The sequence below is a fragment of the Ipomoea nil genome, unplaced genomic scaffold (genome assembly GCF_001879475.1).
Source record: "Ipomoea nil cultivar Tokyo-kokei standard unplaced genomic scaffold, Asagao_1.1 scaffold3069, whole genome shotgun sequence".
Lineage (NCBI taxonomy): Eukaryota > Viridiplantae > Streptophyta > Magnoliopsida > Solanales > Convolvulaceae > Ipomoea > Ipomoea nil.
This window is the reverse complement of record NW_017619497.1, coordinates 500,349-644,527: the sequence shown is the minus strand read 5'-3', so window position 1 is coordinate 644,527 and position 144,179 is coordinate 500,349. Positions and strand designations below refer to the sequence as shown.

At 35.5% G+C, this 144,179-nt stretch overlaps 12 protein-coding genes and 1 long non-coding RNA gene across 20 annotated transcripts in view; 5 read left to right on the top strand and 8 right to left on the bottom strand.

The window, feature by feature from the left end:
• The window catches only part of LOC109165315 (pleiotropic drug resistance protein 3-like), a 30,568-nt gene extending 16,443 nt beyond the window's left edge, over positions 1-14,125 (bottom strand). Inside the window, exons 1-5 of the mRNA XM_019314021.1 lie at positions 13,819-14,125; positions 1,152-1,528; positions 452-575; positions 203-291; positions 1-37 (exon numbers count right to left, since the gene is read on the bottom strand). The exon at positions 1-37 is cut by the window's left edge and continues 48 nt beyond it. Coding sequence (XP_019169566.1) covers positions 1-37; positions 203-291; positions 452-575; positions 1,152-1,516 — 615 coding nt within the window. The 5' untranslated portion in view covers positions 1,517-1,528; positions 13,819-14,125. The remainder of the gene's footprint in view (positions 38-202; positions 292-451; positions 576-1,151; positions 1,529-13,818) is intronic.
• LOC109165321 (EVI5-like protein) lies at positions 12,193-17,957 on the top strand. Of its 6 annotated transcripts, XR_002051527.1 has the most exons (10): positions 12,193-12,311; positions 12,793-13,046; positions 13,473-13,668; positions 14,846-15,016; positions 15,094-15,210; positions 15,481-15,678; positions 15,763-15,822; positions 15,914-16,012; positions 17,060-17,372; positions 17,791-17,957. XR_002051527.1 is itself a non-coding variant. In XM_019314032.1 (9 exons), the coding sequence occupies exons 2-9, from the start codon at positions 12,916-12,918 to the stop codon at positions 17,153-17,155; spliced, it is 1,068 nt and encodes a 355-aa protein (XP_019169577.1). In that variant the 5' UTR covers positions 12,193-12,311; positions 12,867-12,915; the 3' UTR covers positions 17,156-17,957. The 6 variants fall into 6 exon arrangements, 5 of the variants coding, with proteins under 5 accessions (XP_019169577.1, XP_019169578.1, XP_019169574.1 ...); XM_019314032.1 differs by having other exon boundaries at positions 12,867-13,046; positions 17,060-17,957; XM_019314033.1 differs by having other exon boundaries at positions 12,859-13,046; positions 17,060-17,957.
• A 527-nt stretch (positions 17,958-18,484) lies between these two features.
• LOC109165317 (probable receptor-like protein kinase At5g18500) lies at positions 18,485-23,822 on the bottom strand. Its single transcript, XM_019314025.1, has 8 exons — positions 23,207-23,822; positions 22,129-22,786; positions 21,924-22,028; positions 21,095-21,217; positions 20,852-21,022; positions 20,564-20,693; positions 19,486-19,698; positions 18,485-18,953 (listed from the first exon to the last, which is right to left on the bottom strand). The coding sequence occupies exons 2-8, from the start codon at positions 22,764-22,766 to the stop codon at positions 18,834-18,836; spliced, it is 1,500 nt and encodes a 499-aa protein (XP_019169570.1). The 5' UTR covers positions 22,767-22,786; positions 23,207-23,822; the 3' UTR covers positions 18,485-18,833.
• A 4,863-nt stretch (positions 23,823-28,685) lies between these two features.
• Positions 28,686-44,276, bottom strand: LOC109164726. Its single transcript, XM_019313273.1, has 7 exons — positions 44,253-44,276; positions 41,812-42,149; positions 34,168-34,333; positions 30,209-31,815; positions 30,044-30,128; positions 28,926-29,891; positions 28,686-28,820 (listed from the first exon to the last, which is right to left on the bottom strand). Exons 1-7 carry the CDS (start codon positions 44,274-44,276, stop codon positions 28,686-28,688), a joined length of 3,321 nt encoding a protein of 1,106 aa, XP_019168818.1.
• A 40-nt stretch (positions 44,277-44,316) lies between these two features.
• Positions 44,317-52,662, top strand: LOC109164656 (serine/threonine-protein kinase haspin homolog). 2 transcript variants are annotated; one of them, XR_002051434.1, is made up of 16 exons: positions 44,317-44,488; positions 44,578-44,722; positions 44,803-44,892; positions 46,715-46,799; positions 46,903-47,498; positions 47,686-47,809; positions 47,980-48,089; positions 48,671-48,782; positions 49,035-49,127; positions 49,207-49,268; positions 49,441-49,571; positions 50,259-50,329; positions 50,401-50,453; positions 51,877-51,943; positions 52,334-52,507; positions 52,550-52,662. XR_002051434.1 is itself a non-coding variant. In XM_019313181.1 (15 exons), exons 1-15 carry the CDS (start codon positions 44,473-44,475, stop codon positions 52,448-52,450), a joined length of 1,872 nt encoding a protein of 623 aa, XP_019168726.1. In that variant the 5' UTR covers positions 44,317-44,472; the 3' UTR covers positions 52,451-52,662. The 2 variants fall into 2 exon arrangements, 1 of the variants encoding a protein (XP_019168726.1); XM_019313181.1 differs by having other exon boundaries at positions 52,334-52,662.
• Positions 52,663-67,002: 14,340 nt separating this feature from the next.
• LOC109165541 lies at positions 67,003-72,852 on the top strand. Of its 2 annotated transcripts, none has more exons than XM_019314347.1 (4): positions 67,003-67,464; positions 68,501-69,995; positions 70,169-71,503; positions 71,936-72,852. In XM_019314347.1, exons 1-3 carry the CDS (start codon positions 67,161-67,163, stop codon positions 70,353-70,355), a joined length of 1,986 nt encoding a protein of 661 aa, XP_019169892.1. In that variant the 5' UTR covers positions 67,003-67,160; the 3' UTR covers positions 70,356-71,503; positions 71,936-72,852. The 2 variants fall into 2 exon arrangements, with proteins under 2 accessions (XP_019169892.1, XP_019169893.1); XM_019314348.1 differs by having other exon boundaries at positions 70,169-71,525.
• Positions 72,853-79,930: 7,078 nt separating this feature from the next.
• LOC109165519 lies at positions 79,931-81,597 on the bottom strand. The gene is made up of 2 exons (XM_019314323.1): positions 80,250-81,597; positions 79,931-80,167 (listed from the first exon to the last, which is right to left on the bottom strand). Exon 1 carries the CDS (start codon positions 81,399-81,401, stop codon positions 80,283-80,285), a length of 1,119 nt encoding a protein of 372 aa, XP_019169868.1. The 5' UTR covers positions 81,402-81,597; the 3' UTR covers positions 79,931-80,167; positions 80,250-80,282.
• Positions 81,598-86,126: 4,529 nt separating this feature from the next.
• Positions 86,127-88,399, top strand: LOC109165521 (pirin-like protein). Its single transcript, XM_019314324.1, has 6 exons — positions 86,127-86,356; positions 86,460-86,509; positions 86,628-86,695; positions 86,989-87,051; positions 87,159-87,262; positions 87,752-88,399. Exons 1-6 carry the CDS (start codon positions 86,127-86,129, stop codon positions 88,230-88,232), a joined length of 996 nt encoding a protein of 331 aa, XP_019169869.1. The 3' UTR covers positions 88,233-88,399.
• Positions 88,400-88,465: 66 nt separating this feature from the next.
• Positions 88,466-92,338, bottom strand: LOC109165518. The gene is made up of 3 exons (XM_019314322.1): positions 92,006-92,338; positions 90,658-91,007; positions 88,466-90,580 (listed from the first exon to the last, which is right to left on the bottom strand). Exons 2-3 carry the CDS (start codon positions 91,002-91,004, stop codon positions 88,615-88,617), a joined length of 2,313 nt encoding a protein of 770 aa, XP_019169867.1. The 5' UTR covers positions 91,005-91,007; positions 92,006-92,338; the 3' UTR covers positions 88,466-88,614.
• A 10,770-nt stretch (positions 92,339-103,108) lies between these two features.
• LOC109164724 (adenylate isopentenyltransferase 5, chloroplastic-like) lies at positions 103,109-104,581 on the bottom strand. The gene is made up of 2 exons (XM_019313272.1): positions 104,128-104,581; positions 103,109-103,482 (listed from the first exon to the last, which is right to left on the bottom strand). Exons 1-2 carry the CDS (start codon positions 104,579-104,581, stop codon positions 103,109-103,111), a joined length of 828 nt encoding a protein of 275 aa, XP_019168817.1.
• A 4,707-nt stretch (positions 104,582-109,288) lies between these two features.
• On the bottom strand, positions 109,289-109,684 carry LOC109164723 (adenylate isopentenyltransferase 5, chloroplastic-like). The gene has a single exon (XM_019313271.1). The coding sequence runs from the start codon at positions 109,682-109,684 to the stop codon at positions 109,289-109,291; it is 396 nt and encodes a 131-aa protein (XP_019168816.1).
• Positions 109,685-113,225: 3,541 nt separating this feature from the next.
• LOC109165666 (cysteine synthase-like) lies at positions 113,226-120,077 on the bottom strand. Its single transcript, XM_019314529.1, has 10 exons — positions 119,989-120,077; positions 119,798-119,907; positions 119,618-119,675; positions 115,060-115,323; positions 114,847-114,984; positions 114,613-114,664; positions 114,284-114,363; positions 114,112-114,171; positions 113,935-114,015; positions 113,226-113,530 (listed from the first exon to the last, which is right to left on the bottom strand). Exons 1-10 carry the CDS (start codon positions 120,025-120,027, stop codon positions 113,441-113,443), a joined length of 972 nt encoding a protein of 323 aa, XP_019170074.1. The 5' UTR covers positions 120,028-120,077; the 3' UTR covers positions 113,226-113,440.
• On the top strand, positions 113,443-125,326 carry LOC109165668. Its single transcript, XR_002051579.1, has 3 exons — positions 113,443-113,536; positions 123,693-123,705; positions 125,316-125,326. It is a non-coding gene; the product is annotated as an uncharacterized LOC109165668 (long non-coding RNA).
• Positions 125,327-144,179: the final 18,853 nt, after the last annotated feature.

Below are 144,179 nucleotides of genomic sequence, written 5' to 3'. Positions count from 1 at the left end.
CTTCCCACATCCTGGAGGACCAAGTAGCAGTGTCATTCTGTCATAACAAATTAAACCTAGTTGAGTAATTAATTTGCATTGTGAATGTGAAATGACCATATATAATTCAACAATTATTTTGACATGAATTAGTTTTATAACTACGAAGAAGAGTAGAATATAACGGTCCAAATTTTGTCTTCCACCCATTACAATTACATACCTTCCGGGCTTAATCACACCGCTTACATCATTAACAATCTTTATCTTTGCCACTTCAGACTCTAAACATGGAATTCGCCTTGCAAACACCTGCCAATTCAAACAAAATACATCACTTACTTAATTTAAAACATACCTCTAATCTAGAGATTATTGTAAAAAATTATTGTTAGATTAAAACCAAAGCTTGAGCCACTTTGTTTTTGTTTTGTTTCTCAAAGAGGGCACATATATATAGATAGATACTTACCATCATAAAACTCTTGAAAGAATTCCAAAGAGTTGGGAGGGGTTTCCCATGAACAACCTCACACTCTGCTTCTACATGTAGATTAACATATCTCACTTCCACAGAAGGTAACTTTACGCCCGCTCTACAACGTAACAATAATAACTCAGTACTTAATTCACAACTAAATCTTCTCCATACAAACTGTTGGGTGGAGACAGGTAAAGGGTCAAGTCCATCAATTAATCACTAGAGGATTATTAGACGGAGCCGATGAAGGGCCAAATTCAGCACTCTGCCTCTCGAAAATGTGATAACGCTCTATAAGGAAATAAAGTTACGTCTTTGCTATAAGCTATAGTTTTTGGCCTAATGGTAAACGTTTGATCATTAGTTAGTGGTATTAGAGCAGAGTATAGCAAAAAATAGTTAAGATCAACAGGTGTTGGGAGGAGATTGTTCCTAACCTACAAACTATGGTGTTTAATCCATTCTTTTTTCTTTTTCTTTTTTTTTTTTTGTGATAATAAAGAAGGCACCTAATAAGAACCACTTGGTTGGCGTGAGTGCTGTGCACTCTCATTTCTTAAAAGAGGTCGGGAGTCCGAACCTCCTCTCGTATGAAAAAACCAATCTAGCCAATACTTTGCCCTAGAGTATGGTACAGGCAAGTGTCTCCTACAATTAGGATCGAAGGCACCTAGGCATATACCCTACCTACCTATCGATTCTTTTTCGGATTTTGTTCAACAAGCGGAGGTTGTCATGCTCAATGTGTTTAATGAGCTTCTCAATGAACATATGCCTTTCCACACCTCCAAGCCCGGTGATCACATCAACCACTCGTTTGTTTTCATAAAAAACAGCTGATCTCAATCTATCAAAGGTAGGCAATCTCTCAATTGCTGCCCATTGCAACAAGTAATCCTCATCAAAATCATCTTCATTTGTAATGGAACTCAAAACCGAGTTGTTACTTCTGAAACTCAAGTTATGATGATGATGTCTAAATGAGGTTGGTCCAATCTCCGATAGCTCATCAGCTCTTATTGATTCAATTTCATTTGAACCCACCAACTCAGCCATTTTGGGGCTAATCTGCACTTATAGCACACAAAACTTAAGAGGGATATATATGAGGCATCATATCATCCTTCCTAGTTCCTAATATAAACTACGCATGCACTTTGTCTAGTAATACAAGTTTATGAGGTAAGGAAATAAATCATTAACTATTCTACACATGCATTACTTAAACCACATTATAATAACATGCAGCGCAGCCTTGATACAACAAATATATATAGTTAATGAAAAGCATCATTATAACATTATAACATCATAAGTAGTTATAAACTAAAATGTTAAGTGCGTATCAACATCAACATCTCCACGCTGCAGCACATTCTTCATCCATGTTCGATCTCCACATTTGCCGCAGCATGCATTCGGTCATCCTTGGTATATAAAGAGTGTAGAATTGTTGTTTGCAATTATCGATCACCTCATCTCATTTAATTTCAATTCATCCATTCATAAATTCCTCTTTTTGTTTTCTTCTCACGTGTGTGCATATTATATATATAGAGAGAGTTAATTCCATTTCTGCTCCTAAATTTATAGGTGTTGATCCACTTTTAATCTTTTTTTTTTTTTCAAAACATCTTCATTTGGCTAGGTGTTGATCCACTTTTAGTCTCTCTTTTTTTCTTTTTTTCTTTTTTCCTCAAAACATCTTCATTTCGTCCTAATATTATTGTAGTATAACTATTTTTTGTCCTTCGTCAATAAAATCATTTAAATGGCATTAAATACAAGGTCAGTTTGGTTTATTTTTTAAGTGTTAAGTTCTTTTCCCTATTTTGGTCCTGTGTCATTCAACTTTTAGTCTTTTTTTTTTTTCAAACATCCATGTTGGTTCTAACATTATTGTGACATGACTATTGTTGATCCACCAATATGGTTAAATGACATTAAAATGGCGTTATTGACCACTCAAAATCCTTTTTTTTCTTCTTCTTGGTAATAGAACTACAAGTCTTGTGAATTTTTATGAAGTAGATAATGCACCGGACTTAAGGGTGCCAGGTGCGGTTAAATTTGAGCCATTGATCTTGCTTAAATCAACGTCCATGATTAACAAAAAAATGTGGTGGCAATTTGGTAATTTTTGCATCTAGGTTAAATTTAAGGTGCGTGGTTTTTGTGCTTAAGGTGCGTGATTTTTGTGCTTAAGGTGCATGGTTTGTGTGCTTAAAGTGAGAAGTTGTTGAAACTTAAGGTGCGTCAACCTGAAGCTGAAGGTGCATGATTTTCCTTCTTAAGGCGCGTGATTTGTATGCATAAGGTGTGATGAGTTGTTCAAACTTAAGGTGCGCTATTTTAAAACCTTAGGGGGGCGTTTGGTTCGGGGTCATCTTAGATTACCTAGGTAATCTGGGTCTGGTAATGTTATATTACCTTGTTTGGTTCAAGTTATGGGATTACCAGGTAATGTTATATTACCTGAAAGCTGATGTGGCGGTAATGTTTCAAGGTAATGTGATTACCCCCATTTTTTTTTAGGTAATCTTAGATTACCTTGAATTATTCCAACTTTGCCCTTGTTAACTAATCCTTATATAATAATAATAATAATAATAATAATAATAATAATAATAATAATAATAATAATAATGATGATGATGATGATGAAGAAATTAATATATACTTATATAATCAAATATACATATGTGTATACATGTGTATATTTAGTTTTTTTTAATATTTAAGCCTTGATATAATTCATAGATATAAATAAATACACAAACATTATATATATATATATATATATATATATATATATATATATATATATATATATATATATATATATATATATATATTACTAAGGACATTATTGTAAATTGATCCATATAACCTAAAATATAACCCTGAACCAAACAAGGTAATATTATATTACACCATCCAAACCAAACACAGAATGTAATCTTACATTCCCAAAATCTCACATTACCTTCCAGGAGGTAATCCTATTACCTGGGGTAATCCAAGATTCCGTGAACCAAACGCCCCCTAGGTGTGTGGTTTGTGTTCTTAAGGTGCGTGATTTGTGTACCTAAGGTGCGTCAGCCTAAAGCTTTAGGTGCGTGGTTTTTGTGTACTTAAGGTGCGTCATTTTAATCCTTAAGGTGCATCAACTGCATGGGAAGCTATACCCGCACCTGATCGGGGGCCTAGCTAATCTCTCCATGTGTTCATAGATTCTTGACTTTACCGGGCCCACCGCCACTAAATTGGGTTGACGATTATGCTCAAGTCTCCAAGTACTACAGGTCGAATGCTCGTCTCGATCTAATATGACCGGGGCGGCACAACGAGTACTACGCTCCATTTGCCAGTGAAAAGGACACTCGGTCAGGAATTTAGGTTGGGCAAAAGTGCAGCCTGTTCGGTCATGCTTGGGTCTAGCTCTACCTGGTAAGTGGACCCGGTACCAACCAGGTATATGCTATGGGTACAGACGGGGATAATCACTATTAATATCGATATTGACATTAATGATGAGGATTATGTTGTTTTATTGATTGTCTCTCTCCCTAAATCTTACAAGCATTTTAAAGAAATTATGTTGTAGGGTAATAGTGATTCTTTACTTTTCACGACGTCAAGTTAAATCCGTTATCCAAAAAAAAAAAAAAAAATTGACTCAAAAATTTATTCTAAGAAGAAAGGTGAAGGTTTGTCTGTTAGAGGACAATTGTCACCTTAAAGGGACAATAAAAATAAAAATAAAAAATTCAAGTCTAGTGGACTAAAGTCTAACAAATCCTGTAAGTACTGCAAGAAGCATATGCATAATGTGTCTTAATGCTTTAAACTAAAGAACAATCAAGAGAGAGAAAAGAAGTTTGTTGAAGCTGGTTTTGTTACAAGTGATTCAGAAGGTGATGTTCTATTATCTGTTAGCTCTAGTGACAAACGGAGCGAAACTGAGGAGATTCTTTATATTCCACATGTGCCCTTATAAAGACTGGTTCATCTCTCTGGAACTAGTTGATGGTAGAGTTGTCTTGACGGGTAATGATACCCAATGCAAGGTAGTGGAATTTGAAGTGTTCATATTAGAACTCATGATAACGTTGTTAGGACTCTTACCAATGTTCGGTATATTCCTAATTTGAAATAGAACCTTATATTCCTTGGGCACCTTGGAATCTCTGGGGTGCAAGTACAAAGCTGAAGGTGGAGTTCTTAAGGTGATTAAAGGTTCTCTTATTCTAATAAAAGCTTATCGTTACAGAAGCGTGCATTTTATGCATGGAAGTACTATTACAAGTTCAGTAGCACTTTCCTCATTGATGTCTGATGCAGATATCATTCAATTATGGCATATGCGTCTAGGGCATATGAGTGATAAGGACATGCACATCCTAAGCAAGAAAGGCCTCCTAGGAAATTCAAGTACAGGTAAATTACAAATTTGTGAGCATTATGTTTTTGGGAAACAAAAGAGAGTTAGTTTCTCTAATGCTACACATCGTACCAAAAATGTATTGGAATATATACATTCGGATTTATGGGGACTGACTAAAGTCTAGTCTCTAGGAGGTTCAAGGTTGTAGATATTTTTTTATGTCTATCATTGATGATTTTTCTCATAAAGTCTAATTTATTTTCTGAAACAAAAAAAAAAAAAAAAATCAAGCATTTTCTATTTTCAAAAAATTGAAAAATATTTTCAGAACAGACAATGGTCTGGAGTTTTGTGAGTTAGATTTTAATGAGTTCTATGCAACCAATGGAATTGTCACTTTGTCAGGCACAAGTCCTTTCTAGGTAAACACCAACAAAATGGTGTTGCCAAATGTATGAACGTAACTGTTGGAGAGAGCTTGTTATATGCTCTCTAATTATGGATTATTAAAACAACGTGATTTTTCGACTGATGTCGTTTATATTGCATGCTATTTGGTGAATAGATCTTCACATCTATCCCTTGATTTCAAAATTTCGAAGAGGAGATTTGGTTAGGTAATCCTGTTGATTACTCTAACTTAAGACTTTTTGGATGTCCTGCATATGTTCATTCCAGTACGGGTAAATTAAACCCAACAACTATCAAATGCATATTTCTTGGTTATGCCGCAGAGTCAAAAGGGTATCGTCTATGGTATCTTAATTCTCAACAAAATTATTTTTTAGTCAAGATATTACTTTTGATGAAAATGCATTACTTTCTTCTGGAGAAGACTCTTTTATTCTCAGTACAGATGATAAGCAGAGTGCTGGAGAGAAGTTGGAGTTCGAATTGACGCCCATTGATAGTATTGCTACTGTTGATGCTAATACTAAAGATGATGCATTTACTAGTATTGCACTTCTCGTCGAGCCACAACGAGAGTATTCTATTTCTCAATATCGACCTAGGAGGACAAGTAAAAAACATGTGAGGTATGTGTTGATGATGAAGCCCACTTGATTGCTTATGCTCTTTCAGTTGCACATGAGGTTGATGCTGGTTCATCCTGCTATTCTGAGGCTATTTCATGTGCCAACTAGTCGAAGTGATTTTCTTCTTATTGCTAAGTTCAAACAACGTTTGACTTTAATCGTCAATTTTAGTTGTTGATTTTCACAGTGAATTTTATCCAACATTTAAGTGTGGATCAACATCCACATCTCCATGCCGCAACACATTCTTCACCTGTGCTCTCTACATTTGCCGCAACACATTCTTCATCCACGTTCTCCACATTTGCCGCAACATTCAGTCATCTTGGGTGTTAAATAGTGTATATTTTAACTTCTCTATAATTCTCAATTTTCAATTATTCAGTTCCGCATTATCCGCTATATTCCTAACATAAAATGTGATCGTTGGGAGGGGGGGGGGGGGGGGAGGGGGGGGACCGCTCATCATTAAAATAATGTTGCCCACGTGTGCAAGATTAACATACACGCTTTAATGATTCTTAAGCGTTAGATGTTTTGGTGAAGTATGAGGGATAATCGTTAACAAATCACCTATGTAGGAAAGAAAGTGAGTACTTCAAAGGATAATAGATTTGGATTCAATTCTTTAGAAACTCTTACAAAACAAGATATGGTGTTCAATGGCTAAAATGGATACACCCATGAGAATTGAACAAAGGTTGAAGGATTTTTGTATAAGATATATGATATATCATAGTTTACACAAGTGGTAAATAGCTCAAAGATACCGCTTTTACTGTACACCTACACACTATTTCTCAAGGACAACAACTTTATAATTCACTTTTTGCACATCAATAATTCCACAAAACTCATACATATTATTTAAGTTTTAGGTAGCATATCTAACAAAAATCAATCATTTACTATATTAATTTTTAACATGCATTAAGTAACCTTCTGTACTTCAAATCCCAACCATAACAAAATGGAATTCAATAATTATTGACTTGAAATTAGTCTGCTCCTAAGCGTTATTCAATTTTAGCCTTTTAGGACAAAATTGGATATGGACAAGTGTTATACCTAATCATAATATGATAGTAGCATACTAGCATGTAGTCACATTTGCTTTTTATTAATTCGGAGTTGAGCTACTATCAAATAATATTTTAGATAAACTGACATATTTATTTATTCACAAAGTATATATTTAAAATTAAGAAAATCAAACTCTTAATTCTAAAATCAATACCTTCTTATTAACATACTAGGACTTTATGTCAAATTTGCACATTTTTTTTTTATCAACTCCTAAAGATACACTAAAGTGGCCAGATGACCTCTCATGCATCTAGATCACACCCTTAATTCTGTATCCAAAGTGGTTTAATTTTGTATCGAGTTAATAACTAAAATCGTTATGTCATAATTCAAAAATTAATCATTAGCTATCAATTTTTCTCAAATTAAGGCTTCAATTATTCAAATTTTATTCAATAAGATTTGACAATTACTTTATTGCGTAATAATTGAATAGTTAATGAACGAGTTAATACCCAAAATCGTCCTCGACTATAGTGGTTTTTTTCAATTTCGTCCTAAACGACTTTGGTGACCTAATATCGTCCCAGACTTTTGTGTTTCGCTCAATTTAGTCCTCCATTTGTTATTTCGTCAAATTGGTGTTAAATAAAGGGACAATTCAGTAATGTCAATATTGATCTCTCTTTACTTTCAACTTGTGAAGTGCGAAATTCTTCTTTCTTGTACGAATTACACCAGAATTACTCCCGTACCTGCAAATCAAATTTTATATTCGCAGTTTTAGGAGTAATTCTGGGAGTAATTCGTAAAAAAAAAAAAGGATTTCACAGTTCACATGTCTATGAGTAAAGAGATGCCAATATTAAAATTACTGAGTTGTCTATTTATTTAACACCAAATGGACAGAATAACAAATGAGGGACTAAATTGAGCAAAAACACAAAAGTTTGGGACTAAATTGAGCGAAACACAAAAGTCTGGGACGATATTAGGTCACCAAAGTCGTTTAGGACGAAATTGAGAAAAACCAGTATAGTCGAGGACGATTTTTGGGTATTAACTCGTTAATGAACTTATTAAGTAAGAATTAGATTGTTGATAACTTAGTTTGATAAAATTGATAGTTAATTTGTGAATTATGTGATAGTGAGGATTTTGATTATTAACTCTTTTGTATATATTAATATGGAAAAAGGGTCAAATAAGCCCCTAAACATTACTCAAGAAGTCAATTAGGTCCTCTAACTTTCAAAAGTTGCAATTAACCCCACGAACATGTCATTTTGGAGCAATAAGACCCACAAACCTATTGGTGACCTGATATTACAGGTCACTTAGGATTCCGGCCAACTCCGGCAAACCTCCGACGATTGTACGATAATTTCCGGCAACAATGTCAAATACTGACAACCGTGAAAATGGTCGCCGGTCTCGTTTGGACTTTGGACTACGGTCGCCTGTCCGACGAAGGGAAATATTTTTGTTTTTATTTCTCCTCGGATCATTACTGCATTTGTTCTTCTTTATGGGATCCCCTGCTTTCTTGGAACTTATTTGCGCGTATGTTATTCCAGCTTCATCGGCCACCATGAAACAAAAACGCAAGCTAGATTTCCAAGGTGGGTTCTTCTGTTTCTTTGATGGTATCTGTAGTGTATACCAATGGTTGTATAAAGATGGGTTCTTGCCATTTATTGCAGTTTTCTTCTTGGACCAAAGCAGTGGCCAAGTCTCAGCATTTTTTGGGGGATTAAATATACATAGTGTTATTTATTTTTTTTGGGTGAATCTTTGATTTCTGAGAATTTGTATTTGTTAAAATTTTGTCAGGTGGGATGAACAGAGCTGAACGGAGAAGGAAGAGTTGCGTCGTCGTGCCGGAGGAGTTATCAGGTGAGTTTCTTGGCGGTTGTTTAGAACTTTCTTCATACGATAGATAGGTTCATTATGCAATTGCGAAGATAAGAGAATCAGAAAGTTTTGTGGTCCCTTTTCACGGTCGTCCGCATTTGACATTGTTGTCGGAAATTATCGTACGATCGTCGGAGGTTTGCCCGAGTTGGCCGAAATCCTAAGTGACCTGTAATATCAGGTCATCAATAGGTTTGTGGGTCTTATTGCTCCAAAATGATATGTTCGTGGGGTTAATTGCAACTTTTGAAAGTTGGAGGGCTTAATTGACTTCTTGAGTAATGTTTAGGGACTTATTTGACCCTTTTCCCTACTAATATCAATTTGTGAATTATGTCATAGTGAGGATTTTGATTATTAACTCTTTTGTATATATTAATTGTGATCTTAACTTGTACATATTTCTTTAATGTTATTGACTCTATTACATTGTAGTATCTGTTCATATATATTTTCTCAACCTATTGAAACACAAAGAGTCAATGCCCCCGTACTAGAGTTCAAATCTGAGATCTCTCATTTAAGGGGTCACAAGGCTTTTGGCAACTTTTACACCTTTTAGGTGGTAGGATTATATTACAAAAATACATTAATATTGTGTAATTGAAAATGGTACATATACCAATTTGGCTTCTATATTATTATTATTATCATATAAATTTAATTATTTTTTGGTGACATCACTATAATATGATAATATAGTTATACTAACACAACCCATATAAATAGAAACAACTTAATTTTGGGGTAAGAAACAACTTAATTTCGACAAAACTTTAAACTAAAAAATAAAACCTTATAAGTAAAATAATAATCATTTACAAAAACAACCACCTCCACAATTTAGAGCAATGCTATAACTATTCTTACTATTTATTTTATATTTTACTTCTTACTAATGTGTCCCCTAATTCATTTTAAAAGAGTTTTATTATACGTACTCCTAAATTTGACTCTTTTACTTATACTCTATGAAGTAACAAACAAGGATTGATTATTTTCATCATGTGGATCCACATAAAAGTGTCTACATGCATCAAGAACATGTATAAAGGAATACAAATTGAGAGTATAAAATGAAAGTACACAAAGTATTTTCCTTTTAAAAAATCACACTTTTTGCTCCCTAATACTTTGTTTATGTGTATGGTCTAATTAATAAGGTCAAATGATTCATAAATTAATTTTTTGTAATATTATTATTATTATTATTATTATTATTATTATTATTATTATTATTATTATTATTGTGTGTATCTATACTTTTTTGTTAATTTAATTAATAATTTTTATATGCAATTATGCATTATAAATATATGCTATAATAATAATTATTATTATCATTATATTATTATTATTATTATTATTATTATTATTATTATTATTATTATTATTATTATGTACCTTATTGATTATTTTTATTCTTATTACTCCCTCCGTCCTATTTTGTTTGTCTGGTTCAATTGACGAGACTTGACAAGTTATGTTTAATTCAATATTTCATATTAAGTTTAGTATTAGTATATAAAATTTGTATATTTAGAAACTACAATAAAAGTATTATTAAAAAAAATTACTAAAGAAAATAAAGAACAAAGAAAGAATTAGTTTGAACAATAAATAATAAATATGACAGACAAAATGAGAAATGATAGAATTGGTTTGACCAAGTACCCCACACAACTGACATTTACGCTGCCAGTTACTATTCATGCCGCCACCGCGATTCCGGCCACCGCCACCACCACGCGACTGACTGGTCAGACCGTTGTTCTGGCCGGAGATGCGACCACCACCTCCACACAATTGGCTGCCCTGACTGCGTTGTTGTCCGCCCTGCTGCGCCATAAAAGCAGTCGACAAACCACCACCTGCTCCGCCGCCCGAAAGGAACTCCTCCGCACCTATGAGGTTAGCAAGCTCCTGGAGCGTCACCGACTGTCCATGTACATTAAGGGAGGATGCCAGAGAGCGAAATTTCGACCGTAAACCCTTGAGAACGTAGAGGTTCTACTCCTCAAGGGTAATCGACAGGTTGGCGAGGGTGAGGTATTCCACCAAGACTCGAGCGGACCGAACTGTCTCCTTGGTGAAGAGACTGTAGCTGCCCTAGGAGATTCAAGGACTGAGACCGAGACCTAGACGACGAAGCCAACGCATTGACGACCGCCTCCCAAACAAACCGGTTGGTGTGGTGTCCGATGGCCAGCGGCATCACCTCGTCGGACAGCGAGGACATGACCATGGACAAGAGAACCTGATCTTGCCGAACCCAGGCTCTATGAGCAGGATTAGGCTGTGTCGGCGCACCTTCTTCGACGGGGAGATAATCTAGCGGACACGGGGTCGAATATCAATGAACCCCATCAAATCGTGACCATCAAGAAAAGGAACCACCTGAGCTCTCGAAAACAGGAAGTTCGTGTATGTCAATTTGATATTGATAAAGTTATAAGCGGTGGGCAAGGAATTTACGGTCGATGTGACCGAAGAAATTCCGACATTTGAGACGGTCCGTTCTGAAGAGTCAACATATCCGTCAGGCATAGGGAAGAAACCATAGCTTAACTGATACTGAGAACTAATAGAATTGTATTGAATGAATGTAATTAGAAAGATACAGATCATGGGTACTGATAGTACTAATTTCCCCGTATATAGGGTGTATGTACTTAGATGTATATATATATCACTAGTACAGAATTGCAGATAGGCTACCATTGTAAAAGACAATAGGCAACCATTGTACAATGGTTGCCTATGAGAGGCTCACGTAAAGCCATGGACTTTACGCGACCATTTTGAAATGGTTGCGCATTGTTAGTAATATGCGACCATTCTTGACAATAGATGATTGACCATTCATGATTGACCATTGACGATAATCAACAATGGTGTATGCGTATAAGAATGTATGAACAAAGGAGAAGAGATGTAAGCAAAATAGGCCCTCTTTATTAATTGATCATGTGTTCTTTCTTGTATAGAGAGAAGGAAGAGCATATAATGAAGATTAGAGAGAAAGAGCCCAGAGAAAGCAAAAATGGAATCCCCTAAGCCAAAGGGCTAAAGGCCCTTTTATAGGGTCAATCGAGGTGGCGGATTTGACCCATCTCGAGTTTGACTCGTTACTTTTGACCCTGACCCGTAGGTCAAGATTCAAACCGCGAGTCCGACCCGACTGTAAGTGATGGCACGGACTTGGGGTATATAACTTATCAGGTATATATACTAGAAAAATTATAAAGAGAGTAGGATAATGAGTCCTAGACTAACTAAAATACAGTCCTAATAAGATGAAGTGTAAGTTAGAAGATAGAAACTACTCCGTTAAATAAATATATCCATTTAAAGACAGAAGTTTCAATCGTCATTTGGAGAGAAATACGAAGTTCTATCTTTAAATGGATATTTAAAGATAGAACTTCCAATTTTCACCATTAAAGATAGAACTTCCAATTTTCACCATTCTGTGAAATATCACCAGGTTGGTTTCTTCCTCATCTTTTCCTTGTATGTTAATTTATTAATCACAATTCTTAATTAATGTTAATATATATATGAATGAATTTTTAAGTTTCCGCAGATTTTGTTTCTATTCGATATTGATTTTAAAACCGGGCTGCTAATCTGAAGTTAAACCCGTATTAGCTATTGGATGCTAAACTCTTGATCCCTCGTGTTGGGGGTTTTGTATGTAATAATTTTCAGTCACAATTCAGTTTATTGTTCCTTTTTGGCATGGGGTAAGAGCTATAGTATTAGTTTTCTGTTGTTTTCTAATCGGGTGATGAAACTATCGCTATGGATCGTTTGTATTTTGTGATTTTAAAGTGAATTCCATGTGGAAAAAGCTGGTTGTAAATTTTTCTGTCATGATAAATTGAATTGAGCGTTGGATGGTTTAAGGTTTCCATTCTGATCGATTAATGTAGTATTTTTTTCATTTTATTTTTTTATTTTTTCAGTTTATTGGTGTAGGTAACTGGGTGCTAGTTGTGAATGAAACTGAGAACATTGCTACATTGTCATAGGAGTGTAGATTAGTTATGATGATCTGCTAGGGTGTTGAAGATTCATGTGGCTGGCAAATGGAAAAGGTAGGAGTAGATGAAGGTGACCCACAACCACCATTGCCTAGAGTTGATAGATTTGGGTTTTTAAAACAAGATGGTAATTCAAATGGTTTTGCTAGAAGCAAATCAGCCTATGAATATCAGAGGTTAGCAATTGTTTTTTTTTTTTAATTGTGCTTACACATCTCTCTTGTGCATTTTTATGGTTTATATTCTGATGTTTTGCTTCTTTAATGATCTTCAGCTTGCACTTTCTTAGCATGGTTATTAGATGAGTGTAGTGTTTAAAAAGGCAGTGTCTTGCAATCCTAAAAATTGGTCTTTCATTCAAAACTATATTATTAATTCTCATAAATGAAAGATTAAAATACTGTTATTGAAATGAAATGAGAATCCTTTTCAGAGGTCAAGAAAACTTTAGCATAGGGATGATCTTCACTTTGCCCAAAATAATATTTTATACTGCTTTGCATCAATATTCTGCTTGTGTTTATAGAGAGGGATGGTGATCATAGAAAACCATTACTATATTTTAAAGAATTTTATGTTATTATAATCTACAAAATTTTCAGGGACGAAAGAAGGATTAGAAAATGGAGGAAGATGATTGGTGTTGGAGGAAGCGATTGGAAGTATTATGTTCGGAGAAAACCTCATGTAGTTAGAAGGCGAATACGGAAAGGAATTCCTGATTGTTTGAGGGGGCTTGTTTGGCAGCTAATTTCTGGAAGTCGGGATCTTTTGCTGATGAATCCAGGAGTATATGAGGTAGACATTATAAGTTAATTTTAAACTACTTTGTACATAGTTTTGCTTCACTGATGCATTTTCATCCTACCTACATTATGTGATTCAAACAAATAACAATCACAAGATAACAACCTGGTCTTACAAATTAGTCTAATGTAAGAGGGTTACCTTCAAAATTTGTAGAGCTTAGGTTGTATCTAGTCTCTGCCAATCTTGAACAGTAGCTTGATTAATACCAATTCCAAGTCGAACAAGAGAAGCCACACACTAATGTGTATAGAGAATATTCAACACTTAATCTTAGTTTTTAAAGAGGCAAACTTCTCTTGAATTACGTAATAAGGGCTAAATATATAGGTTTAGGCTTTATGTTGTCTATCCCTCTAATTGGCCTAACTAATCAAGACTTAAACCCAATAATTGGACTTTCAGATAACTAAGGCTAGGGTAGGCTTTTAGGGCATTCAAAACCAATAAGTTAAGCTAGGATAGGACACAAAAGGGGCTTGCCTACAAGTGGCCACAACCTAGAGGCCTAAAATACACTCAAATATGTCCCAAAACATAAGAAAAATGTGCTGAAAATTAAAGACACTTCTTCCACTTTCTAGGCCTACAAGTTGGCACAACCTAGGGACCTAAAGTACATCAAAATAAGCTCCAAAGCAAATAAAACAGTGCTGACACTTCTTGGCCTTTAAGATGTAACTTGCATGGGCCACATGGCTATTAATCCTATTATCTCTCTAATTGGTTTTGTAACTAGGCTTGATCCAAATAAGCATCTTCCACTTGCTTTTAAACTTTTAGATTGAGAACTTGGGCTTCCACTCATGGGTTAGGTGTAGGTCCTGAGTGCATCATCTCTTCTCAGCTTAATATACAATGATCAAGGCTTGAATCTTCTTCCTCTAGAGTGTTAGGCCTCACAACCATCTTGCAAGGAACTTGCATGGCTTCTTGAGCTTGAACCATGTTATTGGATCTAGATGATCTTTAATAGGATATTCAGCCTTTAGAATTACATTACTACAATAGAGTACAGATGGAGAGAGCTTGACCTCTTGCAAGTTTAAGGCATATTTTGTGGTGGATATCCATCATTCCATCTATTCATTATAACTGCTGAATATATGTCTTTTGCTACCAGGGTAATGGATATTATTGAACTCATTGTAAATGTTGTCTGGTGCAGCAACTCGTCATATATGAGACATCAGCTTCTGAGCTAGATATTATTCGAGATATTTCTCGCACCTTTCCTTCACATGTATTCTTCCAGCAGAGGCATGGACCTGGTCAGAGGTCTCTTTACAATGTTCTGAAAGCATACTCTGTATATGACAGAGATGTTGGATATGTGCAGGTGCATATCATAATGATTAATAGAATATTAATCTAGTTTGTTGGACTGTATAATATTGGAACCATATCTTAATGCAGGGCATGGGATTTGTGGCGGGCCTCCTGCTTCTTTACATGAGTGAAGAAGATGCATTTTGGTTATTGGTTGCCTTGTTGAAGGGAGCTGTACACTCACCAATGGAAGGAATGTATTTGGTAAGGCCTTTTTGTTGGGTTACTTCACTGTCTTTGAAAAAAAAAAAAAAAAAAAAGACATGAATCACATTTTCTTTGATCAATTGATCAATCTTAGGCTCTTTTAATATGTTCTGTGTTATCATGAAAATTTTGGCATTTTCTCCCCATAGAGGATTTAGTAGTTATTTCCTGTAATTGCTTATTGCATATCTATGCCTGACTTCATTTAATCTGGAGTGTTTTCATACATTTGAAAAATGGTAATAAGTTGTTCGCCATGTGGACTAGGTAGGACTGCCTCTTGTACAGCAATATCTCTTTCAATTTGATCATTTAGTAAAGGATTTGTTGCCTAAGCTTGGAGAGCACTTTTCTCAAGAAATGATCAATCCCAGCATGTATGCAAGCCAGTGGTTCATAACTGTTTTCTCATATTCTTTCCCATTTCACTTGGCTCTTAGAATTTGGGATGTATTTCTCCATGAGGTAAGCTGATTGATTATCATCATCTTTGGTTACCTTGCCTTACTTTGAAATTACTGTAAATCTTACTAATTTCACTTTGACCAGGGTGTTAAAATTGTATTCAAGGTTGGATTGGCTTTATTGAAATATTGCCATGATGATCTGGTGAGTTTTTAATTATTTCAGATTTTTGCATTTTATCTTTTCTTCTCTTTGCATTTTAATAGCTTAAGATGACTTCAATTCTTGTTAACAGGTGAAATTACCTTTTGAGAAACTCATACATGCTTTACGCAACTTCCCTGACGATGCAATGAACCCAGATACCCTATTGCCAATGGCCTATTCATTCAAGGTGTTAATCCCTCTTTCAATAGGGTCTTTCCCTCATTACGGTTTAAATGGACGTAGAGTCATGAATTTCTATTTATTAATTAGGAATGTTGGGAAATTCAATCCACATACCACATAAAAGAGAAAATATTTAGAATTTATTTCACTTTTGGTTCTTCGACTATAGTGGCATTTTTTAATTGGGTGCTAGACTGTTAATTTAATTTTTATTCTAAATTATAATTAATTCCTATGGGAATTGGAGGACTAGTAAAGATAAAATGCCCCCGTCCATTCAGATTTAATGGAAGCAATAGAATGTGACCAGATTTTTTATAATTATGCACTAAATATGAAAAAATTGATAGTCGATCACCTAACCTAGAAATGCCATTATAGTTGAGGGACTAAGATTCTAATATATATATACAGCCTCAATTTAAAATGTATTTTCACTTTTAGTCCATTGTTTATAGTGGCATTTCTACCTATAATGCTTGACTATCAATTTTTTCACACTTAGTATTTGACATTTCAAAATCTATCCAATTTAGTCCTTAAAGAGGAATCTTTGGTATGTCCTTCGGTCTTTTCTGGATAATTATTTCATGAGACATGTTTGATGACCAAAGATTCCACTTGAAGGACTAAATCTGTTAGATTCTCAAAAGCCAAGCACTATAATGTAGAAAAGTTGATAGTTGAGCACAGTAGATGAAAATGTCTCTATAGTCGAGGGATCAAAGTGAAATGAACTCTACAAAATATTGTTGGGACTGCGGCTTGGAGGGCCGAGTGCAGCATCTTGCCATTGAATGGTGGCGTTGTGGCTTACCATGGAGGGATGTGGTTAAATGTTTAATTCACCTACTTATCACCAATTGGTTTTAAGAATGATAGAACAACCAGATAACCAAAGAACTCTGTGGTTAAGCGTGTCTGGGAAGTAAGCATAATGCAGTGTTGAGATCCAACAAATAATTATGAGGAAGAACAATCCTTGTTAGTTGGCTGCTGATTACTTCATTTATGTTTTAACCACCCTCTTCTGCATTCCCTCTTCATCCAGATCTCCAAGCGTTTGAAGGAACTGAAACAACAATATGAAATGCAGCACGCAAAGACCCCTGAAAACCATGCTAAACAGAAAGAGCCATCACCCTGACTTTGATCCGAGAAAGTGCTTGAATAGGGAGTAGAATTGTGCATCTGAATCGATTTCGGTTTTTTGGATGTCCCCAAATGTTTGTCTGCTAATGCTGTGTATACTATCAATTTGGGTGTATTATGTGATTAAAAGAAATTCAGGAAGAGTGGCATGGCTTCTTGTATTTGAAGTGTTGCTGATTGATATGGAGTACAAGGTTTCAAATTTACAGAAGGTAAATTAGCAGAGTGCGTTAACTTCTAGTTTGTAAAAAGAAAGAGTCTAGATGGGTGCTTCGAGTATAGTGTCACTATCACATTTATTAACTTTTAATTTAATTACCTATAGTCCTTCAACTTTAAGTTAACAACTCATGATCTTTCAACTTTTAAATTTCAACCAGTCGTGGTCCTAAACTTTGTCTTACTTGAACTAATAGAAGGTCCATGATTGGTTAAAATTTGAAAGTTGAAAGACTATGGATGATTAACTTGAAAGTTGAAGAACCATTGGTGATTAACTAAACGTGGTGGTGCCACTATATTCGGAGGACCCATCTGGCATTACTCTAAAAAGAAATGTATAAAAAGAAGTAATCATTTTCTGGTGCAAAGTCAGATTGAGATAAGTTTTAACCGTGTTGGCAATTGCAGGGTGCAGATTGGATTCCTTATGGTAACATGGTTTGGAATTTATATCCCTTGTGGGTCAACACCTACAATGTGGCAAACTCTCGATCTTTATTTATTGGGACATATCTTGCAATTTATCTACTCCACAAAGGGGCATTTTAACCTTATATTTTACCATGATTTATGCATTCTCTATACTTTATAGTGATTTATGCCTTTTAAAATTGATCTGTTTTGATATTGAATTATTGTCTAGTCAATTGTGAGGTTCAAATAGGGAGTAGTAATTTAATTTGTATATCTCTTAAAATTGATTGCTTTTGATATTTAATTTACGAAATGTTCATTTTTAAGAATATTATTTAAAAATGAGCTTTTAATATACTCCGTATTAAAAATGAATCTTAATATATTAAAAATGAACATTTATTTGCGATATAAAAGACCTACAAGGACATTCATATTAAAACATGTTTTTAGGAGCGTATATGATTTCAATTTGGATCAAAAACATTGCTCCGACCTGTTGGTTACCAAATAATTCTTTTAGCTTTTTGACCATGTCAAAACACTTAAGTGGCGCAATTGTTAGACGCCCGTATGGTGGTGTGCGCCCCACTGAATTCCGAATTTATGACCTCTCATTTGAAAAGCCACAATTATTCTGCTTGACCACACGGTCTATAATCATTATATTGCATTAAAAACACACAGACACAAAATTATCTTATACTATTGAAGAAATGAGAGACAACTCAGGCAAACAATATTGAGTACCTAATAAAGCAAGTATTTTCTGTACACAACCCTCCTGAAAATATCATCTTCACAAGGCCACCACTTTCATACACCATTCATTTTCCTATCTATCTTTTGCATACAATCAAGAATTTTCCAAAATGGAAGAATATATGAAAACCCTATCTATTTTTTATGGTTTCAACCAATTCAATGTCCTCCCCCCAGCTTTAGGCTGTGTAGATGGCAGATCAAACATTCAGAATGGAACTTGGTTGGCGATCGTGATCTCAAAATGCTTCAATGTGGACATCTTTTCTCACGCTTTAAAGATTCCCTTTGTTGTCCGATGTTGAATCTGGGTTGTCGCTCTTGTCAGTCTCGTAGTTCTCTCGCTGGGGTTCACTCTCGGCTGCACCTGCCTGGATTTTTCGCTGCCTACGGTCCTACAAAAGTTGTAGTGGATGAATTGTTAGGATCAAGCGCTTACCACAGTACGCCAAAAGCTATAGGAAGTGTTTGGTAAATAACTGTTAGCTGATTAGGTTAGTGGGTTTGACTAGCTGATAGCATTAGCTGATTGTAGAAAGATCTTTACTAAATTAGTTGTTAACTGATAGCTGATGACATACAAAATGACTTTCTCAAATAGCTTTTTGAATTTTAGTATTTTAGAGCAATAAGCTGTTAAAAAAACTAATTAATCAAACACTCATATTGGTTGTTTAACCAAGTTAAACAGCTAATAGTGGTAAAACATGCTAAAATTGGCCTTCTTCAGCCTCCGCCCAACAATTCCCTTAGCCATCAATTGTTGGACTTGACCCTTCACCGGCCTCCGCCCAACATAAACCAATAAGAACTTCTATTCCAAGAATCATAAGAATCATAAGTGGAAATGTTTTTTACTTTAAGATGTAATAAAGATCTAGCACAATGAATGCACTCTTAGCATGTGTTAAATAATTAGGAACGCACCTCTCTTGGTATAGGATATTCTTCTGATTCAAGCATACGAACGACTTGGCTCATCTTGGGTCTCTTGTCAGAATCTGGATCAACGCATCTCAAAGCAGTCAAAAGGGCTCGCTTAAAAGCCCTTGTTGATGGCCTTGAACCGATATTTGGGTCAACAACTTCCTCGGAGCGCCTGCTTCCAACCATCATTTTCAGCCAATCAACGAGATTCACCTGGTGTCATTAGAATCTCTACATTTGAGTAATAGAAAAGCCAGAATGCTATGCCATCATTCACTAGAGCTCATTCACAATGTGGCACCAAAAGGGGCTAAGAACCTTGTTAAGAGTCCATATTTGAAAATATAAGAGAGAACATATGGATTTAGAAGGTCACGGGATAGACTAGCTAATTGATTGGATTCAATCTTTTAGGGGGTGTTTGATTCATGGAATCTACCCCAGGTAATAGGATTACCTCCTGGGAGGTAATGTGAGATTTTGGGAATGTAAGATTACCTTGTGTGTTTGGTTTGGATGGTGTAATATAATATTACATTGTTTGGTTCAGGGTTATATTTTAGGTTATATGGATCAATTTACAATAATATGTGTGTGTATTTATTTATATCTATGAATGTATATCAAAGCTTAAATATTTAAAAAACTAAATATATAAATATACACATATGTATATTTGATTATATAAACATATATTATTATTATTATTATTATTATTATTATTATTATTATTATTATTATTATTATTATAAGGATTAGTTAACAAGGGCAAAGTTGGAATAATTCAAGGTAATCTAAGATTACCTAAAAAAAATGGGGGTAATCACATTACCTTGAAACATTACCGCCACATCAGCTTTGAGGTAATATAACATTACCTAGTAATATAACATTACCTGGTAATCTCATAACTTGAACCAAACAAGGTAATATAACATTACCAGAGATGTTCACATCATTAGAACACATATATAATTCAAAGCTATTTAATATAAGAGTTTTGCCTTTTGAATTTTGACGATAACCATGAGTAAAATACTTTTTTGCACACAATAGTCGGAAAGGCTTAATTAGATACCTCTTGAGCAGGACGGCCGTAGTCCACTGGGTCTCTTCCGGTAATAGCTTCTAACAGAACAACTCCAAAGCTGTAAACGTCACTCTTTTCATTCAAGAGCCCCGTATTTGCATATTCAGGAGCCACATATCTGTATAGTATTTGACAGAATATGTTATATGTTGCGCTTAACAAAAGGCACATAACCGAACTCTATAATTCCCGGGACACGACAAATATATAAGACATACAAGTAAAAAACACTCGATCGAGAGTTGATAGTAGAAAGGATGAGAAGGGAAAACTAACCCAAAAGTACCCATGACTCTTGTCGAGATGTGGCTTTTCCCAGCACCCAGCAGCTTAGCAAGACCAAAGTCCGAGACCTTAGCGTTGAACTCGTCGTCTATTAGAATATTGCTTGATTTGATGTCCCGATGAACCACCTTTGGCTCGATGTTCTCGTGCAAGTACGCAAGACTGCAATAAATTAAAGCTTCGTATAAGTTTATGCCTTCGAGTTTGAAGACAGAAGTAGTTGGATGGACTTACGCCTTAGCTGTGCCAAGGAGAACCTTCATCCTCGCTTCCCATGTAAGATATCCGTGTTGCTGCATAGCTCCATGAAGCCATTGCTCTAAGTTTCCATTGTTTACATACTCATAGACCAGAATCCTGAAGGAAATGAGTTCGTAAATATTAATAAGGCTGAACCAAGTGGCTCCTGCACACGCTTACGCCTTACCTTAGCTCTATTTTCAGAGCGATAAAGTTTTAAATATGCTCAATAATAATGACAAAGATAGCCCCTACAACTGCCTGCACGGGCTTAGCTCACTGGTTCAGTAAGTCGTATTTGGGAGAAGAGACCAATGTCCGAAACTCGACAGCAGTGTGGGGGCTATGCCTAAAGTGAGCAGATCCCTTGTGCGCATCGGCATGGCCCTGTCTGCTGAACAGTTACCGTGATTTACATCCTCCCAAATGTTCTGTCAAGCTGGGGATTGGGGATTCAACCTTTTGGGGGAAGAGCCGGGGGTTGGGGATTCAACCTTTTGGGGGAAGATAGCCCCTAGAACAGTGTGGGGATTATGCCCAAAGTGGGCAGATCCCTTGTGCGCATCGGCATGACGTTGTCTACTGAGCTACTGAGTTACCGTGATTTACATCCTCCCAAATGCTCTGTCAAGCCAGGGGTTGGGGAATCAACCTTTTGGGGGAAGATAGCCCCTACAACTATGCAAATCAGTAATCCAATAAGGATGTAAGTGCAGATAAAAAACAAAAATTAGATTGAGATTTTACAAAATTAAAACTTTACTCACGAGAATAAATAGTCATGAGCTAATTTCGAAACCAAGTATGGGGAAGAAAGCAATACCTATGAGTTCCTTCAATGCAGTATCCCAAAAGGCGAACTAAGTGTTTATGTCGCACATGGCCAATGGCTTCGACTTCCACTCTAAATTCTTTCTCTGCCTGGCCTCTGTAGGCAAAGAATATCTACGCTCATATATATGCAAATGCAAGAATAAACAGATCAACAAGAATGCCATTTATTCAAATGAATCGATACATTAACTCACAGGTTGTTGAGGAGCTTCTTGATAGCTACTTCAGCCCCATTGATCAATTGGCCACGATAAACAACAGAATATCCACCCTCACCAAGAACATTCTCCTTTGAAAACCGGTTGGTCGCAAGTTCAAGATCTCTTAACGTAAACCAGTGACCCCAACCCAAGTGAGAAACCTCGGGCAGGCCGGTTAGAGGAGATGGAGCAGCTATCGGATGCGAGGAGTATTTGTGATGAACCGCAAATTTGGCTGAATTCCTTTCTTCTCGTGAATGTGACCCGTGATACTCCTTGTCAACAAGATGAAACGAATCCGATTGACCGTTATTATCGCCATTCTTTGTTTTCCATTCCCCATCAGATTCTTTCTCAGTGGATTTATCTTGAACAGTAGGGAAATTCCCATCTTCATTTTTCGACACTTGATCCACCTGAACCTCCTTAATTTCCTTTGAAACTTTCGGAATTTGACAAAGGGGGAGGCTTTCTTTCGCCCGCATTGATTTCTTCCGCAACGTGAGATAAAAAGTTACTGATAAGAGGATGAATACTATCAAAAAGACAACAATAATCCCAATCAGCTCCCACACCTTGAGCCCAAAAACAGCAGTTTCTTTGGACATACCCTCATTCAGATTAGAACCCATCTTCTTGGATGTCAAAAGACCTATAAAATTAGAGCAAGGAACATTATAAAATTTAAGGAAACACACTGAAATTGGTGGTTCTATTTGGTCAAAAGTTCCTTAAATATAAGGTTGCATAACACCAAAACAAAGATCAAACACTACTATACTAATTCTCTTCTCATCCAACTAATCTGGGTATAAACAGGTTTTATAAATGAGGTAAAGAAAAAAAGTTAATAATCCAAGATATAATGACACCTAGAGAACTCAAAAACAGCACTAGCAACAATGAATGAGCAAATCTAAACAAGATCCATTATTACAGTCATTTCCAATCCCACAAATCTAAACAGTAGTTTTCACTTGACAAGAAAGTGAAAACAAAAATAACAAGAAGCAAAGAATCATGGTCAAACACCTAAGAAAACGGCACATCTTAAATTTGCATATATACATACCTTCCAGAAAGACTCAATCTGCAATCTTTAAACCTCAGATCTCTGAAACTCCACCACCATATCCCTTGCTCAGACAATGAAAGGAAGCCCAATTCAATCACAGATCTCAAACCAAGCAAGCCTAACAAAACCCAATGTCCAAAACACCCAAATAAATGAAATAATCTTGCCTCACAGGAACACCAACTGGTAAAAATCAAGTCTTGATCAAATTCCCAAAGTGGGTTTTTACAGCATTGATCGATTTGACACAAAGCCTGAGCAGAGGTGCATAAAAAGTGGTTCTGACACCACCACCACCTTCTTCACCTTAATGACAGCTGACCCAACAACAAAGGGGCTGCTGTTCTTGCAGGGAGGAGTAAAGATGCATAAAATTGCAAAATGCTAATGATATCAACTGGCTTAGAAATGTTTCGAGAAATGCTACTAGAAGGTAAGGAAGGGTGGAGTTATCAGTGGTAGGTGATGAAAAAAAAAAAAAAAAAGGTTTTCAGAAACAGTATAAGGGAAGTTATGGAAGACAGGAAATGGTCAAGAGGTGCAAGGCAACCCTCTTAGTTGGCACTTGGCACTTTTTAGTTTCATCTGAAGATGACCCATTATCAGAAAAATTTATTGCCTCCAAGCTAACAACATATTTATTTGAAAAAACGACAACTTTCTAGTTTCTAGACAATTTTTTTTTAAAAAATTACATCTTTCTGTAACTGTGTATTGAAAAAACTCAAAAAAGGCAATCAAACAACATGCAATTTACTTCAAGTATTGCTGATGTATTGATGTGTATGTCTTGTACGTATCTGCGCAATAGAATTTTTTTTTTTTTTTTTACCATACCATGTTATAGTCTTGAAAAGGAAATCATGTCATTTTTAACTCCTTTTCTACCCTTCAATTTTTCCACAATTTCTGAGGTGACTTTTCTAATGTATAATTAATTGAGATGAATGTTTACATCACAGCTAAAAGTTTACTTTAATACTCCGTATAATCTGATCTTTTACTCCGTACTTCTTTAGGAAAAAAAGGGTAAAAATATGTATTAAAAAAAAAAATCAAAGAAAGGAAATTTAGGAAGCAATGGCAGAGATGTGTCAGCAAGTTTACTTTGGGTGGGTGACATCCTGGCTGAGTTGATAATTCCAGTGTGGACCAAAACGGAAATGCTATTTTCAACCCAAATATTTATGTCTTATTCATTTCATCACATTTTCCCTTTTATTGAGAAAACTAGTATTTGCACCCGTGCGTTGCACGGAATAGATTTGTTGTAATATATTAAAAATAATTGGATCGATATATAATTATATAAATTATAACAATAAATATTATATAGTGCAATTAAAGATATAGTTTGGACCGTTTATATATTTTGATGTTAGCATTACTTGAATTTATGCAATAATTGCTCAAATTAATAGCTAATGTCTAGATGTACGCATGCGGTGGTATAACTTTGCTCACATTGATGGGCAAAAAATTATAGGTTTGTAAGAGGAGCATTGCTCCTCGTATATAGAGGAGCTCAAGAGCTCCTCTTTCCAGACATTTTCAATGAGGGATCAAAATGATCCCATATCATTTACAAAGGGGAGCCACCTTTGTCTTCTTGTTATTTTTTTTTAATTTTAATTTTATTTTGTATATTGTTTTGTTTGGATGATGATGATGATGATGATTATTATTATTATTATTATTATTATTATTATTATTGTTGTTGTTGTTGTTGTTGTTGTTATTTTAATTTCAATTTTAATTTTATTTTATTACAATATTACATAAGGGTTTCTATTATACTTGAACAATAATATTATCAATTATATTATAGATTATAATACCATACATAATATTACAAATTATGCAATATTATCAATTAATAGATTTTATTTAATTTGCATTTGACATTTACTTACCAAATAAGATTTACTACAAAAGTTTGGGCAGGAAAATGAAATGCGATGATTTTGTTTTTATAATAATAATAATATTAATAATAATAATAATAATACTAATAATAATAATAACAATAATAATAATATGATATATATAGATTAATTATTACCCTACTACCTAATTTATAATTCTGATTTTAAAATTCTTATTATTATTTTTAACATTAACATTTGATTAGTTTTATAAATTTCGTGCAATTTATATATACACTATGTATATAGTCGATGACAAAATTGATAATTTTATTATAGTCAAGGGACCATTTTGGTAATTAACTGTATAATTAATTATAAAATTATTAAATTTTAAATATTACCTTAATATAGATTTTCATTCATTTTTCTTTCATAATTAATTTCTAAGATTTTAAATATCATTTTTCCTTCAAAATTGTCTTCCTAACCTTTTTTCTTGCATGTATACTGAAATACAAAAGGAAAAATAAAAAACTTTCCCTCTATATGCAAGTAGGTCAACAAATGTTTATATAAATAATTAATTATAAAATTATTAAATATTTAATATTTCCTCAATACTAATTTTCATTACTTTCGTGTTAATATTTTATTTCCTAAAATTTCAACATTCCTTTTTTATTCCATCCATACGGAAATACAAATGAGAAATCATATATATATATATATATATATATATATATATATATATATATATATATATACTTAAAAACAGATGCAATTTATTACTTACTGAATTAAACTTATACTAACGTAATTTGAATAGAATTTGAATTAAAACTTATTATATATTACGGAGTATTAAGAAAATACAAATGATATTTTGAATTCAATCATTTCTTTTTCCTTTATTATTATTATTATAATAAAGCCATGGAAAAAAATAAAAATAAAAATCATTCTTCTGTCCAGTAAAAACTTTGTTAGACTCAACCCAGACTATCAATCTTCACAGCTCTTAACAACATAGGAAAAATATTCTTGAAAAATTATATTATATGTTTAGTATAATAACAACATAATAACGTTTAGCATAATAGGGAATTAAAATTAAAAATTAAAAATTAATCTTTGGTAAGTAAATTAATTCCTTATAAATTAAGTTATTACTTACTCCGTATTAGGTTATTACCTTATAATAATAGTTTAGCATAATAACATTATATTATTCCTTAATTTCTTACCAAAGAATATTTCTTTATAAATTACATTATTTTCTTACCAATTATGCTTTATTAATTATTTTACCAATAAATTAATAGTATAGATTTGACCAATAAAATATTTACTTAATTGACTACAAAAATTTGAACGGAAAAATGAAATAGGAGGATTTTACTCTTTATATATATATATATATATATATATATATATATATATATATATATATATATATATATATATATATATATATATATGATAAATTACAGATTATTTTAATAAGCTTATTATTTTTAAATTTGAGCGATTAAATAGTAATATTCAATTTGGTTCTATTATTTTTGCACAATCTTCCTTAAAAGTTCTTGATACTACCGATTGTTTTCCATTTTCCTTTTTTAAGGAAAATAACCATATTATTAATAGACGTTTGGGCTGGAAACTACACAGGAGAATTTTATTTTTATTAACAGTATAGAAATTTTTAAGTTCATTAGACTTTAAATAAATGTTACCATAATACAAACATATGATAATCTATTCTATTAATAAAAAATAAAATTCTCTCTCCAGTCTCCATAACACAAAGAGAACAATAAAAAAACACCATCAGATACTCAAATCAGTACTTAAAACACAACACACAATATTTAAAAAAAAAATATTGAATGGAACAAATAATCCATACTCTAAAAACAAAAAATATAAGAACATTGATTTTTATAAGAATTTAATTACAGGAAATATAGTTTAGGCAAATAAAAGCAAAAAACACTAAATGGTGCTTTCAAGCATGCACATACAAAGATATTTTAATCCACTGGCCTTCAATTCTTTCTCAGAATAAGAAGAAATATCTTCATCAAGTGAAGAGGAACTGCTTTCCACCACCTTCATCAGATGGCTTTGTTGACCGCAACTTTCGCTTCTCTCTTAACTACAAATAGACAAAAAAAAAAAAAAAAAAAAAAAACAGTGAACTCGGGTAGTATACCCTAATGACTCTGTAACCATTGCATCGCACAAATAACAAAAACCATGTCTGGAACTAAAATATATAAACAATATTACAAAATTATTGTTTTAAACAAACCAATAATACGAAAAAATACATATAATACAAAATTTCAAAAACAAAAAACAATAATTAAAAACTATGGAAGATCAATTACAAACAAAAATAAGACGAAAAAAAAAAAAAAGATTTTTCTAAAAAAATTATACCTTTTTGCATTGGCTTAGTCAGAGCAACTACAACTGGTCTAGAGTGGCATCAACCCGGAGAAATTAAAGATAGAAATAGCTAGAAGAGAAATTGTACCTTTAATATTACATTGATAAATCGATGATGAGAGAGTCACCTGCAAGGGAAAAGAGTGATGCAATGTAAAATGAAGACTTATAATTTTGTTAGGTATAAACTCATTGTATTTATAGGTGAAAAATATAAGAATTATAAAATTGTAAAATTTTTCAAAAGGAAAGTGTATTTATTTATTTAAGGTATTGCCATAATCAATTCATTTATATTGATATTCATAATCAAGACATTATATTAATATTCCTAATTAATCTTATTCCTAATTAATTTATAATATTGATATTATTAAATTGCCTTTTAAGTATATATATAATTAATTAAATTTGAATATTACACAAATGCCCTTAAGTTTTGGGGGGAAAATTTGGGAAGGAGGATTTTACTTTTATATATATATAGATTGTTAAGCGACCGCGGTTGGAAAATGACTTTTGAAAAATATTTTTTAAAAAATGAGTCGTTTTCAAAAGAAAATAATGGTTGCATTCTTAAAAATTATTTTGGTGTGTTTGATTCATTTTTTGAAAAATGAGTATACTTGTATAATTAAATATTTTAATTTTTTTTATTTAAAATATAACATGTATAATAATATATAATATATAATAATATAATAATAATTTTAAATATAATAAAAATAACTAATAAGATATCAAAATAACTAACCAAAGTTTTTGTCATTCAAAACAACAACAATAATAAAAAGTAGTATAGTAGTGGTGGTGGTGCCGTGGTGGTGGTGGTAGTGGTGTTATTTGTTATATTTTTCTTCAGAGTTGAGGGGGACATCCAAAAAATAACGGCTTCACACACCCGAAAGGGGGGCTTGAGGAACACGCCGCGTTGAGGAGGCTCCAATCTTGTCCATTTCGATCACACATTCAAGCGTCGGGGGTGGCACTTCAAAGATATGTAACCCCTGTTGATCCGTGTTCGCTATAGCAGCCAAGCTATCCGCCAATTTGTTTTGTTCTCTGTATATATGCTCAAAACGAACCTCTGAAAAATGTGTCGCTAGTCTTAAACACAGCCTGCCAATGTTGTCATCTTGTCCGTGCCATTCCTATCATTTGCGCAGGCTCGCAATTGTGGTCTTCGAGTCGCATTCGAGGATGATCTTGGTAGCTCCCCAGTTCTTCGCCATGCAGAGACCATGTAAGACGCCCCAAGCTTCTGCAGCTTCTATCGAACACCGTCCTATCTTGCATGTAAAGCCACAGAGCCATTCGCCAAGGTCATTCCGTAGAGCACCGCCGCAGCTTGCAACTCCGTTTCTTCAACAGCTTCCATCCACGTTGATTTTCACCCACTCCCTTGGCGGTTTTCTCCAAGCCAGACTAGTTTCCACGATCGCTGGTTTCCTGTTGAGAGGTCGTCTTTTCTTCGCGAACGCTCCGGCCACCTCAGCATTATATCTACGAAGCCATTCAACCTTTTGCGTGATTAGGATGTGATGATGATTGAACACCTCGTCGTTACGCCATCGCCAAATCCACCAAAGCCTGTTTCCGAAGCGTTCAGGCCATCTTTCGTCGAATCCTTGCTTCGCGTCACCATGCAAGTTCACCGTAAACCACTCCTGCCAGCTTAAATGTCGCAATTTGTCGATCATTTGCCAGTGGAGGCTCTGACTCCAGATTTGCCGCGCTGCCGTACAATCTCGAAAAATGTGGTCTAAATCCTCGTGCTTCCCTGCACATTGGAAACAAAATTCGTTAGAGGTGAGATGGCGCCTGGCGCGTTCTACATTGGTAAGGATCTTCCCAAGTTTTACAAGCCACAGAAACATCGAGACTCTAGCGGGCACCCGAAGAGCCCAAACTTTCTTCCAATCCTTGTCAGCTGCGTCTACGGATGCATTGGTGATGAAGGCATACGCCGGTTTGACTGAAAATTGCCCCCGATGGCCCGGTCCCCAGCCCCATTCATCCGAGACGCCATCCTCCGTCAGCCTATATCCTGCAATGCGCTCCATGGCTTCCTGCGGCAAAGTGTTGGCTAGTTTCTCCCATTTCCACCCTCGGTCCTGATCCCAGTATGCGTTCACAGTCGCGTATAGATCAGGTAAACTCAAAGGGATCTGGAGCTGATCATAAAGAGGCCTAGGCATGATCCACTTATCCATCCAAAATTGGGTAGCACTCCCATCGCGGACGAGATGTGTGAGGCCATTGTCGAGGAACTCCTTCGCCATAGTTATTCCTTTCCAAACATTAGAAGTCTTCCGTCTGCCTACTGCATGTTCCATTCTGCCATATTTAGATGTAAGTACCTGCGCCCAAAGAGTATTAAATTCAGTATGTAACCGCTATCCTAATTTAACCATGCATGCAATATTCATATCGTGCAGATGGCGCAGGCCAAGGCCTCCCGCTTCTTTCGGCTTGGTCACCATCTCCCAGCTGGCAAGACTCATTTTATCACCTCTGGTCTGCTCATTTTTACCCCAGATGAATCTTCGAGTTCTCTTCTCAATCTCGGTACAAATGCCCTTAGGCAGGGCCGCAGTCTGCATTGTATAAACAGGAATAGCATTAAGGACGGACTTCGCCAGAGTTACTCTTCCCGCTAAAGAAAGGGTTTTTTTACTTCCATCCCTCAAGACGAGCCGCAATACGTTCAAGGAGTCCGGCATAGATGTTACACGTAACCCTCTCATGAATGGAAGGCACACCAAGATACCGCCCCAAATCCTTGGTCTCAGAAATGCCAAATTTGCTTTCTATCTCGGTTGCAAGAGCTGGCGCCATGTTCTTGGAAAAATGTATCTGGGATTTTTCGAGGCTGACCTTTTGCCCGGAAGCCGTGCAGAACTTAGCTAAACAGTTTTGGACAATTTCCACTTGGTCCAAAGAAGCTTCTATAAACAAAACCATGTCATCCGCGAAGCAGAGGTGCGACATAGTTGGGCCGGAAGCAGCAAGTTTAATTCTTTTCCACCTAAGGCTTTCAACCTCCGAGATGATCAACTGACTCAAGCGCTCCATACAAAGCACAAAAATGGCAGGAGACATGGCGTCCCCCTGGCGAATGCCTCTTTCAGGCCTGAAAGGATCAAGTCTATCCCCATTCCATATGATAGCAAGCCTAGGAGTAGTGACGCATGTCATGATAATGTCTCTCCACCGTTCATTGAAGCCGGCTTGCTTAAGAGTATCCTTGATGAAATCCCACGAAAGCCGGTCGTATGCTTTTTCTAGGTCCAGTTTGATGGCCATGTACTTCTTGTTACCCCTCAACTCCCGCATTGTGTGGAGGACTTCTTGATAGATGATCACATTGTCAGAAATTTGTCTTCCTGGGATGAAAGAGCTCTGGAACGGTCCCACCATCCGAGGAAGGATGCTTTTCAACCTGTTGGTAATGGTTTTGGTGAGAATTTTATAGCTTACATTGCAAAGGCTTATGGGGCGAAACTGTTTGATAGTGTCCGGGATCTGCACTATAGGTATGAGAGCCACAAGGGTGTCGTTGATACCCTCCGGTATCCGTCCATGTCTGAAAGCCTGAGAGACCATCTCATAAACGCTATCCCCAATCACATCCCACGTGTGTTGGTAGAACCCTGCGGGAAGCCCATCCGGGCCTGGGGCTTTGAAAGGCTTCATGTCATAAACAGCCTCGTGAACTTCTTCCTTAGTCACTTCCCGATTGAAGATAGTCCAATCAATGCGCCTTAGCCGAGGGAAGCGTGCTTCCAAAAGTTGGCCTTCTGCCACCTCCCTGCAATCAGTAAACAAATTAATGTAAAAATGCTGTATATGGTCCTTCAGCTCGGAATCATTCGTAATCCATGTGCCGTTGTTATCGAGAAGTCTTGCAACCCTATTTCGAGCTCTTCTGACTGTGGCAGCAGCGTGGTAATACGCCGTGTTTCTGTCCCCTGACGTAATCCAGTCCTCTCTGGACCTCTGGAACCACATCAGTTCCTCTTGGTACAAGATTTCTTCCAGCTCTAGTTGCAGCTTTTGTTCCAGCTTAAACAGGCCTCTGTGCATGTTTTCGGCCAGCACTTTTTGGATGCCGCTCAAGCGTGACAGGATGACCTTCTTCCGTTTGTGGATGTTCCCGAAAACCTCCCTGTTCCACGCGGATAGACCTGCGGCTACCTGTTGAACGTTTGCCATGAGGTTGTGGTCCGTACTCCAAAGGCACCGGACAGTCTTGCCTAAGTCCTCGTGTGTTAGCCAATCACCCTGAAAAAGAAAATGATTATTGTGAGAGTGTTGTCGGCCTCCTTGTAGTCTTACCAGGAGGGGTGCATGGTCAGAAGCAATTCGGGGCAAGTGTTCGCCAGTCGCTTCCGTGAAACGGATACGCCAATCCAAGTTGCATAGGGCCCGGTCGAGACGGACCCCTTTATAAGCATCAGTTAACCCATCTTTCACAATAGTTATGCTGTGCATCCGTATGCACCATGCATGGTGCATACGGATGCCAAAATGACGTCGTTTTATTAAAAAACGCGCGTCTCCCCTTTAAAAAAAATTCAGGTTCGATTCCTAGCAACAACATTATATTGTTCATTCATTCTGGAATTTTAGTTCATAGATTATGGAATTATAGTTCATTGATTATGGAATTATAGTTCATCGATTATGGAATTGTAGTTCATCGATTCTGAAATGTTAGTTTATAGATTATGGAATTTTAGTTCATTCATTCTGGAATTTTTAGTTCATAGATTATGTTATGGAATTATAGTTCATCGATTATGGAATTTTAGTTCATATGTTGTTGCTGGGAATCGAACCTGTTTTTTTTTAAAGGGGAGACGCGTGTTTTATTAAAACGACGTCGTTTTTGCATCCGTATGCACCATGCATGGTGCATACGGATGCACAGCATAATTTGCCCATCTTTCACCCACGTAAGCTTGGGCCCCGAGAAGCCCAAGACGATAAGGCCTTCGTCCTGAATCCATGTGACGAAGTCCGAGCTTCGTTGGGTGGAATAAGATGTATAGTTGTTGGTTTCCGCCTTCGAGATGACGGAATTAAAATCTCCAGCCACGAGCCAAGAGCCAAACACGCCCCGTTTGGATTGTGAGAGCTCCCTCCAGAGCCGGCGTCGTAGGTGGTGAGTCGGGCTCCTATATACAGGCGCGAACACCCACGGTGGGTGGCCAAACTGCGTAACCTGTAGTAACATGAACTGGGGGTGAGTATACAAGATAGACACGTGTACTGGGTCCTTCCAAAAGACCCAAATACCCCCGCTAACATGTATAATAATATATAATAATATAATAATAATTTTAAATATAATAAAAATAACTAATAAGATATCAAAATAACTAACCAAAGTTTTTGTCATTCAAAACAACAACAATAATAAAAAGTAGTATAGTAGTGGTGGTGGTGGTGGTGGTGGTAGTGGTGTTATTTGTTATATAACAATAACAACAATAACAACAACAACAACAACAACAACAACAACAATAATAATAATAATAATAATAATAATAATAATAATAATAATAATAAGTGGTATAGTAGTGGTGGTAGTGTGGTGCTGGTGGTGTTGGTGATGGTAATGGTGGTGGTGGTGTAGTGGTTCTTAATTGGAGGGGTAATCAAATACTATAATTGTATTTTTTTCAAAAGTTGTCAACCACACTAGGGGTGGGCGTTTCGGGTTTCGGTTCGGTTTGAAAAAATTTGGTTTCGATTCGGTTCGGTTTTGGTGAAGTCTACTATTTGAACGTTCTCTTTTTTGCCTGACTGATTATCAGTAGGCTCACTTGGAGTGCCACTTGAAGTGTTTTGTTAATGACAAGATGAAGAATCATCCATCTACATAGTTAATATTTGAAAAATAATAATTATTAAAACACCAAATGTTGAGATTTACAACTTAGAGTTGAGGTATGAGGACTTGAGAAGTTGAAATTTTTTGAGGAGGAAAGATTAATTCATTAAGTCACTGACAAGACAACTTACAATAAAAGATGCGGGTGTATCAAACCACTCCCCGCAACCTAACACAGAAAAGGCCCCCCGAGCAACATTGTGAGCGGCATAGTTCGCAGATTGCTTAACAAAACGGAATTCAACACCACCAATCGTGGTTGGCTAATTCCTTAATATCATCCATAAGTCCAAAATAAGAATTAAAAGAAGAAGAACGTAAAGCATTAAATACGACTTGGGAGTCCATTTCAACCTCTACATTTCCCATCCCAATGTCCATCAACCAACTAAGGGCCTCGCAGTTACTCATTGCCTCAACCTCCCGTATGGAGCAACTTCCTAGCACACACATATTCTTTGCAGCAAGGAAACGGACATCCTCATCTCTTAAGACCCACCCGAACCCATCTCACATGTCGAGTTATTAAATGCAGCATCCGTATTTAATTTCAGCATACCCCTACCTGGCTTCGTCTACCTAACCGCAGTTGAACCGGGCGCTACGGATGTCACTTGCGCATTTGCTGCGGACCAATTGACTAAGAACACAAGAGAGCGTTGCATCACATTGTTCAGATCAAAATTTACACCCGTCCACACATATTCGTTCCTGCTAGTCCAAATACCCCAACAAACCATAGCAAATCTAGCCAATAACTCATCACTCAAAACATTAATACAATTAAAGAACCAATTACCAACATTATCATAATTTGCAGACATTGGCACACCCAATCTACTCCAAGCATCCGTAGCAGAAAGGCAGTGAACAAACATGTGCAGCGCAGATTCATCTCCACCCCTACACATATGACACACAAGTGAGCATGCCACACATTTCGTAAGGAGTGCATCCCTAGTAGGTAAATAATTTGAAACCAGTTGCCAACAAAAAGATTTCACCTTATGGGGGACATAAATAATACTAGTATTTTGTAGGCGGGATGCGCTAAAATTTATGTCTAACATTAAAAAATTAATAAATGCAAATAATTACAAATTATAGTTCAAATTATATTTCGCAATTATTTAAAGTAGTAAAGTTTAATCATCGTATTTGAAAATTATAGAGATAAACACAATTTATATTTTGTTTATTAATAATGTAAACAATTTTGATATAATTTATACTTTATTTTTACAATAAATAAATAAAATATTTATAATACTAATGACTAATCTAGTACCCGATCACATATATTGGTGCGTGTGTGTGCCTATATATATACACACACATATATGTTTTACCATTCATAGAAATTTAATTAAAATATAATCAACAATTAAAGTAATTATATAATGATTTTAATAAAATGATAATTAAAGAATAGGAAAAATATATCATAGATATATGTTTATGATAATAATGATAGAGTTATGAAAGTTAGAATTAAATAGTAACGGTGTTATAACGGTATAAGGGTACTTTTGTCTCACAAGAATGTAGTATGGACAATTTTTTCCATTATAATTAAAGTGTACAACATTTAATGAAAAATGTATCTTTTTATTAGCATACAAATGTAAGTATTAATATAAATGTGCTTATAGCTTAATGGATAAAGTTCATAATTTATAACTTGATGATGCTCAAGGGTTTAAACCTAACTTTGGACATTTAATACAATACATTATATATTTATATTTATTATAAAAATTAAAAAAAAAAAAAAAAAAACATCGGTTTCTCGGTTCTTGGTCTAAGACCGAACCAAACCGATCCGATTCGGTTCGGTTCGAATAACTCGAACCGAAATATCCAGCCCTAAAGCAAACAATAACTATAATTTTGATTTCCATTCCTAGTGTGTAAACCTATGAACCAAGCACACCCAAAGTACATCAAGACCTCGATATATGTATGGTGTTATACAATTATTTTTCTATCTTTGATTGTTATTGTATTTGAGCTTTATTTCTGCTAAGTACATAATTAATTTCCGATTTTGAGTTTGTTTTAAATAATTATTAAGCTTTATTATTAATGTATTTTGAATTAATATCTGGTGTAAAGTCTTCATTATTGTTTCCTGGTGCTAGTAGTAGTAGGCTTAGCTGCTTTCAACGTGCGCTCTACCATTGAAATTTAGTGCGCTGCACCATAATTTTAATCATGTATAATATAATGTCAAAATAAATAAATATATAAAAAATGGGGGGGGGGGGGGGGGGGGTTAGAATCAAGAATCATATAATACTTGAGACATATATTAAATACATTTTCTTGCAAGTTTTTATCAACCTGTATGAACAAATTAGGCCTCAACAATTGAAGAGGGATAATTTTGTCTCAAAGTTATTTTTTTTCTTCTTAAAAATCAAAAAAATTGAAATACTAATGAAGACACGGGATTCTAATTCTATAAAAATGAGAGAATTGTAATTCCGCAGAATTGCAATTTACTCCGACCAAACAAAGGAATTTACTTGCATTTAGAATTACGTGAGGGAATCATGTTGTAATGAAATTATAATTTCTAAGTGTTGATAACTTTCTTTTTTTGAATGCTACAAAAGCCTAATTCTTTTCTATAAAAACCAATGCTATTATCTTTATAATTGGAGAACCACGATAATATAAAGGAGATGAAAGTTGTTAGGGATCAAAACTATTTCAAATTGTAAGTAATATTCACTATTTTTTTTAGTTGACTTCATTATAAAATGCTACATAGCCTGGCCAAAATATTCCTCATCTCCTATATATGTCTCTGAGTCTCTCCCTTTATCTACTTAGTTCTATACATGCATATTTCAAAGTTTACTTCTTTAATCATTTTCATTAAAAGCTTTAATTTTTGCATTGTTCTCTACATTTTTTTTTTGTCTGAAATTACTAATACTTTGTTTTTAGTGCTATTTCATTGTAAGTTGAAAATCCAAAATTCAATTTTATGTAAACTTCATAAGTTTTTATTTTTGCACTAATCACCGTGCATATTTCAAAATTTACTTAATGATTTTTTTTTTCTGAGATTATTAATGGTCTATAGATTATTAGTTTTCTAGGATTGTTTGGGATTATTAATTTATTAGATTTTTTGCACTAGTCACCAATTCACCATGCATAATTCTTGTATGTGTATGTTTTACAGACTGGACTCCCTATATTTGTTTATCAAGCTAAGCCTTTTTAATAGCTCTCATATTACCTTTGTAAGAGCATCCTCATCAGCTATGTATTTTACACAGTTTTTGAAGTGTCACTAGGAGAGAGAAGAAAAAAAAAAAAAAAGAGGTCTGACGCTGAAAAGAAAAAATAAAAAAAAAAGACCAACAGGCCGGCACACCAGTAGGCGCGTGCGGCTGGGCGCTTGCGTTTCCAGCACGCGAAAAAAAGTAGAGAGCTTTGTTTCCATTTCTCAACCAGTGGACCCCACAAAAGTTTTGCACTTGCCGGAGAAAAATAGATCTAAAAATCCCATCTCCCATTTATGCAAAAACTACCCACTTAATTTTTTCTATTTCAAAAAAAAAAAAAAAAACATTGATGTAGATGCTCCACTCTTGGAAACATGTATAACAATCCACCTAAACACTCCACTACAATACTTTTTCATCCAACAGATACAAAATATTGAAGATATATACTCCTTCGTCCCATTTTATGTGTCTGGTTCGGTTAACGAGGCTTGACTAAAGTTATTTTTAATTTAATTTTTCATAATATTAAGTTTAGTATTAATATACAAAATTTATATATTTAGAAACTACACTAAAAGTTCTATTAAACACCAAAAAAAAAAATCAAATTTAAAAAGAAGTAAAAAATATTTTAAAAAATAAACAAAAAAGAAAGAATTGATTTGATCAATGAATATTAAATAATTTATTGCTTTCGCGTTCTGTACTCTATTTATATTGTTTGCTTTTATGATATGATGAATGAATTACCACTCATACTCTCACATTCTCAACCCCTCATATGTAGAAAAGTCTCCACTGTTAGAGACTTCTACGAGAAAAATCAAAAAAATTCCATATTAAGGTTGTTCTTACAAAATTACACCCCTAATAAAAGACTTCTTTTTAATTAACTAGTAGTTAACCTAATCAACAATCCTTTACAATTAGTAGTAGATAGACACTATTTTCCAAGATTTGTGTGTAACTATATATTATTTGTCAAAAACTTTGTGGTCGAGCAGTATAATTGTGACTTTGGAAGAGTTACAGGTTCAAATCTCGGTGTAAGGACATTGACTCTTTGTGTTTCAGTAGGTTGAGAAAGTATGTAGGAACAGATATTACATTGTAACAAAGTCAGTAGTACTTTAAAAATATATTATTTTCATTAATGGAAGTGTTTATTTTACAATTGTTCATGTTGAGACATTGAGACACACATTTATAAAGAAAAAAATATACAATTGTTATTTTAAATATGAAAGTGCGTCATGGATTGTAAAATAAATGCTTTTATTCATCAAAGTAACTCTCATTTGAACTCTTTTAATAATAAAATGAAAATAATAAAAGCCTAATACATTTTTATGGGAGTTGAGTACAACGAAAACCATGTGTAGAAGAAGATCACTATATAAAAGTTAAAGGGTCATTGTTCCATAATAATATAATTTTATAACTTTTTATTTAAAAAATTCATGAGAACAAGAATTTGGAAATAAAATTAATAAATTTCTACCTACCGCATTAATATTGCTTGCAATTATATAAGGACAAATAATTAAATTATGCCATAATAATGTGAATCTTTTGAACCAAACTCTGCCCCATAATAATTTTTGGAGTAACTAATTTGATTCAAGTCAACTCTTTTGTTTGTTTACTATTAATTAATTTAACTTTATTCTTAAAAAACTCCCTAGTATTCTAGGGTTTCCTACCACTCATGCAGCTTCTTCTCTTAGTTGTTTGTCTCGTAGATGTCTAAATAATCCCTTTAATTTATTCATGTTTGAATTGAATTGGAATCTTAGTTATGAAAAGATGAAAAATACTTTTATATATAATTTCATGTTCTGATATGTCTTAAATGGAGAGATGACCGGTATGATAAATTTTGACATTAAAATAATAATCGTTGATGAAAATTGATCAGAATTAAACATGTGGATCAAATATTGTCATTTTGCTAATACTCGTGAGACCAAAATTGACATTTGCAAAAATATAATCTGACATGAACTCTATAAAAATTTAATTACAAGAAACCTAATTAACCTCAGCTCGTAACATTAGAGATCGAAACACCTCTACCATAGATGATATTTTCTTAATTAATTGTGTTACCTCAGTTTGAGTACCCTAAACTATACATTCTATATCTCATCAATATAGGCATTATATAGGCATAGACAACATAGTGTTTGGTAAACCAACAACCTCTAGATATTTAGTTCAATCGAACTGCTTAATAAGTCTAGTCAACTTTATATATATATATATATATATATATATATATATATATATATATATATATATATATATATATATATATATATATATATATATATATATTTAAAAATCTATATATATAAAAGAAATTAAAATCTTACATGTGAAGGTAGAGCTCCAACAATGTCTAAAAATTACTTATTACATAACTTTTTTTTTTTTTTTTTTTTTGTGACGAGGGAAACTCATAGCCATTACTCGAAGGTATGCACATGGTAAATCTCGCATTGTGATCCTAGCCGGCAAAACACAACTAACAAGGAGTTAAACTAGCTTAGGTTGCCCATAGCTGCTTACACCGACCAGCTCAAACTAAGAAGACCAATAAATCACTCTCGATGAGACTCAAACTTGTAAACTTGTGATTACTAAATCAACAATATAACTAACTTGACTAGGATTATCCCAATTTATAACCATTTTTGAAGCATAAATCATATACACTGCATTTATTCTTTTTTCTTCCGTAACTCTTTGAAAACCCTCAATAATTAAAATTCTCAATTCCTCCCACTTTCAAGATCAGAGTCTAGACTTTTTATTATTAATTAATGGTGGGATTTTGACTAATTCACAAGTAGCCAATCAATGTTTTTTTTTTTTTTTTTTTAAGGCTTATACATATGTTATGTTATGCCCAGAAATAAATATTAGATAATGATTTGAATAAGAAAATATTTTTTTATTCCATAATTATTAGCAAAATATTTATTAAAAGAAAAACAGAGATTGTGAGAGAGAGAATTGAACACCTAGAGGTTGGTTGGTCTTTTTTGCTAGCAGGAACAGAAAATGAAACGCTACCAGTTGTTATTCGAGAGAGATTGCTAAGGCAGAATAATTAATATTTTAATCATGCATAAAAGACTCGTTTTCCATGCTTAAAAGCAAGTTTTGAAAGTGGTTTTTCCTTCAAATTAAATAATTGTGTTTAATAATGAACCAAACACACTCTAAATTAAATTTATTATTATTACGGAGTATTATGAAAAATTTTCCTACTATACGCACGGATATAATTGTGATATTCAAAATATATATATATATATATATATATATATATATATATATATATATATATATATACAATCATATCCGTGCTTATAGTCGATTTTTTTTCATAATAATAATAATAACAACAACAACACTTATTATTATTAGTTTTCTCCCAATACGCATTATATTCCCAATTAAATAAATTTAGGGTGTGTTTGGTAAATGGCCGGATTTACACACTATGAATAAAAATTAAAATCATACTTAGTGTTTGGTTGACAACTTTTTAAAACACAACTACGAATTTGATTACCCCTTTAATTAAAAATCAATTCCCTAATTAAAAATGTATCATTCCGGCCATTTTATTGGTAATGTAATTTTTAAGTTTGGATTTTTGTTTTGATTTTTTTTTTTTTTGTTCATATTGGTGCTTTGGATGTTATTATATTAGGATCAATTGTCTTGATTTTTTATTTTTATATTTTTAAAACATTTATTCCCATTATAGAGTTATACATAACCAAATATCAATATTAGTAATTATTTCAATTCCACCATACTACTAAACATTGTAAAATATTTTCACCAAAACTCATACCATTATCAAGTATTTGATTCACATTCTGATTCTGATTTCTATCTGTGAACCAAACACACCCTTAATTTGTTGTGTTATAGCTTTCTTGCTCATATTCTTTTAATATAGCATAATATCTTTGAATTCGGATCCTTCTATCAGCACTAACAAATATATCAAAATAATAATAAGAGAAAAATGCAATTTTAGTCATTAAATTGTTGCTAAATACTCCACTTGTCTCATTTTATGTATAATTTGATTAACGACACTTAATTAAAGTTATTTACAATTTAATTTTTCATAGTATTAACTATTAAATTTAGAATTAGTATATAAATTTATATATTTAAAAATTACATTAAAAATATTATTAAAAAGAAATATTAAAGTTAGAAATTATTTGAAAATACTAATGAAAATAAGCACAAAAAAATTAGTTGACTAATAAATATTTCATCAGTCCCATTTCATATGTCCTATTTACTATTTATTGATCAAAGTAACTATTTCTTTTTTTTTTTGTTTATTTTTTAGTATTATTTATTTATTTTAAAATTTGACTTTTTGTGTTTAATAGTATTTTTAGTGTAATTTATAAATATATAAATTTTGTATAATATTATGAAAAATTGGATTAAAAATAATTTCAGTCAAGTTTCGTTAACCGAACCACACACATAAAATGGAACGGAGGGAATAGTACCCTTTCCTTAGGTATTCTCACATTCCCTTCGTTTTTAATAATTTTTTTCATTTTAATCCATTAATTTTTCTCTCATTCAATACATAGAATGTTTCTCAATCTCAAACTTTTTAGTTAATTGTTTTTAGAGAAAATTACACATTTGGTCCTGTGACTATTGTGGTCTTGTTAATTTGAGTATTTGACTTTAAAATTTATTAATTTAGTCCTGTAACTATGCAATTTTTAACACATTTGGTCCTCCCGGCCAAATCGCAGGCCAAATATCCCCGGAAGAACGTATTTTCTTTAAAATTGTTTAATCATGGTGCTAAAATGGTCATTTTAAGCTTTAAAAAAAAAAGGGGAAAGTTATTTGTTCTTGCTTTCTGCTCTTCGACGCGAAGAAGGAAGTAGGAGTGCGACATGGAAGTGTTGGGGATGGGTTTAAGCGTAAACCGCAAGCATTTCATTGAATTTTGTGGACAACGAGTGGCTGGAATAACGTTGGAAAATGCCGGCAACGCTCCGATGGCTGGAGGAATGCTCTCGGAGAATTGATTGTAACTGAGATCGAGCGTCTGCATGCTCTGGAGCTTACCAAGCCCCACCGGAATCCCGCCGGAGAGAAAGTTTCGGCTGATTCAAAGAAACCTGAGGTTCTGCAACTCCGACAAGCTTTCCGGAGGCAATCGTCTTCCTGAAATTCGCCGAGGCAAAGTGGGCAATTGAGCCGTCCACCGCTCCATCTCCCTTCCAGTACTTGAAGATGGCGATGGACTTTATCCGGGCTTCACCCAACCCATTTTTGCCGGCGGCGTTACAGGGTAATTCCTCTCCAGTGAGCATAGCAGACAACGAGGAGACAAGCATAGCCCTGACTCCGAAGCCGAAGCGAGCTAGCAACTCCGCCGGACCGCCGCGGTGCCGTCTTTGCCTCTGGTTTTCGATCAGAATTCAGAGGGTACATTTTGTATATTTTACTTCTTTCTTGCCAAGCGTATTTTGCTCAACACCCGCCTGCTGCTCTAAGTGCACCGGCCAAAATGCCCTGAGTAATGAAGAAGGAAAACAACATTGTTCGCAGGCGCATCACCCACCTGCGTATTTTGAACAGTGTATTTTGCTTTTTCGCAGGCGCATCAAGGAAGAAGAAGAACATTTAGCTTAAAATGACCATTTTAGCCCTATGATTAAACAATTTTAAAGAAAATACGTTTTTTCGGCGACATTTGGCCGGGAGGACCAAATGTGTTAAAAATTACATGGTTACAAGACTAAATTGATAGTTTTTAAAGTCAAATACTCAAATTAACAAGACCACAATAGTCACAGGACCAAAATTGTAATTTTCTCTTGTTTTTAAATGATTTATTTCTATATTTTATCATTACCTTATTTATTTATTTTAATTTTGAAATTTATTGAAGTACATAAAAATAGGTTAAGGATATTAAAGCAAAATACACTCAAAAAAATAAATAAAAAACTCTTCAACAAACATGTTTATATTACATACCTCAATTTTAACCAAACACATAATTTAACATTACAAGCAATCTAACATTCCTTATGTGTTTGGTTTGGATTGTGGGATATAATATTACTTTATTTGGTTAAGGGTTATATTTTAAATGGCAAATTATTGTGTGGACCATGAATATCATGTACAATTTTAATATATTAAAAGTACATTATGTTTGTACTAAAGGTACATTATACGAAATAATGTACCCTTAGTATATTAAAAATGTATTTTCAAAAAATGTATCTTACGTACATAAATAATGTACTCTTAGTATATTAAAAATGTACTTTTTATTTATAGTCCATGCAATAATGACTGATTTAAGTTATATGAATCAATTTATTATAATGTCCTCAATAATTAATACACACACACATACATGTATATTTGATTATATAAACATAAATATATAAATATACACACATGTGTATTTGATTATATAAACATATATTTATATAATCAAATATTCATGATATATTTATTTCATTATTAAGAAGTATCCAACCGGTCCGTCACGGTCATCAGCTCAACAAGACTAAAATACTTGTGGTCAACCGTACAGTTCGTACCGATAGGCCTCGTGACAAGAGAAGATGCTCCCGGATCACCCTTGGAATCACCCCGATGGAAAGTCACCCGGCCGGTCTACCGTAGGCTGACCGGTCGGCCTACAAAGAGACGTAGCCTGCAGAGCCGAAAACGTAATTTACACGATAAGTCTTAGGGTCCAACTTACACTTGTAGAGCGGCGATGGACAGCTTGCAGGTAGGGCGGCTCTGTCACCTCGGTCAGTCAACATACGAGTAGCTGCAGAGCGACCGCCTGACTGAGCCAACGAGAAGACGCCACGTCGATCCACTTGCAGCAGGCGCATTAAATGCGTAGACCGACTTAGACATTATAAATAAGAGGGTCCCTTCCTCACTTCTCATATTTTCATCTTAATCTCACAACAACTACTACTTACTACTTGTAACCTTCACCCTCTAATATCAACCCACTCATAAGTTGCAACCCGCACTCTTGCGGCGGTCTGCACTATTCTAGCAACCCACTTGTAACCACTTATTACTTGCATTACTACTCAGTCTCGGATCGCTCAGTTGTCGTCCGGTAGACCGACCGACTGACCTACGAGCGCTTCATTCTACTCATTCTCAAACATACGTATTCGTAGTGTAATCGTAGCACCGGTTCAATTTACGCTATCAATTATTATTATTATTATTATTATTATAATATAAGGATTAGTTAACAAGGACAAATTGAAATAATTCAAGGTTGGAAGAAGAAATAATTCAAGGTAATTAGATTACCTAATAAAATTGGGGTAATCACATTACCTTGAAACATTACCGCCACACCAGCTTTCTGGTAATCTTATAACTTGAATCCAAGAGGTAATATAACATTTCGTGAACCAAACGCCCAAAAGTGTTTATCTCCTTGTTGGCAAAAAAAAAAAAAAAAAAACCCGATATATATAAGACTTGCTCAAAACCCCCATTTCAACCTTGGTGTCCTTTCCAGTTTCCATCTTACCGGAATACACAGCACGACGTCGTCTCACATACTTCGCCAGTACGCCCCCTCCCCCGTTATATTTTTCAAATTTCAAAATCCCCACTCTGGTCTCTGGCAATGGCAGTCTCCACTGTGCAATGACGCGACCGGTTTACCGCTAACGCCTTGCCTCCACTTCAAACTCAAAGTCTCATCACACCATTCACGTCATGTCTTCTCGCGCAGGTATACGAAGATCCAAGTGCAAAACAAAAAAAAAATGTCTATTTTTTGGATTTCTTCTCAACTTCAGCTCCCATTTTCACGAGATGCAGGTGATTTGTGGGCGGAGCTCATAGCTTCCGAGCAAAAAAGGAACGACCAGCGTCCTGTAACTGTAATAAAGCCTAAAGACCCCGAAATTGCCGTCATTTATCGGAGGAGAAAGCCTCAAACTAACACTCAACAAAATGTAGCAAGGTTATTTATTCCCTTTTCGCATTTAAGAATTTCACTTTTTCGTTCAAAATTTTAATATTTATTTCTGTTTTTTCTTTCAGAAGGGATTCGAGTACAAGCTCGGAGGTCGAGAATCGTCTCAGTCTTGCCCCTCCCAATCGTATAAGTTGGAACCGTTCCCTTTCCACCAGGTTATATCATATATGTGTCCTAATTTTGCTCAACCTGAAAACGTAGTAATTACTAATTAGTTTCTGCTGTTAAGAATTATGAGATAATAAGTATGGTTTTTTTTTTTTTTTTTTTTTTTTTTTTTTTTTTTTTTCTGCAAAAGATTATAAGTACTCTTCATTGGCTGTAACAAATGAAGCCCATTTAGGGAAATTTTAGGGTGTGTTTGGTCGATTTTAGGGTGTGTTTGGTTGACAAGTTTAGCTCTAAGGAATGGGTATCAAAGTGATTGGTATTGTTTGGTTGCTAGGATTTTAGAACACTAGTATGGTTTCAAATACCTTCTTAATTGAAAACCTCATACCCAAATAAAATAAGGGTATCATCCCCTTTCATTCCCTTATTCCTTCTCATCCCCTTTGATTAGTGATTTTAGATTTTATTTGGGGATGATACCCTTATTTTTTGTTCATATTGGTGTTTTGGATTTCTTTATATTAGAATCAATTGTCTTGATTTTGTGTTCTTGTATTTTTAAAATCTTTATTTCCATTATTGGATCATACATAACCAAACAACATTATTGATAATCATTCCCATTCCACCCTATTACCAAGCATGCAAAATACTTACAGTAAAACCCATTACCATTACCAAGTATTTGATAACCATTCCGATTCCGATTCCCATGTGCCAACCAAACACACCCTTAGTTTTTTTAAAGTCTGAAATGAATTTCACTTCTAGTGTGGTCATTTTGCCTGTTGTATTTATAAGAAGAAAGAAAATAAACTAAAAAAAGTAAAGATAACATAATTCAGTCTGATGCCATGGGGATAAATGGCAATGGCATGGCTTCTGTCAACAAATGATCATATGGTTGAGCACAGATAAACTTATAAAAAAAGTAATGATACTGTAATCGAATTTGATGCTGTGGGGGCAAATGGCATGTCTTATCCTTCAAAAAATAATCGTATGGTTGAGATTAGACGAAGACATTAAGTCCCTTATATGTGGTTCCAAAAAATTAAATGTGTAGCTCAAGAATATGATATGATGATTCCTGCAAGTGAGGCTGTTCTAAGCATCAGAAGGTTGGTTATGTAGCACCTTGTTTACAGACTGTCTAATGGAACTTGGTAAGCTGCAGTGATGTGAATACTACTTCCTTCGATGTGCTTGGTACTATGTGTAGATATTTAGCTCCCAACTATATGTAATAAAACTAAACAGGGTGACTAATTGACTATGGACTGAGGGGTTTAAAAAAAAATTCAATGAAATTTGTATATGATGGAGATTACAGTTCCGAGTTCATTCCCAAGCAAGCTATCTTTAACAGATTGTAGTAGTACTATCAAACTGTTTGTATTAAGACACAACTATTTAGTCCTCTTTTTTGGATGGGTTATTAAAGTACTAGTTGAAGCTGTCGGTTATGCAGATTGTACCCTGTGTGATTCAAATAGTCAACTCATGGATGAAAAATTAAAACTTAGGTCAACAAAGTGGGTTGTATGAATCTGTGTTAACCACACATTCTATTCAATGTTAATGTGCATTTTAGGGGTGAGAATGAGTGCAAAACTTCATGTTCTCTTCCCGTAAATGCTTTCCTTGCCACTTGCAACCTGGTCCTGTTAATTTTTTGTTTAGCTATTCCTTTGAGATCAATTTATTGTATTGTCTAGTGGCTTAATGTGCTGCGATTTCTTCTCAAGTTTATCACTACTTTACTACTATCATGCTGGTATTTCAAGTTCTCTGCTCTTGGAAATGTAATTGGCAATTGATTACTGAACTCCACTCTTGGACTGCTGCTTTAATTTTAATCGACAGAGGGAGGACTAGTATTGCTGTCACTGCATGTGTGAAACCTCAACGGAGGAAGCCAGGAAGAAAAGCAAAACCACCTCTTCCAAGGGTACTTTAATTTAAATTGGTAGCAAATGCTACATAAGCCAAATGAATCTAACATACTAATATTACTTGTCATTTCCTTCCATCTATTTCTTACACCTTTCTAGGGGAAAGCAGTAGAGCTTCCCAACTTTGACAAGGAGAAGGCATACTTTGAAGAGGTTGATGCGTTTGACTTAATGGAGGAAAGCCCCTCTCCTAAGAAATCTGGTACATGGACCATGGCCATCCAAACAGATCATGTTGCAATACCACGCCTATCATCAATTTTACAGAAATGGTTGCTTTCTAAGAAATTAAATAATAGCTATGCACCACCTACTTCACTTTCCAAGATACTAGAAACTCCAGCATCACGGAAGGAATCTGCTCCTTACAAATTGTCTAGATATTCAATCCTTAAAGCGTCAGAAAATGCATCCATACAACTGCAGTTAGGCATGTGTTTTAATGAAAAGAGATGCCTTGATTTCACTAATGAAGATATCTCCAAAAGGAAGGCATCTTCAGAAAGAAGCATTGCAGAAGTTCATACTGTTGTAGGGGATGATGGTGGAGATATTGAAGTTCAAGTTGGAAAACTTTCTTTGACTTCAAGGCCTTCTTCATTGGATGCTAACAGTTGGGATCCGTTTTTGGCACTGTTAGCAGCATGTGGGCAGTCACATCCTTTCACACTACTAGATGTCATATCAAAATCTTGGTGCGGGTTTCTCTTACTAATCTAATTGCATCATTTCAACTATATAGATAACCTCACTGTTCAAACTACATTCTTACTACTTTTGATTTCCTTTGTGGTAGTATTTGTCCTGTGTCCACAGACATATCTTACTTTGGTTACGCTAACATGCAATTGCTTTTTTCCTTTTGCAACTTATTCAATGCAGTAACCCTACAGATATTGTCAAGATTGGTGAAGGGACATACGGGGAAGCTTTTAGGGTTGCTGAAAGTGTATGTAAGATTGTTCCATTTGATGGAGATTTACGAGTGAATGGAGAAATACAGAAGGTATTAGTTCAAAAGACTTCCCTTTTTTATTCTGTTAAAGAAAAATTGATTTGAAGGATTGAAGGCTTAACTACTGAATCTGGTAACATATAAAAGAGGAGTTTTTTAATTCTTCTATCAGTGTTTTTGCTGATTGTTCTAATTCAATATCTATGTTTCACATGTTACAGAAAGCAGAAGAATTACTTGAGGAAGTCATACTGTCTGGCACCCTTAATAGTCTAAGAGGATATGAAAATGACATGTTGAATTGCTGCACTTCATTCATACAAACGATAGAGTAAGTTATTTGCTATTGTGTTCTACTAGCACAACCCAGATGGAATTTCTGCGTGAGAAACGATACATCAACTATTATGCAATTGTATGAAGTGTCATAATTTGTATCCCCTTCATTGGGTAATAATGGGGGCTTTGGACCAAATTTGTTTCTGCTTGGCAAATCTTGTCTAGGATATAACAAAGGGGTATCTACTAGTGTTTGATCTTTTATGATTTTCTTTTTCCCTCTCAGCTTTCCTTTCAAGGGAATTTTTGCGTGAGAGAATTGGTTGAGATAGTGGGGAGAAACGATACATAGTCTACTTGCAGCAGGTCTTGCAAACTATAATACATCACAGAAAATAGTGTTGATTTAGTTTTCAGAAACACATTTTGATTCTAAAATCATTTTTAAACTCCTTGGCTTGGATAAAGTTAATATTGCACTAGTTCTTAGAGATGTCATTAACAGTCACTACTTTTGGTCATGTTGACATGTTTCAAATGAGTTCCAGTCTGTAAACAAATTCTGTCAACTGAAAATGCAGTAAAGCAATTTGGTAACAATGATAATGTAATCTTTTTATTTTTATGCCACAGCATGAGAGTATGCCAAGGTCCTTATGATGCTTCTCTGATAAGAGCATGGGAAGACTGGGAATTGAATCAGGGTACATTAAACGACAATCCTAGGGAGTTTCCAGAAAAGCAGGTTGCTTTCTATGCCAATTTTTATTGTTTACGACATATTTTCAGAGAGCTAGAAGTTGCTTGGTTTTACCTTATAAAATCATATATAGTGTGCTCTGAAAACTGTGCCCAGGGAATGAGGCAGACTTGAAATGGGTTTGGAATGCATTTTTCCCAATTATCCATACAAGATAATTGCCTGTAACTTCAGATAAATGTTTATGCACATGACTTTGTTACTAAGCCAACAGTTAAAAACTAAAATTGTGTTCAGTGCTACATTATTTTTGTTCAAGAACATGGGGGCAAGGATCTTGAGAGCTTTGTTCTTTTGAACTATGATGAAGCGCGGAGTCTGTTAGTTCAGGTTAGCAAATGCAAATTTACAGTCTCAACTAGATTTCTGTGTTCTTTATTATTGCATAACTGCTAAGTACACATTCCAGGCAACGCTTGCTTTGGCAGTAGCTGAGGCAGCATATGAATTTGAGCATCGGGATTTACACTGGTATTGTTTCCTTGTCTTGAGATTGGTTCAACAGTAAAAAAATCAATGTAAAATTGTCTATTGTGTCTATGTTTCTGATTTATAATTTGAATAAACTTTTATTTCTTACATCTTAGGGGTGTCTATGTTTCTGATTTATAATTTGAATAAACTTTTATTTCTTACATCTTAGGGGAAACATCCTTTTGACACGAAAAGCTTCTCCTACTGTGAAATTCATTCTTGAGGGAAGACAAATACATGTGAGAACATTTGGATTGCTTATCTCAATAATTGACTTCACTCTCTCAAGGATGAATACAGGCAAGAAATCATGCCTCATGCCGTTTTTTTTTTTTTTTTTTTTTTTTTTTAACTTTGTTTTTTCTTTTCAAATTATGTCATTCTTGGTGTGTAAGGGGACAAGAAATGCAGAATGGAATTGAGGTCATTACAAGGAGCTCATGATCAAGAAAATAAATAACTAAATGAGCAAATTTCACTTTTAGTCCTTAACTATTGTGGCAATGTGGCATTGCCACATTTAGTCCTATATTTAATTTTACCTAATTACATCCATAACTTTCATTTCTTTGTCACAATTAGTCCTCCATTTAAATTTGTCATTTAACCATTTAATAAAAAGGGTTAACACTTGACATGTAATTTCATCATTCACACTTCTTGCCCAACATGTTAGCCCTCTTTATTAATATTGAAATTTAAATGGATGAATAACTGTGACACAAATGAAGTCAAAGATGTTTTGAGGTAAAATTAAAAGAGTAGGACTAATGTGGCAGTGCCACTTTGTGGTTTATGGTCACCCTTCTTCACTGTGAAAAACCAGACCGATTGGTTCAATTTAGACTAATAAGGTTCTAAAAAAATTAGACATAGTGATGGTGCTCAAGTGGAGCACCGAAAGAAAAGTCTAATTTTTTTCTTTTCCTCTTACAATGCCTGCATAGAGGCCAAAATCCTCAGCTGTTCATGCATTTTTGTCCTCAGGTGAAGATGTACTTTACCTGGACCTGTCATCAGACCCTGAACTCTTTGAAGGCCCAAAAGGAGACAAACAGGTACAAGGCAAGGAATTCATTAGTCTTTAGGTTCTTTCTCTTATTCTTCCATTGAGTTGTTCCTCTTGCAGTCAGAAACTTACAGAAAAATGAGGGAAGTCACTGGAGAATTCTGGGAAGAAAGGTATGTGTTAGCATTTATATGCTATATAATCTTGGTTTTGATGTTAACAAACAATGTAGCTAATAACTTTAATGGAGTGTACAGGTTGTGCAATAATTCCCTATGCTTTGTGTACCTCTTTCTAGTGTGGTGTTTAGCAACCAGCTTAAAGGGTTTATTGGTATATAATATTGGTAACGCTCAAGTTTCTAAATCCCTTTGGGATACTTCAAAAATCACTCCAGGATAAGAAGTGTGATACTCCCGGGGAGCATAAGATTTGGAAACCAATGGTGCTATTAAACGGGGTCAATAGACCTGTTGAACAGACCTGCAATACTGGCTGGAAAATGAAGAACAACAGTACTATTCAATAGGTCTATTGAACCCGTTAACCTTGTCTTCAACCAGTCACTTGGCAGAATGGTGTCAATTTCAACAGGTCTACTCTACCTTACTATGGAACTAGTCCATACTTCCTATTTGAAAAATCTGAATGTTAGACTATCTCTCTCCTCATTAAATGACCTCCAACATATGTTTTTTTCTTCAATCCGTTCATCACTTCTCCCTCACATATAGAGTCTTCCCTCACTTTGAATAGTAATCTTTTGAAAACTTTGATCATCCAAGCAATCAAAAATCTCTTTAGCGCAACTTTCCTATCCTTCTTCGAGTTATTCTTGAAAGCCCTGTACTCTTATTCTAATCTTACAGCCTTCAAGAATATCACTTGAGTCTTGAGCATGCATTTTAAAATCCATAGAATCAACCTTAGAATTTCAATTGTATACAATCAGTCTGCTTAGAGACACCATTGCGTAATAAAAAATCCGTTGTATAAGGTGATTGTATTTGGACTTGTATAGTCCGTAGCTTGTTGTGACTATTGCGATAGTCTCGGTTTAAAGCTTATCGATGAGGGTTGTTCATCAATATTGGCCCACCAAGGATAAAGAGGACCGGAGTATAGTGGATTGCTAAATCCTAAGGAATCCTTAGGTAGTGGATTAGTTGGTTGCTGAAACACTATAAAAATATCCGACCTCTTTTTTTCTCTCATTACTTGTTAAGTTGGTTTGATCGTGATGTTTATCTTATCGTACTTTATCTCTTAACGTGCTATCCTAGCCATATTCTTATAATTTGCTTCATACTTCTAATATTATTGTCCCTGATATATTAATTGGGCACTTTAGCACAAAACTACCCCCACCCCCCAGCCCCCAGGTTGATTATCATTTTTCACTTTTCAGTATGGATGCAGCAAAAATGTCATGTTTCTCATGAAAATTGATATACTATCTCTCTCCAAAAATAATATGCCTTTGAGAAAGAAACAAAAGCTACCAGTACTTGATTCCTTGTTGATGAATAACTAAAGACCTCAAATAGATAATCTTATGTTATTTATTTTGGATCTGCTCTCTTTGTTGCTATGCAGTTTCCCGAAGACTAATGTGTTATGGCTGCAATACTTGGTTGACATATTGCTGCTGAAGAAATCATATGTAAGTTTCACTTCACATACGATTATACGAAAACATTTTTCCATTTTAGTAAATTCATTGACAGCCATGTCCTAGATATATTACACATTTGCAAAATCGTTATGCTTGAGAGTTAATCAGCAAATTTATTGTATCAAGACCATTTTCCCTTTCATTAAATTCATTCATAGCAATGTTGTGACCATTTCTCTTTATAGTAAATTCATTCATACACATGTTCGAAAGTTGTTAGACTTCTGTCAAACATTATGTGTCAATATAATCAGCAATGAAGTAAAACAGGTTGTAGTTACTTTTAACTTCTGGATTGTTCACATTTACGATAATGTTGGTTTAAGGAAAAATTAAGAAAGTAGATATGCTTATCAGACAATGAACATTGTGGCACAGGCACGAAGCACTAAAGACGAGAGGGAATTGCGCTCTTTGAAGAAGCGTTTGAATAGTTATGGTTCAGCAAAAGAGGCAGCTTCTGATCCCTTCTTCTCTGACTTGTATGCACAATGAACCAGCCAACAAGGAGGCTTGAAAGGGGCTAAAGAAAAAGTAACTCTGTTGCAAAACAATCTTTTGAATAGAGTAGATTACCCAAAAAAAAAAAGAAAGAATCTTTTGAATAGTAAATCATAGATTTGAAATGAAGCCATTTTCATTTGTTGTCTGTAGATGTGTGTAGCTAATGTTGAAAAATGAAAGAAATTTGCTCCACATTATCAACAGCACTTTGATAGTGAGATGTACCAATGATAAAATAGTGAGATAGTAAATGTGGTTATGATAGCAAGCTTTTCCCAAAGGTTGAATCCCTAATCACAAGGGCTTCTCACACTCTGCTCGACAATGGCTTAGTAGATATAGCCAAATGTTAGTGCGCACAAGGAATTTGTCTACTTTAAATATAATCTTCACAGTTCACATCTTGAAGTTTGAACATTAGTCTCTTCTCCTAAATACTGTCTATTAAATCAGTGATTAAATCTGCGGACATGATAGCATGCTAAGACATAGAGAAAGGGATAGAATGATAATGTAGAAAAGATGTGTGATGAGACAATAATGTGACTAAAAGTATTTTTACTTGAAAAATAATTTAAAATTTATTCTTTTTTTTTAAACAAAATTTATTCTTATATGAAAACAAAATTTTAAACAACTCATAATAGGGAAATAAATTTGTCTATTATGAAAAGACAAATTTTTGTGAATCTGAATTTTTGTGAAAAACCATATATAAGCTAAAATGTACACGTATTTATTCTTTTCTTTCTTTATTGGGTAATCTTTGATCCTTTCCTTCACGAAGGAAGTTAGCTGGCCCATCAATGGTCTCTGGCCACGTGGTTGGCAACCACCAACTACTGGGCTTTTCTTTTTTTTTTTTTTTTTTTTTGAATGCTACTAGCTCTATTACATTGTAGTATCTGTTCATATACTTTCTCAACCTACTGAAACACAGAGAGCTAATAACGCCTCCACTGAGGCTCGAACTTACAACCTTCCAAATGGAAGTCCAACCCGGATACCATTAGACCACATAGTCCTGGTAACTACTGGGCTTTTCATGTACTCATATTTTATATTTTATTTTTTACTTTCTGTAATGCAATATTCTTAGATTGCTTAGCCAAACACTTTATACTCTGATAACACTTCTGTGATTGCTCTTGGAAAAAGATCACAAGATCGAACTCTGGTGGTGGGATATTAATTCTTTGAATTGTAATAATTTAAGAAAGTATAAAATAAATACTATAGTAAAAAATACAAAAAGTAACAATATCCTCCTTTTTAATTAATATAAGGAGTTCATAATTTTTATTATTTTTATCCATAAGTGAAAGTAAAAGTTATGATGAGTTAGTGACTTATGATACATTCTTCCAATCTTCCCAACTATTTCACTTATGAAGGGTCAGCTTAAGATATGTGGATCATGCCAGTTATACCCACGAATAGAAAGACTAAATTACCCCTATGCAATAATTCTAATTCCCCCTTTTATAAGGTTAGAAGAAAAGTTGTGAAAAATTATCCATCAATAATGCTATGTCCTCCTTGACTTGAACGGAGGATTGGTTGAGATAGACAAGGGTTTGAGATTTGAAAATATTACTTGAACATTCAAATTCTATTTTTAACTTTTAATTTTTTCATGATAAATTTTAAAGTAGATATTTTGTTTGGAATCCATAAGATAAAAATAACTTGTCATTGCTTGCCACATTAGCGAAAGTTTGCTTGCGAGTTTATATAGTAAACTCTTTGTTTGCCGAGTGTCAGTTTGCGAAAGCTTCTTAAGATAAATCGGGCAATTTGAGGGCTGTTGGTGTTTTGATCTTGGAGAGGGTGGAGGGATTTTTTTTTTTTTTTTTTGTTTTGGTACATTAGGTTTTCAAACTTACTTCAGATTAATCCTAAGCCCTAGAATGATAGAACCCCTACCTAAGAGCTACTGGATCAAGAGGTAAATCGTTAGTTTTCCCGTCAATTCTCATGAATTTCCCACCCCTTGCATGTACACTTTGCGCATAAGTGATCTTAATCATCTCTGATCAGTCAAGGCCTCCCAATGACCCGCAGGTTTCCATTGAGATTCGAACCCCACATTGCTGATGGAGCAAGATTTTAGGGTGATCGGTGGAACCATTTGAGATAGCCTCGCGATAAAAAAATTTCATTTTGTGAGCTTGGAGGAAGGGTGTTAATGGTAGTACGTATTTGGCAAGTGAGAGGCAGGCTAATGAGTTTGGGAGGGTTTTGAGTGAAATTAGGTTGGGCAGCAACACTAACTGGGGCCAGTAGGAGGCGTTTTAAAATTGAATGTGGACACGGAATTATACATGAGAAGGGTTATGGGGTTTGGTCGGGCGGTGGGTGTTTGGGAAGCTTTGAATTAGTTAAAAGGGTTGAGAGTTGAGAGGGCGGTTGTGGAGATATGTGATTTGCATATTGTTATGCTAGTAATTAAGGGTGTAAGAGCATCCACTATAGTGTTTTTTTTGGAGCTTTTTCAGAATGAATTCTTCCCATTAAAGGAGCATAGTTGATGTGGGGAGGAGATAATGCAAAAAGAATTCATCTGCAAGGGGTGGGGAGAATGGAAAAATTAAGAAAAAAAAAGAAGAAAGAAATATGACCTGCTGACGCGCACAGCAAGTCCACAGCCACGCGCCCGGCTGCGTTCGACGCACCTGATATACTTATTTTTTTAATTTTTTTTCATTTTAAAAAGTCATTTTGTTTTTTTTTTTCCCCTTCCACATTTTCTTTCCTAATCACTCTTACATTCTCCACTCTAATATTTCTACTGATAAGGATGCTCTAAGGAGATAAATTTGGCTTTTGGATAGTCAATGAGGATATTAAAGTCTATTGTTAAGTCTTGCTTAATGTTAGTTTCCAACATGTTTAATGATTAGCAAATCATGTCACCACTTGCTAGGGTTTAAGGAGGATGTTTAATTTCTACATTTGATTGTAGGGAGTGGTTTGACACTTCTTTTTGTAATGTGGATGCTTTGTTTCATGATAACGAATAATGGCGTGATTGGTTTTCAAAAAAAAAAAAAAAATGACACTTTCATGGACATATTAATCTTTGTATTACTTATTCATTTTTAATTATCGTATAAACAAGAACGGAGCCAAAGGGGGGCAGCTGCCCCCCTCATCCCACCCCCACTCCATATATAACTTTTGTATGTATATATGTATACATAGTACAAGTTTTAGTATTAGTATAAAAAATAGATAAATGTTAAAAAGAAGTGAGTTAGATTTGTTGGCAAAGCTTGTGTTTGGTTATAATGAAGGTCATGAGTTTCAAATCTTGACATTAACACATTTTCACAATTTTTTTTGGCTTCAACACAATTACATTTTTAATAGTTTTTTTTTTTAAAAAAAAATATTTAATACACACACATATAACATTCTTTTATATTAATAATGAGATGTGTACTGTTTTTTATTCAAATTATTATATTTCATATTTTGTTATGAATCTAAAAACATAATAAGCTTCAATCCAGGTTATACCCCTGGTTTATGTCCATGTTTTCCATTAATTTTTTTTGTACCTTGTGCTATAAAAGCTGTACTACATAATTTTTTGGACAAAAATATCTCTGCCGTTATAACTTCTGTTATCTTTCCACATTATTATTACCATGTACATGCATACACAATATTTTTTCTTACATCCTTCAATGGTAAGTTTGAATTCATTTTTAGGTTTTAATTAAAATGTTACCATAGTTATATTTAGTAAATTATCATTTCTATAATTCTTACCTCAATAATATTAATATGAATTATACAATTATATATATATACACACACACACACACTATTATTTTTAAAAAATTAATATAACTAAGATTTTAATATTGGACATATATTTTTTGCGCATCGCGCATATAAAATACTAGTATTTTTATAAAGTTTCGATGGGTTTTATTTTTTGCTCATATCCAACAATATTTATACAGATATTTCTTAAATTTTTTTTTCAAGTTATCTCTTTTGTTTTAACGTTTCGCTTTCACTGGAAAAAATTTCTGGACCCGTCCCTTCTTCTTCACCCCCCTCAACGGAATTCCTAGCCCGTTCCTGCGTATAAACAAAACATTAGAATATAAATTGAGTAAATATCAGCCAAGGTCCTATGAGTTTGGTGGTTTCGTCACCTTTAGTCCTAAACTTTCAAATCGACCATCCGTGATCCCCTGAGTTTCGAATTCGACTTGTCGTAGTCTTTCCGTTAAGATATTCCATTTGAGTCATGAAAAGTAAGGGCAATACAATATTTTTATTCCAACCCCAGCCAAAACAATTCATTTCCCTCATAAATTAGCCCTAATTGTTTTCAATTTCAATTTTTTTCGTTCAATTGCAATTTTTCCCTCAGAAATTCGTTCAATTACAACTTTTTTCGGTGGATTAGGGCTAATTTATGAGGGAAATGAATTGTTTTGGCTAGGGTTGCAATAAAAAGACTATTTTGCCCTTACTTTTCACGAGTAAGATGAAATATCTTAATGAAAGGACTACGACAGGTCGAATTCAAAACTCGAAGGATCACAGAAGATTGATTTTAAAGCTTAGGACTAAAGGTGACGAAATCACCAAACTCGCATGACCTCTGCTGATTTTACTCAATATAAGTTTCATATAATAATTATGTTCCCACCCAAAAAATAAATTTTGGTTTCCTACTTTATTTTTGCATTATTTCTATCTTGAGAAATTACAATTCTCAATCCCCTAATTTTCTCTTTGCAACCAAGTGCTTTGTAATTGTAAGTGTCATATCTTAGCTACAACCTATATAGAGATGGCATGGCTGGGTACGTTAAATTCCATATATATATTTTTTAAAGTTATCAATAAAAAATTTAAAATATGTTTGATGGAGTAATATTAATCATCATTCCATGAACCATGGTTAAAATAGTTGTGTAAATCATGAAAAGGTACATTTTTAATATACTTGATGGTTTTGCCGAAATCGGGTTCACCCTAAATTGGGTATAGATGTACAGAATGGGTGAAGGAAAATAGTAGCTTTATTACCGGGTGCGTTAGGTCCAAAATAGTACGTATAAAACTCGAGATACTGATCCAAATGGCGGCCCAAATAATAAACAATACAAGCTATAGCCGCTTGGGAGTTAGGACTCAAGCCAATGGACCAGAAGGGGTTTTGTGAGCTAAGGGGTGGTTTTTTGAGGGGAGGGAAAGCACCCTATTTATATTGTTGAAGGACTCACGGATAGTTGACAAATGGACGGTATCGGGCAACCTTCATTCTTGGCCACACACGTGTCCCCACACTAACAGGGCGTTTGGTTGGACGGGGGGAATTATGTGGGAAAGGAATTGTAATTCCATGGGAGTTGAATTACTTGGAATAAAGTGGGAATTTAAATTCCAGTTTTTGGTTGACAGGAATAGAATTACTGGGAATTTCAATTCCAATGTTTGGTATATATGGGAATTGAAAGGGAATTAGTATAAAGTCAAAAATGTCCATTATTGTTGTTAGACATTAATTTTAGGTTAAAAAAGGAAGGGTAATTTTGACTCATCACTATCTTTTTTTCCCAGGAATTAAAATCCCAGGGGGGGACATGGGATTTTAATTCCATGAAAATGGGGGAATTGCAATTCCATGGAATTGCAATTCCCTCCAACCAAACTATGGAATTTAATGGTCTTTGGAATTAGGTGGGAATTAAGTGGGAAGGGAATTTAAAATCCCTCAAACCAAACGCCCTGTAATTTGCTTCCAGTGCACTCTATGCAAGTATTGTTTCCCGCCCTTTAGTAGATAAGATCTTGAGTGGCTTGGTGGTCTGAATTTTGTGTTGTTATGCTTGAGGTTGTGGGCTAGGTTTGAACCCTATGGCATCACATCTTATATTATTTTGTTTCATGTTTTATTCTTTCCTTGGCAATAAAAATGGACCGATTGGGCCGACACTTTTGCAATTAAATGCCCCCCCCCCCCCCTCCCCCACGGGTCACAAGTCCACAACTTTCTTTGTTTGTCTTTGACAGGCAAAGAAAGTATAGACGCTCTCGGCCTTCTAAGCGCCTTTGACTCTCTCGACTATTGGTATAAAAGCTCTTCATTTCTTATGGACAGCTCAGTGCTCGGTCCCTAAAACCTTCCATGCATGTTGTTCGTCAAGACAACTTAGCTCTCACACGTACCCTGAAAGAAAAAGAAAGAGATATTTGCTGCATTCTGTTTGCGCTGGGTCATTGAGACACTTCACCTCAAAGGGTAACTTAGCGGTCCACTAAGAAGTGGAATATACCGACCATTGAGAAACGGTATAATAATATGTCGACCGCTGAGAAGCGGGATAAAAATAATATTTCGACCGCTAAGAAGCGGGATAAGAATACCGACCGCTGAGAAGCGAGATAATAATATGCATTGACCATGATTGTGCATGTATGTTGTGCGCATAGGCCGCATACCTTGCCCTGCAGGCCTAGTACGCGCATGTGGGTTGCCTCTAGAGCAACGCAAACCCACATGCTGAAGTAACCATGTGCGCATGGACCGCCTGCCCTACCTTGCAGGTCTAGTACGCGCATATGGGTTACCTCCAGAGCAACGCAAACCCACATGCCTAAGGGTCCAGGTACACATGGAGTACCTACCCTGCCCTGTAGGTCTAGTACGTGCATGTGGGTTTCCTCTAGAACAATGCAAACCCACATGTCTAAGTAATCAGGTGCGCATGAACCGCCTGCCCTGCAGGCCTAGTACGCGCATGTTGGTTGCCTCCAGAGCAATGCAAACCCACATGCCTAAATAACCATGTGCGCATAGACTGCCTGCGCATGACCATTGACATTTACCCATTTTTATCATCGACTTTCAATTTGACCATAACTGGTCTCTTAACTATTGATTTTGTTTCTGATTTGATCATCCAGTCAAATTTCCAATTAATAACCGTTAAATTTAATGCTAGAAATGTAAAATTTTACTTGTTATTGAAATGGACAAATTTAGTTCATAATTTCATACACTAAGTTCATCATTAGTAAAAATGTGAAGAACATGTTGATGCACGAGTAAATTCGGACCATTATATTGATAATTTTAATTTCCAAATCTAAGGCGATTATATCTTTTGTTTCAACACTCTTAAATATGCAAATCTGAAAGGGATTTGTTAGCTACTTTTTATATTATTATCATTAAATTTAATGCATATTAAACGAATATTTAACCAAAAAACAAAATCTGAAACAAAATTAATAATCAAAGATTAATTATAATCAAATTAAAAGTTGATATAAAATTAATAAAGATCAATAGTTAAATAATTATTCTTAGAATTAACTCTATTATAAATATTAATAATTAATAATTGCATTAGCACGGCAGGTTATCTCAATCGGCCACGTCCATTTTGGTAGGTAGCAGGGAGCAGGTATCCTGCTTTATATACGTCCAAGTGCGAAGCCTTGTGGCCTGCCACAAAATTAATAATTGTGATACACAAATCAAAATAATATTATAAAACTGATAGTGGTAGTATGTGAATAATAAATAAAGAAAGAAAATGTCAATTTGGCACCTTGAGGCTAACAAATATTGTAATTAAATTTATTAATTGAAAAAATTTTAATCAAGTACTTTAAATTGGTAAAATAATGTAATTAGACCGTTCCCATAATCCCACCAAAAAAATGTAATTAGACCCTATTATTATATATTCATAAAGTTATTATTAATGTGACGCTAACTAAGCTAACACGTGATATCCTATGCTTATGTAGATCTTATGTGTACAATTATTATTATTATTTTATCTATTTTAAACTAACACTTTTTTATCTTGTATTTTAATTTTTATAAAAATAGCCATCGATCATCGAATCAGCTGCTACTGACTATTTCATAACAACAACTAGTGCACTAGTCTAGATCTAGACCTCACAATGAGGTCAAAATTCAATGAAGGCTGCCCATGGTCGTCAAGTCAGTGTTTTTTTTTTTTTTTTTTTTTTTTTTTTTTTTTTTTTAAAGAATACAAGTTTTTTTTAAAGAAGTAATTAGTTTTAAAATAAAAATATGGTTTAATTTTTTAAAAATACTTGTACACATATAATCCACATAATAGTTGGCGTCACATTAACGACAACATGTTAAATATATATAACAATAAGATTTAATTTCACTATTCTGTCTAGTCAAAAAATTCCATTGAACTTCTTTTTCACTTTTTACTTCTTTGCTAAGTACTTTGTGCTTAAATGTCATGTAGTTTATGAGATCGAGCCTCAGTGGAGGCGTTGTTGACATTTATGCTTCATTAGGTTGAAAAAGTATATTTGAATAGATACTACAATGTAATAGAGTTAGTAGCATTCAAAAAATATTGAAAATATTTACGTAAAATTTTATAAACAATTTCCCAAAATAATGGGAGAAAAAATTGTGATACATACATTTCAATAATTTGTCTCAAAAACTCTGCCGTAACGTAGGGGTTGGGGTTGAAATCTCTTCTATTCCCTACCAAGTACTACCCTTTCAATCCTAAAGTGACATTTTTCACAATATATTGTTTCTATCTACCCCGTATAAATTAATATAATAAGTTTTGATGCATTATATTATGATGTCATTATTAGATTTTGTATTTAATTATATGAAATAAAATTTAAAATTTAAAACTTTTTATAATATTGCATCCAATTAACTCATAAATAAAGTTACCAGGACTATGTGATCTAATGGTACCCGGGTTGGACTTCCATTTGGAAGATTATGAGTTTAAGCCTCAGTGGAGGCGTTATTGGTTTTTTTGTGTTTCAGTAGGTTGAGAAAGTATATGAACAGATACTACAATGTAATAGAACCAGTAGCTTTCAAAAAAACTCATAAATAAAGTTTAAATAAAAACAATTAATTTAATATAATTAAACTAAATGTGCCTGGTGTTGGATTAAGATAGGGGAGTTTTGTCCCTCCACAATTCTGTCTAGTCGCGGTGTGAATTATGAAGGCATCTGGGGTGAGCAATTTTACCTTTTTGTTACAAGATAGGGGAGCTTTGCCAGTTGGTTTGCGATTGGCCCAATGCGTGTATGATCAATCGTTATGCTGTGGAACCATGTCCACCTTGCAAGGTGGACACGGTTCTATGTTCATAATTGCGGAACTAAAAACTCCCCACCAACTTATAAAAATATCGTTGTTTTGGGCTAGAGTGAACAATGCATTGTGCGTCTGATGCACGATATAACGATTGTAGAAAGGTGGTCTCATATGATCAAACCCCTATATATATATATATATATATATATATATATATATATATATATATATATATATATCATCCACTCATAACAGTAATAATTTCTTTCATTATTCCCGAAAAGTGTAATCAATTCAGTGAAACATAATTTTCATACCAGAAAATTATAAAACACCCGTTTAATCAAATCTATCACACATAATTTTCCTAATACTTATTACACAAACAAAATTTATATAATATATACTATTGAATTACTCCGTAGTAAATAGTAATTCTAAATTCTTTCATTATAAAAAATGATTTCTTTCATTGTATTATTACGGAGCCATCTTTATTATAATTTTAAACTATATATTTTTTTTGATTTAATATTTAAATGGAAAACTGGGTTCCATCAAAATAATATAAAATATGGTATAGAAAATTCAATACTAAACATTATTGCTCCAAGTGGAAGTATTCCACGGAACAATTCAATAATTGAATATGACTGGCCGTCTGGCCTACAGGCCTAGTGCGCAAAGTATACCATGGACCATGACCATATTGTATTGTGGACTATTTTTAAAAACAATAATTATAGTATGCATATATTTTTAAAAAATAAAAAATAAAATTTGGGATGTGGTTGAGTGAAAGGAATTTATCTGACTATTAGGACTCTATTATCCATATTAGACTAGAACTATATTATTCGTGTTAGACTAGGATTCTATCTCACATCTCTATATATTCGCTCCATGTACTCTCAGACATTATTATTGAATACAACACAATTATACTCTCATCTGGTATTAGTTAGCCAGGGTTTTTCTTTTCCAACATTCATGTTCCTCACTTCGTAGCAGTAGCCGATGGCATCAAACCAAGATACATCGTATCAGAAGCGGTCCGGTCAACGACGTGACGTTGATGATCCGTGTCAAATTTGTAACAGTTTCGGCCACACGTGAGCCAATTGTGTTTGGCGTTATGATGATCCGTGTCAAATTTGTGACCATTCTGGTCACACGTGAGCCAATTGTTTTTGGCGCTATGATGATCCGTGTCAAATTTGTGACCGTTTTGGTCACACGGGAGCCAACTGTTTTCGGCGTTATTCAGGGGCTCCGGATTTTCAGGCTAATGTGACCGTCTCTGGTGATATTGGTGATTCCAACGGTCCTCATCAGTGGTTCCTTGACACTGGTGCTACAAATCATGCAACGCCTGATTCTTCTTTGATGACTTCTGCGACAAGTTATGATGGCCCGGAGACTCTGCGAGTCGGCAATGGTACAGGTTTGCCTATTGTTAATGTTGGTTCTGCTTCGTTAGCCACTGATTCTATGTCTTTTAAGTTACATGATGTTTTGCATGTCCCTAGTCTCTCTTCTTCTCTATTATCTGTCCAGCGTTTTGCAAAGGACAATAATGTTTTCTTTGAGTTCCACCCTCTTTGTTTCTATGTGAAAGACATTTTGACCAAGAAGGTTCTTTTTAAGGGACATGCGTCTGGGGGTCTCTACACATGGCATGCGTCTTCTGCTTCCCCTGCTGCATTTGTTGCTGCACGGTCCTCTTACGTTTGGCACATGCGGTTGGGGCATCCTCATTCTCGAGTCTTACGTAAAATTTTAGCGTCTTCGTCTGTTGGTACATTTAATTCTAGTGATCTTCCCAATGTCTGTTCCTCTTATCAATTAGGAAAATCTTCTCGTTTTCTTTTGTCTCGTGTTGAAACTACTAGTACGCGTCATTTGGAATTCATTTATTCAGATATTTGGGGCCCTGCGCCATTACTTTCTGCGTCTGGCTTTAAATATTTTGTGTTGTTTATGGATGATTACACTCGTTATATGTGGTATTATCCCATGCGTGCTAAATCTGATTTGTATGCTATATTTGATAAGTTTCGGTCACTAGTTGAACGTTCCTTTTCTCGCAAGATTATTTCTTTTCAATCTGATTTAGGGGGAGAATATAAAAAGCTTGGTTCCACTCTTGCGTCCTTAGGTATTCGTCACAGCCAATCATGTGCGTATACTCATGAACAAAATGGCAGGGTAGAACGTAAACATAGGCATGTTGTTGAAACGGGACTAGCATTAATGGCTCAATCCTCTGTCTCATCTCGTTTTTGGGATTATGCTTTTGAAACTGCAGTTTATCTAATCAATAAAATGCCCACTCCTGTCTTATCTGATAAATCTCCTCATTATCTTTTGCATCGGTCTCCTCCATCTTATTCATATCTGCGTGTTTTTGGGTGTTTATGCTTTCCAAATCTACGTCCCTATAATCGCAACAAACTACAGTTTCGGTCATCCCCTTGTGTCTTTCTAGGATATCCTCCATCTTTTCGTGGTTATCGTTGTTTAGACACTAACAGTAACAAGGTTTTTATCTGTCACAATGTGCGATTCGATGAGGCTGTCTTTCCTTTTGTTGCTTCTGTGGATTCGCAGGTTCCAAAACCACGCCCGGAGCCGTGGGGTGTTGCACCAATTGTTTCTGGTGGTGATCCGACTATTGTCACGGCTCGTGACCCTCCTGCCGCGCCCATAGCCGCTTCTGACCACCACCGCCAGCAGCCTGCTACTGCCGAGCCCGTGACCGAGTCCGAGCGGACAGTCACGGACCAACCGGCTCCTCGGCCAAAAGGCCGGCCTCGTGGTCGGTCTCGTCACATGCCCTCATCTGTTCGCTCTCATGGAATGAATACGAGAAGTTCGGGACCACATGATCATGTTGCTTTATCTGCTGCTGCTGTTACTCCTGAACCTACATGTTTTACTCAAGCGGTTAAATTTCCTTAATGGCGGGATGCAATGGATTTGTAATTTAATACCTTGGTGCACACTGATACATGGAGGCTTGTTCCCTTTAAATCAGGTATGAATGTAGTTGGATGTAAGTGGGTGTTTAGAACCAAGAGAAAGGTTGATGGTTCGATTGAGCGTTACAAGGCTCGGTTAGTTGCCAAGGGATTCAATCAAATAGCCGGCGAGGATTTCTTTGAGACCTTTAGTCTCGTTGTTAAACCGACTACGGTACGTCTTCTTTTATCCTTAGCTATTTCTCGTGGATGGACTATTCGACAGTTGGACATACACAATGCTTTTCTAAATGGCAATCTCGCTGAGACGGTTTATATGCGCCAGCCCCCTGGTTATGAAGACAAAACGATGCCCGGACACGTTTGTCTCCTTCAACGTTCTTTATATGGGCTTAAGCAAGCTCCCCGTGCTTGGTTCACTTGTTTGCATGATTTTCTGGTTTCTGCTGGTTTCTCACCTTCCAAGACGGATGTCTCTCTATTTATATATTCACATGGCAATACTCGTTTATATTTTCTGGTTTATGTGGATGATATTTTGGTTATGGGATCTGATACGGCTCATGTGACTGCTCTTATTGACAAGTTGGCTCTTGAGTTTAAAGTTCGTGATATGGGTGTGCCCTCGTTCTTTCTGGGTATTGAGACCATTCCGTTGTCTGATGGCGTGCTTCTGTCTCAACAACGGTACATGAAGGATATTCTAAAAGAAGCAGGTATGGTTGATTGCAAGCCTGTGGCTACTTCGGTTTCAACCACGAAGGCCGAGACTGATGCCGTGGTACCATACGCTGATCCCACTCAGTATCGCAGCTTTGCAGGTGCTCTACAATATCTTACGGTAACTCGGCCTGATATTTTCTATGCAGTCAATCGTTTGTGTCAACACATGCACTCTCCCTGTACTGCGGATTGGGCGGCTCTCAAGAGGGTGTTATGGTATATAAATGGGACACTACATCTTGGTCTTAAGATTACGTCTTCTCCTTCTCTAGATATTCATGCATATTCTGATTCGGATTTGGCTGGCAATCCTGATGATCGCAAATCTACTAGTGGTTTTGCTGTATTTTTGGGGACCAATCTTGTCTCATGGGTTTGCCGAAAACAACGTACTGTGGCTCGTTCATCAACTGAGGCTGAATACAAAGGACTGGCTGATGTCTCTGCAGAGGTTACTTGGCTCGTCTCTCTGATGAAGGAAATCGGGTTTGCGCCACCTTCTGTGCCCAAACTCTGGTGTGACAATCTGGGAGCTACTTATCTGTGTGCTAATCCGGTGTTTCATGCTCGCACCAAGCACATTGAGATCGACTACCACTTTGTTCGTGATAAAGTCGCGAAGAAGGAATTACAAGTCAATTTTATTTCTACCAAAGATCAGATAGCGGATATTTTTACTAAGTCTCTTTCGTCTGTACGTTTTAATTTACTCCGTTGCAAGCTCAATGTTTTGTCTGACCAACCTTGTGCTTGAGGGGGAGTATTAGGACTATTAGGACTCTATTATCTATATTAGACTAGGACTATATTATTCGTGTTAGACTAGGATTCTATCTCGCATCTCTATATATTCGCTCCCTGTACTCTCAGACATTATTATTGAATACAACACAATTATATTCTCATCTTATCTATCTATAATCAAAGATCAAGGGTTCAATTATTGTTTTTGAGTATAGAATAACCTTAAATCTCCAGGTCAGGTACCTAAAATTCAGCGAGGGAATTAATCATTGCGTTCGACGGTGGACCATGGTCCATGATATAACGAGTTAATTCCATTTTTGTTCCTAGATTTATAGGTGAGAGTCCACTTTTAGTCATTTTTTTTTTCAAAATATTCACTTTTGGTATTAGTATTATTGTAGCATGACCATTTTTGATTATCTATTAACAAAATAATTTACTAATTTCATTAAATATAAGGGCGTTTTGGTCTTCAATTATGAATTTTTTTTAAAAAATAAATATAAAAAATATAACGAGTTAATTTACTTTTCATAAAATAGATTGAAATATCTTTATATTTAACTGCATTTTAATGATTTTGTTAACAAAAGACAAAAAATAATTATGTTATAATAATACTAATATCAAATAAGGATGTTTTAATAAAAAAAAGATTAAAAGTGAATTCATACTTATAATTTAGAAATAAAAAATGGAATTAACTCATATAACAATTGAACTGCAAGTACATAATCGGGATAAAATTTAGACCATGATCTACAATATCGGCCTAGTGTATTTGGTGAAAATGTGAAAGTCAGTCCACGTGTCGACTCGGCGGGGATTGGACGAATCCCCGGATTTCCACAATGATGCGTCATCTTGTCTGATAAGAGGGCACGACCGTAATTTAACATTGGAAAGTGCGGTGCGGGGCGGAAAATCCAACGCAAAGCCAGCTTCCACTGCAATTTCCTTTCTTTTCATTTTCCCTATTTTAGGCTCCGCCCGCTGAAAACCAACAAATTAGCGAACTAGGATAATCTAGAAGCTTCACAGCTGTGCTTGCTTGCTATCGTGCGCCATTTCCGACAATCTAAAGTCGTAGCCACTATACTTTCCGACTTTCCTTTTGCGGCGATCGTCGTTATCCATGGGTGGAGCGGGCGGGAACGGAGCAGTAGGTGGAGGAGCGTTGGCGATGCAGCAGCCGTCGGAAGCGGCGGAGGCGCTATATTCGGGAGCGAGGATATCGGTGTGGTGGGACATAGAGAACTGCCAGGTGCCCAGGGGCTCCGATCCGCACGCGATCGCGCAGAATATTAGCTCGGCGTTGGTCAAATTGAACTACTGCGGCCCCGTCTCCATCTCCGCCTACGGGGATACTACCAAGATCTCGCCGTCGGTTCAGCAGGCCCTCAATAGCACCGGCATCGCCCTCAACCATGTCCCCGCTGGTATGTATCTCTGTGTTTGTAGTGGTTAGATACAGCTGATGATCTGCGTATGTGTTATTTGTGTAATTAAGTGAAGGATTTGGGGTTTTGTGGTGAGAGTGGTTTCAGATCTAGATGGATTCTGGTTCTAGAGCTGTTGTGTTGCGCGATCTGAGTTCTACTTAGTGAATTCGCTTGATTTGGTGATTTTAGAAGTTTATGTGTGAATAATAGTTACATCTTGATAGTATTTTGTACTAATAATGGACTAATGGTATTGATATTGATGAGTTGATAATTTATGTATTAATTTCTTTAATTCATGGGAGAAATTCTTTTTTTTTTTTTTTTTTTTTTTTTTTTTTTCATTTCATATTTCATTCTCTTGTAGATCTAGTGGACATTTTTAGGAGATTCATTGTTTTAATATATTAATTGAATCTGCTTAACACGCCACTTGTTTGATAATATTTCTGTGGTTTTATTGGAAGGTGTGGGATGGAGTTACTTGATCTTGGATTTGGTTATGCTTTAGATCTCGTATTATTATTGTATTAATATGCAGACCATCAGGTTTGGTGTATGTGCCACATAGACACTTCTTAAGGAATTTATGGTATATCTCAACCTTTGTGCTCAATATCCCTTGATTTCCAAAGTGTTGCATGTATTGGGGTTTCAAAACTCAGAGCTAATTGCACACCTCCTTTTATATTGCCCATGATACTTGACCCTTTTAATGGAAAAATAAGTTGGATCATGCTAATAATAGAATTTTGATGAGAATGTTAGAATGTAAGTATGAAACCTTAGAGGGATGAAATGACTAAGAGATTGGAGATTCAGGGTCTGAGTTTTTACACTTGACTGGGATTGGCTTTAGGTTTTGAGTAAATCTGTTAATGATGAAGACTGTTTGTGATTTGCAGGTTCCAAAGACTTGTTACATTTCATTTCTTCCATAAAAGCTAGTTGTATCTGTCTCCAAGACTCCAATTTATATATTCATGCACTGTAAAATGAATTAACTCATTTGTTTCTTTTTTCCTCATAATAGGTGTTAAAGATGCAAGCGATAAGAAGATTCTGGTGGATATGTTATTCTGGGCAGTTGACAATCCTGCACCTGCTAATTATCTATTGATATCTGGTGACCGGGATTTTTCTAATGCTCTCCACCAGCTGCGCATGCGTAGATATAATATTCTTTTAGCACAACCTCAAAAAGCATCTGCTGCACTTGTTGCTGCAGCCAAGACTGTATGGCTCTGGACAAGCCTTTCAGCTGGGGGCCCTGCTCTTACTAATACTGAATCAAAGCAGTTTGTAAATAGCAGTTATGGAAACTTTTCCAATTGTGACACCCCATTGGTGCCAGTCAGTGAGTCCAGCCAGCTCAACCAGTCTGTTGATACACTCAATGAAAGTGTCTATTCAGGGAGTCAGAAGTTCTCCAACTTCGGAAGGGGTACGGACACTAAATATAAGGGCAAACAAATGCGACGAAATATGACTCAACCTAATATGTCAAGAAATTCAAGTGTGATGATGGGCCCCCAAGAAGATTATAATAATTTGAACTTTCAACAAGGATATGGGTATCCTAAGCAGTTTAATGATTCTCCAGAGTTATCTGCTGCTAACAATTCCAGAATTCCCTTTACTGGTCCTGGACCTGCTCCAAATATCAGTTACCCTGAACCTTCTCGGATGAATGGTAGTAACCCTACAAATCCTCATCAAAATTACTATACTACTCCAACTAGGCCTAACAATGTGCCAATGCTACCTGCATATCCACCGGGTAATTTATTACCACCTAACCCACATCTGCGACCGCCACATATGATGACCATGCCTGATGCATCCAATATGACCCCAAGTCCGTTAACAAATTTACCCGACATTGGTAAGCTAAAAGTTGGTGAATACTCCAATAATGGAAACAATCCTCCTTTTCCTCAACCATGGAATGGAGAGGTTAGACAATCTCCCAGTATGAATTCATCTCGACATCAAAACTTGAATGGGTCACAGAAAGGCCATAAGGTGCAGAAGAAATCAGCACTTTTCAATGAAAAGGAAGCCAACAGGTATGCATATCCTAGTCCAGACATTCAGCCACCACCGACATCTGCAATTGGTAGTTGCAATGTATCCAGTAATGGTGTATGGGGGACCCCAGGGTTCTCAAATCCTTCTGACTATGTTCTAAGCCTTGTGGGGGTTGTTATATTTGCCCTGGATACACTAAAAAAAGAGAAAATTATGCCAACTGAAGCAAACATTGCAGATTGTATTCGCTATGGAGATCCAAAACATTGTGATATTGATGTTAAGAAAGCTCTTGAGAGTGCAGTTGAACATCAGATGGTAGTAATGCAAAACTTAGGTCTTTTGCAATTATATGTTTGCAAGAATGAGAAGTTGTGGAAGTGTGTAAATCCTATAAGTGGAAATCCAAACAAGTATTCAAAAGCAATCTGGGATGAAATTCATAACTTTCTATCATCTTCTACTGGACAAGCTGCTTTGTTGGCTACTCAATGCAGGTACAAGATTAATCTACCAATTTGTGTCAAGTTACTTATTTTTCATTTTTAAAAAACCTTTTAGTGCCTAATTTAACTGAAGTATGAGTGACTTGTTTTCTATTTCTTTTATACTTGATGCATTTTGTTCCTTTTAAAGCATTATTGTATTTACAATTCTCGTCTTTCTCAAGGTACGAAGCAGCTACTATTATAAAGAAAATGTGCTTAAAAGAGCTTGCTTTGGGCGAAATACTTCAGATCTTGCACATGATTATCAGTATGAAAAAATGGATCATGCATCATCACTCGGGATGGCAACCAATTAAGATTGCTCTTGCAGATACCAACTCTGGCCCAGAGTTGGTAGCTGCAACTTAAGTTTTTCGATAACTGATTATTGATGGGAAGGACTTTTAAGTAGTGGTAACGTCTCTGTATGCTGGTAGCTGAGGTTACGTTAAAATTTGGTCCTTTTCCCCTTATCTAGTGCAAGGAGAATCAACGGCTTCAATTGTTAATTAGAAGATAGTAGGTTAGGTGTATATTAATTCGTCTGCTTCTGCTCTTTTCTTATCCTTGGAGAAAGTATAAAGACTCCTTTGTCAGTGGTAGTTGGACAATAGAATCCACTGAAGCGGGGGGTTTGTTTGTTGCTTAATATTTTGAAGATCAGAATGTTCCCATTTTGATGGTGTGGGTCTTGGATTTCTCTTTCATATCTTGGAACATTGAAAATCACCAATTGTTAGTAGTTGCTGCTGGGTTCGATCCAATTGATCTATAGCTACTTGATTCCCACATGAAAATACACCAGAGAGTTACAGTTGAATTCTGGGAGAATGAACTCTTGGCCAAACATATTGTGGAAGTGTCCTAGTTGGTTTCAAGTACATACATTTCACAGAAAGTCATTGCTGAGCAGATTATGGAATTTGGCCAGTTAATTATGCTTGTGGTATGCTGGGACCGATCTAATTGATCTTTAGCTATTTGCTTCTGACTTCTGGAAAATACATAAAAGAGTTACAGTTGATGAATTCTGGGAGAGAATGGACTCTTGGCAAACATATTGCGGAAGTGTATAGTTGGTTTCAAGTACATACATCTCAAAACAAGTCATCGCCGGGCATATTATGGAATTTGACCAAATAATTATGCTTGTGTAGCATGCATTGGTTTTGAAAGTGTCAGAGCGAGAACAAAAGAAGTTTGAAATTGTCTTTTGCTGTTTGCTGTTGTCTGCTGTGGGTCATTAAATTGAGCCAAGAGGAGGCCAAACACTGCTTGTCGATTACGGACATCGGATGCTGTTATATGCAAGTTGCAACCAAAAAGAAGCAATCAAAATTATGTTATTATGTTAGCTTCTGAGATTGGTAAGGAAACTCGAAGATGGACTGACCAACATCCATCTGTCTGACCTTTTGAGACTTGCAAATGAAAGAAATTAGAGACTGAATCAATGACTGTACCAATTACATTAAGGAATGGCAATTAGTCAATGGATCGAGCAAATTAACTTTCAAGTAAGCACTGACGTTTAGCATGGTAAATCCCTCCTCCCCCCCCCCACCCAACACACACACACACACACATTCAATCTGTGTTTTTGGAGATTTCTTGTAGCTACATGCCTTACAGTTCCAGGGATAAAAAAGCAACATGCTCATAGTGATTAACCAGAAGACAGCATACACCTTGTTTATATTTGTGTATCTTGGATTACAATAAAAATTTCTGGCTTCTGTGATGTTAGCACCAATGAGTTGATCTTTTTGAAGTTGGGTTCCTTTTGTCTATGCAGGATAAATATTTTATTATCTTAGCTGCTGATATAGTGCCTTGCCTGTGCTTTCAAATCTTAATATTTTGAAGTATCTTCATCTGTCTTATTAATAAATGTGTATTCAACAATTCCATTTGTGCTAACAGTATGTAATGATGTTTATGACATACAGAGGCTCAAAGCCAGAACTCCTATAATTGCTCGCTTTCAACAAATCCTAAGCATTCTTGCTGAGTAACAATTGATGTGTGTCCCTATCATAATCTCAGCTCAGAAAAGGTATGGAATCTGATGTACTTGTGGATGGAATAAACTTTATTCGTCAGGGTACTCAAATTCAGAATATTCTGTTGTCTTGTGGTAACCAAATTCTCCTGTATTCCCCTTATAAATGATTTACCCTCCCAAGGAAAACTTGTTTGGAGTATAGATCATATCTTCAGTTGGGATGTGGGTAATTGGGTGCTCCTTGTGCAATTAAAGAAGACAGATCAAGAACTTGACTCGAGGCTCTCATCCCCTGCCTCCATCATGAACGAAACAATGATGAGGATGAGGATAAGGAAGGGCCTTTTGGCAGAAATCAGTGCAATGACTTGATGCCCTCTTAGGGGAAAATTTCCCATACTTTTAATGCCCGCCCTTATGAACTTAGGGTGCAAGACTTGCTTCTACTTCACCAATCAGCTAAAGAAGGCCAGAGTGCGAGCCCTATTTCAACTACTTCTCATACATTGGTCCCTTTAACTATCATGTACTTGAGTAGTGGAGCAAGAGCTTAAAGATGCTGGGTAAGTGTTCTTTGTGAAGATAGATGACAGACAGGTGAAGAGTCAGATCTTCAGCTTTGAGAGTTGTGTGGAGATTGAAAGAATTATTAGCTAAAAGATGAAAGATCAACATGATGAATTATTGAAAGAGAAATTCTAAGGCACTGGGTTTTATGTATTTCTTATCTTTATTTACTTAATGTAATAACAGGTACTGTGGATATTCGTGATCATTCCCAAGTTGTGTTGAATCTGTACAAAAATAATGCAGCTACTTAATTGCGGCTTAATTTCTACTTTAACTGTGACTTTATAGTTATCATAACTGTAATTTGTTAAAGTTGAAGTAAGTTTTGCGCTGGGATTGTAACGAAAAGTTGCTGTACTGCTCCCCAAAGGAAGGAATAGGATCGCCAGTTTGCATTGGCCCAAATTATATTGTGGACTAGGGTCCATCTCGTGGCAAGGTGAACTTTGCATTTTGATTTAAAATAGTATTGATTTATATTAAGTTGTTGAGTTTTGGTTTAGAACGGTGTCATTTTATATTAAGTTGTTTATGAGTTATGGTTTACAACAATGTCATTTATTTATATTTTCATTTTCATTCATTCTATAATAGATTTTATTGTTCAATCTATTTGTTTATAAAAACAAAGCTTAGTCTACATAAACATTACATTACATGTGCATTATGTTTATATTATATATTTGTTCTATACGATCATAAATTTAATTTAACTGTAGGTAAATCATATATATTTTCATTTACATTGTAGTAGGTTCATAATATTCTTTATATATGTTCATAAAAATAAAGTTTAGTGACACAAATTTTACACTACAAGTGCATTATGGTGGTAGTGTGTGCGTGAAGAGTACACATAGTTGTTTTTTTTTTTTTTTTCAAAAATATAGTCGTTAACCATGCTACCTTTAAATGACGTCGTTTTAAATGATGATCTACCTTGTAAAATTAGGAGACATGATTGTTTAAGCGCCTTGTCATGCACTCATGCCTAAATGTGAGGAGGTCCAAGTTTTATTGGTGTTTCAGGGCCACTAATAACTTGCGGGATTGGCAAAGATTCTATTTACAATTAATCAAGTCTATGGTTGTGTATAAACCTAAAGATTGAAATGTCCTATGGGTTAATGATATGATATGGAAGTCTACATTCAAATACTTACAACTATACTAAGTTTGATTGAATGAGTTGGATCCTTTATTATTTGATCTTATGAAAATTTGATTATAATAATACCCATTGATAGGAAATCTCGGGTTACTGACTCTTCCGTACTGAGCACCTGCTCGGGCCCGATTCCACACATAGCAATGATCTTTTTCCCACTAGATTCGACGTGAAGATTTTACCTGACAGACCTAATTTGGAAGTTAAGCTCCAATTAGCTTAATTAGCTTCTGCTCTTACTCTTTCGTACTCGATCTTGACCTGACTGCTCGGCTGGGGACCCTGAGCCTGTGTACTTGGCCCTTAAAGGTGAACGTCAACAGTTGCGCTCAAATCGAGCCGGTATCATTGGTCAATCAGGTATCTCACTACACGTGGACGCTTTTCTTTGGCCTTTAAGATCGTTGAGTGTGGACACATGGCGTGCATGCACTTTTCCTTGGTGTTTAAGACAGTTGAGTGCGGACACTTGGCGTGCATGCCGGTCTGCCGGCATGTGCCCCCTCCAACCTCTTATAAATACTACGTCCTCCTATAAATACTACATTGAACGCTTGAAGAGGAGACTTCTTCTCAATTCTTCCACTAGAATACTTGTCTGCTCGGGAACGTCCGACCTTTGGTACCATCTACCCGAGCTACTATATTCAATTACGCTTTATATAATAACATACAAATACGTATATATGGTGGAATCTACCACATCATCTATGAAAATTGCATATCCATACCATGTCGTTTGGTGTATACACACACATCGTTCGTTCAATTATGTCGTGCAACCTCTTTTCCCTTCTTTCTTCTTTTCTCAACTATAACTTCTTGAGTTCTCTTTTCTTTTCTCTGTAAATTTAGTATATTTGTATCTATGAATCCGGCTCTCACACAAACACTCTCACTCTTTGAAATTCTTCCATATCGACGGAAGTCTTAATTATGGTGGCTTGTGGTCCTGAATCTTGTGAGTGTTAGAGAAATAGAGAAGGTATATCATTTTGTGGTCTTGGATTTGTGGTGGTCATGGACAATGGACCCTTGGTGTACTGTGGTAGTGGAAACCCTAAATTCTCACTTCTCAGGTCGTGGTGATTTTGGTGAAAGTCCAAAACTTGAAGTCTTCAAAGTTCAAAATTTAAAATAAAAGAAGGTAGATCATCTATCTATCTTTTTATTTTTTGAATTTCTTCTCAAGTTGTGTAAACTGTAAATGTTTTGTGTAATATTATCTCCTATGTCCCAAATTAGATACCTTATTCATGTTATATATATATATATATATATATATATATATATATATATATATATATATATATATATATATATATATATATATATATATATATAGAATTAGGTTCTGGTGCGGTTAGGGTGTCCAGGTGCGGTTGTGTGGTTTAATCTGGGCCATTCATCTCGCTTACATCAACGTCCAGGATTACCAAAATTTAAAAAAAAATGCGGTGGCAATTTTGTAATTTTTGCATCTAGGTCAAAATTAAGGTGAGCGGTGTGATTAATGTGCGTGAGTTTTGTATATAAGATGCGTGAGCCCTGTGCGTAAGGTGCGTGGGTTTTGTGCTTAATGTGCGTTGGGTTGTACTTAATGTGAGTAGTTGTTAAAACTTAAAGTGTGAGCTTTTGTGCTTAATGTGCGTGAGATTTGTTCTTAATGTGAGTGGAGTTTGTGCTTAATGTGCGTAGGGTTTGTGCTTAATGTGTGTGAGGGTAGTGATTAATGTCAGTAGTTGTTGAAACTTAAGGTCTGTGAGTTAATACTTAAAGTGCGTGGGTTTTGTGCTTAATGTGCGTGAGGTTGTGCTTAATGTGCGTGGGTTTTGTACTTAATGTGCGTGAGTTTGTGCTTAATGTCAGTAGTTGTTGAAACTTAAGGTATGTGAATTAATACTTAAAGTGCGTGAGTTTTGTGCTTATGCTTAGTGTGCGTGAGGTTGTGCTTAGTGTGTGTGAGTTTTGTACTTAATGTGTGTGAGTTTGTGCTTAAGATCTAACACTTAAGATGCGTGTTTCTATCACTTAAGGTGCGCCATTTTTAGCTTATGCTTCTTTATTCCAGACACGTGTTTTATTTATTTATTTTAATTTTCATTGATTTGAGCCGTTGATCTAGATTTGATCAACGGCTCAGAGAAAATCGCACAATCGCACGGGAAGCTACCTGCACCTGAACCCTTCCACCCCCCCCCCCCCCCCCCCACACACACACACACACACACACACACACACACACACACACACATATATATATATATATATATATATATATATATATATATATATATATATATATATATAAAAGTGAGAACGCCTTGCTTATGAAAAAAATGAGAATGTATGCCATCCATCCACATTTCAAGATTAATGGATTAGAAACATTGATTTTTTTTTTTTTTAAACGTGGTGACATTTTCGTAAATAATTGAACATCGAAGTGCAAGAAAATGCATTACAAGTGCAAGTAGCAGTTTCATATAGTGCACCTAAGTGCAAGTAATTATTATAAGTGCATGTAAAATGTATTACATGTACAAGTAAAATTTACACTGAGCATCAATACTTAGTGCACCTAACGTTATAAACTAGATGCATCTATAGTTATAAATAGTTGTATCTATGTGCACGAATGTTAACAAGGAAAAATTACTTGCACTTATAAGTGATTTTACTTGCAAAGATACTTGTACTTATAACACATTTACTTACACCAAAGTACTCGCACCTCTCTTGGGCGACTGTTCTCACTTGAGCGAGCCTATATATATATATATATATATATATATATATATATATATATATATATATATATATATATATATATATATATATATATATATATATATATATATATATATATATATATATATATATATGTCATTTGCCCTTAAAAAATGACACCCCTTGTTTACCATTGATTTCAAATTTAATGGATGAGATTTTTTGATCTAATTTTTGATTTATTTTTTCATTTTAATTGCCCTTAATTTTTAAAGAAATAACAACTTTGCCATTACTTTTTTGTCTTCTTCTTCTTTGCCTTATGTGACCTTTGTCTTCTTTTTTCTACATCACTCCAACACTCCATTTTTTTTTATTTTTTTTTTATTTTTTATTTTTTTACATTTTTTAAAGAAAATCACTACATTATTCTAGCTAACATCTCAATTCTCTCCCTCAAAACCAAATCTAATGCCCTCCCGCATGTTCCTAATTCAATTCTTGTATTGTTGGTATCTAAATAACTTATTTATGTATTCTTATTTATTTTGTCATATAACAATTATTAAAAATTATATATATTATTATTTAAAAATTAAAACATACTCATTTTAAAAATAAAAAATAAAAAATTAGAACATATTAATTGATTGTTAGGCATAACGTTTCGCGCAAAGTGCGTGCCCACGACTATATATATATATATATATATATATATATATATATATATATATATATATATATATATATATATATATATATATGAGTTAATACCCAAAATGGTCCCTCGACTATGCCATAATTACCAATTTGGTCCTCAACTACCATTCTTACCCAATTAAGTCCTCAACTATGTAACTTTTACTCAATTAAGTCGTCAATTATACAATTCTTACCTAATTTAGTCCTCAACTATACAATTCTTACCCAATTTAGTCCTCTGTATTAATTTGACTGTTTGTTGACTGTCAAAAGTCGGGATAAAATTATAATTTTACAAGATTTCTCCTTCCTCTCCATTTAGCAGCGCCAAACCATGCAGCAATACACTCCGATCAGATTTCGATCGTCAAAAAATCATTGGAAATCAAATTCATGGGCTATCCGATGCATAACCGCTACTTCGATACTGACAGGTTTAGAACCCAACCGGAGCTTATTACTACATGGTTTGGCGCTGCTAAATGAGGAGGAAGGAGAAAACTTGTAAAATTGCAACTTTATTTCCACTTTTGACAGTCAACAAACAGTCAAATTGACAAAGGACTAAATTGGATAAAAATTGTATAATTGAGGACTTAATTGGGTAAGAATGATAGTCGAAGACCAAATTGATAATTACGACATAGTCGAGGGACTATTTTGGGTATTAACTCTATATATATATATATATATATATATATATATATATATATATATATATATATATATATATATATATATATATATATATGTGTGTGTGTGTGTGTGTGTGAGAAATTATTCATACCCTTAATTTTGAAAAATCAAATGTACCATTAGTTCATTACTAAATATTCAAGTTTGCAATAATTAAAAAATGAACCTCGTTCATAAAATTTTTAATAATTATAAAATTAACTTACTCCTAATTTTTACTCACACACAAAATTTTAATGTAAACACTTATATTGAGACGCACATGAAAAAAGTAATTTATTAGTGCCCACCACATTAAGGAGTAAAATTTAGGAAGTATGATTTGAAAGTCTATGTAGTAAAACTCTTTTGAGTATTGTGTTATTATGTAATATTTAAAATTTATTCTGTAAGTCAAACATGCAGCATATGACATAATGCTTCAAATTAAATTTCTATGTTAAACTCACAACTATAAGCTATGTCATGCTGAGTTGTAATAAACAATAATATGATTTACAATCTTCACTGCGCATATTTACCTCAAAAGTACTCCACAACAAACATTATAGTACTCCGTAATAAACAAGTATTGCAGGAGTTTTAAAACATTCATATTCATAATATACATCCTCTGCAAGACGCACAAATAATGTGCACTCTAGGAGCAATAAAGTAATAATATGCATATTGTGAAGATCAGAGTGGTAATACAAAAAACTAGTAATAATATGAATATCCTAACAACTCCAACAATATATGGTAATGATTTTTGGCATCCCACCATAAAAGGGTGCTCTTGAGAAAGTAGCCAGGAGAACAAGGGAAAGAAATGCAGAAACAAAGTATATGATTAGGCAAATCCAAAAATGTGCACTCATCAAACACCATGTAGCATAAGGAGCAAGAATGACTTAAACCAACTTGAAAATCAAAAGCAGAAAAGGGGAATAATAAGCCATTCTTTAACCAACCAAATTATAAATAGAATGCTGATTGCTGCATGTCAAAATGGAGCAGAACAGAATAAAATACGAAAAACATAACAAGAGCACAGCAGAATGATCTAAATTCGAAAGTACAATGAACTTCATTGAACCTGACAACTCATAAAACAGTGGATAGGAAGCATAACATCATATACTGACCCAAAACTAACAAGAGTAGCCAACTACTATGTAGTGTGATGGCACCTATGCTACTATTTCAAATGGGTGGTCACAAGATCGAACCCCAGTGGTGGGAGCTTGATTCTTTGGGCTGAAAAATATTGAGAAAGTATAAAACGTGCCTCAATAAAGGAGAGCATCATGTGCCTAGAATCTTAATCCATCTGCCTAAGTAACTGAATGATAAAATACTATTCGGTTCCAATTCCAGCAAATTGGATACTCGAACAATGAACCTAAACCCCTAACCCATATTTATCTGGATTCAAAAACATACCTGCCAAATTACAAAGTTGATATTCCTCTGGTCAAGTAAAATTCACATCAAGGCTACATTTAACTTTTAATTCCAAATGCTTCCAATAAATGTACTCAAAATGCTATGGAATGATATGAAGATACCAGGTATTGAACGGATGGCTTGACATGGTTTAACTGTTTTTAAGAAAGCTAGAAGTTAGTTGCAAAATATGAGGGCAATCAACCTACTTCTGGGTCAATTATATTCACCGAAGTTAAAAGTCAAGCAAATTCTTTATCATTCCTATTTATTGTTTTAATAGAGTAATACATGAAAATGTATTATAACTTTAATACAGATCAGAGAAAATCCATTTGATATGTTGTATAACTATACCCAAATCATCTGAATTCATTAGTTCATTCTCCACAATAATGCTTTTACTAGAATTCATTTACAAGCCCCTGCTAATCACAAGTTCAACAAAAGATTGTTTCTAGGGGAATTCTTCAAGCAATTGATGCTTCAATCACTTAAAACTATGTAGGTTTGGCCAACTTAGATACGTTAGAGGGAAGTAGCCATACCAAAATAGACAATTTTAAGCTGGATTTTTTTGGGGGCAGGGGCAAGCTTGTTTTTTATGGTGACAATAAAATCCAAAGGTGTGCCAAGAGGTAATTCCTGAACTAAAGTAAACTCCTTGGTAGATTTAAACTAGACTGCAGTAAAAGTGCATGTGTCATAAGAACATGTTCAAGAACATTTTTACATGAAACTAGGCTCTAAACATAATTGAAGCAACTGCACAAGGATAAATTTTCCTTAATCTATCATTCATAAACAACTCACACAAATATGCCCCTGTCCATATTCCAATGAAGTTCCAGAAAAATAGCTTCTGTGCAAACCACATATAGCCTGCAATAAGAGAACAAACATAAATAAACACAAAACAATCATTCAATTGGACAATTTTCAGATCATCTCATCAAAACCAGACCTTGTCCATTTAACACATTGCGGGTATCACCAGTTATTGTTTCAAGGAACTATCAATCTGCTCCCCAGAATGAATACGTTGGATCTGCTGATTTCTATCCTCCACAGGTGGTATAGGAACTGTCCCATTGTTTATTCTCATACCCCGACCATTACAATTCTCAACGTTATCCACATTACCCACAATTCCAGACTTGTCAATCTGGATCCCACCACCATGGCTCTGAACAACCGATCCCGTATTAACCAAATCAGAAGCCATTGTTGATCCCCCATTCTCCTCCACATCCATCATGTCGACATTTTTCGCTGGATTTTGAACCTCCAGCTCTTGCAACCTCTCCCTCTCCCTCAGACCAACTGCATTCAGTGCTGCCAAAACATCACTAGAAGTTTCTACCCTGTTTAAATTACGAAATCTATTCCTATCATCATGTTGAACTTGAACAGCTGCTGGCATCTTAGCAGTGCCCATATTCCAACCTTTATTGTCGCTCATATGCACTAAACCACCAGGCTGCGAGACATCTGGAGGCGGCAATAAGAACTCCTTTCTCCTCATCTTTTCCATGGCCACGAGATTCGACAAGTGCTCCAAAGCTTCCCTTGCGCGTTTCCTTGTAAAAGCAGCCTCCTTGGCGCGCTTCTCGGCCTCTGCCTTAGCAGCTAAAGCTGCCTTACTAGTCGACATGACTGCAATCCTAGCAGCCGCCAGAAAAACCCTCGCCGCCTTCTTGTCAACGACCCTGAAGCTATTATCATCATTCTCAAATTTTCCATCCGCATTCGCGTCCTTGGTCCTCTTCGGGGCAAATAACGGCGAATTAGGGCTAACACAAATGGGGCAAACGTAAGGCGTCGGGGGGCTGGGGCCCACGCACTGGGAATGGGAGGCGGAGTAGCACTTGAAGCAGGTGACGACGTCGTTCATGGAGGAATGAGGTTGGGAAGGGTTGTAAACGGTGAAGCAGGTAGGGCAGAAGGACTGCGGATGGAGCCTTAGGACGCAGGAAGTGCAGACCTTCCGGAAGTTTCCCCGGTGGCAGACTTCGTGAAGCGGCCGTTCCTTGACGCCGCAATTCCGGCAACAGTTGGGGTCCGACGCCGCCGCGCCGCCGCCGCCGGCAGAAAAGTCTTGTCTCATCATCATCATTGCGGTGGCGCCGTCAGATACCTGAACATTTGAATTTATCAACACTCCTATGTATCAACACTCTGTATGTATAGGGATTTTGAATAATTTTGGAGAAAAGATTGAGAAACGTTTATGGTGAGAAAAGTAGAGAGAGAGAGAATACGCGTCGGAATGTTATTTTCAGGTGAGAGAGAAGAACTAGGGTTTAGGAGGGTCGAGCGGGGAAGAAGAAAACAAGGGCAGCTTTGACTTTTTGAACAAAGAAACGGCGTCGTTTCTCAATGTGACATGACAAGTTTCCTTTCGTTCCCCGCGCAAAATAAGAACGTGGTAATTAGATATGTCCTTTCCAAAAAAAAAAAAAAAAAGTAATTAGATATGTCAGGGCATATTTAGTAATGTCTTTTGTTTTCTTCTAAAAATATTGTCATATTTTTTTAATGGAAAGTAAATGAACATTACGTGGAAGACAATTAGACAAAGACCATTCTGAGTCACCCACCCTATCATGAACAGGTCGGTTTCATTGTGGACTAAACTTTAACGGTGCGTTTACTTCAAATTATGATAAAATGTGAATTGCCTTTCAACACTTAATAATTATGTAATAAAGCTTAATAAAACAAATTTTTGTTTATTTCAAATTTAATTGAAGTACATTTTTTCTTCAATGAGATAAAAGTAGAGCGTACACACTTAAACGAAAAAAAAAGGTCAAAATGCAAAACAATTTCATCAAAATTAAATGTCTATATATACAAAATTATAAAGTATGTATGATAGGGATTATTCCGCAACTCTAGGTTAGACGGTCGGTTATGGGTCCTCGACGCCTAAGGGTATCGACCTGACCAGATCTTATCGTACCCTCTAAGCCTCTCGACCTCAGCGCTCACCCGACTACCTTGGAGGGCGTGCTCGTAGATCTCTAAGAGTTTAATTTGAGTACCGACCTCATTAGGTCGGTCCAATCTAGTTAACTTCGTAGCATGGTCTCGTCTCGTTAGTAGTATTACGACACATGTTTAGGACCCTTTTGGCACCGGTCTAGGCCTGTGCATGGGCACCATGTGCCCCCCATGCCGAGGGAGTAGTTATGCTGTGCATCCGTATGCACCATGCATGGTGCATACAGATGCAAAAACGACGCCGTTCTATTAAAAACGCGCGTCTCCGATCTCCTTAAAAAAAAAATCCAGGTTCGATTCTCAGCAACAACATTATGTTGTTCATTCATTCTAAAATTTTAGTTCATAGATTATGGAATTTTAGTTCATTGATTCTGGAATTATAGTTCATCGATTCTGGAATTGTAGTTCATCGATTCTGAAAGTTTAGTTCATAGATTCTGGAATTTTAGTTCATTCATTTTGGAATTTTTAGTTCATAGATTATTAGATTCTGGAATTTTAGTTCATAGATTCTGGAATTATAGTTCATCGATTCTGGAATTATAGTTCATCGATTCTGGAATTTTAGTTTATATGTTGTTGCTGGGAATCGAACCTGATTTTTTTTTTTTTAAGGGGAGACGCGCGTTTTTATAAAACGACGTCGTTTTTGCATCATGGTGCATACGGATGCACAACATAATTTGCCATGCCGAGGGCCCGAGACTTGTATCCTTTCTCCTTCTATAATTACCGCATTTATTGCTGAGGGATGACCTTTTTCACCTACTTCAGAACTAGTACTCTAAGCTCGAAGGCATCGACCCACTGTCATAAAGTTCCGAGCTCGAGAACTTAAACCAACAAGCAGACTAGGAGAGGGATCCGACCTGACATCTCCCCTAGTACTGTACTGTATGTGGTATCTGATCGTATATACTACATCAAGGCAAAAGTCTCATTTTTCAACAAAATCTTTAAATTTAAATAGAGGCATATGCATTTAGTCAAAAAATCTGCTAACATTAATCTAGTGCTAATGTGTTTAATTATTAGAAATATCAAAACGGACGGATGGACTGAATTATTATTATTTTTGTTGGGCATTAGTTTCATTGAGTATCGATGGTATTGATGAAAATAAATTGTATTAGCAAGTGATGAAAATAGGTGATGACTTTCATGAGCAGGACTTATGTAAAGCATTTTAATTTCTGATGATAAATGAAGTTCAAATAAGAATTTTCAAAGTGAAAACTATAAGCTTGAAGAGAAAATGGATTGAAAGCTTTATTTCTTTTTTGGGTTATATTATGTATGACTTTTTATTTGGTTATGGGTAAATTCTAAGACTTTATTATGAATTGCAAGACTTTTTAGTAATATTTGTTCGTAATTGTGAATTGTAAAAAGAGTTAATACCCAAAATGGTCCCTCGACTATGTCATAATTATCAATTTGGTCCTCAACTACCATTCTTACCTAATTAAGTCCTCAACTATGTAACTTTTACTTAATTAAGTCCTCAACTATACAATTTTTACCCAATTTAGTCCTCAACTATACAATTCTTACCCAATTTAGTCATCTGTATTAATTTGACTGTTTGTTGACTGTTAAAAGTCGGGATAAAATTATAATTTTACAAGATTTCTCCTTCCTCTCCATTTATCAGCGCCAAACCATGCAGCAATACACTCCGATCAGATTTCGATCGTCAAAAAATCGTTGGAAATCAAATTCATGGGCTATCCGATGCATAACCACTACTTAGATACTGACAGGTTTAGAACCCAACCGGAGCTTATTGCTACATGGTTTGACGCTGCTAAATGAGGAGGAAGGAGAAAACTTGTAAAATTACAACTTTATTTCCACTTTTGACAGTCAACAAACAGTCAAATTGACAAAGGACTAAATTGGGTAAAAATTGTATAGTTGAGGACTTAATTGGGTAAGAATGATAGTCGATGACCAAATTGGTAATTACGACATAGTCGAGGGACTATTTTGGGTATTAACTCTTGTAAAAACTTTGATTGTTTTGATTTGTTATTTTGAATTGCAAGACTTTGGTTAGTTATTTTGATATTTTGTTAGTTATTTTTTTTATTATATTTAAAATTGTTATTATTATATTATTATTATTATTATATTGTTATATTCTAAACAAAACAATTACAGTAATATAAAATGTTTAATTATATAATTCCGTATACATTTTTTAGAAGTTAGTTTCCTGATTTTTAAACACACCCTAAGGCCATGTTTGGTTCGCTGGAAATGTTTTCCAAGGAAAATATTTTCCTTGAATTTGAGGAAAACTGACTTTTATTTGTTTGGTTCAATGAAAAACATTTTCCATGACCTCCCTTTGGTATTTTGTTTTCATGAAAAACAAGTAGGATAATTATGTCCTCACCAATTTTTCTTAATTACCATTATAATTATTGTTCTTATTATTGTGTAGAGGTATAATATAATTATTTTTATACTCATTATTTCTTACATTCCAAACTCAACCAAATAATGGAACCAATATTCCCAGTAATTAATATTCCTGGTAATTCATTTTTCATAGAATTTCAATTTTATTTCCCCTCAAATATTTTTCGTGAACCAAACTGGCCGTAAATGTCGAAACTCGAAATATAATGGAGGAGTTTTTTGCATTTTTGGTCTCACGACTATAGTGTCACTAACAATTTTGATCCACGACTTTTAAAACTTGTAGAATTAGTCCACGACTATGACTTTCTTAACAAATTTGGTCTTTCCGGTGCACTTTCCGTTCAATTTCTGCCAGAAAAGTTTACTTCCTATTTTAACATGGTAATATTGTCTTTTCCATCTCACAAACTAATGACATAAATAAATAAATAAATAATTAATTAATTAAACACAATTAGTGGTACGGTGATTGAAATTAAAAGTCACCCAATTTCAATTCCACTTTTAGTTTCACCCTCCTCGTAACGTCAAAATTTTTTAGCTGTTTATTTATTTATTTATGTCATTAATTTGTGAAATAGAAAAGACAATATTGCCCATGTTAAAATGGAGAGTATAATTTTCTGGTAAAAATTGAACAAAAAATGCACCGGAAGGACCAAAATTGCTAAGAAAGTCATAATCATGGACCAATTCTACAAGTTTTAAAAGTCGTGAATCAAAGTCGGTAGTGACACCATAGTCGTTGAACCAAAAGTGCAAAAAACTCTATAAGGGGGTGTTTGGTTGGATATAATTGTAATTCTTTTCCTACTTTATTTCATTGCAAGACAAATTAAATTACCGTGTTTGGTTGTAGTTCTTTTGTTGAATTGCAATTCATGGGGTAAATTCAATGCTTTTGGAAAAGGAAAAATGGATGAAAGGATAAAAATACCCTCGATGATTGTATTCTTATGGACATAAGGACGTTTTAACCTTTATATCATTTTTTTCTTTCTCATTCCCAATAATTCTATTTCTCATACCAAACAATGTAATTTGAATTCCTACACTATTCATACCTTATTTTTGTTTTCACCGAATTGTAATCCATTTCCTTCCTAATTCCTTGGAGTTAACAAAGAGGAAAAGTTTCCCAACGTATTAATGACGTCATCATCCGTTAAATGCCACGTCATAGATGCGCCAGCCGGCCGGCCGGCCGGCTCTTGTCATGCTGACATGAGCTTGAGATCAGCGAAATCTCGAAACGTCAAATTGAGAACTAACAATCACAGATTGACAGATATTCCTCTTTCACATTTGAAACCTCTTTTAGAATCTATTCAAAACCGCACACCTATAAATTACTATAAATACCAGATTTTTGAATGCAAACTGGCACACACAAAATCAATACATGAAAGCCATATCTAAAAGTTTTCTGGGTCTTTATCAGACAACAAAAACCAAAGCAATATTACCAAAGTCATCAGCTGCTAATTACTGTTACTATCACTCGATCAGAAATACCATGTCTGATAATTCTTTGTTGTCGGGGTTTAATCGCCCAAGATCAATTGTTAAAAGGGTTTTGGCTAATCCCCAGAGTGAGGGTGATGGTGCTCTTGTCAGGAGAAGCATTGGAAGGTATATATTCATTTCCAGATTATCTGTTCTTTCATTTCCAAGATTTGGGATTATTCTGCAGATTTTGTATGTAATTTCTTCTTCTGTGGGTCTGATTTTTCAGGCCTGAATTGAAGAACCTTGACCCATTCCTCATGTTGGATGAATTCGAAGGTGACTGATTGATTCATTCAATTTCCATGAAATTATTTGCAATCTTGAATTCATGTTAAATTCTTGAGTTCAAAAAGATTGATAATGAGATTATATTGTACCCTGTTTGATGTAACAGTGTCCCAACCTGCTGGATTTCCTGACCATCCCCATAGAGGTTTTGAGACTGTAACATATATGTTGGAGGTATGTTAAATTGTTAACTACTCTCTTTGTTCCAATTATTATTATTTTGTAACAAGAAAAACCCACAACTACTACTAGAAGGTGTGTCACTGGGTAATTAAACTCCGCTTTGTGCCCTTAGCCGAGGATCACAAGGAGGTAAACTAACCTAGGTTTTCCATAATTGATTGGTTTAAACCAAGAAGGCTAATAGGCCGCTCTTACTAGGAGTCGAATTTGTAACATTGTGGTTGGTTGGTTCAAAATGGATACAAAACCTCAGAAGTGACTGAAGTTCTATCTTGCTTATTTAGGGAGCTTTTACTCATCAAGATTTTGGTGGGCACAAGGGTACAATTGGAGCTGGTGATGTGCAGGTAGGTCCTTGAGTTTCAATCATTTGTTTGAGAAGAAAAAAGGATATGTATCATCAAGTATATATATATATATATAATTAAAAATTGTGGTTTCTGGATTCATTCAGTGGATGACAGCAGGAAGAGGTATAATGCACTCAGAAATGCCTGCAAAAGAAGGTGCAAATAAGGGCTTGCAACTCTGGATAAATCTCTCATCCAAGAACAAAATGTAAGACATCATCATATCAGTAAATTGCATTGTGGTTAATTGCTCATATGAGTTGACAAAAAGAGTTTTTGAAAGATCTGAACATGTTAGGATCAAACGCGTAGCAGAGGCGCCCAACAATTCCTCATCCCAGCACCTGCCAGTTTTAATTGCACAGTTTCCCGTGACTTGCTCTGATACTACTTGTTAAGATCAAACGTTTATCATTACGCCAAAAGCTATAACTAGTAGCGAATGAGCAACTTTATTTCCTTATATCGCTACACATTTTCAAGAGCTAGGGTGTTGGACTTAACCATTCACTGGCCTCCGCCCAACAATCTCCCTAGCCACATGGTGTTGGCCGGATTTGGCCCTTACTGGCCTCCGCCCAACAGAACATTGTTGGCATTACTGTATTGTTTGTTTAACATTCATCAGCCAAACATTATTATGTTTCCTAAACACCATTTGCTTCTAACTTCATATGTGTCTGAAACAATTTCCTAGGATTGAGCCAAGGTATCAAGAATTGCTGGACAAGGACATTCCTAGGGCAGAAAGGGATGGGACACAAGTGAAAGTTATAGCAGGAGAAGCAATGGGTGTTCAATCTCCGGTCTATACAAGGACTCCCTCGATGTTCCTTGATTTCACACTAAAACCGATGGCTCAACACCATCAACCCATCCCAGAATCTTGGAACGCTTTTGTGTACATTATTGAAGGAGAAGGGGTTTTTGGCGGCCTGAATTCGCCACCGGTTTTGGCTCACCACTGCTTGGTTTTGGGTGGTGGGGAGGGTTTAAGTGTGTGGAACCAGTCCTCGAAGCCACTGAGATTTGTTCTGATAGGCGGGCAGCCATTGAATGAACCAGTTGTGCAATATGGTCCTTTTGTGATGAACACACAAGCAGAAATTCAACAGGCTTTTGAGGATTACAGGCATTGCAAGAATGGGTTTGAGAAGGCAAGGCAATGGAGATCTTAATCTGGGATTCTGGGCTTTATATTCAAATGGTTATTTTTCTTTTCTGATATTCTGGTTTGTTATATGTATTTTGTGTAGATTGATATGATAGGTCATTGTTTTCAACCTGTATTCTTTATTGGCTAAAAGATTGAAATAAGATTGAGTGAGTGATTTAATTGTGTTCACATAGAAATTCTTCAAAGAAGAGGTAGATGTAGAAGAAGAAGAATAGGGCAAATGAATTGGCAATCTATGGAAACAAATCAGTCTCTCTCTTATATAATAAGTTATAACATAGAATCAATCTTGCTGCATTCGCATATACAAATAGATATACGCAATTATGCCTCATAAACATCTAGAAAGTTCTCGACTACTACGTACCTCTACATAAACTAGGCTAGCTCTCCAGCACGCCTTCTTTGCAAGACGACTTGTTGTGGCCAATGCCCTTGCATCTACTGCATTGAACTTGCCGCCTTTCGTTCGGGCCTAAGTTCTTAGTAGTAGGCCGGCCTGGTGGGCGACGAGTTGGAGGAGGGGTTACAGTTACAACAGTTTGTGAAGAAGCGTTGTTATGTGAAAGGCTATCTAAACTTGGAATCGGGTGCACGGATTCCGAATAAGTTAACCTGTAACTATCTGTCGTGAAGTATCTAGCGCAATAGCTGTATGGATCTCGGCCAAGACAACTAATCACAGCCATAGCATGGCAGCAAGGTAAGCCCGAGAGCTGCCATCCTCTACAACTGCAATCGCAGTGATCCACGTCGACATATTCCACCGTTTCCCCGTGCACTTCAAACTTATTACGAGGCGACATCAACACTTGAAGAGACCGAACTTTAAGGCTTTCCTTCTCGAGCTTTTCCTCCATGAATGGCGTTAGCCTTGTCATCCACTGGTTCGAGTCTGTCCGCCTGCCATATATCAAGTCCATGATTTTACCTCGTATAGCATCGACCATCTGGGTGATTGGCAATTCATGTGCATCTGCTACCCAGTTATAGAAAATCTCGCCAAAGTTTGAAGCCATGTGGTTATATCGTGTCCCGGGAAAGAATGCATTTGCCCAGTGAACAGGCTCGCTTTGCATAACCCAGTTATAAGCCTCCGGTGAAATACCTTTGATGCTTTCAACGCACGTCTGGAAGCTGTCGGGTTTAGCGGCATAAGCAGCATTATAAAAATCATCAACTAACAGACGCTTAACTTCATGAGAAAACTGTCCTTTTAAATCTCGAATTAGCTGTTCAGACAAGTAGCGAATACAGTATCCATGGAAGACATCCTCGTTCTGGAATATGTCGGCAATGGACTTCTTTAGCCCCTTTTCTCTATCGGCCACGAAAGTAATACCACGACACATAGACAGTGCGGTTTTCAGTTGGAGTAGGAACCAATGCCAATTATCATCAGATTCTGTGTCCACTACAGCAAAGGCTACGGGGAAAGCACCATCGTTCCCATCAGCAGCTGTTGCTACCAAAAGATTGCCTTGATATTTTGACTTCAAAAATATACCATCGAGGAAAAGCAGAGGCCTGCAGCCTTGTTCAAAGCCGTACAATGAAGCATGGAACGACACAAAGAGCCGATGAAAACTCGAGTCCTCTTTAGTCGTGAATGTTGCAAGGCTGCCAGGGTTCGTCTCCATGATCTTTTCACAGAAGAGTGGTAACTGACTATATGCCTCCTTGTACGAGCCTTGAAGCTGCTCCTTGGCAATCTCTTTACCACGCCATGCCTGGAAGTAGTTTAGTTGGATCCCGTATTCCTGTTTGATGTCATTGACGATGTCCTTAGGCTTGTAATTCGGGAAAACTCTCAGCTTCTCCTTTACAATACTAGCCACCCAACTTCTCGTTGCCTGATACCCCGTTGTAACAACAGCTCCTTCACATGTATGGGTAGGATTCATTTTTTTAATACAAATTAGTTGAGTGGTTGACAACCTTGAAGCATGAATTCGCCATGGACACCCATCTGCTTTGCATTTCACAGTCACACGATGGCTGTCGTTCTTCTTGTACTTGAAAGCAAATTGGTTTGCAATTGCAAATTTGCGCAGTGTTTCCCGGAATTCATGTACAGTATTGAACCTTTGGCCCACACCCGTAATACTGTTCTGCCATTGCTGAGCAGCTTTCGCGTTCTTCTCGTTGTAGTTAACAGCAAAAGAAACGGGGACAGGCATTTCAGCAGACATCTCCATTTGAGCATCAGCGGTGCTCGTGTCACCAACGATATCAAAGGCATCATCGAGCAGAAGGACGGGTTGGTCAGGGTCATCCACAATATCCTCTGTAACGCTTGGTGGGGCATCAACTGGAACGCCAGATTCTGACAAAGTTGTCCGGCTTGACCTGCAAGATAAGGCCCCAAACATATTTTATCTGTGGAAGGAATAAAGATGTGCATCACTAGACAGTAAGAAAACAACCTACTGGCTGGCATGTTGGACACATCGAGAGCAACTGGTTCTTCAGCCATAACATATATCTCGGCAGACTCAGATGAACAGTGGAATTTGATCATACGCTTAAGGTCCTTTTCATTGGAGATGGTGATAAGAGTCTTCCTGTTGCTGGGGAGGAAATATTTAATGGACATGGTAGCGAGACTACAGCTAAACATCTCAGCTACCTCCGTCTTGAAATCTTCATAATTCATTTGGTCATCGATTTCCATAGCATGAGCATCTCCGCCTTTATAGGAGAGTAACCCATCCTTATCAGCCTCAAACTCACCACCCGATTGGCATATGGCTATAACTCGCTTCCCAGCCATGACCTAGTACATTTTTCAACAACAAAAAATTAAGCAAATGCCCATCATACATAAACAAAACAAATTCGACTATACCAGTTGGGGACCTCATAGTATAGTGGCACCGACATGTTTAGTCCTAAACTTTTAATTTAACCACTTGCAGTCCTTCAAGTTTCAAATTTAACAACCCATAGTCCTTCAACTTTAAAGTTAACCACCCATGGTCCTTTCAACTTTCAAATTTTTAACCTGGTCCTAACTTTGCCCTTAAACTAAGGGAAGGACCATAACTAGTTAAATTTAAAAGTTGAAGGACCAATTGAACTTTAGGACTAAATGTGGCGGTGCAACTATACTCGAAGGTCCAGCTGGTATTAACTCAAACCCCATATAACTAGAACTATACAATGGCAGTGATAATGAATTAAAAAAAAAAAAAAAAAAAAAAAAAAAAAAAAAAACTCAAAGGAACTGAATTCCAATAGCAGTCTACTAAATACACAGCATTTGCTACAAGCAAGGACTTCTATAGTTCTATGTAGAATGAAAATCATAGAAACAGTCTAAATTGTTTATATTTACTGGATACCCATCCTCATTAGACAATATATGGAGTATTTTCAAAGTGTAGGTAATCTAAAAGTGTTTGTCTAGATCTAAAGACCCCTTGTTCTCATTCTTAAAGTGGATTCTCTACAAACCGAAAATCACCCACTAACGCAATTCAAAAATATAAACTTTCATTGATAATTGATTTACAAACCAAAAAAGAAAAAGAAAAAAAAAACAATTTCAAACTCCATCCGGCACGCAATTTATTCAGCGACCAAATACACGAATCACGAACATTATCAACAAGAAACAACTAAGCAGAACAAGAATTAGAATGATTAATCAAACTTCTACACCCATCAACAGCAAAAACTCAACCCTTAACCCAATTAATTAAAAACCCACAAAACCAATCACATAAACCCTCAGAATTCTCAGAATAAAAAAAGGGGGGAAAAGGATGGTACCTTTGAGTGTCTGGGATGGGAAGTTACGAAGCGCGGAATTGGGAGTGGCTAAAAACGTCGTGCGTTTGCAGAGAGAGAGAGAGAGAGAGAGCAATGGGGGTGAATTAGAATCTGCACAAAAGGGGGGGGGTTAGATAGGGTTCCAAACGGAGAAGAAAACAAAGGGGGAGATTTGAGAAGTTAGGGTGAAGGAAGGTAAATGAGAGGGATTAGGTTAGGAAAGGGAACAACCCCAGTTATGGAAAGAAGACGATGTAACAGCCGTCGGACGTGGCTGCCTACCATCGCCCAATCATACTCAGTTCTTGAATTTGCGTTTCTTTGTACTTTGGAGCAATATAAGGATTGGTCTGTAGTGGGATTAGATAACGACACGTATCCCTACTTCTTTTTCTATTAATTTATTTTAAATAATACTAGTTGATGGATCTTGGCGCTGTATTATGCTTTTGCGATAAGTCAAACATGCTTAATAATAGAGAGTGAACATTAACCATTTAACCATATCTTTCCATAGTAAATTACAGCGCCACATCTCGAATCGAGTCAGGGTTGGACTCAACAACCCGCCCGACGCCCGACAATAATACTCCATACGTGCGATGCACGGATCAAAAGTTAAATAACATCATTGTTGATCAAGTTGTAATTATATAGTGTATCAATTTGAGTATAAAAACATTAGTAAAGAAATAAACAATTTGTTGTATATGAATTCAACATCCCAAATACATTACAAATTGTTGAACACTTCATGATAAACAACACTTAGGGTAAAAGTAAAACTTCTTCAAAATCACTACATATCAGAATTTTAAGTCCTTGTAAACTACTAACCTTAGGCACAAGTATAATCAAACTCTTCCATATTTAAAAATGAATTTGAAATACTAAATATTTATTAAAAAATATGTAACTTATATATATATATATATATATATATATATATATATATTCTTGACACTAATTAATTTTTTTAAATAATTTTAAATATGTTAATATATGTGTATACAAATATATACAGATACATAAACACATACATGAAACAATAATAGCATAATTAACTTAATCATGAAATGTGTTTAGTAATTTTATACTTAAAATAATTTGTAATCACTAAAAAGTTCTTCACACCATAAACCACACCCTCTTTCAGCACATTCCGATACTTATCTACTTGTTCCTTTGGCATTGTAGCATGAATATATGTTCCATATGTATTTACGAAATAAAACATCGTTTAGATATGAATTATAAAATAAAAAGCAACCCAACACATGTCTATATAAGTTTACCTCTTGGTCGTGGAATACATACTCTTTAGTTTTACTAAATGTTCTGTCACATTAATTTTGTACTTCATACGTTCTCACAAGTCTCAATTTCATGGCTTTTCTTAAATTCAACGGGCTTACCTCGCTGGCAAAAATGAACATTCCACCCATGTTTTGTTTTCTTTTGACTGTTTATTGTGAGGAGGAATACGATGAACTGCAACTCAAGACAACCATTATTTATAGTGAAATTCACCAGCATTAGATTAGATTCAAATTTGATAAAAGTGCAATAATTATTTCGATTCACGTTTTTGCTTGCTTAGCTTGTAAACCCAAACGTCACAATGGTAAATGGTGTAATGATTATTTATTGTTGTAAATAGAGCAAATTTAGTTTAGAGTAAATACCTAAAATGGTCCATCGACTATAGCTAAATTCACAAATTGGCTCTCAACTTTCAATTTCACCCAATTAAGTCCTTAACTTTGTAATTTTAACACAATTTGGTCCTCTGTCTATTTGACCGTTTGTTGATTGTGATTTTTGAGGATATATATGTAATTTCATGGTCCATCGTCGGTTTTTTAAGGTTCCGGTTGCATTTCCCGACCGCACTGTTACATTTGAATCCACTGTCGAAAGCAATCTACCAAATCCGGTCACCTTCTTCATCCTCCCTTTGGATTCAATGTAGTTGAATTCGTACCAGAGCAAAGAAGACGACGTGTTTCCGAACCGGTGCAACGTCATCCTGGAGGCCTCCACGTGCTCCGACGAGAGCTGAAGGTTCTTCTGGAGATCGTCGATCACGGTCAACAAACGGTCAATTAGAGGAGGACCAAATCGTGTCAAAATTGCAAAGTTAAGGACTTAATTGGGTGAAATTGAAAGTTGAGGACCAATTTGTGAATTTAGCTATAGTCGAGGGACCATTTTGGGTATTTACTCTTTAGTTTATATCTTCATTGTCAGATTAATTTAAACGTCACAATGGTAAATGGTATTTCCTCAATATCAAAACTAATATTTTCATTCTCATCACCAGTAATTTGTCTCTTTCCATGAAGAAAAACTGACCATTCTTTATCACACGGATCAGTAACATAAAAGTACTTGTTTTGCTTGAGATGCCATTATAAATTATTCATTTTTGTGACCTTCCCTGTTCAGATCTACAGGTGTAAATCCTAACTCATCAGGTTTCACACCGTGTTTACTATTTATCCATTTACATCGGAACATCGGCACCCTAAACTGAACATAATCAACCTCCCATATTTTTTTTTTGTTTGTTTGTTTGTTTGTTTGTTTTGTTTTGCAAGGACCTCCCATATTTCTTCAACACACTATAATATGATAACTCTATAATCACAGGATTTTTATCTTTCGAACTACTGAAGTGCATCGAATTTGCAACCAAAGAAACTCAATGTTTTGCATAGTGCTCATTTCATCTTGCTCTTTTGTGTAAAAAAAACCCATTAATATCATATCCAGTATAACATATGACTTGCATACCAGGACCATGAGCTAACCATCGTATAGTTTTAGAAGCATTATCATCTCTAAGAACTTTATTCTTGAACCAACTAATAAAAGTACGATTATGTTCACTCACAACCCACATGTCTGCCCTTCTTGAATTTTGCTCTTTAATCAAAGCATTGTGTTCATCTAAATATGACTCGACTTCACTTGTATTATGCAAGATGCATGTACAAATGTACTTGCTCAACATCTTCACGAGGCATAGTTTGCACTTTGATTCCTCGAGTACCTTTTCCAAAAATTCTTCCTTCATGTCGATACTTAGGAAGACCAATAGCTTCTACCCCCGGCCGCCAAGTATTCAGTACAAAATTCAGTAACTTCCTCAGCAATATAGCTTTCAACAATAGATGCTTTTGGTCTATATTGGTTCCTCACATAACCTTTTAAGACTTTCATGTACCGTTCAAATGGATACATCCACCTCAAATAAGCAGGATCACACTGTCTAATCTCTCTCACCAAATGTACAAGCAAATGAACCATAATATCAAAAAATGAATGTGGAAAGTGCATCTCTAGGTGACACAATGTAACAATAATGTCATTTTCCAATTCATCTAATTTTCTGGATCAATAACTTTTCCACAAATAGCATTGAAAAAAAAACAAAGCCTTATAATAGTATATCTCAACTTTTTAGGCAATATACCTCTAACAGCCACCGACGATAATTATTACATTAAGGCATGACAATCATGAGATTTCAACCCCACCAATTTTAAATCTTGCATATTCACAAGTGTTCTGATATTTGATGAATACCATTGTGGTACATTCACTCCATGTAAACACTCACAAAAAAACTCTTGTCGCTCCATCCATTCTTAGCTTTTAAGTTGAATAATTTCAAAACAGCAGATAACCGAGTATATTTACTACACCCTGGCCACAAAGGTTGTTTTGAATCATTTAATAATTCATCCAACTAATTTGATCAATCGGTGAACTCTCCTCCAATATCACAAAACATTTCTTCCAACCGATCTTCAGACTCATCATCTTCATTTGCTTCGTTGTCAACATACATGTTAGATGTACTAGTCTATCCTCCCACTTCATCATGCCATATCCATTTTGTATAACTTAGATTAATTCCATCACAAATTAGATGATCATATATTTCGTCTGCACATAATTTTCTTAGGTTACGACACTTCTTGCAAGGGCAAAAAACATCCCATTATTATTTGGAAGACGACGTTTTGCAAAGTCTAAAAATTCTCAAACTCCGTCTTCATATTTCGTTCTAATCCGATAAGTATTCATCCAATTTTTATCCATCACAAGTCAATCTAAAATAATACTAACCCTAATTAAACTTTTGTTAGCATTGATTCAACAAATATTTAAAATTATAATAATATAATATCTAAAATTGTTGTGGTGAGGGTAGACTAGGTAGTAGTAGTATTAGTTTTTCGGTACTAAGTAATGAATACAAAGGTAAGTGGATGGACAAATTAAAATAAATTACTACATAGTGACTTAGGCAGTGATGAAGGTTTGGGGAAACATCATGTATATTAATAACATGGTAAAAGTGAAAAACATCATGTTATTTATTATTATTTTTTTAAGCAAACATCATGTTATTTAATTCTTTATTGATTTATATTCCTAACAATAAATACATATTTCTTTCAAGGTTCAACCATGCAATTCCTAACAATAATTCATAAAATAATTCAATATATAATAATAATGCCTAAAATTTGAAATAAATTAATAATAATTCAAATATAATATCAATAAATTCTAAAATACAAATATATCAACATTAGTTACTAAAATTCAAAATAAATTAATAATAATTTGAAATATAATATCAATAAATCTTAAAATATAAATATATATTAACATTAATTACTAAAATCTGAAATAAATTAACAATAATTTGAAATATAATAAAAATAATTCTAAAATACACAATATATATATATATATATATATATATATATATATATATATATATATATATATATATATAATAATAATAATAATAATAATAATAATAATAATAATAATCCTAACCATGTTATTAATATATATTATAATAAAAATATAATATTTATTTTTATATAGGGGAGGCTTCAAGTAAGAACCATTAGTTAGGTAAAAACATAAGAACTAATCCAAGCCTTTGAATATAGCCCAATTAATGGTTTAGATCAAGTAATTACTTGTTAGGGGATCATTAACAGTAAAAATTAAAAAGGATACTTGGGTAATTTCAACCAGCCACCAATTAAAAATTAATATTATATTTCAATTGATTCTAAAAATTTAGGAAAAGAAGATGATGAAGGACTCCACTTGGACTGCAATTTTACGAACGCGACTCTGCTCCAAGAAACTCTTTGGACTAGCAAAACACCATCGACGTTTTGCATCCGGAGGCCGACAAAGTCTTGCATTTACTGACGTTTGCTGTGGAGAATGGCGGCAAGAGAAGACCATAAATGTAAGGCTACTATTTCAATTCCTAATTGTGTATGAATTTGAACTTCGAATTTAAAGGACTTCGTAATGGTGGGTCTGATTAGGGGTGGGAATAGGCTAGGTCCCTTGTAGGGGCCTATATCCTGGCCTAATTAAAGCCTAGTTAGGCCTAGCTCGTTTAGTAAAAAGGCCAAGCTTGAGCCAATTTCAAAGCCTATTAAACTAAACAGGCCAGGCCTATATATACCAGGCTCGGCCTTCAGGCCTGGCCTATATATATATATATATATATATATATATATATATATATATATATATATATATATATATATATATATATATATATATATATATATATATATATTCTATACCTAATATTTTTATATTTACAATATAACCCCAAGTATATATAATTACCAAACCCTAATCCTTCACCTCCAAAATCTCATTCTAAATTATGATTCAACTATAAACATTGCTGTTAATCCTGCTATAAGTGTTTTTATTGTGTAATTTTTTTATTAACTGTTCTTACTATCATAATATTTAATGAAACGTCGCAACTTAATTATGTGAGTTGATTGTTAATTATTTATAATATTATATAGGATAACAAACAATAATACAATTGAATTTATTTCTAAACAAGTTAACGAGCATGCTGAAGTCGTGACTTATTTTATTTTATTTTATATTTTAATGCTATTATGTTCGCATTGTGGTGATATACTTATGTAATTATGTATTAGTTTTGTATTAGGTACATTTCTTATATTATTTAGATATACTAAAGTTTTTAAAAAGTCTTAACATGTAGGCTTTAATTGGCTCAAGGTAGGACATACATTGAAGCATTTTTAATGACCTAAATATTAAACAAGCTTTTAAAAAGGCTTCAGGTCAGGCCAGGCTAATTGCAGGCTCAGGCTTGAGCCTAACAAAAAGCCTACATACAGGCTCAGGCCCCAATAGTTATGCTGTGCAACCGAATGTACCATGCGCATGGTGCATACGGTTCAAAACGACGTCGTTTTGATTAAAAACGCGCGTCCCACTTAAAAAAAAAAATCAGGTTCGACTCTCAGTAATAGCATTATTGTGGATATATAGTTATGAAATTGTGGATATATAGTTATGAAATTGTGGTTATATAGTTATGAAATTATGGATATTTAGTTCATTCATTGTGGATATTTAGTTCAATCATATATTGTTGATATTTAGTTCATTCATTGTGGATTTTTACTTCATTCATTCATTCATTGTGGATTTTTACTTCATTCATTCATTCATTGTGGATTTTTACTTCATTCATTCACTGTGGATATATAGTTATGAAATTATGGATATATAGTTATGAAATTGTGGTTATATAGTTATGAAATTATGGATATTTAGTTCATTCATTGTGGATATTTAGTTCAATCATATATTGTGGATATTTAGTTCATTCATTGTGGATTTTTACTTCATTCATTCATTCATTGTGGATTTTTACTTCATTCATTCATTCATTGTGGACTTTTACTTCATTCATTCACTGTGGATATATAGTTATGAAATTGTGGATATATAGTTATGAATTTCTGGATATATAAACATGCTATTGCCGGGAATCGAACCTGATTTCTTCTTTAAGTGGGACGCGCGTTTTTTTAACCAAAACGGTGCCGTTTTGCAACCGTATGCACCTTGCAAGGTGCATTCGGTTGCACAGCATAATTTGCGCTCAGGCCCAGGCCTAGGCTTTAGATTTTCGTAACAGGCCCAGGCCCAATTTTCCAAAGCTCGGCTCCGCTCGACCTATTTCCACCCCTAGGTCTGATCATGCAATTAGAATGCATATTAATTCCCATACTACTGTGCACACCCAACTTGGTCCGCCATTATGCTTGACACAGACGATTTGTGTTGTAACGGCACACCCTACGACACTGAAGTGCACAGACAGGCATGGCCATCTTTGGCTGTGTGCACATACATTAAAAGACTGTGCACATACGAAATTGACACCAAACCATCTGGGCATAGACATCCCATCGTAAGTGCACATAACGACCACCGAGAACGGGGCATAACTATGCCCTTCTTCAGAACCGATTTCACGAAGCCGCGATGAGCGTTTGTGCATCTATGCGGTTATAGCTGTGTGCACACACATTAAAAAGAGTGTGCACATACGAAATTGACACCAAACCACCTGGGCACAGACATCCCACTGTAAGTGCACAACCAGGAGCCTGCAGCTGCATTGTAGACTGTGCCTACATGATGTTCACTATGTGCACCCACACTTTATTTTGCTCCTGTGTTTATTTTAAATTCTATATGGTCTCAAATGTGTCAGAAACAGTGGGTGGGTGTATGCATTCGGGATTTTTTCTATGTGGGCATATTCTGCACTAGTGCTTATTTAAAATTCCCTATGGTCCCAAGTGTGCCAGAAACATGGGCGAGTATATGCATTCGGGGAGTTTACTATATGCACATACGAAGAGGATGGTGTGTACATGGCCACTAATAGGTAGGTGCACACACCCAGAGCCAATTGTGCACACATCTCCCTAATTTGTATAGCAATTTATATGCTGTGCACCTGAGGATAGTACTATGTGCCTGCCTGAGCTTCTGCACTATATATTTTTACCCACTCATTATTATTGTATTTGTGTCAGTATAATTGACTGCCACTTCATTCTACAGAGATAGATACGTGTCAGGGTACATCACTGCGAAACACACTTCTCGGGATTGACCATTTGAAGAAGGTTTAACAGAGGGGAGTGTGCACATGTGGGAACCTGAGTGTGCCGTAATGTATGATTTCTACATGGGCACACACAGAACGTTGTGTGTGCATGTACGCATGTTTAAATAGTCGACATCTTAGCAACCATATACGCCTAAAACTTCCACCAAATGACATCAAACCCCATTGATTAAGACAAAATGTGCCAAATCAAACAATATATTAGTTGCGTAATACCATAAGCATAATACAGGTCTGCCCCAAACGAACAAAATAAAAAAACTAATGAACTAGCTACAAACGAATAATCGTATCTATGTCTGCCCCACGGCGTCATGGTATTCTACCACGCTCCGAATGTTCTTGGAATGGTGAATGTTTAACTCATCTGCCAGAATTTGATGCATATAACTCACCCTCGACAAATCAAGACCCCTACTATCGCACCCTTGCACAGACCACAATCCCATGCATTCACCGATTGCCCCAAAAAGGTTTCCATGTGCCGCATAGGAAAGACACCGCAATCCACTTTGTTATGTGCATCGCGCCAACGCATCTGCATCCTCCTAGGGATAATCCTCTGTACAACAACCACATACTGTTCATCAACCACATCATCAAGGAACACTGACAAAAAGTCTTTCTGACAAAGTACACACAACGTTCGGAAGCAATGAAAATATAATGAACAACAAAGCCCTTGTTTCAAGATACAAAAGACGGAACATAAAAGCATTAAACAACTGTGTGTGCATTTAAGAGTACCCGTGTGTGCCAAACTGGGCAAACGTAAAGTCAACCAGACTGTTAAGTCCAAAACGGCGTGCACCTAGGTGTACAGGTGTGTGCCAAACATTAAAAAAAAAAAAAAAAAGGTATGCGTATACGCAACAATGAGCCACAGTGCAGTACCAAAACCCCCACCATAGTTTCCAGCAACACCACCCACCCCAAACCCTACTCCACTCCCAAAGAACAGCACCGCAAAGCACCCCAAAAATCAACCCACAACAAAACAAAGTTTACAAATGACACATAGGAATCCAGAATTTTTTAAAAAAACAAAAGACACTGACGAACTGAAGAAAAACAAAATCAAAAAAATATACACCTCAAATAGCATTGAAAACACACACAGTAGAAGCACAGGGATCGAAAATTAAAAAAAAAAACCACAACTGACACGAACGAATTGAAGACAGATAAAATCAAACAAATATACACGTCAAATAGCATTGAAAACACGCACAGGGATCCGAAATTTAAAAAAAAAAACACGTGAAAAGGAAGAAACCGACCTCGAGCAGCGACCGACCTTATCGCCGGATGTGGCTGCTTAGTGTTCCGATCATTAGTGTCGGCCATCTCAGACGGAAACGCAACCAGGAAGGACGGAGAGTGAACAAGCGTCGACAATGAAGCTCCTTAGGCGAACGTATAACTACGACCACAAACCCCAACCAAACCCAAACAACGAAAACTCAGTATTATAATCCTCCCCACGCACGCTTCTGCACCTGCACTAACTAAAATACCCCTACACACCCAAATAACCCACTAGTCAGCGTAAAACCTCAAATTAAAAATAATTAAACACACACTGTTGATTTAAATAAATGGCTTAGATTAGTTCCTATGTTCCTACCTAAAAATGAGTTCCTACATGATTCTTATTATATATATATATATATATATATATATATATATATATATATATATATATATGGGCGATCAAGTGCAGCCATGTTAGATATGGTCATATGGTCAATTATAGGCCATTAGATTAGATAGATCCAATGAATCACATTAATCAAGATTCTTCCAGTATTTTCGCGCACGTTATCCTACCCAGCGAACTGCAAGGGTAAACTCGTCATAGGGCACAGGAATAAGGGAAATCACATTGTTGTGTGTTTTATTTGTGTAATTGGTGCATTATTAGCCTTACTCTGGTGTATTTGTAGATTCCCGTTGGTGCCAAGTTCAGGTGCGGCAACGCCTTCCCATGTGGTCAGTGTGACCGCACCAATTGTTATACAAATATACACCATTCATGTTATGAAATGCACAACAAAAAACATACACAAATTAGGTACGCATTATCAAAAACGCGCCATTAGATATGAATAAATAAACCATACAGTGTTCGGGAATACACTATTGGCGTGTTTCACTGTGGTGTGTTTTATTACACTATTGGTGCATGTTGTCAATACTGTTTGTGTATTCTGAAACACGGACGCTATAAATGGCCACTGTAATTACCATAACACCCCCACTTACCAAAATGCGGGAAAATCCTCAGAATTAGCCACGACCGTTAGATTAAACTGATTCAACGGCACAGATACGATCACACCGCCACACCTAATGACATGACCACATACGAACGCTCATCTATATATATATATATATATATATATATATATATATATATATATATAGACACACACACACAAAATAATTTTCTAAATTCAAAATATATAACCAATAACTCATAAAATTCAAAATATATAACTAATAATTCCTAAAATTTGAAATACATTAATAAATAATTCCAAATATAATTATTGTCAACTCTAATAATTCAAAAATTGAAATAATAATTTAAAAAGATAAAAAACTTACAATGTAGCTTGTGACTGAGTGGCGGTGCAGCGGGAAGTTGGGAACGCGGTGCAACGGAGGCTGGGCAGCGGAGGCCCTTCACTATACTTGCTTATATATAAAACCGATGAGGCGGAGGCCCTTCACTATACTTGCTTACAATGTAGCGGTGCCACGACCGTTAGCTTGTAAATGAGGCCCTTCACTATACTTGCTTATATAATAAAAACATTCTAATTCGGGGTGATAGCTCAAGTGACAAATGAGATGACGATTTTCCTTGGGTCACCTCATGGAAACAATAAGGACAGCCGCTTTGGGAAAGAAAAATGTAATGGATATGGACCACCACGTGGTTTACACACACAAAAAAAAAGAATAATAATAACATTCACAAATTAAAATTTGGGAATTTCTTTTAATAAAATTAATTAATTTCCTTAAAGACATATATTCCCAAATTCATCATATCATATTCATGTTTTTGAGATATGCTGTTGCAGAATATTGAAGCTGGGTTTGAGAACCAACTTGAGCCATGCTGCTTGCTGAGCCTGTTTGTCACCGTCGATCTGAAACACTGGGGTGGAATCAATGTGGTGAATGGGCCATCCCAGCTCATCCCTCAGCCGTCGGATTTTCTCCACTTGACGGCGAGTTAAGCTTATAGTGTTAGCTTTGATTTCAGCAATGGCGGATTCAAGCAGCAACTTCTTCTCAGCATCAGACAAATCTTTGTTAGTTTCGGCTCTCAGATATTTGTCCATTTCAGGAACCCCAATGGCGGTTCGGATACCCCTTGTGTAATCTTTGTCTGGATCAAATATTCCTCGTACCTCCTCAACTAGCCCTGCATATATGCATCAAATTTTTTAATAAATAATAACACCATATTAGGGCAACCCTAGTCAGGTTGATTATTGGGTTATTGTACGACTTAGTAACTACAATAAGAACGACCTATCGATCTTTTCAGAAAGAATGAACTGGTCAGCTATGAACAACTTAAATTGATTTACCTCATTGTAATCCTTTGCCGGATAGGTTCACAAGGCGAGATGCATGTACTGGTATATATCCTTAGATAATGAGTTAATGACTTCGAGTTTTCTTCGTCATCCAAAAAAATATAACACCATATTTAATCTTAAATAGAGCCCTACTAATATAAAATTAGGAGTTAATACTCAATTTATGTCATCCGCTATAACAGTTTTTCTCAGCTCGATTTAGTCCTAAATTACTTTTTGTGCTTAAGTAGGTCATCGATTGTTATAATCAAGGACGAAATCGAGAAAAACAACTATAGTCAAAGACTAAATTGGATAAAATCACTATAATCGAAAACTAACTTGGGTAAAACTACTATAGTCAAAGACAAAATTGGATATTAATAGATATGAAATTACCAAACTATCTTAACAAATGACTAAATAAGGACCTATTTAAGCACAAAAAATCAAGACTAAATAAAAAAAATCACTAAGCTAGTTACCTTGATTAACCATTTGGTCAACTCGTTCGGACACAAAAGTGTTCAAAACATGGGGAGAAACATCAAGCCAAATGAAGCAGCCATGATAGTTGGACTTGAAGTTGAAAAGAGGGTCCTCCACCAATGCTTCAAGGAATGAATTGGATCCTCCTCCCACAATCGGAACCTTGCCGGACTTTGTGATTCTCTCGATTACAGAAGTGGCCTCAAAGCAAAAGTCACGAGCCGTATATTCTTTATCCGGGTCAACTTCCCCAATCAAATGGTGAGGCACGCCAAGCTTCTCCCCCTCAACAATCTTGTTGGACAAAACCTCAAGTCCTCTATAAACTTGTATCTTGTCGGAGTTGATAATTTCTCCCCCAATACGGCTTGCTAGGTGGACACAAAGCTTTGATTTTCCCGACCCGCTCGCTCCCATCACGAACGCCACCACCTTCTTGTTCATGCCCATCGTCAATCAATAGATACCGATATATTCTACAGTTAACATTCATCAATAGATCAGAATGTATGGTTCTATTTGACATACATAACTTAAAATTTAGCTTAAAGCTGAAAACTTAGAGAGTCTTAGGATGAGAGCAAGTGTAATGAAGAGATGGGACTAGAGCGCTTATGTGTGTGTATATATATATATTTCGGAACAAGTAACGAGTATAGTCAATGAGTATAAATGATCGATCAAATAAGTCTGATTTAGTCATAAACTTATTGCACATAAGATTAATTGGATTAATAATAAATTAAATGTGCTAAATGATTCAAATATTAAATATATGATGATATTCTAACAAAACGTACTTGATTTGATTTGAAATCATTACAAGAGTTAGATACATTCTAATGATACAGATACATTGGATCACATATCATAATCTGGATATAGTGAATTCGTAATTTTTTACAGGATCTTTTTTTTTTTTTGAACTAATTAACCTACTTTATCCGGGAGAGGCAAGATTTTCTCCTTCATTAGATAGTTAGCAACAAATTTATATTTTAACCTAAATATATTATTGTACTCCATCATTATTCATCCTCCTCATTTCAAACTCACCATTATTCTCATCACTTCAATTGTTATTATTATAAATTCACTATTGGGCGGGGTGGGAAATTGGACTTGTCGGCCTATGATGACCTGCTGCTAGCCGGGTTGGAGGCGGACATGTCCCGTCTAGGCCAACGAGTGGCTGAAATTCCTATTTAGCGGGTTGCTACAGACGATTTGTTTTCTTTCTCTTCTGCAAAATCAATATTAAGACCTGAACCGGTGAATTCTGATCCTCTTTTGAGGGCACGTTGACATAAGCACCTGCCCTTTAAGGTGTCCTTTCTCGTTTGGCGTGTATTACGGGGCCGTTTGCCCACTGATGATGCCATAGCTAGATTTGAGCACCTTATTGTTTCCAGATGCTGGTGCTGCAGTAACCCTGCTAGAAGACCATTGATCACATCTTTTATGCGGGGGACACTGCCAGGGCTGTATGGGGATTTTTTATGGGATCACTCGGCTTGCGATTCAGTCATCGGGGTCTACGGACGCTGTTGACTGGGTGGAAGCGGGTGGTTTCACATAACCGTCTTGTTGCTTTTGTTATTTGCAGGTTGTCTTATCTCATCCTTTGGGAGTTATGAAAACACAGGAACGTATGCTTGCGTGGCAGAGGACCACCAAGTGTGCCTCGAGTGGTGTATGGCGTTGCCAAAGGGGTGGCAGAGTGTCTCTTTAGGCGATGGCCGTGGGAGCACATTCTACCACCAAACTGGCCTATCATTCTATCCTATATAGATTCCACTGCCCCGCGATGCGTGGTTCGTGCTATTAGATGGGATCCCCCTCCGGATGGCTCTATAAAGCTCAATCTCTCATACTCTGAGTCGGTGGGTGAGACTGCTGCCTTGGTACGTAATCGGGGGGGGGGGGGGGTGGGGTGGGGGGTGGGTAGGTGGTTTCTGCTACGGCCTGGCCATTTCGGCAGTCGACGGATTTCGGGATTTTTTTTCATGTTATGCACCGCTGTCTTGAATGGTGTTTAGCCGAGGGTTTTAGGTCTTTGGTCCTAGAGTCTGTATTGCCTGAGCTTAAGGGCTATGTGGACCCCTCCGCTCCTAGTCCATGGGTTTTTGACTCTGAAGTGTCACGGCTCCGATTTCTTTGCTCTTGTGCATTTGTTTCTGTTCTTCAGTGTTTGCCGCAGGGTAATCTCCCTGTGGCTGCATTGGCAGATTGGGTTGGGGATAAGGATGTGGAGTTTATTTTTCTTAATTTCTTTAACTTATCGCCGAGGGTGCGTGCTTTACTTGTTCATGATGATATCCCCTCGGTGTATTTTGAGGATTATGACCCACCTTGAACTGAGGCTCCGGTTTTCTTGATGTATTATGTTTTGTTGAAAAGTGAATCAGAATTGAAAAAAAAAAAAGGAAAAAGAAAAGAATGAGAAAAATGAAAAGGAAAGAAAAAGGGAAAAAAGAAAATGAAAGAATTACAAAAGATGAGAGAAAAGAAAAAGGAAAGAAAAAGAAAAAAGAAAAAAGAGAGAGAATGAAAAGTACTCTGCTTAGAGGCAATGATGGCTTGGCGTTTGTCAGGTCTAGCCTCAACAACGCAGGTGCCAGCGGTACAAGAGGCACCCTAGCTCGGACTGAACGGTGGCCAGACAGGATTTATTAAATCCGTTGGCCTGGTCAGGCTTACTGTTGGCCAATAGTAGCCGAGTCCCTTCTGGGCTCCGGGTGGGGCGGGTCATATATGATGGGGGCCGGGTTGTCTTGTTGTTCGTGTCTTTCTGTTATTTCCTTATACACTGCCTATTGAAACATGATTATGAGCTGTATTGGTTTAGGAAATGTTGCGTTTGCTTGTTCTGTCATGTTTTCATTTTGTAGGTCTTTCCTTGGCTTCTGAGGTATTGCTGGTCTTAAGCTTGTTTGGTTTAGCCCTTGTGGGTTTCTTTAAATAGACCACGCCTCAACGTTGGTGCAAGCGGTAAGAAATTGCATCCTAGCCCGGGCTGAACGGTGGCTGGGTAGGGGTTTATCAAATCCGTTGGCGGTTTGTCCAGGCTTGCTGCTGGCCCATAGTAGCTATTCCCGTTAGGGTTCTGGTTACTATTCTCTCTTGGTGGTGCTGCTTGGGTGGACTGATGCTATTGGCTGGCTTGAAGTGGCCTGTGTGCTTTATTTATTGGCCTGCGTGCCAAATTAGTTTTTGGGCCTGCGTGCCTCCTGTTTGTTTGCCTAACAAAATGGGCTAACATTCTTGGAGGGTTTGGCCAGCCGATAGCTTTAACGAGACGTGGGCGTGGAGCGTTGCGGCCGTGTTCGCGCTGTTGCATCGTTGCATTGTGGTGCAGAGTCACGACATTGCAACTTTGTGGTGGTGCAGCATGGTGGCGCAACAGTACTTTCTTGTTCAAGAAACATCCCCTATGCTGCCGAATCTTGCGGAAATTGGTGCACTGCAAGAAGGGCGTGATAGCCAGCCGATAGCTTGACTTTATCGCTTTTGGTTGGCCTGTTATTTTGGCCTGTGTGTCCTTTGACTGTTTATTTGGAAGCTTGTGTGCCTTCTTTGTTCTATTTGGCAGCTGTTGGCCTTTTACGGCTCCACATTAGTCCTAGATACAACCGTTATGTTGCCGGATTTTACGATGATTGGTGCACTGCAAAATGAGCGTGTTTAGCCAACCGACAGGCCTACATCTGACTGCTACTGGTAAATCTGAAGCCTATATGAGGGCTCTGCATCGCTGTCCCGGCATCTCCATTCTTATTATTTTTTACTTTTCTATTCTTAGATCTGGCCTATTATTTGGGCATGAGTCAATTCTTTTATTTATTTCATTCATCCTTTAAACCTGACCTGTTTTGGGGTCTTTGGTCCATTTGTTATTTGTTTTTTTTTTTTTTAATTAGTATAGGCCTGATCTAAAGGGCTAAGTATCTTTTATGGTCACTTTTGGGCCATCTTTTGTAAGTCCTTTAATTCCTTTGATTAATAAAATTTATTTTGTTTAAAAAAAAAAACCAACTTACCCTTATTGGAATAAAATCCCTTCCAATGGCGCCCTATAATATATAGGCACCTCAACAAGAAAATGATCTCTCAAGGCGTCTGAATATTTTATTCTTTTATTAATTAAAGAGTTAATTTCATTTTTACCTCTAAATTTATAGGTGACAATCCACTTTTATTTAGTCCTTTTTTTTTTTAAAAAAAAAAGATCCCATTTTGAACATAGTATTATTGTTGTATGATCATTTTTGGTCCTTAATCAACAAAGCAATTTAAATTCTGTAAAATACAAGGGATTTTAGGACTTCAATTATGATTTTTTTTAATAAAAAGTAAAAAAGAAAAGAGTTAATTCCATTTTTTATCCTGGATTTATAGGTGACAATCCACTTTTAGTCATTTTTTTTATTATCAAAACATCCCTTTTTGGTCCAAGTATTATTGTGACATGACAAATTTTGGTCCTCTATCAACAAAACAGTTTAAATACAGGGCATTCCGGTTTTTAATTATGATTTTTTTTAAAAATAAACATAAAAATAATAATGGATCAACACACTTTGTATTAAAAAGATCGAAATGTCCTTGTATTTAACGACATTTTAACGATTTTGTTGATGAATGACCAAAATTGGTCATGTCACAATAATACTGGGACCAAAAGGGGATGTTCTTATAAAAAAGGACTAAAAGTGGACTGCCACCAATAAATCTAGGGCAAAAATGGAATTAACTCAAAAGAAAATATAGCAGGTCAACTCACTTTGTACAAAAAAAGATCGAAATGTCCTTGTCTTTAACGATATTCAACGATTTTGTTAGTAAAGGATAAAAAATTGTCATTTCACAATAATATTATGGCCAAATGAGGATGTTTTGAAAAAAAAATGATAAAGCTTTATAATGTTGTGTATTCAAGTGCGCTTAAAGACAACTTACCACGACAACGGTTAAATAAAACTGTTGTCTTAAAAAAAAAGAGTGTGCAAAGACAACGATTTAAAAAAAACCATTGTCTTTGTAGTGTTGTTTATTCAAGTGTGCTTAAAGAAAACACACCAACGACAATGGTTAAATAATGCTTTGGTCAACTCGTTTGGACACAAAAGTGTTCAAAACATGGGGAGAAACATGAAGCTAAATGAAGAAGCCAAGATAGTTGGACTTGAAGTTGAAAAGAGGGTCCTCCACCAATGCTTCAAGGAATGAATTGGATCCTCTTCCTTCGATCGGAACCTTGCCGGACTTTGTGATTCTCTCGATTGCAGAAGTGGCCTCAAAGCAAAAGTCACGAGTCGTATATTCTTTATCGGGGTCGACTTTCCCAATCAAATGGTGAGGCACGCCAAGCTTCTCCCACTCAACAATCTTGTTTGACAAAACCTCAAGTCCTCTATAAACTTGTATCTTGTCAGAGTTGGTAATTTCTCCCTCAATACGATTTGCTAAGTGGACACAAAGCTTTGATTTTCCCGACCCGCTCGCTCCCATGACGAACGCCACCACCTTCTTTTTCACACTGTTCATGCCCATCGTCAATCAATATCGATATATTATGCAGTTAACATAAATGACATAATAACATTCAACCAAGTGAATGTGTGGGGGATGAGTTTTTTGCTCATCCACACTAAATTGTGGAGTCAAATTAATTTCTATAATTGTGGTCCTCTCCACCACTACTCTCCCCTCCTTTTGTGGATATTGAATGGCTGAGATAGGAGGGGCATGTATTTCTATAGCTATAAATACCCTACTCCTCCTGAAGTTCAAAGCACACTTCTTAATCATTTTCTTCTCTTCTTTGATATCCTCTAAGAAGTCTGAGCACTTGAGTCGGGTTCTTTTTTGCTTTATGTGTGCAACCAGTCGAAAGCATCTCCGGCATACCCCGGGGAATTTTTTCTTTTAAGGCAGTGTTTACACGGCACATAATTTTTCTACCTACCTATCCAATTCAGCCTATATAAAAAGCAACAAGTCTGCGACATTTTTTCATCCCTAGTCCAACAGTTAAAAGCAGAAATTATTCTCGTGAAAATGTCGTCAATGGCAACCAAGACCTCCTCTAACCTCGCCAAGCTCGAACCTCTCACCGGTCTGAACTACCGCCGGTGGACGATCAAGATGATGATCCACTTCGAGTCTGTCGAACTCTGAGCTAAGTATTATTTCTTTAATACATGCGTACGTGATAATTCATTTAATGGGTGTTAGAAATGCTTTCATGCATCATCACCGCATTATATTTCATCTTTTGGTTCGTTCTCTTCAGTGTGCACAACATGAAGATTGACATAACTAAGAGATAATTAGCTACATGCTTTTCAACACACAAAATTATTAATATTCTGTATATATTATGACTTAGTCATTATTAAATTTTGTGCTCTTGAATTTAAAGTGCAAGCAGTTATAGTTATGAGGATGATATATCACATAATAATCTTTTATAGCATATTAATCTTGAAGAATTGAAATAGCAAGATCATTATATTACTTAAATATGTTCTCTCACTCTTAACATTCAAAATATAAATGTTTAATCTTGATGATCAATATCTCATGCATATTGTTATGTCTATGTGTAGGCATGTGAGTTGTACGAAAATGTTATGTTCTTCGCAAAATGAGATCAAAAAGTGATTATGTGTTAGATAACTGGGGAACATAAATTTAAGTGATGCATGATTAATTTATTAGTGGGGGCTATTTGTTCCTTCAAATTGAATATGAGATGCATATATAATTATATATCTTTGCCACATGGTTTTAAAGATTTGAATCATGAACTGAAATTATTTGTATAAAGATATAATAAGTATATATCAAAGTCTTTGGTTGCAATTTGTTTATAGCATGGAATTGAATACTAATGACATTGATTGAAATGATTTGTGTATAGATATTACTCAAATATTTTTACTAAAATAAAATAAGAGCATATATCAAAGGCTTCAATTGCAATTTAATGAGAACATAGAAATGTCATCATTCTTGAACACTCTGTCTAGGATGATGGTTTTTAAGTAAACTTCGATTTCATCACTCGACCTGGGAGTGCTTAAGAAGTAGGGTGTTGATCATGCAAGCTAGTTATAGCGCGGCCACTTGATCTCAACTTGAAATGAGACTGACTCTTAACTCTAGAAAATACTTGTTTTTGTCAAATGTGTTGTATTTTATCTCTCTACGTAGTAATTTGGTCTCAGGTCCCTTGTTGGTTAGAGCTGGGATCAAACTCGTGTTTGAGTCTGAGAGAATGGTAATGACTCCTAGAGGGGAATATCTAGGAAAGGCTTATATGCGTGGGGGGCTGTTTGTGTTTCCCCTCATTGCTTATACTTTCCAAAACATTCAAACTTTTATGGATAATCTTGCCAGTAGCACTGGCGGTTCTGCATATATTGTTGTGTCTTTTTTATGTATGGCATGCTAGATTAGGGTATATTAGGTTTAAATTCATGAGTAGATAAAATCTATAAGTATGAGTTAATTCACTCAGATATAGCTGACTTTAAGAGTACAGAGACTAAAGGTGGAAAAAAAATATTATATCTCCCTTATAAATGATTTCACCCGTTATTCAAAGCTATATTTACTTAGATCAAAATATGAGGCAGAACAAACATTTGTTATCTTTAAAATGAAAGTAGAAAATCAGCTAGATAAAAGGATCAAAAGACTTAGGTCTAATAGAGGTGGGGAATACGAGTCCACATCTCTAAAATCCTTTTGTGGAAAACATGGTATCATCCATGAAGTGACCGCGCCTTGTTCGCCACAACAAAATGACATATCTGAGAGAAAAAATAGAACTCTCAAAGAGATGATTAGTGCCTTCCTAATCAGCTCGGGAGCTTCAACCTCTTTGTGGCGAGAAGCAGCGCTTACAGCTAACCACATTCTCAACAGGATACCCCATAAAGGGTATGAGAAGACTCCATATGAGCTATGGAAGGGTTATGCGCTGAACCTGAAATACTTCAAAGTGTGGGGGTGCCTAGCAAAGGTGAGTCTCCCAACCTTTAAAAGGCCTAACATCGGATATAAAACCCAAGACGTTGGTTTTGTGGGATATGCAGAAAGCAGCGCTGCATACAGGTTATGTATCTGGACAGTCGCTCTATGTGCGAGGCACGAGAGGCTAAGTTCTTCGAACACGTCTTCCCACTAAAACTGGCTCCACCTATCTCACAAAAAGGTGTGTCTTTGCTACCCTCCTCATCTCAAATTGAGAACGAGGCAGAAGAGCCTAGGAGGAGCAAGAGACAAAGAACTGAAACCAGCTTTGGGTCTGATTTCATTACGTACTTATCTGAGCTAAGTGACGTTAATGAATTATCTTATCAGTTCGTCTGTCAGTTAATCTTAGAAGAAGAGCCAAAGTCCCTTGAGACTGTTGTGCGCTCTATACACGCTGTTTTGGAAAGAAGCCATCCAAAGTGAGCTAGACTCCATTAAGTCAAATCACGCATGGGAAGTGGTAGGTATACCCAAAGGAGCCAAACCAATTGGCTGCAAGTGGATCTTTAAAAGAAAACAAAGACCAGACGGGTCAATAAAAAGGTTCAAGGCTAGACTACTAGCAAAGGGGTATAAACAGAAGTTTGGTGAAAACTACTTCTGCATGTATTCCCCGTGACTAAAATAGCCACAATTCGTGTGTTGTTTGCCTTGGCCTCCTCTCACAACTGGCTAGTATATCAAATGGATGTCAAAACAGCCTTTCTAAATGGAGATTTAGAGGAAGAGATATACATGTAGCAACCACCTGGGTGTGTTGAGCCAAGACAAAAGAAAAAAGTATGTAGACTAATAAAGTCTTTATACGGGCTAAAACAAGCTCCCAAACAGTGGTATGAAAAGTTTCATAAAACACTAGTAGATCTAGACTACTCGTTAAGCAGATCGGATGCTTGTCTATACTCAAAAGAGATAGATTCAAGCATTTTACTTATATGCATCTATGTACATTATTCTAACTCATAAAGTACATTATCTTATCAATGAAGTTTCATTATTCTAACACATAATGTGCATTTAAATCCACAAAACATTCCAAGATCCATAATATGTTTTAGGTATAGAAGTCTAGGATATAGATAGTAACAACATTAGTGGAGTAGATGAGCAATGATACATATGTTTTGAGGATTTAAAACCAACAATACTGAAGAAGAAATCATACTTGAACCACTCTCAACGAGCTTGTTTTCAGCTATAAAGAATTAAAGAGACCATTGTAGACGGCAAATCTCCCCTTCTTTATCAACAGCGCATAGACATTTACTCGAACTTCATATTCTCCACCTCTTCCCGTACTGAATCGAACAGCTCAGTCGAGAGATAACGCTCCCCAAAGCTTGGCAATATGACCTGCAAGTGGCATTAATTTCTTTGAACAAGTCAAGCTTCACTATGAATGTGATGGATTACTAGGGTAATGAACTAGACTCCAAGACCTTAGACCATTGTTTAGAAGCAACTTATATTTCTAGCTTCATACCAGAAGTCTCGCTAGAGCAGCGAGAATATCTAGACCGCCATCACATTTTTGGGCCAGTCTTAACTGCACTCGAACACATAACTTGGCTCTAATACCACTCGTTAGGGTCAAGTGCTTACCACTACGCCAAAAGTTATAGTTAGTAGCGAAGACGCAAATTTATTTCCTAATAGACCGCTAGTCATCACATTTTCGAGAGGCAGGGTGCTGGACTTAGCCCATTACGGGCCTCTGCCCAACATAGTGTCGGACATATGAAACGAGTCACACTTACAACAAGAAGTTTTCCTGCATTCTCTGGCCTTCTTGCAATTTTGATTGCAGCAACAGTTGCTGCCCCTGATGAAATGCCCACCTGAGTGAAAATGGAGAATTGAACTTTCAGGTCTATGACAATGGAGAATTAAAGGGAAATTACATCATAGATATGGCATCACCATAATACACATACAAATAAACCTTCTTTCAGACACAGAAGCTTTGTCATTTCAAAGGCTTCCTCATTGGTCACCTAAAATTAATGCCCGACAAGATCAAGCCGCTAGAAAAATTGGTCACCTTTTTTAATTAATGTGATTAAAAGGAAAACTTATGCTTGAAAAATAAGGAGGGGAGGGTCTTACTGTAACAACTTCCTCAAGTATGCTCACGTCCAAAACCGGATGAACCATATCAGTACCAAGACCTTGGATTTTATGTTTTCCTAGATGAAGATAAGTACATATGTTAAACTCAGATGAGGAAAAAAAATAAGACTGTTTATATAGGCTTACAAGCCAGTAATAAATATGGGTTTGATTTTAGAACAACGTAACGTGGCATGACATCAAGATATGACATAGAAGTCATTACTCCATTTGACTATATACCTGGCTTTACCAAAATTTGACTATGAAAAGCAGAAACTTTACCAAAACCAAAATTTTGAATGACATCAAAGATTACTCCAAACCTGGCTTTCCTCCATTTAGAAATGCACTATCAGCTGGCTCTACACCGTATACCTGCTTCAGAAGAAAAAGCGAATACAAAGCAATTAAAAACTAAAAAAATGAAAGAATTAAAAAAAAAAAAAAAACAAAAACAAAATTCAAGATCAACAAAAAAAAAAAAAAAAAAAAAAAAAAAAACTGATGAATGAGCAAGTCCAAAGTGGTATTTATGATAAAAACAAATTTAAATCCACCTTTATTTCTGGATTCTTTTCTTTGAGAAATTTTCCTGCACCTGTGATTGTTCCTCCTGTTCCAATCCCAGCAATTAAAGCATGGACATTCCCTTCAGTGCCCTTCCATATCTCTGGTCCAGTTGTTTCATAGTGAATCTACACATGGAAAGCTGATAAGAAGAATGCCTCTACCATCTATCAATCAATTCCTGAATTTGAAAATAGGAATACCTCGGGATTAGCAGGATTATCAGCCTGACGTAAAAAATAACAGTTTGGGGTCCTATCCATTATCTGTTGGACCTTTTCAAGAACACCATTTACACCCTTGGCTCCGTCAGTGATATGTAGTTCAGCTCCAAAAGCTTTAATAATAATTCTTCTTTCAAGACTATATGTATGTGGCATCACAACTATAAGTTTATACCCCCAAGCTGCTGCAACAGATGCAAGACCAATGCCAGTATTGCCGCTAGTTGCCTCTATAAGGATGCTCTTCAGCAACCATATTTACAAATTTGAAGAAAATAGTTTGTTAGAAATGAATAGACATGGATGATAGATAGGCATACAATGTGAACAGGCATAGAAGATAGAAAGGCATAGGATATGAATAGGTTGTAGAGCTTCCCTACTTTTATATATATATATATATATATATATATATATATATATATATATATATATATATATATATATATATATATATATATATGTGTGTGTGTGTGTGTGTGTGTGTGTGTGTGTGTGTATGTATGTATATCAGTGTTGTGGCAGTGAAGAACACACAAAGAATCAGAGAAACATGTTCCAAGAAATCCTTTCTTTCTAGTATCATGGTATCAGAGCAGGCGAGAGTGAGGTAGTGGGCTTTGCTCAGCTCGGAACAGGATGATGACGACGCCGGAGCTCCGACCACGCCGTCATTAGAGCCTCCACGCGCCATCGCAATGCCGCTGCTCCGACGCCACGCGCCAGCACGTGTGGCATTTTCCGACGATGTCTCCGGCGTGAAATTACACCAGTCAACTCGTCTCAGTGAGTAGGTTCTGCCTATGTATGTTTTGTGGAGTTTTGGGTTGTTGATATTCTACACTACTTAGGGTTGAACTTGAGTATGGCAGCCATGGCAAAAGGAAGTAATAGGAATATTACTGTTGTATCTACTCCATCTAAATTAATTGATGTAGTATTGGCTGCTGATGGGTCTAATTTTGCTGAATGGAAATTCTTGGTTAAAATTAATTTAGACGGAATGGATAAAGGTAGGGGTGACCACATTTCGGTTCGAACCATAACCGTTACTGTGCTAATCGGAACCGAACCGAAACCGTCCGTACGATTCTGATTCTGGTTCCTAATCGGAACCAATAAGGTTCCGGATAAAGTTTTCAAAATATTGGAATCGGAACCGTCGGTTCCGACTCCAAACTATAAATAAATAAATAAATAAATAAAGTTGAAATTTGAAAAGCCAAAATCTCAAGGCTTTGACTTTTCAAAAGTCTAAACCAACAGGCCACTGGCGTAGGCCAGTGGCCTGCTGGCTGCTAATAGCCATGCTACTGGCCAATAGCATGGCAATTGGTCAAAACTTTAACATGAGGTTTTTTTTTTCTTTTTTTAAATTCCGGTTAGAACTGGCGGTTCCAACCGGAACCGGAACCTTAATATAAGGTTCCGGTTCCGGTTTCACCATTTGCGGAACCGGAACCGTGGTCACCCCTAGGTAAAGGTGACCATTTAGATAAAGATTGCCCTCCAGATAATAAGGAATGGGAAACAGATGATAAAGCTTTGTTATCACAGGTAATTAATTGTATTGATATGAAGGTAATCTTATCAATGCAACATTGTACCACGGTTAAAGCAGTATGGGGGTTAGTATCTGAATGGTTTAGTAGGTCAAGTAATTTGAGGAAATTGTATCAGTTGTCTCAAGATGTCTATAGACCTAATAAAAAAGGTTGAGATATGTGAGATTACTATTATGATTTCAAAAGTTCAAGTGAAGCTTTGTGTACTGCAATGCCTATTACAACTGATGTGAAGACAATGAAAGCACAACGTGATCAATTAATTGCCTTCAGCTATAGCTAGATTTTCGAGCTTGACAAAGTATATGAGATTCTTAGGTCACAATTGCTGGGAAATAAGGAATTAGGGTCATTGGACCAAGTGTTCTCCTAGATACAGAAAGCAGCAGTAAGCATTGACAATAATGAACCTCCCGAGAAAAGTGTTTTTATATCACAAGGAGGTAATGGTGAAGGAAGTGCATTTGTGTTGCAAGGAAGTTATACTAGCAAAGGGTATACTAGTTGAGGTGGGGGTGGTCGCCATCGAGGACGTGGTGGAAGAGGTCGTGGAGGACTAAGGGTATGTTTCAATTGTGGAGAACTAGGTCATTTCAGAAATCAATGTCCTAAACCACCCAGGCAGCAAAGGTTTGCTAACACAACCTCTGGGTCTGAAGGACATATGGTGGTTACGACAGATGAGGAGTTAGCAGCGTTCAATCAACTGAAGGTGTCTTCTTCTATGCAGTCTCCATCCCAATTTCCATCTAATCAACTGCCTTCTTCTGCAACCTTTATACAAACAGGTAATCATGTTGCATGTGTGTCTTCTTCGTCTACACAGTGGGCCATTGACTCCGGAGCTAGTGACCATATGATAGGTAATTCTAATGTTTTCTCCACATATTCTCCATCTAACCCTGGGGTTATGGTTACTCTAACGGATGGGTCATCTGTTCCAGTTTTGGGTAGAGGTAGTGTTATTGAAACCTCATCATTACCCCTGTCATCTATATTATATCTTCCAAAGTTTCCTGTTAATTTGCTTTCTATTAGCCAAATCACACGGACTTTGAATTGTTCTGTCTCCTTTTTCCCGAGTTATTGTTTATTTCATGATCTTTTGACGAAGAAGATTATTGGTAAGGGGAAGGAAGTCAGAGGACTATATGTATTGGAACCGTCTATATAGGGATATCAATATGGCCCGAACCCGATGGGAAAGCACGATCAAACTGAAATTGATAGGGCTATGGCTCGAACGGGCTATCTCGATAAAAAGCATTACCCCGATGAGCCCGAGACCGATAAACCCGATGGCCCAATAGGGTTAGCCTAAAATTAAATGGGCTAGCCCGACAACTCGAACTATTGAAAACTATTCTTTATTATAGAAGTGATGTGAAACATAACATGGTCAAAGTACCTATGAGGTCCCTGTACTATAGCGTTTTGTTCGATTTAGTCCTTCTACCTTAATTTTGTTCAATTTAGTCCCTATACTTTAAAAAGTGAAACAATGAAGGACAATAGCTGATACGGCGCCGACATTATCTCTGCCACATCATCATACTTACATGTCAACTCATATAATATTTTATAAATATTTAAAATTAATTAGTTTTACCACCAATATATTACATTAATATGTCACAAATAAATACATAAATATTTTCTCACATAAGCTATTGTCTTTAATTGTTTCAATTTTTAAAATATAAGGACTAAATTGAATAAAATTAAAATAGAAGGACTAAGTTGAACAAAATTAAAATAGAAGGACTAAATTGAACAAAACACCATAGTACAGGGACCTCATATGTACTTTGACCAACATAACATACATGGAATTTATAGGTGAGTTCATCTTTAGTATTTTTTTTATTACATTTTAAAATAAAATTTTAATAAATATATTACAATATAAATTATTTTTATAATAATAAATAATGAAAAATTAAAAATTTACTGTAAATATTATATTATAATGTAACTGTGTAAGTATATTAATTATTTTTAGTTAGAATTTAGAAATGCTGGCTTAGATTAATTGAATTATGTATAAGTTTATATTTATTATTGTATATGTCATAGTTTGAAATATAATTATAATTTATTTAACATTGATATAATTTATATGTAATATTTTTATTTTTACTTTATAATTATAATATTATTAAGTTATGAAGTTTATAAAATGTATAGTTTATAATTTGATTTAATTTATGTAATAAATAAAATTTAAATTAGTTATATATATATATATATATATATATATATATATATATATATATATATATATAATTATATTAATATTAATATAAAATTAAAATTAAAATTAAACGTATTAATTAATCCATGTAAAAGTTAATAATCATAATATGACGATTAAGTTATATATATATATATATATATGTGTGTGCGCGCGCGCGCTCAAGTGACCACCACTTCTTAGGTGAGAACTGCGAACGACAATATAAATGCACACAATAATATTCCAAGGACACAATGCACACAATCTATTATACCCTGGAGTAGATTGTGTACATTCATATTGGTTCTTATGTTCTCACCTATGGGGTGATTCTCATTTGATCATTAATGTGTGTGTGTGTGTTATAATTATATAACTACATAATCAGTGTTGTAGCAGTGAAGAACACACAGAGAATAAGAAAAACATGTTCCAAGAAATCCTTTCTTTCAAGTATCACAGTTCAAGTTTTTCAATATGAGAATGTGAAGAGGACTATTCTGCAGCAAATTAAAAATTATATGATAAGTAGTGACGGCAGATTTCCCTCGTCATTCATTTAAAAATTATATGATAAAAATTTTAGTTTCTTGTTGAACACAATCTTAGCGATAAATCACCTACAAAGTACAAGTGAGTTTTCTCATTTAAAATCTCAGGCAAAAAAACCAAGTTTACCTTGAAAATTTTTAGCCATGTTCCAACAGGAAGTTAAGACTACACTTCGATCACTAACCTTTCCACGGGTAATCAGACCCTTATCTTCAGCATCTTTAATCATACTATATGCTATCCTGCATTAATAACAGCATCTCAAAGTTGATCGATAATCAACCTAAAAATTTATTTTAATTTTTAAGAACAAAGGAAAAATTAAAGAAAAAAAATGCATTTAAGGAATGAATAGAGGATTTGCCTGTCTTTCACGCTAGAACAGGGCTCCATCATTTCCAATTTGGCAGCAATACGAGCAACACATCCTTCCACTACGTTGTTGAGGTATACCATTGGCGTGTTTCCTATTAGCTATAGAATCAAAGTTACGAAATATTAGAAGACCAATGCATAAGAAAAGTTTGAGCTGAATAATTATCAGAAGCTGCATACTTCAGTAATATCTTTGGCAATTTTATCCTTTTCCTCCATGGCCCAAGCAGACTTACTGTAAATGACAAGGAATAACAATTATAATGCCATTACAATACTTATGCAATAAAAGAGTATTCAGAAATGCATAATTTCCAACCTTCCCTTCTCAAATTAAAATGAGCAACCAATGTTGATTTTAAAAAGACTAATATAATGTTGAATTCCTACAAGGAAAAGTAGGGGGATGGATAAGGAGAGAGTGGGGTATGTTTTGCGGGATCCATATTTAACAAACCTAATAAAATTTTTATATTTACATATAATTTTCCCTCAAAATGTGAAAACATTTATTGTATTCATATTAATTTATAAATAGATTCATGTAATTCACAAAAATTTTCCCTCCAAATGTGAAAACATTTAATGTATTCATATTAATTTATAAATAGATTCATTTAATTTAATATGTTGACTAAAAGAAGAATATTTGTATATATATATATATATATATTGTTAGTATTACAAATGATCATCCTTAATTAAATCAGCCTATATATATTTTTTTATTACATGAGAAGGGGGATACCCACACTACTACTAATCGCCTCCATTAAGGCGGGGACCTATCACATCCCACTTAGGGGAGCAACCAAATACCATTAGACCACAAGGTCCTTGGTATTAGCCTATATATTTAGTATTACAAATAATTATCCTTAATTAAATTAAATCACCCTAAATTAAACTCAATTATCGTAATTAAATTATTCAAATTAAATCAACCTTAATTAAATCAATCCTTAATACAAAACGTAAAATCAGCCTTAATAACAACACAGAAACGCGGAATCATCCTATTAGGTAAATTATTATTACTATAATTACTATTATTATTTATAATAACAATAATAATAATAATAATAATAATAATAATAATAATAATAATAATAATAATTATAATTATAATTATAATTATAATTATAATACTATCTCTATCTCTATCTCTATATATATTAAAGCAAAATAATTGTCCCAAAAATTTTCCCCCTAAATGTCAAAACATTAATTGTATTCATATTAATTTATAAATAGATTCATGTAATTCCGAAAAATTTTCCCTCCAAATGTGAAAACATTTATTGTATTCATATTAATTTATAAATAGATTCATGTAATTCCCAAAAGTTTTCCCTCCAAATGTGAAAACATTTATTGTATTCATATTAATTTATAAATAGATTCATGTAATTCATGTAATTTAATATGTTGACTAAAAGAAAAATATAATATTAGTTAATATTAATAGTTAATATTCTAACAATAATAATTCACATACAGAACGAATTGTTCACATACACAAACGCGGAATCATGCATCATATTAGCCTTAACGAATTATTATTACTATAATTATTATTTACTATTGTAATAATAATAATAATAATAATAATAATAATAGTAATAATAATAATAATAATACTATAATGCTAAACTATAATAACAATAAGTTAGTTCACCGTTAACTTACTCATTGATTTAAAGAATTTTGTAAGTTTTGAAGAGTGAAAATGTGACTTCAAGATTTCTCCAAGAATGCAAACCGTCTCCGACACGCTGTCTGAACAATCGACCCCCGCAGCGACCCATCAGTCGCCGGATGAGATGACATCCCTGAACGGAATACCAAGAAGCCCAAAAGACGAAGAGAACAGCTGGGACTTTCTCCCCAATCTTCAATGATGAACGGCAACCAGGATTTGCAACTTGAAGCGGAAATTTTATCCCCAGACTCGACGCAATGGAAAACGCCATCGGACACACCAGTTCATGCCTCGTCTCAGACTGTAGTAGGGGATTCTTTGGCAGAAAACGAGGACCCAGCGGATACGGACATGGAAGATGATAGGTCTGTACCTGGTAATCCTGTCATCCCGATCTCAGAAGAGGAGAAAGAAAGAATTAGGCGACCTTGGCGTCGCTCACTTATCATTAGAGTTCTAGGCAGAAAGGTGGGCTATTCGTACCTGCTACAACGTCTGCAGAGGATATGGAAACCAGAGGCCAGTTTCGACTTAATCACTCTAGACTACGAGTACTACATCGCAAGATTTGAGTCTCAAAGTGACTACGATTTTGCCAGATTTGAAGGGCCTTGGAGTGTTCTTGATCATTTTGTGGTAGTACAGGAGTGGGTTCCAAACTTCAGCCCGCGGAACAACAAGACTGTGAAAATACTAGCATGGGTTAGGTTTCCGACATTGCCGGTTGAATATTTTGATGACCAGTTCTTGATGAAAATCGCAAGAAGAGTAGGACGCCCCATTAAGATCGACTCCACCACAAGCCTCATCTCCAAAGGAAGTTTTGCTCGGGTTTGTATCGAGATAGATATCTCTAAGCCATTACTGTCTAAGTTTACCCTCGAGGAAGAAGTATGGCCGGTAGAGTATGAAGGATTGCATCTCGTATGTTTCAAATGCGGCCTCTATGGTCACAAAGAGAACCAATGTGGGGTAGACAATGCTCATAACGTCCACGAACCAGCTGTGGGTGAGGATCGCAGGCCGCAAGAAGTGCAGGAACCAAGGAAAGATTACTCAGCTAACTACGGTTCTTGGATGCTAGTCACAAGAAAGGATCGTAGAGGAGCACGGAGGGGAGGGAACCGACCAGCCACGGGAGGTAAGTCCGGAGGAGCAACGATTGACAATGGCATGGCGATACAGTCGCGCTTTTCACCACTGGAGAACCAGGAAGAAGACGGAGGTGAACCACCCATTGCAAATCACTAGACCAACCCTGTAATCCAGAATATGAATGTGGACCTTCCACCGATTAGAACAAATAGGCGTAACGGTAAAAGTCCTGTAAGATACCCCCAGAACCAGAATCGCCCTGCTCAAATGGAGATGGTCCAGAACTACCCCCGAAATCATTCTGAACTTCCACGACAAGGAGCTAGTAGAGGCAGAGGTGAGAAGGGTGCAACACCAAGGTGAGCAGCTGCCGAAACTGAGCGCACCGTTGTACGTGGGTCGAACCAAGGCCGTCACATTACCAGCAAAACAGTTTACCACCTCGAGAATCAACAGGAATTCCCACCTTTGATTGACAAGGAGACTGCACCTAGAAATGACCCCCCGGATATCCCTTCAACATCAGCTGCCCAGGTGGAACAACGAGATACTGTTATGGATGCATTTGGCCTTGATGGCCCTGTGGTTCCCGAACCAATGCGCTCCTGAGCGCTGTTCTATTTCTCCCCTTGTTTAATTTTCTGTTTAGTGTGGAATTGCCAAGGTGCGGCTTCAAGATCTTTTAGCCGTACCCTTAAACTCCTTATTAGTCTTCATAAACCTTCTTTTGTTTGTCTTCTTGAGCCCAAAGTTTCAGGTTCCCAAGCAAACAAGATTTGTTCTAGCTTTGGCTTCGATGAATGGGTTAGAGTCGAAGCTGTGGGTTTTTCGGGAGGGATTTGGATACTCTGGAGGAGCTCCATTCATGTAATCATTCATGAAACCCACCCCCAGTTTATAACTTTGCAGGTTGACCCTTCAAATACAAAAACCTGGCTGCTATCTATAGTGTATGGCAGCCCAAATGCTCAACTTCGAAAGAAGCTCTTCTCAGATCTCACATCCGATGCCTTCAATCAGAGTATACCATGGTTGGCAATAGGTGACTTCAACTCAGTCCTGAGTCCAGATGAGACCAGCACCCCAGACAATTTTTCCTTGTGTCGCAGCACGGAGTTCAAAAGTTGGATTTTTTGGGAGGGCCTAATGGATCTAGGCTATACCGGTTCCAAATTCACTTGGATGCACGGAGTTAACACCTTATCCTTTAAAGGTGCCCGACTTGATAGGGCCCTTGGAAACGTGGATTGGAAGATCAACTTCCCAAACTCGTGCGTACAACATTTGCCAATGGTTGCTTCGGACCACACTCCTATTATGGTCAAATTGGATCCCCCTCCACCCATGCAGGTAACTAAACCATTCAGGTTCAATTTGGCTTGGTCAACTCATCCAAAGTTTTTTGAATGTGTTAACCATGTTTGGATCCAAGGTAATGATCTAGAGTTAAACAAAGCCTCTGTGGCAAAGTCCCTGATAGCTTGGAATAGAAACACCTTTGGCAATGTTTTTTTAAAGAAGAAAAGGTTGATGGCTAGATTAAGTGGGGTGCAAAGAGCCATGACAGTTAAGCCAACAGCCAATTTGCTTAGATTAGATAGGAAGCTGCGAGCAGAATTTGAAGATGTGTTATACCAAGAAGAACTTATATGGTTCCAACGGTCGAGGGAAGAATGGCTAGAATCAGGAGACCGCAATACTCGGTACTATCATGCAGCAACTGCTGCTAAAGGATGCTTGACTAACATCAGTAGCATTAAGGATGAAAATGGCCAGGAATTTACCTCGGACACTCAACTTAGGGACCATATTTTCAATTTCTTTGTAAAATCCTTTTCGGATGACAGTTTTATTACCCCTTCTGACATACAGGGCTATTTCCCAGAACTAAGTGAAGAGGATTAGGCAAGGATTAATGCTCCATTCAAACCCGAAGATGCCAAACTTGCTATGTTTGAGATGGCACCAAACAAGGCCCCGGGTCCGGATGGTTTTACAGCAGGTTTTTACCAACTTACATGGAATATCACTGGAATTTCCCTATCAAATTTTGCTTTGAGTTTTTTTGCAGATGGAGTGCTTCCTAAGACATGCAATGACACCATGATCACACTTATCCCCAAGACCTCGAGTCCAGAATCTGTCAGACAACTACGTCCCATAGGGTTATGCAATGTCTCGTATAAGCTTTTAACAAAAATGATGGTAATGAGATTAAAAGAAGCATCCAAGAAGCTCACTGGTCTCCACCAGACTAGCTTCGTTCCGGAAAGGCAAATCACTGACAACATCATTATGTATCAAGAACTTCTCAACTCAATGAACAACAAGAGAGGCGCTGGGGGATGGATGATGTTTAAAGTCGACCTTGAGAAGGCATATGATAGGTTGGCATGGAGTTTCATAGATGAAACACTGCAGGATATTGGCTTCAATACTCAATGGAGGAGGAACATCATGACATGTGTGACCACGCCAAGACTAGCTATCAATTGCAATGGAGTACATTCCAACTGGTTCCACCCAGCTAGAGGAATCCGCCAGGGAGATCCTATATCACCCCTTCTGTTTGCGTTGTGCTTAGAAAGGCTAAGTCATGCCATTAATGTTTCGATTAATGCAGGTCGCTGGAAAGGCATAAAGGCATCTCGGGAAGGTCCTCTCATTTCCCATCTTTTCTTTGCCGATGACATGGTGCTGTTTGGGGAAGCTACGATTGATCAAGCTTTGGAAATGAAGAATTGCTTAAACTCTTTCTGCACCAGCTCTGGACAGAAAATGAACCTTCAAAAGTCAACAATTTTCTTCTCTAGGAATACTCCAATTTCCCTTCAGGAGTCTATTTCTAATCTTGTTGGCATTCCAAAGGTCGTGGATCCTGGCAAATATTTGGGGATGCCATCAGTCCATGGCAGATTAAAAAAGCAAACCTTCTCAGGGATCCTTGGAAGAATTCAAAACAAGCTAGCGGGTTGGAGATCAAGAACTCTTTCCCTAGCTGGCAGACAAGTTCTATCCCAATCTGTTCTATTTGCCATTCCATATTATTCAATGCAAACTATGCCCCTACCAGCTGGAATAATTGATTTAATTGAGAAACAAATCCGTGGGTTCCTGTGGGGCAGTTCGAAAGGCTCTAGAAGGATTCACTTGGTCAGTTGGGATGTGGTCACCCAAAACAAATTGAGAGGTGGACTTGGCATTCGAAAACTGAAAGAAATGAATCAAGCTTTTTTGGCTAAACTTGGATGGAGGATGATTCACGAAAAGGATAGCCTATGGGCTCAGTTGTTAAGGTCGAAGTATTCAGTTACCAGTGACGATGTTTCCCTGTGGCAGCCAAGAAGAAATATGTCACATACTTGGAGAGGCCTTCTAAAATCCAAACACATCCTAGAAGGTGGTATCAAGAAAGTGGTGCACAATGGAAATAGCACTCTCTTCTGGATTGACAAGTGGCTGACAAATGTTCCACTTAGGCAATTTTTATCCGAACCAATCCCCCTCCCTGATCTTTACAGGAACGTTTCGAGCTATTGGGATCCTGATGATGGGTGGCTTATGAGCCAGCTTATCAATCTGCTTCCAGAAGAAATTTTAGACAAGTTGGCAGCAGTTCTATTAAACTCTAACCCTGACGACAACGACTCGCTAGGCTGGATGCATGAACCTTCGGGTGAATTCTCCATTAAGTCTGCCTATGATGCAGCCTTGAGGCCTCCTACCATGTCTGATGATGTTAAGTGGAAAAGAATTTGGAAGCTAAAAGTTCCTAATAGGATTTGCACTTTCATCTGGCTCGTGAAACATGGAAGGATTCTAACCAACAGTAATAGATGGAAGAGGGGGCTTTCTGAGAGTGACAAATGTCCTCGCTGTTTAACCGTAATCGAAGACTCACAACATGTTCTTCGGGACTGCCCAGCAGCCAAAGAAGTCCTGGATCTTGTTCTCCCTGGTTTATCATCGGCTACCAATCTATCTTTCGATGACTGGTTACATTTAGGAATCAAAGGAAGAGGAACCAACAGACATCCATCCAACGAGACCACCTTATTTGCAACCACCTTATGGTGGATCTGGAGGTGGAGAAATGATGTGATCTTTAACAATGTAGAAAGAAGGCTTTCCTTTAAAGTCGAATGGATCAAATCACAGGTTGGAGCGACGATTAAGGCCTTTACAAAAGGGAGAACAACTCCGCAGGAACTCTGGTCTAAGCTCTATTGGGAGAAACCCCCATCTGGGAATTTCAAGATGAATTTAGACGGAGCTGTCGACATCCAATCAAACAAGGCAGGATGTGGAGGAGTCATCAGGGACGATACAGGTCATTGGCTGGTCGGATACATGTACAATATCGGAAGCTGCTCTCCATTAGAAGCCGAAATATGGGCGCTCTTGAAAGGTATACAATTGGTAAAACACCTTGGCTTCAGGAGCATCACCTTCGAAATCGATTCCAATGATCTCACTGAAATAATATATGGCACCCGGACTTCCAACAGTGTAGTCCAGAATCTTGTTGCTGCTTGTATCGGAGAGGCAAGTTCACTCCATGCATGGCGTTTGTCCCCGATTGCTCGAGAACAAAACTTTCTTGCTGATGTCTTGGCAGTAAGGGCCAAGTGTCTCCCCAAGGGAATCCATATCCTCAATGATCCTCCAACCAATCTGTTAGGCATAATACAGGATGATATAGATGGCATTCCAAGTTGGCGTCAGTTTTCAGAAGTTGTCTGATGTAATTTTTACTGGGTTCCCCCCTTCCTTCTTGATATAAAAAAATTAGCCAATTTATAAATAAATACATGTAATTTAACATGTTGAGTAAAAGAAGAATATAATATTGATTATTATTATTATTATTATTATTATTACTAGTATTTGCACCCGTGCGATGCACGGAATAGATTTGTTGTAATATATTAAGAAAATATAAATCGATATATAATTATTTAAATTAGAACATCAAATATTATATAGTCAATTAAAGATATAATTTGAATTGTTTATATAATTTGATATTATCATTGCTTGAATTTGTGCAGATAATTGCTCAAATTAATAGCTAATGTCTAGGTGTACGCATGCGGTCCTATAATTTTGAAGATTTTATTTATCATTGTTTAGTATTTTCATACATTAGGCAAATGTGCACGTTCTCTAACAACTCAGTTATAGAAATGAATTGTTATCCTTATTCATTTGTATGGAAGATATATCTTTTTGTATAGATATATAGCAATTTTTTCATTTAAAAAAAATTAATATCACCAATTATATTTACATATTATTGAAACCTCTTTGTAGACGACATTGGTAGTGACAACACAATCTTGTTCATTTTCGTCTAGAGCTAACATCTTCTCCATCAGGACGGGTTACTTCGGTGAAAATATATAATGGTAGAATATCACTCAATTAGTTATCCTTTTATCTTTTCAGTCAATTCGTAATATCAGATTCATTTTCAGCCAATTATTCTTTTTTATTTTCAGTCAATTAGTCAATTAGAATATCAAATGCAGTGATATTTTTACCTAACTTTCATTCTATTTTTAATTGATGATGTAGATATTATTATTGGAATATTTCTGTTCCATTTTTAATTTACCTTTATTATTGTTTAAAATATGCATTTACTATTGATAATGTAGAATATTATTATTGGAATATTTTCCTCTAATTTTTAATTTCCATTTCATTTTTAATTAAAATGCAATGATTAGAAGAAGATACTCTGGACTTCTCAATACTTGCCCACATTGATTTTTTTTTTTTTTGGTAAACTCAGGGTTTCCACCGTCGGACATAGACTAATCCCCTCGCTAAATTATACACACCTCTTTTGGGTGAGACAGCTGGCTTAGAGATTTAAGGTTGCTCCATTCCCAAATCCAATTATGAACCCTTGACCTTTGGTTAACGATGGATGAGTTCCTTACACTCAACCACACCCTCCAGGTTACTCTCCTACATTGATGGGCAAGCAATTATGTTTGTAAGAGGAACATTGCTCCTCTTTCCAAACATTTTCAATGTGCGATCAAAATGATCCCACATCATTTACAAAGGGAGCCCGTGACTCCCTTTTGTCTTCTTCTTTTTTATTTTTTTTATTTTAATTTTATTTTGTATATCGTTTTGTTTGGATTATTATTATTATTATTATTATTATTATTATTATTATTATTATTATTATTATTATTATTATTATTATTATTATTTGATTATTGACAAATTCGCCATTTTAACAATTTATCTTTAATCAAAACACCAAAAATATTATTTAATAACTAAGTAATTTGCTCCAAACTGCTAAAAACTAAAACAACACATACATTTTGGGTTAATCTTTCCTAACCCCCACTAATAAATAATAAATAAATAAAACTAAAATAAAAAGACAAAGCTAAGATTTTTTAAATAAGAACTTTTTGACTTCTCAATACTCGCCTCATCGATGGGCAAACAATTATGTTTGTACTTCTTATATAGAGGAGCTCAAGAGCTTATCTTTTCAGACATTTTCAATTTGGGATGAAAATGAACCCACATTATTTACAAAGGGAGCCTGTGACTCCCCTTTGTTTTATTCTTTTTTTTTTTAATTTTAATTTTATTTTGTGTATAGTTTTGTTTGGATTATTATTATTATTATTATTATTATTATTATTATTATTATTATTATTATTATTATTATTATTATTATTATTATTATTATTATTATTATTATTATTATTATTATTATTATTATTATTATTATTATTATTATTGTTGTTGTTGTTGTTGTTTTGTTGTAATTTGATTATTTGGCAAATTCACCAAAATTTTAAGAAATTCGTCTGTTTAATATTTTATATTTAATCAAAAAATTAAAAATATTATTTAATAACTTAGTAATTTGCCCCAAACTTCTAAAAACTAAAACAACACATACATTTTGGGTTAATCTTTCCAACCCCCCACTAATAATAAATAAATAAATAATAAATAAATTAATTAATTAATAAAAACTAAAATAAGAAGACAACGCTAAAGCTTCTTAAATAAGAACCTTTTGACTTCTCAATACTTGACCACATTGATGTGCAAGTAATTATGTTTGTAAGAGGAGTTTGTAAAACTCCTCTTATATAGATGAGTTCTCTGATCTCTTTTCAAACATTTTCAATGTGTGATCAAAATGATCCCACATTATTTACAAAAGGAGTCTGTGACTCCTCTTTGTTTTTTGTTTTTTTTTTTAATTTTATTTTTATATAGTTTTGTTTGGATTATTATTATTATTATTATTATTATTATTATTATTATTATTATTATTATTATTATTATTATTATTATTATTATTATTATTATTATTATTATTATTGTTATTGTTATTGTTATTGTTATTGTTATTGTTATTGTTATTGTAATTTGATTGTTTGGAGAATTCTCCAAAATATTTTAAAAAATCACCTGTTTAACATTTTATATTTAATCAAAACAGCAAAAATATTATTTAATAACTTAGCAATTTGCTCCAAACTACTAAAAACTAAAATAACACATATACATTTTGGGTTAATCTTAGTCCAACCCTCTAATAAATTTATATAAAAAAAAAACTAAAATAAGAAGCCATTAAAATAAGGTTTTCTTAAATAAGAGCCTTTTGAAACGTTGGGCTTCAATAGGTTGAGAAAGTTTATATGAACAGATACTACATGAAACACGGTGAATCGAAAAGTTATGCTGTGGGACTGTGTCCACTTTGCAATGTGGACACAGTTCTACGTTCATAATTACTGAACTATATGTTTTTAATTATAAAGCTAAATATTCATAATCTTTGTACTTAATATTCATAATTATTGAACTCTATATTCACAACTACAAAACTCTATGTTCGTAATTACTAAACTATATGTTCATAATTATAAAGTTATATATTCATAATTTTTAAATTTCATATTCAGAATTATTGAATCTCTATATTCATAATTACATAACTATATATTCATAATTATGTTCACAACACTATGTTTATAATTTTATAACTATATATTCATAATTTTTGAACTATATATTCATAATTATGAGCAATTTTAAAACCGTGTCTACCTTGCTAGGTGGAGACGATTCCACGGCATAATTTGACATGTCAATAGTACTCAAAAAATAAAATATTTACCTTTGGACTTCTCAATACTTGTCCACATTGATAGACAAACAATTATATTTGTAAGAGGAGCAATGCATTGCTCCTCTTATATAGAGGAGCTCAAGAGCTCATTTTCCAAACATTTTCAATGTGGGATCAAAATGATCCAACATCATTTACAAAGGGGGGCCCGTGGCCCCTTTTTGTCTTCTTCTAATTTTATTTTGTATATCGTTTTGTTTGAATGATGATGATGATGATTATTATTATTATTATTATTATTATTATTATTATTATTATTATTATTATTATTATTATTATTATTTTGTTGTTATTGTAATAAATGTTTGTATATCGTTTTGTTTGGATATATATTCATAATTTTTGAATTTCATATTTACACTTCTCTATATTCATAATTACATAACTATATGTTTATAATTATGTTCACAACACTATGTTTATAATTATAGAACTATATATTCATAATTATGAACAATTTTTGAACTGTGTCTACTTTGCAAGGTGGACACGGTGGCACAACATAATTTGTCGGGTCAATAGTACTAAAAAAAAAAAAGAGTCTTTAGACTTCGCAATACTTGCCCTGATGGTTAAGCAATTATATGTTTGTAAGAGGAGCCATGACCGTCTTATAGAGGAGCTCAAGAGCTCCTCTTTCCAAACATTTTCAATGTGGGATCAAAATGATCCCACATCAATTACAAAGGGGAGTCACCTTTGTCTTCTTCTTCTTCTTCTTTTTTTTTTTTTTTTTTTTTTTTTTTTTTATAATTTTAATTTTAATTTGTATATAGTGTTGTTTGGATTATTATTATTTACGAATTAATAGATTTTATTTAATTTCCATTTGAGATTTACTTACCAAATAAGCTTTACTACAAAAGTTTGGGCGGAAAAATGAATTAGGATGATTTTGTTTTTAATTATATATATAGATAGATTGATTCTATTTCATTTTTAAAGCAAAATCACCCTTAAAGATTAATAGTAAAATAAAGCTAACTTATTAATAACCGATTCTATTACATTTTTTTACGCAGAATTTTTCTTCAAGATTAATAGTAAAATAAAGGTAAATTATTAATAACCAATTCTATTCTATTTTTTATGCAAAATCTTTCCTAAAAGATTAATAGTAAATATCTTAATGATTCTTTTTCTTATAATGCTTATTGATTCTTTTCCATTTTTCAGAGTGTAGAAAAGATGGGAGCTTTGAAACAGAAGCAAAGTATATTCAGTAATGTGTTTGTGTATGTCACTACGTACACAGAAGGGATAGAGTTAATAATGTACACAAGAAGTATCCTATTACAAGTAGAATAGAGTAGGAGAGGTCTAATGTAACCACATAACTAATACACCCCCTCAAGCTGACGGGGGACAAAGGACAACGCCTAGCTTGACACGCAACTCAGCAAATCGGGGGCCGGATAGCGATTTGGTGAAAATGTCGGCAATCTGATCCTTTGTAGAAAGAAAGGTCACCTTTAATTTCCCAGCAGCAACACGTTCACGAACAAAATGATAATCTATCTCGACATGCTTCGTCCGAGCGTGAAAAACAGGATTAGCACACAAGTAGGTTGCGCCAAGATTATCACACCAGAGTACAGGAACAGAGTGGAGAGACAGTCCAAGCTCACCCAGCAATGATTGAATCCAAGCAACCTTGGCCGCAACATCAGCAAGCGCCTTGTATTCAGCCTCAGTGGAGGATCTAGCAACAGTACGCTGCTTCCGGGAAACCCAAGAGACTAAACTAGAGCCAAGAAAAATCGCAAAGCCAGCTGTAGACCGCCTATCAACCTGACAACCAGCCCAGTCAGAGTCAGAAAACGCATGTATAGTAGAGGTGAGAGAGCCTGGTAGCCGCAAACCAAGATCCAGAGTGCCTTTAACATAGCGCAGAACCCGCTTCAAATCAGCAAAATTCAGATCAGTAGGGCTATGCATACACTGACAGAGCCTATTCACAGCAAAGGAAAGATCAGGGCGAGTAACCAGCATGTACATTAACGAGCCAACCAACTGCCTGTATGGCGTAGGATCATCAAGCAAGGAGTCATCACACGGGACACGCGAGACAGAAACAGAAAGAGGAGTAGCCAAAGGCTTGCAAGATTCCATGCCCGCTCGGCGCAGCACTTCAAGCATGTATTGGCGCTGAGAAAGGATGATATCTGAACCAGTGTGAACAGCCTCAACGCCAAGAAAGAAACGAGGCTTGCCGAGATCCCTGATCTTAAACTCAGAGGACAACTTGCTCAGTAAACTATCAACCAGAACAGAACAGCTGCCCAACAACAAAATATCATCAACGTAGACAAGCATATAGGCACGCAACTCACCAGAAACATAAATAAATAGAGAAACATCAGTCCGCGAGGGACGAAAACCAACAGTAAGCAAGAAATCGTGCAACCGCATAAACCATGCTCTAGGTGCCTGCTTAAGGCCATACAACGACTTCTCCAACTTACAGACATGCTCAGGGAAGGAAGGATGAAGATAGCCAGGAGGCTGCCGCATGAAAATTTCCTCCGTGACATGTCCGTTGAGGAAGGCATTATGCACGTCCAACTGACGCATAGTCCACCCCCTAGAAACAGCAAAGGAAAGTAGCAAACGAACAGTCGTAGGCTTGACAACAGGACTGAAAGTCTCCGAGTAGTCCTCACCAGCCACTTGATTATAGCCCTTAGCTACCAACCTCGCCTTATAGCGCTCAACAGTACCATCCGACTTACGCTTCACCCGAAACACCCACTTGCACCCAATCACATTCATGCCATCCGCAACAGGAACCAAACGCCAAGTCTAATTACGAAGAAGCGCATTGATCTCATCATCCATAGCGGCCCGCCAAGCAGGAGACTTGGCGGCCTGGGAATAGCAAGTGGGAACAACATCAGCAACAGAGGCAACAAGAGCGGCAGGAGAACGCCGCTGAGCACTAGTGGACTGCCGAAGAGCCATGCCATGAGAGCGCGGAAGAAGCACTCGGCGACGACGACCACGCGGAGCACGCCGAGCCACCGGCACAGGCACATCAGCAACAGGCTCTACAGCCAACTGATCAGCACCCCCTGCATCGGGAGGACTAGTATCACCTGCATTAACAGAAGCGGATAAAACAGGCAACGGTGGAGCCACTACACTCGGAATACAAGCCCAAGGGAGCACCGGGCTGCGCAGAGAAGCCGGAGGACCAAGAGCACCTGCAGAGCTACGAAAGGGGAAGACAGTCTCATTAAAACGAACATGACGGGCAATATACACACGACCAGTGGCCCGATTAAGGCAGCGGTAGCCACTAAAGGAAGAAGGGTAGCCAAGAAAAACACATGAAACAGATCGATAATCCATCTTATGCCTGTTATACGGCCGAAGACATGGAAAACACTCACAACCAAAGACACGAAGCATAGAGTAATCCGGAGACCTGCGAAAAAGGAGAGCATATGGACTGACATGTCTGGAAACCGGGGAAGGCAAACGATTAATCAAGTAAACAGCCGACTCAAAAGCATACGACCAATAACACTGAGGAACCTGACCACGAGCCAACAAAGCAAGGCCAGTTTCCACAATGTGCCGGTGTCTGCGTTCGACCCGGCCATTCTGCTCATGAGTGTGAGGACAAGATTGGCGGTGAACAATACCTGCGGCAGCAAACACCGCATGAAGTTTACGGTATTCGCCCCCCAGATCGGATTGAATAGCTTTAATGGAGCAGGAAAAGAATTTCTCAACGAAGGTACGAAAATTGGCAAAAATAGCATAAATATCAGTTTTCAACGCCATAGGATAAAACCAAACAAAGCGAGAAAAATCATCCACAAATATCACGAAATAGCGATGACCATCAATGGAAGGAACTGGGGCCGGACCCCAAATATCCGTGTACACAAGATCTAAAACAGAACTACTAGAATGACTAACACGAGAAAGCGGAAAGCGAGCAGATTTACCCATCTGACACGCAGTACATAAATGATCAATTGAACGAAAAGACCCACTAACAGGACAATCAGAAAGGACACGACGCAGAACACGAGAGTGGGGATGCCCAAGCCTATCATGCCATATCTGAGGAGAAGCGCGAGCAGACAAGAATGCAACAGGAGATGACACTGGAAGCCGATACATACCCCCATCACTAGGACCACTAAGAAGAACCTTGTGGGTGCGACGATCCTTCACAATAAAGAAAGACGGGTGAAACTCAAAATATACATCATTATCAGAAGTAAATTTTTGCACAGAGAGTAATGAAGCTTGCAAAGCAGGAACATGTAAAACAGTATTTAGGGACAGTGACAGTAACGAAGATGGAATGGAAAAAGAACCAGTATGAGAAATTGACAAACCGGCACCATCACCAACACGAAGAGACTCCCCTCCGGCATAGGGCTCCACGTCCTGCAAACCATCTAACCGAGGCGAGGCATGAACATTGGCACCAGTATCCGGGTACCAAACATTAGAAAATGGCGCAGAGTGAAAGTCATCCACGGGAACCTGCTGAGCAACGTGCGCACGAGGCTGTGGAGGACGGACACCATACTGCCCATGCTGCTGGAAAACAGCATGCTGCTGCTGCGCAAAACCTCCAGAATGCACCATTTGACCACCTCCAGGAATCACCGTAGACGACAGGGGATCGACAAACCGACGATAACAAGTCAGTGCCGTGTGCCCCGTTGCTTCGCACAACTGACAGCGAACGCCTCCACGACCACCGCGCTGGCCACGTCCACGCTGCCCACGGTGTTGCCGGCCACGACCACGACCACCCTCCTGCGATGAGTGACCGGGAGACTGAGCGTACATCGCGACCGGCGGAGAAGCAGCAGCAAGCGGGAGAGCATCCTCCTGGAAGACATACTGATGAGCATTAAGCAAGTCAGCCACCTGAGAAATCGTGAGCGGAGCATCCTTGGTGGTAAGAGAGGACACCAAGGCACGGTATTCGGGCCGGAGACCTCTGAAAATATGCAGGTTCTGTTCATCAAGACCAACCGGTCGGCCAGCCTGAGCTAACTGCTCAACAAGAACACGAGCACGACTCAAGTAGTCCGCCGGCGACGATTCCCCTTGACGGAGACTCTGCAACTGGGAAAGCAGGCTAAGAGAACGGGAACGGGAGGTGGAGCCAAGTGCAGTCTCAACAGCAAGCCAAACAGCCCGGGAGGTTTGATGACCAAGAACAAGATACAGAACCTCATCGGCCATAGAAGAAATCAACATGCTCAAAATGGATTGGTCCTGCTGAACCCATTGAGCGTGAGCAGGATTAGAGACCGGTGATGCGGACGACGGCGACGCAACGAACTCCGGCGGACACGGGTACGAGCCATCAACAAACCCGAACAGATTCTGGCCACGTAAAAACGGTACCAATTGAGCCTTCCAGAACAGAAAGTTCGTAGATGAAAGCTTAAGAGAAACATAGTGATGTGCCTGCTGCAACATGTTCGGAGCAGACGACGGTGTAGCGGACGAAACCTCAGTCACCGTGCGACTCGACGAAATAGCCGGACCAGCATTAGCACCGACGGAAGCATTGATATCAGCCATTGAATCGAACCAAGCGATGATACCAGATGGGGGCTTTGAAACAGAAGCAAAGTATATTCAGTAATGTGTTTGTGTATGTCACTACGTACACAGAAGGGATAGAGTTAATAATGTACACAAGAAGTATCCTATTACAAGTAGAATAGAGTAGGAGAGGTCTAATGTAACCACATAACTAATAGAAAAAATTCCCATGGCTAACATTTCCTTCCATTCATTTCCATTTTTTCATATTATTATTAATTTCCTTCCTAATATTATTCTATATTGTTTTGGTGTACGGCTTCCTTCGATTCATTTCTATTTTTTCATATTATTAATAATTGTTTAGACGGGAACTTGTAAAGGAGGTTATTATTTTTATTAATTAATATAGAATATAGATTACCAATTAAAATTAAAGTTCTTATTCTAATTGAACAATAATATTACTAATTATTATTTGAAGATTCGGTAAAATAATAAGTAAAATTGTATTACGAATAGGAAAATATATGTACTTTAATTTTAATTTAAATTAATAATAATTAATTCTATTTTATTTTTTAACAAAATCTTCCTTAAAGATTAATAGTAAAATAAAGCTAAATTATTAATAACCGATTCTATTACATTTTTTTACACAGAATTTTTCTTAAAGATTAATATAGTAAAATAAAGCTAAATTATTAATAACCGATTCTATTACATTTTTTTATGCAGAATTTTTCTTAAAGATTAATAGTAAAATAAGGCTAAATTATTAATAACCAATTCTATTCTATTTTTTACGCAAAATCTTTCATAAAAGATTAATAGTAAATATCTTAATGATTATTTTCCTTATACTGCTTATTGATTCTTTTTCCATTTTTCAGAGTGTAGAAAACATTCACATGGCTAATATTTCCTTCCATTATTTTTCATATTTTCATATTATTATTAATTTTCTTCCCAATATTATTATTAATTGTTTAGGCGTACGGCTTCCTTCTATTCTTTTTCATTTTTTCATATTATTATTAATTGTTTAGGCGGGAACTTGTAAAGGGGGATTTGTGTTTATTAATTAATATAGAATATAAATATAGATTAATATAGAATATAGATTACCAATTAAAATTAGTTTTATTTTTAATATTATATTTGAACAATAATATTACCAATTATTATTATTATTATTACTACGGAGTAATTATGAGGATCCCATAATTACGCCAAAAAATAAATGCACTTTTGACCTATACAATGAGGAATTGAGCATGGACTTCATAACTGTCAAAACCAGCACCATGAGAATAAAACAACTTAACAAATCAGAACTTCAGAAGTCCGATTACTTCAATAATCAACGCAAAGAACTAAGAAGAATATAATAATAGTCAATTGATGTATTAAAGGCGATTGCTGTTATATCTTGTCGTGTATATTACAACAGAAACACTTAACCACTCCCCATTCTCCAATCACCCATGAGTCACACATTTTATTGTGTGGCACTTTAAATTCTTGACTAATGACAGTATAGCAAAAAAATGAAGAGAGAGATTAGAGGAGTCAGCACTCAGCATCCCTTTAAACGGGCAGGAGTAGGCACCACTCAAAGCGAGATTCACATGAGGCTGCCTTTCATCAATGATAATGAAACTTCAATAGAAGCAAAAAATCAATATATGAAATGGACTTGGAGTAACCGTATAAATATTCAGAATAAATCATAATCATATGATATGAATAGCTTTTTGCGGAAAAAAAAGTATTAAATTTGGACAACACAACCATGAAAAACATATTGTATCTAATCCAATCAAACTACTTGGATGCTAAACCTACCGTTAATTTCGAAACGCGGCTGAACTGAATGATCAAGGGTGAAGACCTAGTGGGAAAAAAGGGATTCAATATGAAATGAAGACTTATAATTTCTGTAGTCATCAACTCATTGTATTTATAGGTGAAAAATATGAGAATTATAAATTTGTAAAAATTTTCAAAAAGAAAGTGTATTTATTTATTTAAGGTATTGCCCTAATCAATTCATTATATTGATATTCCTAATCAATTCATTATATTAATATTCCTAATTAATCTTATTCCTAATTAACTCATAATATTGATATTACTAAATTTCCATTTTTCATTTTCTTACCAAATAAGCTTTATTAAGTATTTGACCAATAAAATATAAAATATTTAATTAATTTGACTACAAAAGTTTGAACGGGAAAATGAAATAGGAGGATTTTACTTTTATATATATATAGATTATTATTATTATTATTATTATTATTATTATTATTATTATTATTATAGTATAATATTTTAATTAAATTAAATTATTTAAATTAAATCACCCTATATAAATATATATATATATATATATATATATATATATATATATATATATATATATATATATATATATATATATATATATATATATATATATATATATATATATATATATATATATATAGTATTATAAATGTTCATCCTTAATTTAATTAAATCAGCTTATATATTTAGTATTACAAATAATCATTCTTAATTAAATTAGATCATTTCTAATTAAATTATTTAAATTAAATCAGCCTATATATTTAGTATTACAAATAATTATCCTTAATTAAATTAAATCATCCTAAATTAAACTCAATCATCGTAATTAAATTATTTAAATTAAATTAACCTTTATTAAATCAATCTTTAATACAAAATGTAAAATCAGCCTTAATAACAACACAGAAACGCGGAATCATCCTATTAGGCAATTATTATTACTATAATTACTATTACTACTTTTTATTATATTAATAATAATAATAATGATAATAATAATAATAATAATATAATAATAATAATAATAATAATAATAACAATAACAATAATAATAATAATAATAATAATAATAATAATAATAATAATAATAATAATAATAATAATAATAATAATAATAATACTCTAATACTATCTCTATCTCTATATATATTAAAAAAAAAATAATTGTCCCAAAAAATTTTCCTCCAAATGTGAAAACATTAATTGTATTCATATTAATTTATAAATAGATTCTTGTAATTCACAAAAATTTTCTCACCAATTATGAAAACATTTATTGTATTCATATTAATTTATAAATATATTCATATAATTCATGTAATTTAACATGTTGAGTAAAAGAAGAATATAATATTAGTTACTATTGTTGTTATATATATATATATATATATATATATATATATATATATATAAAAGTATTATAAATGATCATCTTTAATTAAATTATTTAAATGAAATCAGCTTGTATATTTCGTATTACAAATAATCATTCTTAATTAAATTAGATCATTCCTAATTAATTAAATTAAATCAGCCTATATATTTTGTATTATAAATAATTATCCTTAATTAAATTATATCATCCTAAATTAAACTCAATCATCTTAATTAAATCATTTAAATTAAATCAATCCTTAATACAAAACGTAAAACCAGCCTTAATAACAACACGAAAACGCGGAATCATCCTATTAGCCAATTATTATTACTATAATTACTATTACTATTTTTTATTATTATTATTATAATAATAATAATAATAATAATAATAGTAATAATAATAATAATAATAATAATAATAATAATACTGTAATACTATCTCTATCTCTATATCTATATCTCTATCTTTATATATATTAAAGCAAAATAATTGTCCCAAAAATTTTTCCTCCAAATGTTAAAACATTAATTGTATTCATATTAATTTATAAATAGATTCATGTAATTCCGAAAAATTTTCCCTCCAAATGTGAAAACGTTTATTGAATTCATATTAATTTATAATAGTCTAGATTGGATTTAGTGTGTGCGAACACGAAATAAATGTGTGCAAACGCGATTAAGTGTGTCTGCACACATTTAATTCGCGTTCGCAACCCTTAATCTAATCCAGACCATTACAAAATATTAGATGGATGCACATGATTTGTTCTCACGTTCTCACATAAGCAAGTGTTCTCATTGGAACCCTACTATATATATAGAATTAGGTTCAAATGCGGTTGTTGCGCCCAAGTGCGGTGAGAGGAGAGCCATTAATTTTGATTAAATCAATGTCCAGGATTACCAAAATTAAAAAGAGACACGGTGACAATTTGGTAATTTTTGCATTTAGGTCAAATTTAAGGTGCGTGGGTTGTATACTTAATGTGAGTAGTTGTTTAAACTTAAGGTGTGTGAGTTTTGTGCTTAAGGTGCGTGGGTTTTGTGCTTAAGGTGTGTGAGCTTTGTGCTTAAGGTGCGTGAGTTTTGTGCTTAATGTATGTAGTTGTTGAAACTTAAGGTGCGTGAGTTACGTTTCCTTCTTAAGGTGCGTTTTTTTCTTTCTTAAGCTGCGTGATTTATATGCTTAAGGTGTGTCAGTTGTGTGAAACTTAAGGTAAATCATTTTAAAATCTTAGATGCGTATTTTATGTTTTTACGATGCATTGTTGTGGTTAAAATTTGTGATTTGTGTTTTTAAGGTGTTTTGTTTGTATGCTTAAGGTGCGTGATTTATGTATTTAAGGTGAACCATTTTAATATTTAAGGTGCATCCTTTGCACAACCGCACGGAACCTTTCTATATATATATATATATATATATATATATATATATATATATATATATATATATAGTACTAACTAACTTACTATATATAGTATTGTACTAACTAACTGTACAATACTATATATAGTAAGTTAGTTAGTACAACATATATATATATATATATATATATATATATATATATATATATATATATATATATATATATATATAAAATTAGGTTCTGGTGCGGTTTGCATCCCCTTGTGTGGTGAGAGGAGAGCTATTGATTTCGTTTAGATCAACGTCGAGGATTACAGAAATTAAAAAAAAAAAAAACGATGGTAATTTGGTAATTTTTGTATCTAAGTCAAATTTAAGGTGCGTGAGTTTTTTGCTTAATGTGTGTAGGTTTTGTGTTTAAATTGCGTGAGTTTTGTACTTAATGTGCGTCGTTTTTCTTATTCACGCACCTTCTCTGTGAGTCACGGGTAGTTCAGACCCTCAAGAAGAAGAAAACTTTTGAATTGATGGGTGGTTCAGACCCTCAAGAACAAAACTTTTGAACAAAACTTAAGATGTGTGAGTTTTGTGCTTAAGGTGCGTGAGTTTTGTGCTTAATGTGCGCGTGTTTTGTGCTTAATGTGCTTCGTGTTTCTTCTTCGCACACCTTCTCTGTGAGACAAAACTTTTGAACTAATGGGTGGTTCAGACCCTCAAGAAGAACAAAATTTTTGAACTCATGGGTGGTTCAGACCCACAAGAACAAAACTTTTGACCAAAACTTAAGGTGCGTGAGTTTTGTGCTTAATGTGCGTGAGTTTTGTGCTTAATGTGCATCGTGTTTCTTCTTCACGCACCTTCTCTGTGAGATAAAACTTTTGAACTGATGGGTGGTTCAGACCCTCAAGAAGAACAAAACTTTTGAACTGATGGGTGGTTTAGACCCGCAAGAACAAAACTTTTGAATATAACTTTCTTCCAAACAAGCGTTTTTTTTAATGCTTAAGGTGCATCAACCGCACAACCGCACGTGAAGCTTTTACTGCACCTGAACCCTTCCATATATATATACATACATACATATACATACATATATATATATATATATATATATATATATATATATATATATATATATATATATATATATATATATATATATATATATATATATAAGAGCTCATATGTTGTCATGTCCATTAGGTGTGGCGGTGTGGTCGTATCTGTGTCGTTGAATCAGTTTAATCTAACGGCAGTGCGGCTAATTCTGAGGATTTTAGCGCGTTTTGGTAAGTGAGGGTGTTATAATAATTACAATGGCCATTTATAGCGGTCGGGTTCCAGAAATACATCAACAGTGTTGACAAAATGCACAAATAGTGTAATAAAACACACCATAGTGAAACACACCAATAGTGTATTCCCGAACACTGTATCGTGTATACTCATATCTAATGGCACATTTTTGGTGATGCGTACCTAATTTGTGTATGTTTTTTTGCTGTGCATTTCATAACATGGATGATGTATATTTGTATAACAATTAGTGCGGCTGCACTGGCCACACGGGAAGGCGTTGCCGCACCTGAACTTGGCACCAATGGGAATCGACAAATACACCAGCGTAAGGCTAATACTGCACCAATTACACAAATAAAACACACAACAATGTGATTTTTCCTATTCCGGTGCCCTATGACGAGTTTACCCTTGCATTTCGCTGGGTTGGAGAACGTGCGCGAAAATACTGGAAGAATCTTGATTAATGTGATTCATTGGATCTATCTAATCTAACGGCCTGTAACTGACCATATGACCACACCTAACAACATGGATGCACTTGACCTCCCATATATATATATATATATATATATATATATATATATATATATATATATATATATATATATATATATATATATATATATATGTGGATCATATGAGAACACTTGCTTAGGTGAGAACGTGAGAACAAATTGTGTGCATCCATCTAATATTTTTTAATGGTCTAGATTAGATTAAGTGTGTGCGAACGCGAATTAAATGTGTGCAAATGCGATTAAGTGTGTTTGCACACATTTAATTCGCGTTCACACACACTTAATATAATCTAGACCATTAAAAAAATATTAGGTGGATGCACATGATTTGTTCTCACCTAAGCAAGTGTTCTCATTGAAACCTTACTCTCTCTCTCTCTCTCTCTATATATATATATATATATATATATATATATATATATATATATCAGTAAGGTGGATTCGCAGATTTTTCTGTATTTCGTTGAATAATATTTTGACAAAAATTTTTTTTGGTCAGAAAGAACAATAGGTTGGCTATGTCCACAATACATATATAGATTTTTCTGTATTTCGTTGAATAATATTTTGACAAAAATTTTTTTTGGTCAGAAAGAACAATAGGTTGGCTATGTCCACAATATATATATATATATGTATGTATGTATGTATGTATGTATGTATGTATGTATGTATGTATATAGAGAAAATTTCAATTTTGGTCCACTGACTATTGCACTTGTTTTAATTGCAACACTTGACTTTCAAAAATATTAATTTAGTATCTTGACTATTCAATTCTTATCAATTTTGGTCACGCCGGTCAAATTACCTGCCGTGACCGGAAAAATTTGAACATTTTTTAAATTTTTATTCATGGGGACAAAACAGTCATTTTATATTAAAAAAATGGTTATTTGCTTCTTCTTCCTCAACACCTCCGGCGCCACATACACCACACATAGCCTTGTTTGACATGAAATTTGATATGTATAATGCAATTTGGAGGAATAATTTATTGTAACATCACCTTTCAACCCACTATTTGTTGTTGCTAAGTAATAACCAATAAAAGTTCATCTTTTTGGATTATTTCTGTTTAGAATCTTTTTTTTTTTTTTTTTTTTTTTTACCAATTTGGTTGTTTACTTGTTTCCCCACTTCATATTTTAAGCATACTTTTGCAAATTGGGGAAATATTTTACTTTTTTTAAAAGCTATTCACTTTCTTTTTGGATTTAGCTTTTGTCTGGGGAAAATTTGGAGATAAATGCTGGTAATACTGAGGAAATGGATGGGGGTTTGTGTCCTTCTGCTGCTACTTTGTTGAATGTTTCATCGTCAGATTCTTTCATGGATTTGGATTACATGAATGAATTGCTGTGTTGGGTGGAGAGAAGTGAGGGATCTGATTACATGTGGCCAGTTTTAGAGGCCAACAACAATGGCCAA

Coding starts and splice junctions, on each gene's coding strand:
- LOC109164656 (XM_019313181.1), top strand. Junction 49,572..50,258: donor TCTCTCAAGGATGAATACAG/GCAAGAAATCAT, acceptor TTTTGTCCTCAG/GTGAAGATGTACTTTACCTG. Junction 50,454..51,876: donor GGAGAATTCTGGGAAGAAAG/GTATGTGTTAGC, acceptor GTTGCTATGCAG/TTTCCCGAAGACTAATGTGT.
- LOC109164724 (XM_019313272.1), bottom strand. CDS start 104,581: ATGGGCATGAACAAGAAGGTGGTGGCGTTCGTGATGGGAGCGAGCGGG. Junction 103,483..104,127: donor TGACCAAATGGTTAATCAAG/GTAACTAGCTTA, acceptor GCATATATGCAG/GGCTAGTTGAGGAGGTACGA.
- LOC109164726 (XM_019313273.1), bottom strand. CDS start 44,276: ATGGAAACTGGAAAGGACACCAAG. Junction 31,816..34,167: donor TATTGGCTAGATTTGCTATG/GTTTGTTGGGGT, acceptor TTTCTTTTTCAG/GGTGATTGGCTAACACACGA. Junction 29,892..30,043: donor TAAAAATGAGCAGACCAGAG/GTGATAAAATGA, acceptor CTTTGGGCGCAG/GTACTTACATCTAAATATGG.
- LOC109165317 (XM_019314025.1), bottom strand. CDS start 22,766: ATGGGTTCTAATCTGAATGAGGGTATGTCCAAAGAAACTGCTGTTTTT. Junction 22,029..22,128: donor AAGAAGCTCCTCAACAACCT/GTGAGTTAATGT, acceptor CTTTGCCTACAG/AGGCCAGGCAGAGAAAGAAT. Junction 18,954..19,485: donor AATATCCTATACCAAGAGAG/GTGCGTTCCTAA, acceptor CAACTTTTGTAG/GACCGTAGGCAGCGAAAAAT.
- LOC109165321 (XM_019314032.1), top strand. CDS start 12,916: ATGGAAAAGGTAGGAGTAGATGAAGGTGACCCACAACCACCATTGCCT. Junction 13,047..13,472: donor TCAGCCTATGAATATCAGAG/GTTAGCAATTGT, acceptor CAAAATTTTCAG/GGACGAAAGAAGGATTAGAA. Junction 13,669..14,845: donor TGAATCCAGGAGTATATGAG/GTAGACATTATA, acceptor TGTCTGGTGCAG/CAACTCGTCATATATGAGAC.
- LOC109165541 (XM_019314347.1), top strand. CDS start 67,161: ATGGGTGGAGCGGGCGGGAACGGAGCAGTAGGTGGAGGAGCGTTGGCG. Junction 67,465..68,500: donor CCTCAACCATGTCCCCGCTG/GTATGTATCTCT, acceptor TCCTCATAATAG/GTGTTAAAGATGCAAGCGAT. Junction 69,996..70,168: donor TTGTTGGCTACTCAATGCAG/GTACAAGATTAA, acceptor GTCTTTCTCAAG/GTACGAAGCAGCTACTATTA.
- LOC109165666 (XM_019314529.1), bottom strand. CDS start 120,027: ATGGAGGAAAAGGATAAAATTGCCAAAGATATTACTGAA. Junction 114,665..114,846: donor AAAAGAATCCAGAAATAAAG/GTGGATTTAAAT, acceptor CTTCTGAAGCAG/GTATACGGTGTAGAGCCAGC. Junction 114,172..114,283: donor TACTTGAGGAAGTTGTTACA/GTAAGACCCTCC, acceptor CATTAATTTTAG/GTGACCAATGAGGAAGCCTT.
- LOC109165521 (XM_019314324.1), top strand. CDS start 86,127: ATGAAAGCCATATCTAAAAGTTTTCTGGGTCTTTATCAGACAACAAAA. Junction 86,357..86,459: donor GTCAGGAGAAGCATTGGAAG/GTATATATTCAT, acceptor CTGATTTTTCAG/GCCTGAATTGAAGAACCTTG. Junction 87,263..87,751: donor CTCTCATCCAAGAACAAAAT/GTAAGACATCAT, acceptor ACAATTTCCTAG/GATTGAGCCAAGGTATCAAG.
- LOC109165518 (XM_019314322.1), bottom strand. CDS start 91,004: ATGGCTGGGAAGCGAGTTATAGCCATATGCCAATCGGGTGGTGAGTTT. Junction 90,581..90,657: donor TCCAACATGCCAGCCAGTAG/GTTGTTTTCTTA, acceptor CTTATCTTGCAG/GTCAAGCCGGACAACTTTGT.
- LOC109164723 (XM_019313271.1), bottom strand. CDS start 109,684: ATGGGCATGAACAGTGTGAAAAAGAAGGTGGTGGCGTTCGTCATGGGA.
- LOC109165519 (XM_019314323.1), bottom strand. CDS start 81,401: ATGATGATGATGAGACAAGACTTTTCTGCCGGCGGCGGCGGCGCGGCG.